The sequence below is a fragment of the Rhipicephalus sanguineus genome, chromosome 8 (assembly GCF_013339695.2).
Source record: "Rhipicephalus sanguineus isolate Rsan-2018 chromosome 8, BIME_Rsan_1.4, whole genome shotgun sequence".
NCBI lineage: Eukaryota > Metazoa > Arthropoda > Arachnida > Ixodida > Ixodidae > Rhipicephalus > Rhipicephalus sanguineus.
In genome coordinates, this window is record NC_051183.1 from 99,350,253 (window position 1) to 99,494,431 (window position 144,179).

Genomic DNA, 144,179 nt, shown 5'->3' on the forward strand with positions numbered 1-144,179 from the left:
CCGGCCACAAGTTCGGCCCAAATAAACAGTTTCATTCTGCAAACGCCGACTGCTGTCTTCGTCGACGTCACGACCACGTGACAATATCATTGTGTTCGCGCCTGCGCGCCGATCTCTTTACGATGAATTCCGACCATTTAGCTCAACTTTCAGTTCAGCTAAGCTCGTGCGCTCTGGGGAAACACCATTTACGGTATCATGTTGAAAAGGGAACTTGGTTTATGTTTCAAAAGAGGTTGCAGTGACAAACACGTACTGCAATTGAGTAGCTGTTGGCGAATAAGGAAAGCCTTAGCCTGAATCCAACATTTCAGCAAGTGAACATTCCTGTGAAGGTTGTCACGGAAGACAAGTTTCGGGAATTGAGCTACCCTTGCTCGCCCACTGTTTCTCAGCTGACGTATGTGATAGCGGATGCCTGCGCGTGTTCCTAAAAGCACTCAGTTGTAAATAAAGAAGAATGATGTACCAGTGGACAGCACCGACAATACACTGCACATGATGTGTGTGCGCACAATAGAGACACTTGGAACAGTAGTATACTAGACAACTAGGAAGTGCTGGAAGTCATAGTAGCAATGTTGGAAAAATAGACAGTGAGTAATAATTTCTGTCAAATGTGTATAATTCGCTTCTTGTTTAATTGCTATGGTTTGCACTGAAAAATAAATAAACGAGTCCATTTTTTCTGGTGCCAATGGTGCATATTCGTGAAACACACTGCTTAAACGATGGACGATTGCAGAAGCTGAATTTACATTTTCATTCTTTACTATACATCCTAACTGTCTGCCTCACTCATAACACAGGTGTCACACAAAACTAATAAGGCGGCAATAGAGGCTAGTTGGTACGTCTTCATGCTTGTGATGCGCATCAGGTAGACGCAGACCAGAAAAAACGAGAACACAGGTTGTTGCACATCACCCTGTGTTGTTCTCGTTTTTTCTGGTCCGTGTCTACTTACAGCGCATCACAAGCATGAACACAAAACTAGCCTTTTTTGGAGACATATATCTCACAGCAATATCAAGAAAATAGCAGTTACTACACATTCAAATCTTGTGGGAATTCAGGCGTCCGCGCCAGTGGCTCGACGCCATCTTCCCTTGGAGAATTCTTGTGTCCCTCTCTTCTCGACCGGACGGGTGGCAGCTGGCCATAAATCGCCGTCACTTTGCTGCCACCCCGCCCTCAAAGGTTAAACACGGTGTCCCATTGGCCCAGTTTTGGCGGGATTTGGACCTTGCTTGCGCTCGCCTAGAAGCGGCGGGCGCGCGTCGCCGCGCGACCAGGACCGTTCGAGAGAGACCACTTGGGGACCTCGAAGGGTGCGTACGCGTTTTGGCCGCTCCGGCCGGCGGCGATCCTTTGTTCTTTGTTCTTCGCCGCCGGCCGGCGGTTACGTCGTTTTGTCGGGGCTCCGGCCTCAGCGGGCGCGCGCTACCCTCCGCGGTCTCGAAGTCCCGAGGCAGCACCTCGCGATCGTGCACCGTATGTTCCTTTTAAGTGTTGCTTTGTCTGTTCTCTTCCTTCTGCTCTGGGGTGCGAGATCGCGGGAGCGCTGGCCGAAGGGTAGGTCGGCTCTCCAAACCTGGTTCTTTGTTTATTCGTTTTATAGGTGTGCCATTCGCGGCCACATTTGGTAACTTGTATTAGCTAATTGGTGTCATGTGTAATTATGTCATTCGCGATTCATTCTGGTGTAAAACAATTGATCTCTTTGTAATCTCAGTAATAAACCACTAATTTGGAGAGTGTCGCCTAGGGTCTCCCTCGCTGCGCGCGACGGCTCGCCGTCCCTTCGCGGTGATGGGCCGAGTTCTCGCGCGCAGCAGTACGGACGGTACACGGGCGCGGGACGAACGAGGACGCGGCAGCCTGCTGAAGCTCCCAGTGCTCGAGCCCGCGGTGGTGCTTGACGACGACACCACAATCTTTACCATGCACAAACACTGGTCAATTCTAAAGAACTCTGATTATATCTATTGATTGCACTCATTTATTGTTCTGTTAAAAACAAACATACTTTTAAAAACTCCGTGTCATGTGTCAGGTCTGTTATCTAGAACAAATATCATTTGTTACTTGTCCGTGGTTCAACTTCACATACAAAACAAATTGCTTGCACAAATGCAACAGTGCTAGTGCAGATGGTGGAAATCCTGGATGCCTTTTACAATGAAATTATCTATGATGCCTCCTGTTCTGGACGTGGCAGCGAGGTCTTTTGATGCCCTCTCCACATCCAAGCCGTCTTTCAGGATCAGGCCAGGACCAGGCGTTGTTGACTCTGGATAAGTAAATGTTTAAGTCACCGGTAATGATGAGAGGCCTAGTTCTCTCGGCAGATTTATTGTAGGGAAGCGTTGACCCTGGTTTTTTTTTTAACACGAAATTGTTTTATGCCGGGGTCCACCAAGTACATCCGTCACGGATATGACGTTGATAAAATGGACGCTAACGGGTGAGAAAGAACAAAAACCAAGACAAAGATACCCCGCTGGGAATCGAACCCATGACGTCGCGGCCGCGACGGCAAACGCCCGACGCCCTATCGACTACGCTAAAACTCGGGAGATGCTAGGCATGGCGCGAATGCGCCTTATATCTTTCACACATTCTCTTTCGCGGCGGGCGGAGCGGGGCGGTGCCGCCGTTTGTGAGATGTGAAAAGAAGTAATGCTTCACGATCGACACTTACTAGCGCTTACTCCGAGATTGCACGCGATATCGGAGGTCATGGTTACAGCATCTCGATACCAGAGAGGTAGACTGGCCGCGCTGGCGTCGCCCAGGCACCCTTGACGCAGCTACGAATTCTTTCGGGATTTCTCCGCCGCCGACTGCTTCAATTGCGCGAGCACCGACTAACAAAACTGCTGTAATATGCGTTGAAGAAAGGACGCGATTTCGACGGGCGAATGTCGTGCCTTGGTGGAGCGAGAGCAGCGCCTGCGAGACAGAGGCCAGCGGGACGCGGCTCAGGCTACGAACCTCTACCTCCCGTGTTGCTGAAAGGAGTACTGACATGAATTTAAAAATTTTTCGGGTTGTTGCTCTAAATGAAAGCACGGGTGTCGAGAACCCTAAAAAGAGTGTCGTGGTGCCTGGGGATGCATTGCATATATTTTTAATACCGCTTCTTTCAACCAGCAATTTCGGTTTCGGTTTCTAGAGGGCGGCTTCATAGTGACGTGTCAAGTCTGCCCGTGACGTCACGGGCAGACTGCAACCCACGAAATATGCACCTGCTGTCCTTTGCTGTCAGTCGAACGTGGTTCATGATGAGTGAACTGTCGTCCAGTGCCTCCGACAGCGATTTATGTGATTTAGGCTGCATGCAGAACCCAGATTTCGCAAACCAAGTGAGCTGACTTGAAACGTCATAGGGCTCTCCATGCGGTGAAGCTGCCTTGCAGATGCTGGGAGATGAAAACTTTAAAATCAAACTTAAATATTTATACGTGTTTCCCGGATGCGGTGTAGGGAGAGCGTTAACACTACGTGCCAAGGAAACCAAAAACGTCCGTTTTGCTGCACTTCAAAATCGTGTCAGTACTCCTTGAAGAGCAGTGTGTGTTATGCAGTGGCGCACCGACGGGGGGGGGGGGGGTTTGGGGGTTGTAACCCCCCCCTGAGACCGACCAACCCCCCCCCCCCCCCCACCGTATCTGCCCCGCTGTCCTTCTCACCGGGAGTCCAAAGTTCATATCCAGAGGGGTCCTGAGGTCGACTTTTCCTGACTGGCTCTAGAAATGTGTTGTATTCACTCATCTACTCCTAAATTGAAAAAAAAAAACGCAAACCGCATGCTCTATGGCTCTGCGTTCCTAAATTTCCAGGGAAGCAGCTTTCCAATAATAATATCTGGGGTTTAACGTCCCAAAACCACGATATGATTATGAGGGACGCCGTAGTGGAGGGCTCCTGAAATTTTGAACCCCTGGGGTTCTTTAACGTGCACCTAAATCTAAGTACACGGGCCTCAGTCATATTTTCGCCTCCATCGAAAATGCAGCCGCCGCGGCCGGGATTCGATCCCGCGACCTTCGGGTCAGCAGTCGAGCGCCATAACTTATCACTAGACCACCGTGGCGGGGCGCAGCTTTCCAAGAAAAAATATGCTTTCACGGGTTGTCAGTCTGGCCCCTTTTTATTTTCTTGCCCTTTTGATTACTACAATATAGAGTCACTGTATATGCTACCTTTAGGTAGCAGAGTAGCGCATAGGTCCGGCTAGCAACCACAGCTATGCGGTGAAGTCGCACTCCATTTTTGCAGGCGACATGCCTACCGCGTCGCCGATAAACATGTCTGGCGTGTCGAAGGCCGGCGATAAACATTGGCTGTCGATAACTAGTGTTAATTGAGTGAGCTGCAGCGGCGTCGTCGAGAAATACAAAAATTGGCCCGAGCGTCAGCTTCTCCGCAATGCATGGTTGCTAGCGGCGTTGGAAAACAGATGCGCAACTCTGCTACCTAAAGGTAGCATATACAGTGACTCTACTACAATAGAGCATGCCACGGCAAATATAAGAATGGAACACATCGAGGGACGAGCTCTCATTTCACTCCAGCCGCAACCAAAAATATTTCTCAGATACGTCTAAACGATTGTTTTTCGATCGTCAAGAGATCCTACGTCATAATTTTTCTCTCTCATATAAATTTCATTGAACGAGAATTCAATTCGCCCTTGAAACATAAGACTCTCGGCCGTGTTTGGATTTTCCCGTAGCCTGAAAATAAAACACTGCAAAAACACCTACACAAGTCGATATCTTCGGTTTTCTTCAGACCCCCCCAAAAATGCGGAATATATTAGTCTTAGACATTAATGCGAAGAGCCGGAACATACTGCAGCGCACAACGTGAAAAAACAAAAGAAAAACAGATGATATATTCAAGAAACTCACCAAGAACACCTACGGAAAGTCTTTTATTCAGAAAGCAGTTCACTTTCAAAAACACGACGCAAGCTGATAAATCCAGCAACCCCCCCCCCCCCTTTTCCAATCAACACCACCACAGAAATGCATCAGTCTCTACTATCCGAGTAGTGATCGAAACTATCGCTCGCATCGACCGGCCGCCGAAAGAGAAAATTCAAGACACCAGCTGAACCGAGAACCTGAAAGAACGTCGTTTTGCGATCTCTTGCAAAATTGGGGAACGACGTCGCCAATTTTGCAAGAGATCGCAACCCCATAGCCGAAGATTCCGAGGACGCGGACAGCCGAATCAATTTTCCTTAAACTACAGTTTTCGCAGTTGAAACCAACTACCGGAAATGAATCTTGACATATGTTAACGACCCAAACAACGTGAACCGCGCTCAATACAACCCACCCCTTGTGTACAGCACACAAAAAAAAAGAAAGAAAAAGAGAGAGAGAAAGAGGCATCTGCGTACCCACTTCGACGCGTCCGTCTAAAAAGCTCCCCACCCCCTTCACTGTTCAACTCATGCCTTCCGGTCAAGCCCTTGCACTGCTCTGTTCTTTGCCGACAAGCACCGCCGCCGCCTGAAGCACCCTTCCATACCTGCCGAAAAAGAAGCACTCTTCATGTGTGTCCTTTCCTCAAACTCCGAAGAGGGAACCGCATGGTTTCTGAAACGCGGGACAATGCTCACTCAAATTTTAAAGATAAGAAGGCGTCGGCGGCATCTGATCCATCCGCCAAGCTTCGACGCACGTGTTTTCTATTTTCTTCGGGGCTGCTGGTGAATGGTACCGTCTGTCGCTTAATGGCTGCAACAGAGTGGTCGCGCACTTTTTTCTGAACCTCGTTGACAGCGGACGAACGAGACGTGTTAGTGCGGCGAGAAGAAAGGCCACCTCGCAAGCGGCTCATTCATCAAAGCGGCCGCGAACCCACGGAGGCTGCGTAGCACGAGCACACGACGAGTTTTAAGCACATTGAGTGGTTCCTGCATTACTGAGCAACCCTTGGAGCAACTAGTGTGTGCGTCGCCAGCCATTGTCGCAGCATCGCACGCACACCAAAGATGGGAGGAGCAAGAAGCCGTGGCAGAAGGAGTAAATGTTTTTAACGACGTCTGCTAAGAAAAAAAGAACCTTGGGAAAGTGCGGAAGGTCTGTTGGGGCGGCACGTTTCCTTTTCTTTTTCTCAGTAAACGTCTCTCGCCCATTCTTTTTACCACTTCTTTTTTGCATGTACATCGGGCGGAAACTAAAACGTTTGATGTGCACACATGCGTGCATGTTCAGTTTGCTTGCTAGAACTTGTGGCCGTGTTTGCTGCGTGAATCTGCGTTGGCAATGACCTACCTCGCCGAAGCCCTCTGTCAAAGCGCCAGTCGAACGAGGCTATGGTCGAACACATCCTCACCTACTACCCAAAAAGGATTTCGTGTTCATATTCAAGAGACGTAGCAACAACACCGGAATGCCCGATTACGTCCATAGAGGAACCGGTAACTCAGCAGATATCGTCGTCTCATGCGTCCGTTGACCAGGCAATTTTTACTAATGATGGTTCAGCCGCCGAACCTATATGCGCGGAGTGACCTGGGAATCTACGCTGGAAAGTCAGTAAGTGTGGTTATAATGCAGTTTATCCGTGAGCTGAGAATTGTACTGTACGTGTGCTGCATTGAACTGTACATGCTATTTATAATCAATACTATGTAGTTTATAAGTAATATTTATGGTGCGCTTTGAAATTTATAGTTTGGCGAGACTCCAAGGAAGCGTAGGAAATTATCAGCTGCAGCGTTTTTTAAGAGTTGAAGTTGCCATGCATGCGGGCTTGCAGTGGCGTAAATCCAGCAAAACAACAGGGGGGGTCCCGGACTTTGCATGGCAGCCATCTTGATTATTAGAAATGTGCATTTTATTTTACACAAAAATGAAAACTTTACAATAAAACAAAAAGAAAACACACAAATATTCATATATCGCGTTATTGCAATGCTCTTGACGATCTGCACTGCGCGACGAATGAGTCATACAACGTTCTGAACTAGTTTCTACAACACAGTTCCAAACAGCCGATGAGTATTCGATGAATCTACACACCGGATATGAAACAAACGTTAAAGGAACACTGACACCAAAATTGAAACCTCGAGAAGTTTGTATTGTTTGATTGTCTGTATGCGTGCAAGGGTACTTCTGGCCGTTTATAACTGGCGGACGTTAGCTTTCAGTTATCTTAATTTGATTTTGAAGCAAGCGTGAATGCTCATCTGAGTTGACAGCACCTCTCGACATCTTCACTAGTATGGCGAAACATTGGTATTAATGAAAACTAACACACATCAATGCCAAGGAAAATATAGGGGGTGTTATTTGTAGTAATTAGAATATAAATGTGAAGAAAGTAAAGTGGACGAAAAGATAACTTGCCGCCGGCAGGGACCGAACCTGCGACCTTCGAATAACGCGTCCGATGCTCTACCACTGAGCTACGGCGGCGGTCATCTCCCCGTCCACTTTATAGGGTATATATGTGGATTGAAACTTCAGGAAACTTAGGAGTGTTAGGATTATTGGTCAGCTGCCTGCTCGTATATAGATCACGTGCTACGTGACGCCAAGAAGGCAGAAAAAAGAGTGTTTCACACTCGACCCCACACTATTCCCCCTCGCCTCGTTCTCTCCGAAAGAGCATATGACAAAGAAAGTTAGAGGTGACCGAAGTCACTTTCATGTCCCTTTCATCAGGTGCATACACAAAATATTTTTACAGATATCAAGAACTCGTTGCGCAGCTTATGTTTGCATAACAAAATTAGAGCCCGGTATACACATAAAGCCTTCTCCTTGCTTTCTCACCGCGGGAGCGGTTGATTGAAGGAGCCATGGGGCGACGCCCTTGGACGGTTCGCTCTGTGTTACATCACTTCCTGCTTGATGTCCGAATAAACACGAAGAGGGCATCATGCCATCATGGGATGTTTTGTGTCATTAATATACGGGAGATTGAAGTATGCGCTTTTTAATATTTTTTTCTTCGCAAATACACAACTCTGAGCCTTCACATTGCGAGGGTGCATGGTTTCTAAAGCCCTATCTATCTATCTATCTATCATAGTACCCACAGCGCCCAAGGGCATTACAGTGGGGGGGGGGGGGGGGGGGGGGAAGAATATATTTCGATACAGAATACAGATTCCAACACTTCAACATTACAATAAACACAATTCACTGTAAACTTACATAGCCTAACCCCCCGTACGCGTTACAACGCGTCAGCTCGTGGCGTGTGGACTCGGCGCCGCGCCCTTTCCCTATGGAGTGAGAGGACGCGCGGCTACACGTAGCTGCGAAGGTGTTGAGAGGAGAGACGAGCTGATGAACGAAGGAAAGAGAGAAACGAGCGAGGGCCTTTTTTGTATCATCAAACACGTGTAACTCAGCTATTACAGCAGCGTTTCGAAAAATTCTCACGGCTACATGTTCGTTGATTGTAAACACTTTTGTTCATGAATAAACAGACTGTCCGAAAGTTAGCCACCAGCCTGGAGATCGTGTGTGGGGAAACTTTCGCCTGCTGGCATATTGCAGGAAAGCTGGGAGGTCGAACATCACAAAGTTTCGAGGTTCCTTCGCGTGATTCAAGAACCGCGGTAGGAAAGCCATGTAGATGGTGCGTAGAAGAGTTTCCGGGTAGCTCGTCACTGGACTCAATGCCTTGATAACATGTCACTGCTGTACGTGCGCTTCTATCAACTCCAAGGCGATGACGATTCATGCTAAAATGACTGGGCGTGCAAGCACGGAAACAAGAGAGAAGTCAAGACACCACAAACTCCGCTTGCGGCTCACTAGTTCGTCTCTCTGTTATTATTCTAAGGTAATGAAGTGTTGGCCGAAGCGTCTAAATCACTCTTCTAAATGGCATTAATTCCTTCGGTGCGTGATCCTGGAAACCACCAAACATTCCTTGCTTTTTAGCGAATTGTATGAATTAGGGTAGTCCTAATAATAGCTCCATTGAAGCTAGTTGCAACGTAGTTCACGAAACCATTGATTTAAACGTTATCTAGCAGATTTCTGTTAGTTGTTTAACGTAACGTGGTAGTTGTCCACCTGTCTAATGACTGCAAGCCATTTTGGGCTTTCAAGGCGGCATTCAAGTAACTGTCACTTCCCCCTTTTTTAATCAGAATAAAAATCCTTGTATGTTGCAGTAAGGGTACCCGACAAAACAAAATTATAATCAATGATCAATTACATAAAAGGCTCACCTCATCAGTGTTTTTGGTGACATTGTCTTCCGAAGAAGGTCGCTTGGAGTTCGGCAGAAAGAACGAGCTCAGCGAACTCTGCCGCTTGTGCGGCATCTTCCCAGTCCAGTTGAAAGTCACAAGCACATTACGCCAAGAAGGTTGCGCGGCCGGTTGCAGTGCTGGCAGCACTTCTGTGGACGCGTGCAGGCTGAAACTGCCGAACGACTGACCAGTGATGTCGTATTTGTCGAATATTGGGAAGCAGCCCCCAGTCCCCCACTTCGAAGCAGCTTTAATTGGAAAACCCCGCGGCGAAAAGGAGGAAAAGGGGCAACCCGGGGGACGCATTTTCGGGGTTGCAACCAAGGAGGTTGAAGGCGACGATGAGTACAGGAAGAGCGGAGAACGTCCTTGACATTCGTCGTTTTACGACCCACGCGCCCACTCCGCGAAAGAACACTGAAAGCCACAGGGAGCGTCACCCAACACAGGGAAAGCGTTTTCTCCCTCTGTTCTTCAAGTTTGTTGCACGTGCGGGGTGCAGAGAAAATCTTTTGACTGTGCTTGTGTTTCTGTATTTCTATTTTCCTTTTCATTTTGCCTCTCTACGAGAGCACTGTAAATAGTGAACAAACAAAGCAGTCTTCGTGATGCGTTCAAACCAAGCGGACGTGTTGATTCTCTGTCGTCGTCCAACCTACTAAAGAAAGTTTTGCCTCCCTGCTTTTCCGCCATAAAGTGAAACCGGAGGACAGGCGTCTTCGTTTGAACTACAGTGTACTAGAATTGGGCAGTGGGCTCACTGCCGTATCTCTGCGCCGCGCCTCCACGGCCCTCTCCGCGTCGATTGCTTGGGCGCCCGCCAGGGGTCTTGCCGCCAGTTTCTCCTGAAAACTTCTCTTGCGGGGTGTGAAGCGCGTCCTCTTGGTCGGGGTTACGCTGGTTACGCTGTAATTCCGGGGGGGGGGGGGGGGGGGTATCAACAAACGCGGGGTTGGAGGCGGGGAGAGGGCCACCACGATGACACAACAAGAGATCACAAAAAAAAAAAAAAACAACGGAGGGAGAAGGCGGTTGAGCATTTTATTCTTTTTTAAAGCTGACCCAAGTAGTAGAAGCTACTGTTTCCATTCGTGCATGCCCTGCAGCGCATGTTCCCGCCATTCATTCGCTTGAAGGACCTTTGTCGGCACCACGCGAGCAGCTTTGCTGCACTTATGTATGCTTGTTTTTCTGAAGGAGCGGCATCTGTGTCTATCCGTACACTGCAACTGTCTCAAAGACGGCCCGTCGCTGCATCTGGACGGGAGGGAGGCGCTTTTTACGGTCTCCGGCGGTCGTGCACATAGAGCATGCAGCGTACGTGCAGAGAAATTTCTGGTGCAGCGTTTGACAACAAAAAACAGCTGGACCCAACGAAGCTAAGAGTGACCGCGCAAAGTCAAGTGCGATAACAATAAAATCAAGAAAATACGAGGGCGGTGACAGCAAAACCTTACTCGTGCTTTGGTAAAGCGGTCAGGGTACTTCTAAAAAATGATAAAGAATTCTGGCTGCTTGTTTCGCTCGAAGTCCTAAGCACAGAACTACTGCCAGATGAAACGGGCTGGATAGAGATCGATGTACAAAAAAAAAAAAAGAGATTTAGGGGGGATGATTGAAGTAGCGGGGGAGGCCCACGGGGATTGGGCTCCTTTGAGATGCTCCAGTTAGATCGACGGTTGTCATCGGCAGTTTATTGTTTTATCACGAGTGACCATGCATGCATTGTTAATCCATATTGTGATATGGCCAGCATTTGCGCATACATAGGCAGGGTTTCGTGTAAATAAAATTAGTTTGTCAGCACGTGACGCTGTCGAGTGTTATTTTGGTGGTGCAATTCTGCGGTGTAATAAAAATGTACGCACGTAATGTATGTTACTTGTTATGTACTCATAATACCTATGTATAGGTATTTTGTTTCATTGGACCCGCGCGTACCAATATATATCGCCTACGAGTCCAACCAGTTTTCGTAACCTTGTATGATCTATGTCTGCAAATAAAAAAATTTAAGATTACTGTGCGGATACATTTAATTCAAAGCCAAGTGATTCCGCCGATTATTGATTCGCGAAAAAAAAAACAGCATTAAGTAGGTTAGTCGCAGAGACCAGCTCATGCGAAAGCAAATAAATAAAAAATGAGGCATTGTTTATATCCTGCATAGTGGGGCTCGAAAGGCGGGAGTGCAGCCGCTAGGATCGCTACAGTGGCGAAAGGGCATTGAAAATCGTATCGACCAGCAGTACAAAAAAAAAAAAAAAAAACTTGAACGCCCCACACGCAGGAGCATTCCTATTCATCATAGCCGCTTAAAATATCGCCCACCCTCTGTAAATCGGTCACAACGACAGCACTTTATTTCACAACTCACAGAAATTTGCATGAAAAGAAGTTTCGTGTGTTGTGCACCGTAATTCAGACTTTTCTTGCGCGCAAAACAGCAACGCGAGCTAGCCGCGTCCTGCAACCCGCCGGAAAGTTTCAGGTGACGTAGAGTTACTGCATATGCTACCTCTGACTCTAAGTGACTCTAAGGTGACGCTGCGAACACTTGTAGAACACTGTAGTTTGAACGATCGGGTGGATCGGGCCCAGAAGTTCGTCAAAAACGCGCGCGCAGCCAGGGGCTCCGGAAGTATACATATGGGGGCGACGGAATGAACAGGGGCACTGAAAAATGCGTGCAGTTTCAGTTGGGTGTGAAAAGATGACTCATTTGTGGCGACATTTGCAAGCAAAGGCCGAATTTCTCTTACTCAATTTCTCTCGCCCCAGACTCGGTGCTGAAGAAATGTCTTCACGAATCTCGTTGCTCTCAGCGAGTTAGAAGGCGCAATGATACGTCACCACGTGGATAAACGGCCGCTGCATGGCAGCGGCTTTCGTGATTGGCGCTATGGATGTGGTTGCAGACTTTGAACATCGCAGGGAAGATGTAAAAATATTATCGTAAGTTGTTGAATTGTGCTTATTTCTTTCGTTGTGCTCTCAGAGCTGGAACTCTGAGGCGATTTTGAATGGCACGTGTGAACATAAACTTCAAGCAAGTCAAGATGGAAGATGTCCGAATGCAAAATCTCAGGGGGGGACCATTGCATAGGGGGTCCCCCCCAGTCTAAACACAGGGGGGGTCAGGACCCCCCTGACCCCCCCGGGATTTACGCCACTGCGGGCTTGTTCGTATGGCATTTTCTTATTACACTGGTAGTGCAAATACACGGGACACAAGAAACGCACACGAAAACACACACACGGCGCTGGGTGTCTTCATGTGCCTTTCTTGCGTCCCGTTTGTATGCGCTACCTGCCATAGTAATAAAGTTTTAACATCATTGCGCGACCGCCAGCCAGCCGACATGTCGGTTCAATTTGTAGTTTATTTTCTACGTGCACAGCTGCTCCACTGAACGGTTTTTTGGCCTTGTCAAGTTATTTCAAGACCTTTCTGTAAAACGCTGAATAATCATCATCATAATTCATATTATTATTATTATTATTATTATTATTATTATTATTATTATTATTATTATTATTATTATTATTATTATTATTATTATTATTATTATTATTATTATTTGGTATTTTATTTGTTGTCGCATTACTCCAGCTGAAGCAAGGAAATGGCATATTGTCGCGTAAACCTTGATGTAGCTATTTTCTTTCAACTTTTGGCTCGTTCCAATGTCGCGGGTCAGCCCAAGAGCCGGGGTTGCGGTGGTGTCCTTGAGTGGCTCACCGGCTTTGTTGTACGAGCGCATTATCTTCCTTCCTACGAGGGTCCGGTCCCCATTTAGAAGACCGCAGACGGCTTTGCATCCGCGGCGCCGGAAGGTATGCGGGGTGAGTTGTACGGTGGAAGTCTAACGGATGTCGCGGTAGTTTTCTGTGCGTTTTTACTTTAGTTTAGATCCTTATTCTTTAGGATGACGGTGGTCATCGAGTTCAAACTCGGTGGAGACCGCCAGCGATTGGGTGTACCTGTTTGAATTCGTGACACCCGATTGGGTGTCGTCAACGGAGACTTCTGAGTGGCCCTTTTTTGTTTGGTCTCTGCGGTGGCCTCGGGACGCTTCCAGAGGAGCCGAGAGAGAGTCGCACCGGAGACGCCACGAGAGCAGGTTGCAGCGAGCGCTGCTCAGAGTTGTCAAGAGTTATGTAGCGTACAAGTGTGTGCAACCTCTAATTAGGAAACTTAAGCCAAATAAATCAGTTTAGGAGAAAGTATATGGATATGCTGTTTGTACGTGTCATCTCTCCGGCGGCGACCAAGTAGCGACCAGAACACTACGCTACAATATTATGCAATGTGCTTGCCCCCCCCCCCCCGCACTCCTGTAATCTTGTCAGAAGTTCAACCCCCCCCTGAGAGAAATCCTGGGTGCGCTAATGGTGTTATGTATGCATGAGCACAGGCGTCGGCTACCCATTACTAGAAAGCGCACACCGTGCCGTTTCTCTCCTTAATTGACGACGCTTTGAAGAAGTGCATACCGGGTACCAGTGTTGATTATGAGCTTGTTGATATCATCCTTACGCGGGATTCACGATTCGCTGTGTCCAAATATATGTTCACACCGTCAGATACCACAACGGTTTAATCATGATCATGGGCGTTAGTCGTCGCGATAGAGACATGCCCTCAACATGTGTGCATCCACGTCAAACGGTGCTATAGCTGCCAAACACGAATAGACATTGTACAAGCTCTCATATATCACTACACAATAATCACAACTTCTGTGAAGACACGTTTCACTTTCGTGTTATACCGATTCCTATGACGGAGGGATCAGCCATGTATTTTTGTAATCCACGTGGACGAGTGGATGGTAGTTGAGCGTCTTCCAGGGGTGTTCTGTCTTCAGCTCCCTCACTTTCCTTGCGTCCGCCGCGGTGGTGTAACGGTTACGGTGCTCGGCTGCTGAGCTGAGGGCCGCGGGTTCGATCTCGGCCGCGGCGGTCGCATTTCACTGGAGGCAAAATGCTAGATGCCCGTTCACTGCGCGATCTCGGTGCATATTAAAGAATACCAGGTGGTCAAAACTTCCGGAGCCCTTCGCTATGGCGTCTCTCATAATCATATCGTGGTTTTGGGACATACGTACAACCTCAACAATTATTATTATTATCACTTTCCTTGCGTGTCAATATGTGCGTTCGCCGTTATTGTGTTGGTTGAGACTGTGTATCACCTGTGGCACATACCCGCATAACATGAACTCTGGTATGCGGGTATGTGACACGTGACTGAGAGAAAGGGTCTCATGGCGTACGCGACAGGTATTTTGTGTTATTCATGTCATGACCAGTGAATCGTGTTCGCCATACACTGATCCCTTGCTATGCCACTTTCGCTATATTAGATGTTATGGAGACGACCGAGAGAGCGCCCAGATAGATAGATAGATAGATAGATAGATAGATAGATAGATAGATAGATAGATAGATAGATAGATAGATAGATAGATAGATAGATAGATAGATAGATAGATAGATAGATAGATAGATAGATAGATAGATAGATAGATAGATAGATAGATAGATAGATAGATAGATAGATAGAAATAACCAAAGTGCCTGATGTTCGCTAAGAAATGCTTCGCATTTAAAAATCCGGCATATCCCACGCTCTGTGGGAATCGATGTAATGCGAAGCAGTCAGCAAAGATTTGCATACGTCGCTGTGGTTCTCTTTGAGGAAAATGAAGTCACTCATATCATGACATATCTAGTTCAATATATACCCAATGTTCGTAATGCATGCATGCATGTACAATTTTTTATATAATGAAACGTATACGTTTTGGTATATACAATGCATGACCTGTCATTTACGTTCGTCACGCACTCATGTCATGCCATACCAATTTTGGTGTGTATCCAGTTAACAAAACGGCCAGAAGCGCACCAAGACAACGTCATGTAAATCATGCCGTACATGACATGCATGTCATGATTTGCGTGTTCGGACCTGTAATTAATGTTCATAATACAGTCACGTCACACAACACTAGTGTTGGTGTATATCTATCTAGCGAAACGGCCGAGAGCGCATCATAAGCGTGGCATGTAAACTATGCTGTACATAAAATACATGCCATGATTTTCATGATATCACCTGTCATTTATGTTCGTCATACAGTCGCGTCGTGCAATACCAATATTGGTGTATGTCAAGCTAGCGAAAAGGCCGTAGCGCACCATGAGCGTGGCATGTAAATCATGCCCTTCACGACATGCATGTCATGATTTTCATGTTATCACCTGTCATTTCATGTTATCACCTGTCAGGTTATCACCTGTCATAGAAGAAATGGATATGGGCCGGCCACGTAGCACGTCGGCAGGATAACCGGTGGTCATTAAGGGTAACTGACTGGATTCCAAGAGAGGGCAAACGCGTGAGGGGAAGACAGAAAATTAGATGAGATTAAGAAGTTTGCCGGTATAATGTGGCAGCAGAAAGCACAGGACCGGGTTGATTGGCGGAACATGGGAGAGGCCTTTGCCCTGCGGTGGGCGTAGACAGGCTGATGATGATGATGATGATGATGACCTGTCATTTCTGTTCGTCATACGGTCACGTCACGAAATACCAATTTTGGGGTATACCAAGCAAGCAAAACGGCCGCGAGCGCAACATGAGCGGGGCGTCTAAATGATGCCCTACATGGCATGCATGTCATGATTGTCATGTTCATCATTTTTGTTCGTCGTAGAGTCACGTCACGCAATACCAATTTTGGTTACATCAAGCTAGCGAAACGGCCACGAGCGCACCATGAGCAAGGCATGTAAATCATGCTGTACATGAAATGCATGTCATGATTGTCATGTTACCACCTGTCATTTATGTTCTTTATACAGTCACGTCACGCAACACCAAATTTGGTACATACGAAGATAGTGAAACGGCCGCAAGCGTACCATGAGCGGGACAAGGATGTCATGGCATACATGACATGCATGTCACGATTTTCAAGTTGCCACCTGTCATTCGTGTTCACAATACAGAGAAATGTGTCGTAGTGCCAGTTTCGGTATATATCCATCTAATTAAGCAGCCGCAAGCGCCCCGAGACCATGTCATGTAAATCATGCTGTACATGACATGCGTGTCATGATTTTCACGATAGGACCTGTCACTTATGTTTGTCACACATCTTGTCACGCCATACCAATTTTGGTATATATTAAGTTAACGAAACGGCCGCAAGAGCACCAACACTGTGGCATGTAAATCGGGCCGTTCATGACATTCATGTCATGATTTTCATGTCAGTCATGTTATGCCATACCAATTTTGGTATACGTCCCATTAACGAAACTGCCAGGAGGGCACAAAGTCGTAGGCGGCTAGATACTGATGTGATCAGGGGTTCTGCCCAGAGGACCGGAGCCAACCAGAGTTTCGGGGAGATGTCGAGGAGAGGAGCCCGGAGCTGTTAACAGTAACGTTTATTTACAGGTAGCGTGTTGCTACATGGTGGTGTTAGCATCATGGAAGCTCTCGGAGCTCGTGAGAGCTTGAGAGAACTTGTGAGAGCTTGTCGGGAGCGCATCGGCGCTCGCATTTTATGTCCTGGCCTTCCCAGGGTTCCCTGTAGGAAAAAACAATAGAGGCCAGGACAGTCCAATGAAAATTTCCATCTTCACCTCCGCCCCCGGGGAAGGTGAAACGCCGCCTCCTTCCCAACCCACGAAAGGAGAAAGAGGCACATCCAGTTCGTCCCATGGCGAGGGAAAAACACTGCCCACCGCGCACACACGGCACAGCACGAAGACGTTGAGTCTTACGTGGAAGTCAATTTCGTAGTCTGTTGCAATGATGGGTATGCAGCGCCAGGCAGACCACGAATTGTGGAAACAGCGGCAACAAGGCGCCACGGGGAACGTGGGAAATGCATCCGCAGACGGTTCCCAGACGCTGGGCCCTTTGTCCGGGGCACCTTGACGACAAAGCAAGCCGCCTCGACGGCCAACAACTCTTCCTAAACTGTCAGTCGGTCAGGCGTGCCCAAAGGGTTCTACGAGGGGCGCAGACAACCTGAGACAATTAGACGAACGACCCTCGTGCTGTAGCCGCACCCGGTGCATCTCTGGAACCACCGACCCGGAAGAAATCAGGGTAGTCTTAGCCGCAACGTCTCATGCGTCAAAGCGGCGCCAAGCCAGGCAGGCCGATCATAACAATACATAGACAGATGCGCTCAAAGTCGTAGAAGTTCGCAAGAAATGCTTCGCAATTAAAATTAAAAGGACACCGACCAATAAAAAAATACGAAAAAAGGCGTTTGGGCTCCCCTAGGAGCCTTGATCGCAATGAAAGCGAGGACGTGTGGAGCGGTGTTTATGAAGGCTTTAATTGCGACGTAAGCAGCGGGCGTAGATATGAGAGAGGGATTCGTCATTTCGGTTCAAAGTATGATCGGTCGTTTGAACCACTGTGGATTTGATCGCTCGTGTTGCTTTAGATGCGAAATATCTTATGGCGGAGTTCAATCCGGTGGTGGTGGTGGTGTGCGGCGTGACCACCCTTACTGCGCATGCGAGTACCCTTTCCACACACCTCCTCTCCACTCCCCCTCACCGTTCCTCCTGTATACTCTTCCCCTATCCCCTCTCCACACACCCTCTCCCCTCCCCCTCTCCACATTCCCTCTCCCATTCTCCTCTCCACTTCCCCTTTCCACTCTTCCTCTGAAACGCGGGCTAGACATGCCGAAAGTCTCTCCTGCGCAACGCCGCGATGAGCACCAGCGCATGCGCGTCCCCTCCCCCTCTCGCTCCTCTCCTACGCTGCCCCCCTCTCGCACACCTGTCAACCGCGTTCCCCGCTCGCCCTGTGAGAATTAACGGCGAGGCTAGATGGAAGACAAGACGCGCGTAGCGTTCCTCTTCGCGTTCCACGACGCGAGGTCGGTAGCATGCCCAACGAACGCCAACGGAACGCGATCGTGCAAGTGCTCCGGCTTCGCATCGCCTCATGGTCCCCTTTAGCGGGAAATGGTGTAATTTTTTCTGCGTGCTGTTTCAAGGCGTTCGGGGACCACTGTTGTGCACAAAATAAACGTTACCAGTACTCCACGTAATGACGAGGATACACTCACACCCATTTCGCTTCTACAAAATACGAAACCACACCCATAGAGCCGCGCTCTGCGTGTAATACCCATTGCTCAGCATTTCATAAGAACTCACAGCACAGCGATCACCCATACCGACTCCAAGCTGGGTGTGTCCAGATAAGATCGAACACGAGGTCCTGGTCACCATTCCCGATTTTGATGAAATTTGCTGTAGGTCTAGGCATTACACCCAGAACAATGGTATCGAAGTTAGTTTTGCGAAAAAAAATTTGTTCGCCTGGAAAAAAATATACAAATTTCGGCCGCAAAAACACTTTTTCGCTAATTTCGCGATTTCTGACTTTTGAGCGCGCCTTGTGAAAAAACGCTGCACTTCTCGGCCACAATATTTAATCTCCTCAAAGAACAAGTTAAATACAATCTCATGAGCCTATTATTTTCCTTGCTTGTGGAAGCACTTTTGAAGAAAAAAAATCACAAACTTGGCAAATCGCACAAAATACCTGTATTTGAGGAATTTATTCCTGCAAACAAGTTAAAGCGAGGATAATCAAAATCAGTACATATTAACTTTGATACTTTCGCTCTCTTTTAAAATAATTTTCGTGGTTTTATCGTGCTCCATTTTACTCGATAATTGGGCTGAAACGTAAGTGATTTACCAAAAACGCCGAACTTTGAAAACAGTTTTCTCAAAAAGGCCATTTTTAATTTTTTTTTTAAATCGCTCTGATTGAAGTCAAGGACGTCATCTATCATTCTGCACAAAAAAAAAACGTTGCATTATTTTGGTTGCTAACAAGTTATAATGCGTCAAATGCATTGGTCAAATGTGACCAAGTCAGCCTAGCGGCCACGTCGTTCGTTATGTGCTGAAACTCAGATATAATTGTTCAAAATACTTGTGCGTGACATCACAAATCAGTAGCTCCACACCAACAAATGCACAGCCAGGTCTCATGGTTCAGCAAGCTATGTCTCGCGATCAGCCGCTTGACAAAGCCGCAGTAGCGGCCGCTCGATGCTGCGGGCGCTCACATTACATGAGTGCCGCTTCGACTGCGGATGAGCTTCGCTTGCGCGCCAAACTACGTTCAGAGGACAAACGAGGGAAGGATTGCATCACTGTGAAAGTTAAAGGCAGTTTAGTGCCATCAAATGCCATTATATGCAACGAAAACTCTGCGGGCAATTACGCAGTGCGCGCCTTCAATACAGCATGCATGTATTTTTTCCCTCCTGTTATGCCCGCAGCCGCAAAATATCGTGAAAAACGCTCGGCTTGCGCTGAAAATATCTGCGAACGCACAACAATACAGTATTGTAAAAGCGGTGTTTTAATGAAGCGAAGGACTTGCACTCACTTTTCACAGCCGGCTGACACAAGTGTTCTGGCACGAGAAAGAGAACAACTGCAATTTGAGTTGTTCGACCATCGGAAGCACGTATGAGACATTTCTTTAGATGTCAATGGCTTGCTTTTGTGTCATATATTGCTAATATAGTGAACTTAATGATCTTTAGGCCATCAGAAGAGAGAAAGCAACACATGAGCGCACTACTGGAGGCGCTCCCAGCGAAATTGCCTGCAGAGTTTTCGTTGCATATTATGACATTTGTTGGCACTTACCAGCCTTTATATTTCACAGTGATACATTCCTTCTCTCTCTCGTCCTCTTGAGTGTAGTTTGGCGCGCAAGCGGAGCTCATCCGCAGTCGAAGCGGCACTCATGTAATTTGAGCGCCCGCAGCATCGAGCGGCCGCTACTGCGGGTTTGTCAAGCGGCTGATCGCGAGACAAAGCTTGCTTAACCATGACACCTGGCTGCGCATTTGTTGGTGTGGAGCTACTGATTTGTGATTATGTCACGCACAAGTATTTTGAACAAATTATATCCGAGTTCCAGCACATAACGAACGACGCGGCCGCTAGGCTGACTTGGTCACATTTGACGCATTATAACTTGTTAGCAACCAAAATAATGCAACGTTTTTTTATGCAGAATGATAGATGACGTCCTTGACTTCAATCAGAGCGATTTTTAAAAAAAATTAAAAATGGCCTTTTTGAGAAAACTGTCTTCAAAGTTCGGCGTTTTTGGTAAATCACTTACGTTTGAGCCCAATTATCGAGTAAAGTGGAGCGTGATAAAACCACGAAAATTATTTTAAAAGAGAGCGAAAGTATCAAAGTTAATATATACTGATTTTGATTATCCTCACTTTAACTTGTTTGCAGCAATAAATTCCTCAAATATAGGTATTTTGTGCGATTTGCCAAGTTTGTGATTTTTTTCTTCAAAAGTGCTTAGACAAGCAAAAAAATAATAAACTCGTGAGATTGTATTTAACTTGTTCTTCGAGGGGAATAAATATTGTGACCGAGAAGTGCACCGTTTTTTCACAAGGCGCGCTCGAAAGTCAGAAATCGCGAAATTAGCGACACAGACAGACAGACAATGAACTTTATTTGATCCTGAGGAGCTTTCGCGGGAACCCCTATCGGGGACCCGCGGAAGCCGCTGGCCGCGTCCAAGTCGGGGCTGGGACACCGTGATGTTCCGCCCTTTCTTGGGCCCTCTGGATTGCCTGGATTTGTGCCTGGAGCGATGGGCTCCGGAGTGCCTCTTCCCAGTCGGCTTCGCTGGATAGAGGGCCGTTAGGTAACGCGGGGCATTGCCAAAGCATGTGCGGTAAGGAACAATAACTCTCATTACAGTCCGGACAGCTTGAGTCAACGTCTGTGGAGATACGACTGAGAAAGCCGCGCGAGGGGAACGAGCCCGTCTGGAGCATTCTAAGTGTAATTGACTGAGACCTATCTAATTTCGGGTGAGGAAGAGGATAGGCCCTTCTACTAAGCCGATAGTGAGAGGTGATTTCATGAAACGTAAGAAGCGGATCGTTATGCTGGATTTCATCCTGACCCCATAAAGCATCCATGCCGCCGCGGCGCGTTAGATCTCGCGCACGGTCATGGGCAAGCTCGTTGAGGTTAGGTACGTGCTGATGAACGTCCGCACCCATATGGGCGGGAAACCAAGAGATGAAGTGAGTGCCAGGGTCTGTTCTTTTTTCTAGAATGGAGGCAGCCTCTCGCGCTAGGTTACCCGATTCAAAAGCTTTGATGGCCGCTCGTGAGTCTGTGAACACGTTGGTGCGCGAGCGGTCGGTCATGGCCAGGGCTATGGCGACCTGTTCTGCAACTGCGCTCGTAGCTAACCTGACCGAGGCTGAGGAGCGTAATTCCCCGTTGCCGTCAATGACTGCCAGCGCGAATGTGCTAGACTGGCCGTACTGAGCCGCATCGGCAAAGACAGTCGACTCTCGATTCTCGGCGGCGTTCTGTAATATCGCCCGTGCTCGGGCTTTTCGCCTCCCTACATTGTATTGCGGGTGCATATTCCGAGGGCTGACCACAAAGGTTTCCCGGACCTCCCTGGATAAGGTGATTTCCCGTTCAGCAAGCATTCTGGGAGCCATGCCAGCCTCGTCTAGGATGCGTTTCCCTGCCCTAGTTGACGACAGCCTGACCACCTGGGCGGTGACCTGCGCTTCGATCACTTCATCAATGTCGTTGTGCATGCCGAGTTGTCTTAATTTGTCAGAGCATGTGGTTACTGGTAACCCCAGTACCTTTTTGATGCTCTTACGGATGAGAGTGTTTAGCTTATTTTTTTCTGTTCTAGTCCAGTTAAGGGCCGATGCCACATAATTAATGTGGCTCATTAGGAAGGCATGATGGATCCGAAGTAGGTTGGCTTCACCTAGTCCCTTTCTGCGTCCTGATACTCTAGCAACAAGTCTCAGCATGCTTTCGGTTTTGGCCGTGATGTGCGTGAGAGTTTTGGCGTTACATCCTCTCGCGTCAATCAGTAGTCCTAGGATTCTAATTGAATCTACTCGTGGAATGCGCTGTCCATTTCTTGCAAAAAGGGCGATGGGAATTTGATCCAGGTGTGGAAGTCTCCTAACGCCTTGTCTGGCCGGCCTGTACAGTAACAGTTCTGATTTCTTTGGAGAGAGTTGGAGGGCTGTGCCTTCTAGGTAGGACTCCGTTTCGTCTAGGGCTGATTGCAGCGCGTTTTCTACTTCTGCGAGTGATCCTCCCGAGCACCAGATCGTGATATCGTCCGCGTAAAGCGAGTGGCCTATATTGGGCAGGGTTCTGAGCCTCTCCGATAAGCCCTTCATGACTATATTGAATAACAAGGGGGAGATGACCGCGCCTTGCCAGGATGGATCCGCACCTCGCACATCTCTCGGAAGCCAAAGCGAAATTAGCGAAAAAGTGTTTTTTGCGGCCGAAATTTGTATATTTTTTTTCAGGCGAACAATTTTTTTTTCGCAAAATTAACTTCGATACCATTGTTCTGGGTGTAATGACTAGACCTACAGCAAATTTAATCAAAATCGGGAATGGTGACCGGGACCTCGTGTTCGATCTTATCTGGACACACCCAGCTTCGAATTTAAAATTTAAAGGACACCGACCAATAAAGAAATAAGAAAAAGCCGGCAGATCCCACGCATTGTGGGAATCGATGTAATGCGAAGCAGCCAGCAAAGAGCTGCATACATGGTCTTGTATGTCATTGAGGAAAATGCGTGTCATGGTTTTCATGTTAACTCCTATTATTTATGTTCGTCACACAGTAACGTCGCGCAATACCAACTTGGGGGTCGATCAACCTAGAGAAACAGCCACCAGCGCGCCATGAGCGTGGCACGTAAGTCATGCTGTACATGACATGCGTGTCATGATTTTCATGATAACTGGTGTTATTTATGTTCGTCACACGGTCACGTCCCAAGATACCAATTTTGGTGTATATCAATCTAGCGAAACGGCCGCCAGCGCCCCATGAGCGTGGCACGTAAGTCATGCTGTACATGACATGCGTGTCATGATTTTCATGATAACTCGTGTTATTTATGTTCGTCACACGGTCACGTCGCAAGATACCAATTTTGGTGTATATCAATCTAGCGAAACGGCCGCCAGCGCCCCATGAGCGTGGCACGTAAGTCATGCTGTACATGACATGCGTGTCATGATTTTCATGATAAGTCGTGTTATTTATGTTCGTCACACGGTCACGTCACAAAATACCAATTTTGGTGTATATCAATCTAGCGAAACGGCCGCCAGCGCCCCATGAGCGTGGCACGTAAGTCATGCTGTACATGACATGCGTGTCATGATTTTCATGATAACTCGTGTTATTTATGTTCGTCACACAGTCACGTCACAAGATACCAATTTTGGTGTATATCAAGCTAGCGAAACGGCCGCCAGCGCACCATGAGCGTAGAATGTAAATAATGCTGTACATGACATGCGTGTCATGATTTTCATGATAACTCGTGTTATTTATGTTCGTCACACGGTCACGTCGCAAGATACCAATTTTGGTGTATATCAATCTAGCGAAACGGCCGCCAGCGCCCCATGAGCGTGGCACGTAAGTCATTCTGTACATGACATGCGTGTCATGATTTTCATGATAACTCGTGTTATTTATGTTCGTCACACGGTCACGTCACAAAATACCAATTTTGGTGTATATCAATCTAGCGAAACGGCCGCCAGCGCCCCATGAGCGTGGCACGTAAGTCATGCTGTACATGACACGCGTGTCATGATTTTCATGATAACTCGTGTTATTTATGTTCGTCAGACGGTCACGTCGGAAGAGACCAATATTGGTGTATATCAAGCTAGCGAAACGGCCGCCAGCGCCCCATGAGTGTGGCACGTAAGTCATGCTGTACATGACATGCGTGTCATGATTTTCATGATAAGTCGTGTTATTTATGTTCGTCACACGGTCACGTCACAAAATACCAATTTTGGTGTATATCAAGCTAGCGAAACGGCCGCCAGCGCACCATGAGCGTAGAATGTAAATAATGCTGTACATGACATGCGTGTCATGATTTTCATGATAACTCGTGTTATTTATGTTCGTCACACGGTCACGTCACAAAATGCCAATTTTGGTGTATATCTAGCGAAACGGCCGCCAGCGCCCCATGAGCGTGGCACGTAAGTCATGCTGTACATGACACGCGTGTCATGATTTTCATGATAACTCGTGTTATTTATGTTCGTCAGACGGTCACGTCGGAAGAGACCAATTTTGGTGTATATCAAGCTAGCGAAACGGCCGCCAGCGCACCATGAGCGTAGAATGTAAATCATGCTGTACATGACATTCGTGTCATGATTTTCATGTTATGACTTGTCATTTATGTTCGTCATACAGTCATGTTACGCCATACCAATTTTGGTGCACATTCGATTAACCAAGCGACCAGGAGAGCACAAAGTCGTAGGCGGCTAGATAGCTAGATAGATACGGTCAAAGTCGCAGAAGTTCGCTAAGAAATGCTTCGCATTTAAAAAGGCGTTTCGGCTCGGAGCTTTGATTACAATGACAGCGAGGACGTGTGGAGCGATGTTTATGAAGGGTTTAAATGCGACGTAAGCAGCGGGCGTACATATGAGAGAGGGATTCGTCATTTCGGTTCAAAGTATGATCGGTCATTTGCACCATTGTGGATTTCATCGGTCGTGTTTTTCTGCGTGCTGTTTACGCAATATCACGTAATGACGAGGATGCAGTCACACCCATAAGCCGCGCTATGCGTGTAATACCCATTGCTCAGCATTTCATAAGAACTCACAGCACAGCGATCACCCATACCGACTCCAAGGGTTCTCAACAGCGCTCGGTTCGCGAATACTCATCATCGCAATATGGGTATGACACTCCGGCTCCCCGGCCGTGGTCAACCCGACACGGAGTGAGTTTCGTGACCTCAACGGCAGAAATACCCAAGGTAATGCAAGTGGGACGGGTAAATTAATATAAAGTATTGCAGTAACCACAAAAGAAAAAACGTGATCACCGAGACTGTACGGTTTGTTTTTTCTCGAGACGTCAGCCTTTATGTCAAAAACTGAAGTGGAAGGGTATCATAACGCACAAACATAAAAAAAAACACGAATAATCGCAATGCTGTTGGCGACGACGAGCTGCAGTCGGAACGAAGAGGACGAGGAGGCAGGAAAGGACATAACGCCGCAGGTGAAAAGGGGGGATCTAACTGAACGTATTAATTGAAGCCCCTGGTAACTTTGCCTGGTTAATTTGTGGCATTATTGTAAGAAACTCTATGATTTGTAGCGTCTTCATTCACTTCTCCGCTTTTCACAGCATAGCCATGCATGCACACTGAAAAAAAAACAAAAAAAAAAACGAGAAATGCTTTGCACGGAAAGATTTCGCATCGGGCAAACAAAACTTTTTTTCCAGAATGGGCAAGTCGACAACGTGTACGCATACATAGTCTCGTATAAATATATGGCTTTTATTCGGCTTCGGGATCTGAAAATTTTTGGCGACAGCCAATCCAAAGCCAGAGCGGCGCTGGCGCTCCTTTGGGGGAGCGCATCGGCGCATCGCAGTTGGCAGTCAATGCGAAGCGCGTTTATATTTTGCCATGTGTTAATCGCATTCCATCGCCTTGTAACACAAGGGGCAGGTTAAGGTAAGCCGCGCCTCCGCGTGCAATCAGATGGGCAACTCTTTAAAGCCACACATCCAAAATGCCGGCAAGACTGGGGTGTGTACGCTGCCCAACAGCAACCTCAAGGAGGTGAGTGGTAACGTCACTCGAATCGCACGATCCGAGTGTTTTTTATTGAGAAAGGCTTGCTCGCGATGCTTGAATGGGAAGCACGGTGCCATATATGGTTTAGAATAACAGAGAGCTGAGCTAGTTGGTACGTATTCGTGATAAAACTGGGCGTGCAAGCACGGACACAAGAGAGAAGTCAAGGCGATTGTGGTGCCGTCACTTGTCTCTTGTGTCCGTGTTTGCGCGCCCTGTCTTTTTAACATAAATACCCACCAACTATCGCAGCTCTCTGTTATTCTAAGCTCGGCGGTTGTTGTGTCTCGACTTCTCTCTTGTGTCTGTGTTCACAAGCCCTGGCTTTTAGCATGAGTGCCATAAGTGGGCGATGCGTCATTTGTCCTTCGTGTTTTGCAGTTCCCCAGGGAGCTGTACCTCATCGAGGGCGTACTGCGAACCCTCGACCTTTCGGGCAACAAACTGTCCTCGATCCCCGCGGCGATCAGCAAGTTCGAGCAACTGAAGCACCTGACGCTCACGAACAACCGTATCGGTAGGCGCCGTTGTGTCCTAGCCAGCCATGACGACTACACGCCGTTTATGTGTTTAGGGGTGTGCGAACATTTCGAATATCGAATCGAATACATGTCCGGGAGCCAGATTCTAACAATCATTCGTTCCTGATGCTCCGTTTGTGCTCTTAGTGCTTAAATTCTAAATACTAGACTGTGTGTATCATTTTTATATTAATTGTACAAACGGCTATTCAGTATTTGGAAAGTATTCGATTTACTTTCGATACAGCATGCATTGGCAAAGCTAGGGGGGCTCAACCCCTTCACCCCAAAATACTCAATTTTGCACACGTTATATACACACACGCAAATCAACACACTTGTGAACATACTTAAACTTGGTTGAACTTCCTGGAAAAAAATTATTGTCTATGCCCCGACAGCGTGTATTCGATTCGGTCTCAAAAATTACTGCGTTTGCACACCCCTAGACTTTTCTTAGAACGAATTGAATAGTGCCAGGAGAGAAGTGAGCACATTCTTTCCAAACAATGTGTTTTTTTTTTAATTAATGTCAAAACGTTTGCATTCCACTATTTGTCATTCTAGCGGTTCGCACAAATCCAGCAAAGTGTAGTACTTGGAAAGTTGGCAATAGGTCAAATCTCAAAGATAATGAAAGACAGTGACCTCAGCCTCAAAATAAAATTTCCCGCGGTTAACGCCCTGATTATTTCTGTGGTTACGGGCGTGAATTGTGGACCTTGTGGGAACGTAAAGGAAAGACAGCTATAGTTGGATACAGCCTAATAAGTCCAGAAGCCCCGCCCAGATGACCGAAGCATGACCGCAGATTGCCTACGCAACTGAAAAAAGTCCTGTTCATGAGCCGGACGGTGGAGTCACCTGCCATCCGGTTCATGACGTCTTACTTACTTGTTGGGGTTTAACGTCCCAAAACCACAATATTATTATGGGAGACACCATATTGGAGGGCTCCAAAAATTTCGACCACCTGGGGTTCTTTAACGTGCACCTAAATCAGTATACATGGCCCTCTAGCAAGCCACCATCGAAATGCGGTCGCCATGGCTGGAATTCGATCCTATGACTTTCGGGTGAGCGGTCAAGCACCATAACCACAAGATCACCGCGGCGGGTGAGTTCATGACGCCTGTCTAGAGAGCACGCCCGTTGGTGCAGGCTGATATTCATCTGCCTTTGAGAAGGAAATGCTGCAGCCTTCTAAAGCTGCATTTGACAGTAGGTCATTTTGAGCTGTCGTGCCAGCATACAGCTGTGGAAATTCTCTGGACTACAATTCATACCAGTATCTGAGTCATAAATCATATTAATCCGTAATGTTTATTCGAAGCAAGTGTTACGAAGGTAAATGTGTCTTACATAGGTAATATCACGAGGGCTGTCGTTTTGGCGGAGCAAAAATTAATGCCAGCCTAAGTGGTCAGGTGGTATTCTTCTGGCTAAAGGGGAACGTCTGGGGTGAGCTTAATGAACTTGTACTGAGTAGATTCAAGTGAAGTTCATACATGCATGCTGGTGCCAGGAGTCGTTACTGGCTTGATGAGATACCTGACAACAGCAGCACCAATGGAGCATCAGAGAACAAATGAGCAAACTCTCTCCATGCCCAGAACTCTGCAGAGGTTGCAAGTGGTTGTTTGGCTGCCAAGTTAACATAGCTTGCTGAACTATGTAAGCTCTTGTTCTATCCAAATTCCACGCCTGTGGAGATGAAGGTTCTCGTATGTTTGTGTCGATACTGCATCTATTAGGGTTGACATTCTGAAATATTCACGAAAGATTTCACAAATATTCGTAAGACAAACAGGACTTATTCCATTTAATATTAAAAAGTTCCGTGTATTCGCACACCCTTGTTTGTTTATGTTGTCTGGAAGTGCTTCCTCTTTCCCTCTTCCGTCGTTTTTTTATTTTTTCTTTAGCGTGTGATCTTGCGAGAGGTGTGGCCTTTGACCTGTCGCACTACCATACAGCTAGCTGTGGTGTTTTTGTTCCGTGTGCCCATCGCTGCATTAATTTCAACTTGTTTGTTTATTTATTTATTTATTTAGTAATACTGCAGCGAATACGTTGGCCCAAGCAGGAGAGGCATTACAGCAATAAAAAAAGAATATACAAACATGCGTAAACAGTGCTGCATGAAATGAACTTAATGCATAGAAAGAAGCAGGAATCTCACTTGGGCATCGCCAAAATTAACGAAAATGGTTTTTCAAAGCAACCATGAAATCATGTGACTCAAATACATGCGAAGGGAATTCCACTTGCTCACCGTTCGAGAGAAAAAACCGTACTTGTAAACATTTGTTCTAGCGAATACTGGTGCAGGCAAATATTCATGACTGTGTCTTGTTCTTCAATTTTGACGACGTCATTCGGTCATTTTGCTTCCCCGCACCCCTGACAGCGTTTCTCCCGGACAGCTTGTGTAAGCTGAAAAAGCTCGAGACGCTGAGCCTCGGGAGCAACCATCTGTCGCGGCTCCCCGAGACGCTGTCGCAACTCAGCAACCTCCGTAATGTCAACCTCAGCGACAACCGGCTCGCCGCGTTCCCGCACTGCTTCTGTGGCCTCAAACACCTCGACGTGCTCGACCTCTCGCGCAACCGGATATCTGAAGTGCCGGACTTTGTGGGCGACCTGCACGCCACGGAGCTCAACCTGAACCAGAACCAGGTGAGCCATAATTGAGGCACTGTTGGACTGCTGTGCTGTAGTGGTGCCATTTCGTATGTGAGCTGTGCCCATGTCAGGCCAATACAGCCCTTAGCTACTCTCAAAATAAAAGCGTTGTGCAAAAAAAAAAAAAAAAAGAAAAACAACAGGACAAGAAGGCGGGACGGCCGCCCGTCCCGTCTTCTTGTTCTGTTTTTTTTGCACTCTGCTTTTCTCTTAAGACACTGAACCAACTCGCCCAACAAAGCATTTCCTTAGCTACTCGTCTGGTTTTCTGTGTTGTTGTCTGTTGACAGAAAAACGTAAACTTAGTGAAGACAATGATAAACTAACGGCTTTTCTCCATTAATCAATGGTCAGAGCAATGGTCTGCCCACCTGCCGAATGGTATCGTCGATGAGTGAGCAAGCAAAAGGCATTGCTTTGAAGTAGCAGTCCCGGGCTGATTTGTTGGTGTTGGTCATGATCGGCTGCGACTACAGCAACAAAAATACATTCTACTGCAGTAAAAGTTAAGTTATAGTGAACCTCAGTAAGGGACCAGGAAAAGGACCTCTCCATCATCAGCCTGTAATCTGATCGCCACTCTACAAAAGTCTCAAGGAATGATTCTTTTTGATTTCTCACTTAGCAGGCAATGCTACAAAAATTAGACACACAGCACTGCTCGCGAATGCCACCTAAAGAATAGTGCATCATATCCTAACAAAACTTAACCATGCGTCATGTAATTTGATGTGAAGTCTCATACTTTCGTGTCATGTAATGTGACGTAATTATTGCATGGGAGATGTCTCGGACCTGAAGAACAGCGACGCATTTGTGTCTTGAGTGGCAGTTGCACTCATGATAGCAACATTAGAGTGTCATTCACTAGATGCACGAACAGTGTATCATGAGACATTGCGTTTGGCATTACATTTGAGACAGCATTATGCTTGGCATATTTAAACTAGGACAAGTTGTTCAAATAGCAGGCGAAGTGGTCATTCTGCTAAGTGTTCTAGATCAGGAAAACAACTGCACTGTTAACAGAACCTGAAGGAACGGGAAAAACATGTTCTACTTAACGGGAGGTTCGCTTACTGAGCAATGTGTATAGGGGTGCAGCAGCCAGATATACTAGACCAATAAAATTCAAAGCAGTTCCGTTTAACAGCAGTTCAGTTCAAGTGATATCTACATATAGAGATTCTACTGCACTTGCATAGATTTTGCAGCATTGCCTGTTAATTTTAGAGCGCGGCTGTCAGGCACCCATTCCTGCATTGAGTGTTGTGCTTTGTCCGTCGCAACCGAGAGAATGAACACAGCAAAAGATGAAGATGAATGCGGAGAGTATGGTGAAAGGGTGAGGAGGAAAGCAGAGTGCCGCACGGGACTGTGAGGTGGCACCATGGTATTTGCCATCTGCACTGCTGAAGAAGAGGCCGAAGTTTATCGCCACTGGGTGCCGAGGGCTCCACGAAATGAAAACGCGTTAAAACATAAATAAATAGAGGATTATCTTACATTTGGTTCATACTTCGGCTGAAATTTTGTATGAGGAAGTACGCTCAAACCTCATTATATAACAGTCACATCTGCCACTAGAATAAATTCGTTAAACATTTATTTTTAACACTGTATCTATTACAAGACTATTTTTCATTTAATTTGTTATAACTGATAATTCGTTATATCCATGTTCATTATATCGAGGTTTAAGTATCGTAATTATCAGTAAAATTTTAAGCAGAGCGTATATCTGCACAGTGGGTGAGCCCTCCTGTTTTTTTTTTTTTTCTATGTTCGCACACTGTGTTCCATGCTGTCATGAACCGAAACCAACTCACCCAAGCTTCTGCTTACTCTTGTATGCTCCTTTTTATAGACACATGATAGACACAGCGCCCTGTAGTTAGCCACTGGCCGACAATAGCCTTAACGTTTGCTGCACAGCACTGAATTGCTCAGACGAAGTGCACTTTGACTCGGAATGCCCGAGAAAGAGTCGCGACGGAGCTCTCTCTCTGTGCTGGGGTGCTCGCAGGTGTCCATGATCTCGGAGAGCATAGCCAACTGCCCGAGGCTGAAGGTGCTGCGACTGGAGGAGAACTGCCTGCAGATCAACTCCATCCCGACGCAGCTGCTGTCCAGCTCCAACGTCTCCCTGCTGGCGGTCGAGGGCAATCTCTTCGAGCTCAAGGACTTCCAGGAGAAGGAGGGCTACGAGACGGTGCGTGATGCAACTCGCCCTTGTGACACTCCTTAAGCAGTAGCACTCCATAAACGTGCATATGGAATTCATCACAGTGTAAGTGAACAGTGCAAAAATTGGACACTGCAAATACGTCCGGACGGCATGTTGCGATGTCGCCCTTGCCCCAAGCTGCACGCTGTTAACTGTAGGGGTCCTCTTGTGCAGTGGTTTATAGACGGGCTGATTAACGAAAATGACAAATGCAGTGAACATATGTAGCCAAAGCTAATAACTGAGCATACTGGTTGACGTTGGCGTGAAATTCAACTTCATTGCGTGCGTGAAAAAGTGAGGTCAACACAAAAACTTCCCGTAACTTTGGCCACTCTTTGTCTACAGTAGCTGACAGGTATGCAAGAGATGTGCAAATTTTTTTATTGGACTATTTTCTGTATAATTGTAAAAACACACGTTTTCGCACATAATTTGTGGCCTCGTTTTAATTGCACTTTACTGAATTTCAAGTAACTAAACTACATGTGGCTGTGATACACCTGAATTGAGTCAACGGACTTGTAACAAGGTACATATTTTGTTGACTTGTTCTTGCTCTGTAACAAAATTAAAATAACACTAAAGCGAGACGTTGAAATCAGTTTAAACCTGACAAATTATTCTTTGAAGGCTGTGTAAGTTGTTTTCCAATCATGTTTATTTATTATAAGAGGAATGAAGGTTAAATTTTGAGATTTTGCAGCATATCCTCAGCACCTGAATGTCCATGCGATGTCATGGATGTCAAAGTTCTTCTCTCGTATTCTCACCACATTGGCTTATTAAAATGTCCCATAACTGGGTATGTCATGTCTCTGGCTTCCTTAGAACACAATGTAAGTAATTTTTTACTGATAAAGAACTATATAGGCTCTAGCAGACGCTGTCAAGATCTACGGCGTCATTGCGAGTTGGTGCAGGAGCCTCGAAGCCAGCACTGCGGCCCGTGTTTTCTTTTTGTGCGTTTTCTGACCCACCAAGCACGTTCTCGCCATAGGGCTGGTGCTCTCGGTATTGTGGAAGGAAGGCTAATTTTACTAATGCCAGTGAAATCATTTTTTCCGTTCAAGTGTCTCTTTAGAGGGACACTAAGGCGAAAAAATGGGTTTTCTCGTATCAGTAAATTGCTTTTTCACAAAATCACCACACTTGCCACGAGAAGACACTTGGTAAGCAAAAAAAAAAAAACATGCCAAAAGAAAAAGCAGGTGGCGACGCCACCTTGAAATTCCCACACCAAACATCTCGAGGTCATAGATTTTGATGGCATCTACTGGGGCCTATGTAGCTCCTCACCAGTAAAAACGAAGTACTACCTCTGAGGGGACCATAGACTTAACATACCGAGTTTTAGGAAATTTTGTTGAGCGAATGTTGCCGAAACACGAAAAACACGCCTTGAAATCCATGACGTCACGTGGCAGTTTCGGTGCGAAACTTAAAAGTTAAACCTTCGATGGTGAAATTAACGAGATTAGAGTTCACAGAGTACAATTTATCAATCTAAACCAGTTCATTGCTTCAGTTTAGCATCCCTTTAATGTAGCATGTGACCCGCCACGGTGGTGGAGTGGTTATGGCATGCGACTGCCGACGCGAAGGTCGCGGGATCGAATCCCAGCTGCGGAGGCTTCGACGGAGGCAAAAATGTTTGAGGCCCGTATACTTAGATTTAGGTGCACGTTAAAGAACCCCAGGTGGTCGAAATTTCCAGAGCCCTCCACTACTGCGTCTCTCATAATCATATCGTGGTTTTGGGACGTTAAACCCCAAATGTTATTATTATTAATGTAGCATGTGACTTCTATTTTTGTAGTACATGGAACGTTACACTGCCACCAAGAAGAAGATGTTCTGAGACGTTGCGAGGCCCGGAACCTGCGCCATGTGGCCAAGGAACGAAGAGCACCCGATCAAGCCCACACTTCCCCCGAGACCCTTGCACACAAAGGACGACCGGGCAGTGCCGTGGGCAGAAAGGAAAAAAAAAATATCCGCCATCTGGGTAGCCACGCGCAGGAAGTAGTCATTCCAGGAGCATCGGAGGCACTGTCGAGAAAGAAGGCACCGCAAAATGTAGCCTAGACCCAAGCACGGCTCGCGTGTTGTGCAGGCAGCCGCCGAAGCTGTCACGCTTAAATCGCCTTATGAGTCGCACTGTTGCGGCTCGTCTATATTTATTAAACGTTGTATTATTGTAAATAACCGCACACCTCTTGGAGCTGTTGCGTGTTTATTCATCTCGGTTGTAGCAGAACTTGTATGAGGCGACAACCTAGAAATTCAGTGCGACCTCCACCAACAATACCACGGTGAAGTTGTCCTTTGCCTCTGTAAGAGTGGCGCTGCCCGCTGGAGTCCATTCTCAGCTAATTAATTAATGCTGGCTGTACTGAAATATAAAAGCTTGTCGCCTTTAGCTACTATATAATCTCTGGCTCAACACCGATCTCGGGATCTCCTTCAAAATTTGCCTGGACATTTCAACCTAAAATGAGTGACACAAAGATGGACCTCCACTGTAAAATGAACCATGTTTAACGTGCAAAAGCACTTGCCATCGTGCAAATGACTGAACGTAATTCTCTGGCACATCTACACATAAAGTTGAACCCACAAGCAACAAATTAGTATTGAGTAAGTGGGACATTTGTAAAATCCCAATTTTTTTATATTTAAACTATCTTATGTATGGAATTACCTTTGTATATACAACTCTTTTTTGAATCCCTTTCAGGTTTGATATGTCAGGGTTCAACTGTAGTGCAAATTCTCTGACTTGGACAGCAGTACCCTTGTCGTAGTCTTGGGCTGCGACTAGCTATCTAACTATAGGCGGACCCTATTTATAGTTGTTGGGTTGTCACCAACTTGTAGGCCTGAACGTAGCTTCTATTAGTGCGGAACATACGAGAAGTAGACGCGACACACAAAAAAAGAGACAGGTAGGCGCTAATCGGTAGACGGCTCCGGAGCTGTTTCAGTTGAAGCTGCCACAGCGACTCTGTTCTCTGGTCGACGAAGCGCGAGAACGCCTGGATCCTGCTTTTGGAACCCACGGGATCACTGGTGCACCGCAAACTTGTGGTCAGAACTTGCCGGTAAAGCCGCACTTGGCGGTACAGCTCAGACCATAGGATTTTGCAGATCCTAGACGAGTGTCCTGGCGACGGAACGAAGCCTCCCGAGAGGATGACAATTTCTTGCGGTATTATTTTGCGACGTGCACAGAAAGCAAGAGAGCGTGCTTTACACATGGTTTCCGCAAGTACCGAAACGATGGCATGAAGATCATGAAGTGCGTTGAAGAACGGGCCCGTTGAACAAGAAATGAAGTTCAGAAGTGTTGTAGTTCGGACGAGTTTGTCATCCATGAACTTAGCTTGTACTAGCACGGAACATACGAGAAGTAGACGTGACACACAAAAGCGCCTACCTGTGTCTTTTTTGTGTGTCATGTCTACTTGTATGTTCCGCACTAATATGAGCTAAGTTCGTGGATGACCAACTCGCCCGAACTACAACACTTGTAGGCCTGCTCAGTAGATGTGTGGTTTACTGTGCCACACGTACTAGTCCATGGTTGCCACTACAAAGCAGCCCTCCCTTCTTCGGTCCAAAATCGCAGCGCAGTGCTGTGGCTTTCGATGTGGTGCACATGACGTGCTGTCGCGGTGCACGAAACCTCTCGGTATACATCGATGAGGCAGTGCGGTGAAATACATGGTGTCACGCAGGTAACACTTGCAGAGTGATGCTTCGAGAACTTCAGGCACTTCCAGAGCATGTGAAATTGGTCCGCAGATTCACCAACAATGTTTCAAAACAGCCAGAAAACTGTTCAGTAGTACAAGACTCATTGTTCACCCGTGGGAGTTGTTTTGTCTCCTACATTATCAGATAACTGAGTTTTGACTAAGCTGATAGCACCTCTGTGCAAAATTTTAAAAAATAATAATGCACACTGCAGCAGCACTGTCTGAACTTTCTTGGAATAAATGGTGTGAACCACTGGTAAATCAAAATACCTGCTGCACGAGTTAATCTGGTCACATCCGTTTTGTATCAAAGGATTGAGTCACAATAAAAATGGGAATGCAAAACGACGAGCAACAAAGACGTGCGCCAAATTGCTCAGTAGTTTTATCACTGTAGGAACAACTGTAGACAACATTCTGACGCTGTATCACATACAGTACCAACAATGGGAGCAAAAGCCACGGACAGCAACCACAAAGAGGGTTCTTGTATGTGTTCAACTAAAAAGTATGTATGCGACCTCTCAAGATATAGTCGCTTATCAAAGCGAGACGACAATGGCTTGTTTCCTTACATCAACACGTCTTTGCCCGATTGAGACCTCTTCAGGCCAGACCTTGCTTTTTACGATAAGGATGAAGAGGTTTCTTTTTATTTAAAGGTATGTTTCACACCTACAAGCTGAGACACGAGTCTTTTGTGGTTGTTGTTTATGTTCTTAGCTCCCACTGCTGGAGCTATTTCTAGAAATAAAATAAGTGGTAGTTTGATGCCCATTCTGTCATACATTCACTACACATTTTCATTTTATTTTTCATTTTTATTATTACATTTGTCACTTTTATGCACCTTACTCCTTGAATTTTAAGTCATAATCCTTTATCGACTTCAAGATGGATGAGACTACAGCTCAAATGTTGTTGGGCCAACAGCCTAAGATAGTAGAGGCCCCTAAATCCATACATGGATGCTCATTCTAACAAATGTAATAAGGATTTATAAAAAAGATAGAAACCAGCATGATAAAAAAAAAAACATGTCCTAAATAGTGGAACTATATATATTTTCTAACAAAAAGTGCTTCACTGCAAGTACGAAATTTCTAGCTAATCCAGTGTCAAATGGCAGAGTATTCCAAATTTTCGCGCTGTAAAATTGCAACTGCTGACCACAAGCAGGTCTATGATTGGCAGTTAGAAAAAGTAGGTACCGCCCAGGGGCATAGCCAGAAATTTGTTTAGGAGAAGGGGGGTGGAGTGTTTAACCACCATTTTGTTTGTTCGTATGCGCATGCGTACACATGCAAAATTATAAACTTCGGGAGGGGGGCGGGTATGAACCCCCCACCCCCGGCTATGCCAGGATATTGCCATCTTTCGCACACGTTACTCCAGCTCCACATACTGCCACGGCCGGACTGGAAAAGCACACGAGTGTTTCGTCTCACAGCCTTTGCAATCGAGCGGAACGCTATGGCAGTGTTTCTCCGTGGTTAGCGCCACAGTTCACCATGAGGGGTGCGGCGACCCTGCCGTAGTTATAGGAGTTTTTGCTAACTGCTTGCTTGCTTGCTTGCTGTTTGCCGAGAAGAATGCGAGTGTCTGCTTTTGCATGGACCGCAGTCGCGAACGCAGTGGCAGGGTTGCAGCGACAACATGGTGGTGCGGCGGGAGGTGGAAACAGGCGCATTGCGAAGGCCGTAAGACAGAATGCTCGCGCACCTTTCCAGTAAGACTGTGGTATTGCAAGGTACTGGAGAGATAAACGGTCATTGCATCATGCACATCCGAGCATTTAATCAACGACATATAGATGTGAAGGAGCTTCGCTGTATGTAAATTCCAACAGGGTGTGCTGATCTGCCGCAATTTTTTTTTCGCGAAATAGAAATCAATCTGTTTTGTTCAAATTACTGAACATAATTTTAAAAGAACACTTTACAAGTCCAAATCACTTTCAAGGGAGGAAGTTCTTGTGCGTTCAAAGTGATGGAGCAGGAACAAGCAACACATTGAGATGTATTCATAAGTAGACACAATTTATTCTGGTCACCAGAAACATGATAATACTGAAACTTTATTGTGGTAAGCTAGCATATATTGGAATCTGTATGTGAAAATCATTAAACGTAACGATGGTCCCTACAAGCTGCATTTAAATGGCATGTGACAAAGAAAAGAACGATTTCTTCAGTGCGTTTCTTGCACGTCTATATCTGTAAGCGTTTTCAAAATAAAATAGTGCTTATTGTAAACATGAACATGTATGTTAAGCATCAATGATGACGACACTGCAACGCAGAACTGACACACGGGGCAAGCTTTTGGCATTGTCATCGTAATGTCTTCCCGTAATAGCAGTTCAATTTTTCACATTTTAGCGACCACACATACAGGCATGTTTAAACATTTCTGCATTTTAGCATTTCTGACCATACATTCATGCATGTGCATAACATGCTTTTTCAAAATTGTCTGCACTTGGCTGAAGATAACTGTTTCTTGCTTTGGTGTGCAAAGTACTTAGCAATGTTAAAAACAGTTAACAAATGAATGCACAGCTATTGTTGAATACTATGCTATACCCTTATAGGTGGGGCTACTTTTGCAGCCCAATTTTGAAGTTATTAAGCAAGGTGCTGCACAAAAGAATCATGCACCATGTTTCTTTTGTGCACCATGTTTCTTTTGCGCAGCACCTTGCTTAATGATGTGCTACTGACTTGCCCAACAACATGCGTTACTGAAGTGCCATGTTTGTTTAGTCTTTACACATTGTTCCAATTGACCTTTAAACAAGATGTCTGCTTGGGAGCGCACATTTCCTGAAGCTTTATAAACCTCAACATTGGCCACCTGGAATGAGCTGTTGTTTATCGAGTCAAAGCACCCCTGAATGACGTCAACATGATGGCATTACATGGCGGGTGCCACCAGAGTTGCCAGATGCTTCCGAACTAAGAAGCATATACTAATCATTAAAAAGAAAGCCCATAAGATGAAGTTTTATAAATGTTCTCATTCTTGAAGATATTTTTAATCATAATGCAAAAGTTGCACAAATACAAAGGGAGGGTAAAAATACAAGCTTAATTATCTTGTACAGCAAAAACACTGGAAAATATGCACAACTATGAATGAAACTACACATTTACTTCTTAAAATAGTCTCCAGGGTAGTGTCCACTCTGTTCAGTGCAAGTTAGCCTGCGCCATGAATAATGTAACTTGTAGAGAGTGCCGAGTACAGTTATATTATGCACATTATAGGAGACCATGCAGCTGCAGTCATTCTGTCTGTTTCCCTTTGTGCCATTACATGTCACGCTAAAGTTTGTGTGACACTTATTTGTGTTTTAGGCGTAACTATAATTGCTTAAATGCATGGTACCTTAAAATGTAGAACACTTACTTCAGAACACATTGAGTTGGCATTGAATCTTCTGCCTCTGTCCCTTTTAAAACATAAATATAACTATAAAAATATGTGTGGGCAGATCTTTGGAGCTGTGCCATGCACAGAAAAGGCGTAGTGCCTGAAATTTTTATATACAGGCCATTAAAATTTCAGACCTTACGGCTTAAAATATGAAAGCTCCCGAGACACCATGGAATAGGCACATTTCACAACACATAATACATCAACTAATTTTGCACACAATGCTGTTTTGCACAAAGACACGCTGAACCATGGAACTAGTTTTGGACATGACAACTAAACAATTTACAGAGCCACATAAGTCTCCTTATGTGCACTGAATGTGAAAGTAGGCGTGTGTCTGGGTGTGACGACTATATTGACGTCCATGTCACGTGACATTATCACATGACTTGATGTGATGGATGTCATCATTTGGTCAGGAGTTTTCTTGACATCATGTAGTAACACCAACACTTGTGGACGGATGCTGCATTTTTCACTTCATGGGGGCACATAAGCCTTTCACATTAAAAACTTTGTCTCTGATCCTATTTAACGTAACAATACCACAGCATTTTTAAAATGCAAAAGTTTGAACTTATTTGACGCATCAGCTGCTGGTGAAAAGTATTGAGCCTTTACACAGTCCTTAACGAAAGCACCGGCCAAATTGGGCAACATTAACTTCTCGTACGAAACAAATTCATTCAAATTCAATGTGTGCTGAACACAGCACATGTTGCGCACACAACACCTATTCGAGAATAAATACACATATTTCCGCAGAAAACCAGCTTCTGCATTCTTGTTTTTGGTCGTAATTCCTGGCAGCCATCTTCCTGCTCCATCCTCTTCTAGACGACCCCGAAGTGAATGCACTGAATGGCCTGCCCCTGCTGAGGAGTAATAAACAGTATGCACAGATGTACCAGGTGTTGAACACTAGGACAGCAAGTCAACAGGTCAGGTGGAACCAACACACGTATCTATGGTCTATGTACAGTTGTCAACAATATAAGAGGGAACACCGAATTCGTGTTTAATCAACGCTTACTTGCAATGTACCGAAATGAATGTGACGTACTGAATCACAAGAGATACCTCTTCGCTTGAGTGTTCAGTGCTATGAACATTTTTTCGCTTGCCAACTGTGTTTAGACGCTATGACCTGTAGAAGGTAATGTCAGTGTTCCGTCTCGTATGCTCACGACTGTACATAAGACAGCATTGTTCTAATGAGGTTGAATGAACACAGTACTGCCATTATAACAGCAGATAACGTATGTTACATTGGCAGTTATTTGGCCCTCTTTGGCATTAGCCAACATTAGCGAATGTTAACCGACATCAGCCAGTGCTACGAGCATGCACACAAATATGGCTCTTTACAAATTGCATGGGGGTCTCGGATATGCCCCTCATATAAAATAAACAAGAAAGGACTTTTCAATCACGACGAAATCCTCGTTGTGAAGCTCTGCAACAATGTAAAAGTAAAAGATAAGCTGATAGTGGGTCTGCACTGAAGGCAAGTTGTTGGCCCAACCGCTATCACTATTAAATGCGAAGCATTTCTTAGCGAACCTCTGGCACTTCTGCCTGCCTGCCCTGCCCTGCCCCGCCCCGCCCCGCCCCGCCCCGCCCCGCCCTGCCTGCCTGCCTGCCTGTCTCTCTCTATCTATCGATCTATCTATCTAGCCGCCTACGTCTGGGTGCTCTCATGATCGCCTCGTCAACTTGGTGTAGACCAAAATTGGCATGGGAGGGTAAGGGGATTTGACGAATATGACTGTCGTGTCATGACATGATTAATGTGAAAATCCTGTCGCGTACGTCGTCAAACCCTTTCCTCCAGACACGTGTGGCACATACCCATTTACCACGGGCCGCAGCGTACGGGTATGCACCACAGGTGATTGACAGTTGTATCTGCCCAGGAACGGCGAGAACAGAGATTGGTAACTTAAATGCGAGAGCGTTAAGAAAAACCGACATCGGCAGCGGTGACCTGACGAATGGAGAGAATGAAAATTAGGATCCCAGCAGGAATCGAACCCAAGCATTCTGCGTGGCAATCAGGTATTCTACCACAGAGCCACGCCAGGTCTATAAACGGGTTTGGAAAAACAGCCTATGCAGGCGTAATGTCGGTGCAACGTCAATTGTGGTTATGGTGCTGGCGATTTAATTTCGCAAGAAAGCAATAAACACTACATGATACTCCTACGATGTGTACTCCTACGATACAGGCGTCATATCAGATTAACGTCTGTGGTTCCAGAGTTGGCTCCGCTTTTATAGCAGTCTAAAAAAACATTACATCTGTATTCCTATGATTCAGCAAGCTGTATTGAAGCATTGCTCGACCCCGGAGGAGAACATTACCTAACGTTACGTATGCGTTACGTATGCGATCGCACCGTAAAGTGCACTTAGTGCGCCAGAACGACGCAGTGTCCTCTTCATTTCTTACGAGGCTGCGCGATGGCCGCATGCTGGCCGATGATGATGCCAGATTGATTGACAGCCGCTTTGTAGACTAGGCTACGTAGGCCACATATGCCCATGTAGTCTACGAATACAAGCGCCATCCACTGATGTTGGTCTACGTAGCACTATCCAGGCCTACCAGCCTCGACGGCCTATACCTCACCAACGCGAAGGGTGGCTTCAGGTTCCGACATGTCGCCGGCTCTGTCGACAGATAATTTGTCGACGAAATGACCGAGGCATCCACGATTTCCATCAACTGTACTATACCTCATACTTCACTACATATAGACCCCTCGTCACCGCGATCACGACTGGATCCTATAGCAGTCATGACTAGCTGCTGGTGCTCACTGATCACGGTGATGACGACATTGTTCAAGAACTGTCAAGAACCTCTTCCACACATGCACACGGGTTCGTGAAAAGTAAGTGCGTGCGTTCTCCATCATTAGGGACAAGTATAAACACAACATATCAGCTCACCGCTTCTGGTGTTGGTAATACCCACGTTGCAGTTGGCATCGTTACCCAACTGTATAAACAACTGGTTAAATAACACATATGCAGCTCTTCAGCATATATGTGTGCGTATAAAATTTATATATCTTTAGCGTCGTTTTGTAGCGTTTCGCTCATTAACAAAAATTACATCACAGTCACCTTCCAGCCGCATGCTTCGCATAACATCGACTTCCACGGTACGTGGGATCTGCCGAATTTTTTGTTCATTTGTAATTTGTTGCAAAATAAAGTACTGAGCTCAAAGGTATCTCAAAACTCTTCTAGTTCTTTATTTCTTTCTGAAATCAAGACTATTCAAGGTATTCAAGGATAAGTACAATATATGGCGTGGTGTGCAAGGAGATTATCTTTTCAGGAAATGTTTTGGAAAAAGAAACACTGCTAAAGCTCCGAGTAGACAAGAAGACATAAGGCAATATGCTAACTACCAATTGAAAGGTTTATTTCATGATGGTCATACACTAACTAGTTTAACAATACATGTCGTTTCAGAAATGTGCTTTTTGCTACGTCAAACACGAACCTGCTTCAGTTGTGCGGCATAATGGAATTGCATGCAGAGTGGAATGAGCAATGCAGCATTGCATGGAATGAGTGATGAATCAAACGGCTGTGCATTTAATTCATCACTCATTTGCTGCCATGCTGAGCTGTAGGAACAATAGAAACTATGCAAACGTGCACTTCCATGACAAGTTCCACTACACTTTCTGGAGCATTAGCCTCTGGCATTATTAAAAATGAAATTGATTCCAACTTTACTTACCAATAACTCCTCACCAGATCCCTCACCTGGAATAAAAGGCATTAACGCAGGTGTGACAAATTGGTGTGACACAGAACATAGGACAACACGGATGTTTAATTTGCGAAGCTAGTCTCGTGCTACTTCCCAGCGATTTTGGTCACATGATGCACTTGCATAAGAATGCGCTGCAAAGCACAGTGACCCAAAGAAATAGAGTCGAATATTGTTGATATGATTCTGCATAATATATTTCTCGGCCTAATACGTTTCTCTTTGCATTCCTCGCCAATATCCCTTAGAAATAATGCATTTTCACGCGTTAAATATGATCACACTTTAGCCCACGATTGGATAATACGACCGCGAAAGTGGGTATTGATCAATATATCTAGAAATCCTACATTTATTCTTCAGTATACTAGCTCAAACTGCGTTCCAACAAGCCACGGTCTGAACGTTGCAGAGCCACTGAGGCCACAGCAACATTGGTTTTGTGGCAAAAAGATAGTTGCCAGGCGATCTTTTTGCCGCAAAACCGACGTTAATGCAGCGGAAATTGACCAGCAACTTCAATGTTGCTCAACAAAAGTGAGTTGCTGACGAAGTGTGTATATTTTCCTCATTTTTCAACCTCTTTGGTTCATGATACGCTTTATTTTCCGGTTCCCGCGAAAAACGTATCGACGAGATTCCACTGTACAAGGTGATGGTGCATCTAGAGTATATAACAGATAACTAGGCTCGTGCGAATATTTGAGCACTTCGAATAATCGAACGAATATTACAGTATTCGAATTCAAAATATTGGAAATTTCGATCGAAATGAATGAATAGGTGCACATTAGTCCGCAGTAACCCCCTTCCCCTCTCTCTGTAAAGGTGGTTTCGCTGCAGTGGAGGGGGTGCTATGCCGTGAATGCATCTTTCCAGGGAAAATCCACACTGCCGCCAAGTCCCACTTCAAGGTTAAATGAACATATTACCCTCACATTGATTCATTATTTTGTAAGTTTAAAAGCTTGTTATACTGGCTTATATGCTCTAAGCATAGCAAATTTTAAAACATAACATGTTTTACAGGCTATCACTTGCATTCTACCGAAAGTCAAATCCTGCTACTATTCAAAGTTGCTTCCACTTCCTTTGAACCAAAAAGAACGACATTTGCATATGCCTTGTTTCAATTAAATAAAAATATTGTGCAGGTGTAGATGGGTCATGACAAATATGCTCATTTTTCTTGATAATATGTGATAGATACTATTTGAATTCGATTCGATATTATTTGACCAAGTCACTATTTGCTTCGAACCTCAAATTTGCCATTTGCACAAGCCTACAGATAAGAAATTGCACACAGAACCTATGAAGCACCTCTCAATTCTAACCCTTTACTTTGTGAGCATGTAGGGGCTAAATCCTCAACGTTCTAAACGTAGGGTATTGAACCCTCAACCTATGGAGTGTGTAGGGAGCAGGACCCCCCAACCTCCCGAGCGGATAGGGGACATAAACCCCTTGTATAACCTCATTCAATTGAATACAAAGGAGAATTGTCACAATGCTCCGGGTACCGTTGGAACTCCTAGTGGCGTCTGCTGCATGTTCTTGAACTTGCCCGTCACAATCGGCCACTATGAAAGGGAATCGAACCCATGCCGTCGTGCTTATCAGCACAACGCCACGCTTGCAGTGCTAACAAGATAGAGGCTAGGGGGAAGATGGAGGCTTGGAGCGATGAGAAATCATTTGAGTGAGGATTGCCGCTGGAGCCAACGTTACGCCCTCTAGGTTACGCCCTTGGCTACTGGAGGAATGCAGGCCGCCATCGAGCCTTTTAGCCGCAAGAACTGGTCATCGTGGATCCAGCGCCTGACCTTCCACTTTGTGGCGAACGACGTCTGCGACGAACAAAAGAAGCGCACGCTCCTCCTGACGCTATGCGGAGCCGACACCTTTGAAACTGCCTGCGCTCTGGTCGCGCCGAAGACACCTGGAGAGGTGGGCTATGCCGACATAGTTGCCCTCCTGCAGAAACACTTTGATCCACGACTGTCTGAGTTGTACGGCCGGTACATGTCCCAGCGACGCGATCAGCGGCCAGAAGAGTCGATCAGCAACTACGTTGCAGCCCTCAGAAGCTTGTCAGCTGACTGTAACTTCGGAGTGCCAGCGACAACGTCTGCTACATCAACGCTACCGGCAGAAGGCCAGGCAGCCGTTCTGGCGAACCCCACCATGCTGCCCCAAGATGTGACGCTTCGTGACAGGTTCGTGTGCGGCATCCGCGACGAGCACCTCCAGCAGCGACTGTTCGCGGAGAAAGACTTGACTTTTCAACGCGCGTTGGACTTGGCACTGTCATCCGAAAGTGCATTGAAGCAGCAACGAGGACTTAAGGGAGCGACGAGCTCCGCGGAGGTGCACAACACTTCGCAGTCTAAAAAGGAAAGCAAACATTCGGCTCAGCAACGGCGCTGCAACCGATGCGACGGCTGACATGAGGCTGACACCTGCAAGTTCAGGACAGCGCAATGCCGATTTTGTTCCAAAAAGGGTCACATCGAGAACGCCTGCATCTCCAGAAAGAAGAAAAAGAAAGAAGGCAACCTCAACACCCGGCAGGGAACTCACATGATTAATGCCCAACCTGTGAGCTACGACCCCGCGGACACCGATAGGTGCTACGACCTACATGCCGTGAGTGATCGACAACCCTGCCCTAAATTCCTCGTTGACGTGGAAGTCGAGGGAAGGCCTCTGAACTTCGAAGTGGACACGGGCGCCGCATGTTCTCTCATCAGTGAGGCTACCTACCACCAAACGTGACCATCGAACACCCCAAAGCTTTCGAGAGAACCTCTAGACTTACGTACCTGGTCAGGGGAAGAACTTGGCACCCTCGGTTCGGCACAAGTTCGTGTGCGTTTTAAATCAAAGGACTACGTGCTGCCCCTGCTGATAATTAAAGGGACTGGGTGCAACCTGCTCGGACGTGACTGGTTCTCAGCACTGAACATCCGTGTTCACGGAATAAACCAGGTCGCCGAACCAAGTCAAGAGATCCAGGAGGTTTTCGCACGCCATCCTGATGTATTTAAGGAAGGTATCGACGGCTACGTGGGTCCTTTGGTTCACTTGGACTTGGAAGAAGGTGCCACACCCAAGTTTTGCAAAGCACGTCCAGTACCCCTAGCTTACCAAGAGCCTATGGAAGAAGAGCTCGACTGCCTGCAAAAACAAGGTATCCTGGAACCGACGCAACATGCTGAAATGGCCACACCTTTGGTGTGGGTGCGCAAAAAGGGTGGAAAATTTCGCGTTTGTGGAGATTACAGGAGCACAGTTAACGCGGTGGTCAAGAAGACGGCGTACCCACTGCCGACAACTGCGGAGGTGTTCGCAAAGTTGCATGGTGGGATGACATTTTCAACGCTAGACCTGTACCAGGCCTATCAGCAGCTAAGAGTGGACGACGAGACAGCCGCATTGCTCACCGTCAACACCACCAAAGGACTGTTCAAGGTGAATCGTCTCCCTTTTGGAGTATCCGCTGCGCCAGCCATCTTCCAGCGGATGATGGAGACTACACTGGCCGGAATTCAGGAGGTGAGTGTCTACCTTGACGACACTATTGTCAGTGGAAAGGACGTTAAAGGGACACTAAAGGCAAATAACAATTTATGTCAGAGTGAAAGCCCAATGTATGACAACTTCTAAAACGGCAATATTATGAACAGCAGTGCCCTACTTACCAAGAAATTAAGCTAAATATATCACATGATGAGCGCCACGAGTGGGACATTTTCGAAGTGATCCCGATGACGTATGGAAGTCGGCCTACAATAAATCACTAGTAATCAAACTAGCAGCAGTAAAAAAAGAACATCCGAGCATCAAAAGACTTAATAAAATGCTGTTTGTTCATTTCCGCTTGATTCATGGAAAACAAAACTTCCGTGGCGTTGCCATGGGGAACGGCGCGCGTGGTTCAAAGGTTCCGTTTTCGCCGAACTGCGCCTCGCCCGTCTCAGCGGTAGTTTCGGGATCACGTACTGCCGTGCGTGTTTTGCGCGCTCGTGAAAGTCGCTCTGACAGAAAGTTCGACAAAATGCTGCATGCGTGTGATATTGCCGGATGCCCGAATGGTGCACAACGCCAGTGCTGCAGCAAGGAAACCGGTGTGTCTTTTCACTGGGTGCCGCGGAATGAACCATCACGCTCGAAGTGGCTTAGTGTCATGCCATTGCGCCACTGTGCTAAACAGTGAAAATCTCTGCGTGTGTGCTCGTTGCACTTTCGTACTGAGGATTACGAGACCAACGGCAACTTGGTGAAGGCTTTGAATGTGCCCATCCGAGCAAGTCTTTGCCGCAGCGCCCCGTTGTTGCTACTGTGGGTCCCGCTACTTCCGCTCGGCTGCTACTAGTGTCGGCGGCCGCGCAGTAAAAGCGGGCAACGTTGGGCACGGCAGCAGTGACGTATGAAAGTCGTATTTTCAGGCGGGAGATTTGAAGCGCGCTAACGCGATGCGGACCACTAAAAACGTGATTTTATTTGAAAATAAGCACTTCCTTGGCACAAAAGCAGCACTACGAGGTTTCTGGACCGCTATTTCAACAATCAACGTCGACTTAATATTTGCCTTTAGTGTCCCTTTAAAGAGCATGCGCAACTTCTAGAGGAAGTCCTGTCGAGGCTAAGCGACAAAGGCCTGCGACTCAAGCAAGAGAAATGTCGCTTCGGCATCAGCTCAGTCCAGTTTCTCGGTCATAAAATCGATGCTCAGGGTGTCCATACGATCGAAGAGAAGGTAAAAGCAATCCTCGAGGCGCCAAAACCGACTGACAAGACCTCTCTGCAGGCTTTCTTAGGGCTTCTCGCCTTTTACGATCGTTTTTTGGAGAACAGAGCGACGGTAGCTGCAGAGTTGTATGGGCTTCTCGAGAAGAATACGTCCGGGAAGTGGGAGAAAAAACACCAGGATGCGTTCGAGATGCTTAAGAAGATGATTCGGTCTTCGAAAGTCCTTGCGCATTATGATGAACAAAGGCCTCTCATTCTGTCTGTGGATGCGTCACCACACGGCATTGGCGCAATTCTCGCTCAAAAGGATGCGTTCGGCCGAGAGGCTCCCATTGCATTCGCATCACGAACTTTGGGAACCGCTGAGAAAAACTACTTGCAGCTCGATAAAGAAGGTCTTGCGGTAGTTTATGGCGTCAGCCACTTTCACCAATATGTCGCTGGCCGGCACGTGACCGTATTAACGGATCACCAACTGCTCCTAGGCATCATGGGGGAAAAGAAGCAAATCCCTCAGATATTGTCACTGAGGATGACTCGATGGCCACATATGACTACAACTTGGTGTACAGGCCTGGACGCCTGCACCAAAATGCTGACGCACTCAGCAGGCTGCCACTGCCGCACAGGTGGATGAGCCATGCTCCCCGGGAGATGTGCTTATGCTTGCGTCCGCACCACGTTTCGAGCTGTCACCGCGTCAACTGGCTGAGCTGACCCGGAGTGACCCACTGTTAACCCGCGTGATGACAGCCATCTCAAGCGGAGAATTAAGCCAGTTGCCCAAGCAGGAATTTTCGGCGTTCACAAAGCTTGGACATGAGCTTTCGCTACAGGAGGGCTGAATCATCCGGGGTGCCAGACTGGTCGTTCCAGAGAAAGCAAGGAAGGACATGCTCGACTTAGCACATGCAGGTCACAGGGGCGTGGTAGCTATGAAGGCGTGCGCTCGAGGCTATTTTTGGTGCCCCGTTGTCGACAACGACATAGAGCGGGTGGTCAAAAGTTGTGCAACTTGCTGCCAGCACCAGAAAACACCAACTAAAGCACCAGCTCCCGAGTGGAAACGTGCGACAACACCATGGCACACAATCCACGCTGACTTCGCTGGGCCTGTGGAGGGAAGGATGCTCCTAATTGTAGTGGACGCATACAGCAAGTGGCTCGAAGTGCGCACCATGCGGAACATACAGTCGTCGACACTGATCGAGGAACTGAGAAACCTGTTCGCAACTTTTGGCATTCCTGAAAGGGTGGTCACGGATAACGGCCCGTCCTTTGTTTCCGCAGAAATGGAAGAATTTCTGAAGAAGAATCGGGTGACGCACATCACAAGCGCACCCTATCATCCGGCCACGAATGGGCAAGCCGAAAGAATGGTGTATGAAACCAAACAGGCACTTCCAAAGGATCAGTCAGGAACATCTGCGTGCAGGCTGGCTTGTTTCCAGCTGAAACAGCACACCACCGTTTCAGTAACGACGGGCAAAACGCCAGCTGCACTCATGTTCAGCCGTGAGCTCTCAACGGCATTGACGCGCATTCAGTCGCGACCAGCTGAGAGGGTGACCACTGACCACAGCGTTACTAAATCGCCAAGAAGGGCAGCCATCGGGCAATCGGTCTTTTTCCGCAACTTTGCAGGAAGTCCTGCTTGGGTTGGCAGAACCGTGTTAAGGAGACTCGGACATCGATCTTGGCTAATCAAGTCCAGAAGCGGAACGCTTCGTCGGCACCTTGATCACATAAAGCCAGGTGCAGAGGCCTACCTGACAGAAGATTCACCGCAAAACGATCAAACGAACGGACCAGCAGCAGGTGATCAACAAGACACAGTGCCGGCTCCGTACGTGATCTCGCTCCCAGCGGAAGCACTGCCGCCGCATGATCTGCCCACAACGCCCGACTCCGAACATAGGGAAGCTGAGGCCAGGCTGCACACTTATGCGACGAAAGCTTGCGATGACCAACCCAGCGGGTCCGCGCAGCACCAAACTGCGCCGAGGCCCCAGCATGATCGGCGTCCACCTGACCGATACGGTGACCCCGTCTTAAGGGGTAAGGGATGTCGTGTACGTGCACATCGACCGGCACACGGCCACTGCAGGTGCTGTGCCTCGCTTGCTGACGCTGCCCGACGCGCCCGCGCGCGGCGCATTCCTCGGACTTTTGTCCCCAGCTCCTGCATATCGCATTACTCTTCTACCCTCGCTGTAACCTCCCTTCGTCCGCTTCTAAAAGAAAGCAATAAAACAGTCTCCTGCCAGTCGCTGTCTCGTGTGGTTCCTGTGCTGCGGGGCTCTGAGCCCCCAACGTAACAGTAATAATGCACATTTAACCTTGAAGCGCAACTTCGCGGCAGTGTGGACTTCCCCTGGAGAGGTGGTTTCAAGGCATAGCGACCTCACTCAAAAGGATGCGCAGTGCAGTGACACCACCTGCAGTGACACCACCTTTCAGGGGTGTTAGATGCGGTAAAATACATGTCTATTCGTTTCCAATACTTCGAAATTTCCAAAATTTTAAATTCTTGTCGAAGCGAATTCGAATACTGTAATATTCGTTCAAATATTCAAAATGCTCGAATATTCGACCATGCCTAGACAGGTCCACTTGTCTCAAGCAACATTCCTTGCTGAATGATTTCTCATTGCTTGCAGCGATAGTCGCACTTGCAAGCTCTCACCAATAATCAAAGCTTGCAGTCATCGCACCAATGATATTGCCAGGACTTTCAGAAAGTGTACAATTCTATTAAACCTCTCAAGCAACAGGAGCAAAGACAGTCTTGTGACTTAATCCATACTTTTGTTTCATGTACGTACCATCAAGAGAAGCCCGGCTTGCAGCAATGGCTGGAGCTCCAGACGGCGACTGTGGCACAGCCCTGTGATGGCTGTTCTCAAAACGAGGGGTGCCACATGCTTCGCTGCAACCATTATAGACACAAAGTTTCTGAGAACACATAATACTAAAGACAAGCACTGCTGAAGACTAACGGTGGCAGATAACTCTTCGAAAACTCTGTCAGCATTTATTACTACAGTAGAACCCCGCTGATACGTTTTTGAAGGGACCGTAGGAAATAAACGTAAGAGACGGGAAACGTAAGAGCCGAAAAACAGGAAAAACGGCAAAATATTTAGTGGTACAGAATTTTATTTCAATTCTTACGAGCAGCACGAAAATTGGCGCGCTCAGCCGCGATCTAGTCGATGGATAGAAACGCGGAGCTTAGGACGGCCTTATCCACAGAAATGTAATCAACGTATGTGATTTTTTTAACACCAACAGCTGTAGGCATGAAAGAACTAAGCACACGCAATCACGACCGGCGCGGCGAGTCCGACCGCGAACCGCACGCACGACCATGCGAGCTCCAACCAGCTCGAACTTTAGCTCGAACTCCTCCCGTTCTCCGACAAATAACGATGATGATGAGTCTACGCCAACGCGATGGCAGAAGTGAATGCCAATCTCGAAGGCCTTGCTTTCGCAAGCAATTACGTCATACACGCCATGTTTGTGCAATGCAAATCTCAGAGGCTATGCTTTTGTCAATAGTAAATGCCAATCGTGAAGGCCTCGCTTTCGCGAGCAGTTACGTCATAGACGCCATCTTTGCCATTTGAATCTCGAAGGCCATGCTTTTGTTTGCATCAATTGAAAGATTCTGTTGCTTGCGCCTCTCATGCGGCTAATATTACGGTGAAACGAGGCCAAGCTGCGTGAAAATGCACCATGGCCGCTCTCTTTGGTAGTCACTCGGTCGGCTCCGGGCGCACTTCGCGACGTATCATACGGGAACGGTCCGACAGTTACGACGTAACAGCGGGGTTCCCAATACATTGTATCCTATGGGAGCTATGCCGGGACCGGCGGAAAACGACGTAACAGCCGGGAAAACGCAGCAGTGAGGAACGTAACAGCGGGGTTCTACTGTATTCTATTATTAGCAAGGAAGGAAAAGTGTACCTCTTTTCTGAACTCAGGGAAAAAAAACGCAAAAGAAACAGTAGTTTCTGTGATATCGTGGCAAGCTGACAACTGTAAGCACCTTGGTGTAACATTCTCTGATAACCTTGCTCGGAACTTACATTTTATAATATCTTCCGCTGTTCCTAACTTTGCTTTTCAAGACGCAAGCTCAGAAGCTTACCTACCAGAATTAAATGACTAAGTTACGAGACCTTCATTAGACCCATCCATACACTAACCATTAAAACAATTGAGAGAATCCAGAGAATGGATATTCGTTTATTTATTCTAAATTTAAATGCACTGATTCCCCAACATGGCTAATGACGGCAAATAAAATAATATACTTTTTCCCGAAACATAGATGCAGCTGCTTTGCCTGATTTTTATACACTCATTTTATTGAAGATTATCCTTAGGCCCCACATCACGATGACACAAATGCGTTAACCTCTCTTTCTGCCAGAGCACAAATACTCACAAATTTTCCTTCTCCGTTGAACAACATCAGAGTGGAACTCCAGACATGTGACATAACTAACTTTCTCAGTGAAGCGCATTCACCATGTGTGAGGCTAATACATGCATTGTATTGAATGTTTGTTTGTTCAGTACAGTACATGACCTGCCAGACTCTTTCTTAAATTTGAACAGAATATCAACTACACCTGATAGCAAATCTAATCCAGTGTTGTCATCCTGCCTCTTGATGTTGAACTTGTTATTTTTCGTTCCATCAGATGAAATATGTATTCCTAATTTGCATGCGCTGTAGGGCACAGGTAAAATAGCAAGAAGGACAGCAGAAAGTGAGAGAAGGTAGAGAGAAAAACACAAAACAGACGAGAACAGGTGATAGTTTATTCGCAGAAAGGCAAGAGGTGAAAGAACAGCATACACAGAAGGACAGCAGACAGCAGGAATAAAATTTAAAAGGCCATAACACAACAGGGGTGCATGAAAAGATTGAATCAAAGTGCAGAGTGGAAGAGTGAAATCTGAAAAAACAGCAAATACCAGGACCTTCAATCTGGAACAATCGCTTGCCCAATACGCTCATAGTCACATGGCGAAATGTCTTGCACTTATACGCATATATTTAATATGTCTAGCACTCATAAAATAAGTCACATGGTGCTTCACAGATTCCCTCAAGATAACTCACAGGCAGAAGGCATGTTCTTCTTTTTCCTTCTCAGTATATTGCATTAACCTACCCCACCCACTTGACAGCTTTCTGCACACAACATGCTTTTGCACTGCATCCAAGATCAGAGACACTGGAAGCTTTCTGCACATCATGTGGTTCTGCAGTGCCCCTGAGATCGGCCCCACCTTTCATCAAGTGACAATGTCATGATGACGTCATCATGTGATGTCAGACTATGTGACGTCACGACGACATCACTATGATGTCACAAATTTTGGCAACCTGCGACATCATGATGACGTCACAGAGTGATTTTTTTTCATCCTGCATGTTCATGCTGACGCCACCACTGCAGACGTCGACGAGCCGACGGTCACTTTTCACACGTGATGAGGCGCCTAAGGCTTTCACCTTAATCACACAGGATCCTTACATCTCCCAAGGCCCACACACATTTCATCTAAACAGTCACCCTCGACATGAGAGCGCACATTTTTCTGTGCTGCTTATGTCGGTACATGGCACTGAAGAAAGCTGCCATGGCAGAAAACACCCACTTGTAGGCTTCGGATCCGATGGAGCTCAGTTCTGTCGGAGCTCTTCTCAGGTCAGTCGGCTGGATTCTTGGGATGGGTCTAATGACGGACTGCTGCATTGTCGCCGAACTGAACGTTTGGGGAACCAGGGGGTCGATGATCGGTACGGCAACCCGCACGCCTTCCGACGTGCACTCGTAATCGTCGCTCAGGTCGATGAGGTCTTCCTCTGCCGCTGGCATTACTGGTACCGCTCGCGGAGGTGGCCAGTGGTAACCGCTGGTACTGGCGCCACTTGCAGCGAAAGCAGCTGGCATGGGCGGTCGCAGACCCGCTGAGTGGCCCTGCGGATGCTGGAACGGTGTTGTCAAAAGAGATGACAGTTTTGGTAATCTGAAGCCTAGGAAATATTTTCATCATAACATCATCTTTATGTCATCTTTATTTTCTCGTGTGTTTGTAATTTAGACATGCTGCAGTCACCATTTGGTGATTTTAGCACTGTGGTACAGTGATGGACAAATAAAACGCAAACAAGAAATTGCAAAGTGGAACAGCTTCTGCAAGTGATAGCTCAAGAGCACAATCTCGCATTGGTAATTATGCAGCTTCCAAAGGTTGTCTTGGCCCCATGCTAAGTGAGCAGGCAGAAATCATGCTGACATCAAGCATACTGGTGAAAACAAAAATGATAGAATGCGTATTAGGTAGCCCCAACTTGTTACTATTTCATTTGCCCATGACTTCACATAATGCTATTGTTGAACAGTGGTCAACACATTGAACAATGAACACTGAGGAATGACATATAGTGCATACGAGTTACACAATAAATATGACAGATACAAGCTATCACAGGCGCAGTAAAATATGGAAAAAATAAAAGCTGCAAGATTTACATTATGCAAGGTAAGTTCAAGAGGATTTAGCACCTTTGTTATGACTGTGTATGTGACTGTGTACATATATAGGTAATATTCAGGTAATATGATAGTATAATGGCTATGTGTCTTGGTGTGTTCAAGCTTACAATGCTTGAGTAATCACTCCATCTTCACAGCTGTGAAGCAATGCGTTTATCCAAGGCAAGTATGCGGGGATGCATGGACACCAAGTTCATCACTGTGGCTGGGAACAGTAGAGGGATGAGTTCGCTGCCCACAAAAGCAGCATGATATGTGAGGAAAGACAGCACTGTGCCCTGCGAAATCTTGCCTGACGTATATATCCATGCATGTTCAGTATTTCCATCCATAGGCGTGCGCAGGGTTGCCCATTAGGGGGGGGGGGGGCAAAGGTTCATTGCAGCGGCCCCCCCACCCTACTAAGTCAATGTATGGGGCAGATTTTGCCCCCCCCCCCCAACTTAGGTGACTGCAAGGGTCAATGTACAGGGCAGATTTTCCGCCCCCCTTCTTAGGTGATTAGAGGGGGCGGCTGCCCCCCCTGCCCCCCCTGTGCGCACGCCTATGTTTCCGTCCACCCTGCTGACAGCTATTCTGGTACTCCTGCTATGACATGCTATTAGGTGACCTGACAGCACATGATCAAGTGCAACCTTTAATGTCAGTTGCTGAGATTTACTTATACGGGAAGAATAATAGACTTCAGTGATGGTTGAAGGCCTTTCTGGGAAAGTGTGTAAATGGATAGGAGATGAAGATTAACTTGGCTATCTGTGGAAGCTCCACATGCAAAGCTATCTAATAAGTGATACATGGTACATTAGTCCATGGTCAGATACCGTCCTCAAAGGACATCACTGGTGAGTGTCCTGCTGGTGAGTCTGGGTAGCGAGTGTCCCAAGATGCCTTAGATCCGCAATATCTTTTTTTTTTTCTGGCTAGAAATCTCATGGCTGCCATTTTGGATTTTGGAGCAGACGCAAACTAGCCCTTCTCAACAATTCCTGTGTTTTTTCAAGACTTTCACAGGCTCTTTTCAGTAGCATTTTATGGCAATTATAGTAATGATTTAGAATCGGCAAACCACATTAAACTGAAACATGGAGGTGGACTGATGTGGCACTGCCATCACTTTTTACACTACATATAAACACTTTTTCTTTTCAGTTCCAACCATGTCTTAATGTAGTGCTTGCTGAAGCTTAATTTGTGAAAAACGAATATGAACTAACTTTTTTATTCAGTCCACTACTGAAGGTCTCTCTCAGCTGGTTTTAAACACGGGGCTTTGCATGCACTTTAAGTTACAAATGATATCCTCATAAACGAAGAATTCGAGTCCTGTCACGTTCAAACATGCATACCAATCTTTGGCGGCCAGTATCCGAAACACCTGTAGCACCAGAGCACGACGCTGTAGCCACAGTCACAGCCGGAATGCAGCGAGCTCCGTCGTCACTCGAGCAACAATCATCGGTGAGCTCACTTGACGAATCACAGTCGTTCGAATCTGCATGATGTACAAGGCAAACAACAGCACAGTTGTTCTTCAAATTCAGTTTAGTGCATTGTGCACCATCATTAGCATTAAAAAGTAATGAAAATTGTTTACACAATATCATCTTCAGTAAGGTAGCGTTACCATCAAGTGAAGGACAAAGAAGAAAAATACCTAATAATCAGAATATCTGCTACACATAAGAAAATTGATGTGCGAGATAAAGCTGATGTAGATCCAAATGTACATTTTAGAATCTGAACTGCACCACTGTTAGGGAGGTGATTAGTGCCAAAAATGCATGAAAGACAAATGTGACAGACCCTGAACTAGTCATGGCACCAGAACAAGTGATAGATATGGTGTGATCCACCTGCAACAATATGTAACCTGAGCTGGAAATGTAGTCATAAATAACAGTTGCTATCAAGCTGCTCAGGTACAAGCTATGCTATTACTGTACGTATTACAGTAGAACCTCGGTGATAAGCTCACGGCTCGTACCAATTTCAGGGTGACACGAATTTTTCTGTCGTCCCAGCCAAGGCTCATTAGCCTGCAATGTAATGGGGTACGGTTGTTGCGAACCGACTTTCACCTCGCTACATTTGAAACGAATGTACACTACCACGCAGCTATGAACAGATGCTGCCCACATTGTCGCGGAGAACACGGCAATCACGCGCAGATGCAGAAACCCAAGCGTGGACATGCACGCCACGGCGCCAGTTTGTCAGGATAAGCAATCAGCAGCGCATCGTATTTTCCGAGACTGTGCACGCGAATCTTGGAGGCCCTAAATCACCTTTGTGTGCCTTCGTGTTTGGATTACAGATGGCATTGGCATTGCACTCCTTTTTTTTTTTCTCCGACGCGTCGACGCGTGCTGCTGTGTTCTAGGCAGCGTCGCTATACTGTCTTTACACATGCCTGCCACATCAATGCAAGCCACGGCCTCGCATTCAGACGTCCTATGAAAGGTGGACGAGGAACAAAAGAAGAAGCGGATGGTCTTGGCGAAGGAGCTAGGCCTTGCAACGTCAACATGCACGGTTGTCGGGGACGCGCACATCTTCCAATCTCTGATTTGCACGGGAGACTCCCAAATTTTGAACAAATCTCCCAAATGTGCAGGCACGGCCGTAAATCTCCCGAAAAACGTTCCGAACACCACTGTGATATGAAAACAATAACAACAAAGGACAGCGGTTATAATATTTTCTGGCCTTCATCTATCGCATGCAAAGCGCTCGTTAAGTCACTTTTGCCGCAGTAGTCTAATGTCATGCGGAAAAGCGTCCAAACATTGGGAAGGGGATATCAGCTGCCACGGAACACAACAAATTTTCGTCCCTTAATTACACATGCGTGCATGCGTTGTATAATAATGAGTACCGGTATAATAGCCGACGTCTGAAAACATTACTGGCAATCATTCAGAGCTATTAATGACGTTGCTGCAGCCTTAAGAAAAAATAAATGAAAATGTACTCCAGCTTTATTTTGTCGCATACTAATTTTTCATGTTTTCTGTTGACATGAATTTCGTATGATACGAATATTTTTGGTGACCCCGTGAGATTCGCATCATCAAGGTTTTACTGTGTATGTACACATTACTGTGTACACGAAGACATCGAAAAAGCAAATGACAGATATCAGGGGTGCTTGCATCAGACGTCCGACACAAATTGTGCCTTCTCCATGAAGCTTTCATTAACAGCCCCTACCTTGGGAAGGCAGAAAACGCAGCTTCCGCCGCAAGCAGTTGGCAAAAAACAAAGAATTCCATGTTGAGGCACTCACCGCAGTCAGACAGTGCTCGACTTGGCTTCAGGGCATTCGCGCGCCGCAGGGCAACCTCCACTAGCCCGCTTTCTCCCTTCTTCTTTGCAATGTTGTGCAAGTCCTGACAAAATGAAATCAACGAGGTGACCAAAAGTGCACATGAACACTTGTAAATGCAGCTAAACCTACATATAATGAACTTTGGTACAGACATACCTCCATATAACAAACACTAATATAATGACTTAATGGATATAACCAATTAGATCAAAAGCAGTGCAACATATACAAATTCACAGCAATTACATAAAATAAAGCTATCCTAGTGTCACAAGCAACCCTGTTTTCATTCTATAATGAAGTCTTTAATCTAAAAAATTGAAACCCTAGTGATGTCAAGCCTGAAGGAAGTGCAGAGCTGGGCAGCCTTCTTTGTTTCTCTTTGATTTTCTCTTTCTTTCCTCCTCTCTTTCTTTCTTTTTCTCTTTTCCAGTCTTTTTTGTCTTTTTTCCCTCATTATTTCTATTTATTTCTTCCTCTCTCTTTACCTATTTCTTTCTCTTTCTATTTTTCTTCCTATTTTTTCCCTTTCTTTCTCTCTCTTTCTATTTCTCGCTTGCTTCCTCTTTATTTTTCTATTTTTATGCGTAGTTTTGCCTGCGTTACGCCAAGCGACGACAGCATACGACAACCCGGGCCCCTAAAGTACTCCGCACTTATCATCATCAAGGCGCTCGAAGAACAAGAGGAAGAAGACGTCTCCCTGGCGCAAGCGCGCGCTCAAGATGCTACAGATGGCTATGCTATACATGGTTTTGCCTGCGTTATGCCAGGTGATGACAGCATACGACAAGCCGGGCTTAAGTGCTCCGCATTTAAAAGGATATAGGTTTCTATACGTTTGCATTCAATATAACAAAGCGTGTTTATTTGAGCACTGGAATAGGAGCTCTGGACAGCCTTAAGACTGCTTATTCGTCTTATATCTATATACAGTTTTGTCATACTACTTCAATGTGTTAAAATTTTATTGCTGCCATTAAAGAGGGTCGAGGCAATAGATGAAAATAACTCTGGATGCCAGTGGCTGAACATTTGAATTACACAGGCTTTTAATGGACCAATTACATCTTGAAAATCAAAGCTGTGATACAAACATACCCTGGACAAGGCAATACGGACTCACCATGAAGAGATCCCAGTACCCTAAGTCAACGGCCAGTAGAAAAGCCTTTTCCAGCCTGTCAAACCTGGAATATGCAGTGATTCACAACGTGATGAGATATACAACTTCACGAGAGTGTGGTAGAATCATTACGAAGAAACTACAGACAAATCAGAGGCAAACGCTAAAGATTAATGCTATGACTGCGTTGTCTATGATGCAGTCAGAAATGAAGCTACAATCAGCCTAAGTAAACACGCTTGAGAAAGGTGCTAATTCGGCCCTGTTGGTACGACATTCTGCTAGTGATTCATCATGATTTAAGTAGCGCACTGATGAATCCGTACCAACTAGCTCAAGTTTCAATTCTGCTAGTGAAGTGCAAAGAACACACAGACAGCGAAACCTTGCTAAAGTCAGCGCGTGTGTCATGTTCTCCCTCTGACAAGGCAAAAACGGTGCACATTTTACGAGGATGGACAGGAGGAACACAGGGCACAGGCACATGAACACTTGTTTTGTTTTCCTACTGCTCTTTAGTGTTCCTTCTGTTTTTGCCTTGTTATGATCAATCAATAGCTTGAGATGTGTTATTTCAGTTTTCCCTCTGCTTGTGCATTTTTGTTTACACTTCGCTGGCACTAAGTGAACAAACACTGCATGCACACAGACACCCCTCTACATTCTTTCTTACAGCCATACACAAACATCGTTCATTATGCTACAGTGCAGCAGCGGTGCATCTACACGCAAGTGCATTTACAGTGCGAGCATGCAAGTGCTGCCACCATCACGAAAGCGTATGGGGGCAGCCTGTGCAAATGTGGATGCATGCATGATTCTGTGCAAAGTGCATACGGTGCGTGACAAGAAGTCTGCGTTCCCAGTGAGAAGTTTAGAACATCAGGTCATCAGACACAAAGTGACGTAAAGGAGCGCAATGACAAGTGCTTCTTCAGTGCCACTTTGCATCTCTGTTTCTCACAGTGTTCACTATGCTAACCCGTCAGCGTGTTACGGTGCATAACGCAAGAAAATATGGACAAAGGAGATGGTTTTGCAAAACTGCTTCGAACTTGAATGCTTGACCAATCTATTTGGTCATGAAACAAGGAACCGCAGCATCGAATACAGTGTGATAAGTAGATCTAAGTCGAACATTAAGTCACAACGTTTAACATCCCAAGCTCACGGCCCATCTATGAGGGGTGCCAGAGTGGCAGAGCACACGGATAAGGATGTTGAACACCGTCAAAGATAGCGCTGAATCCTGACCAATTAGAGCTCTTTATCGTGAACTGAAACTTTAATACATGAGTGCTCTTGCATACCATCTCTATCGTTAAAGCATTTGCAACTGCCAGTGACTGAACCTGTGACCTTGTGTTGGGAAATATACAAACATGTTTCGTGCTCACAGAATCTCAAAGGTCAACTAAAGGTTACGAAATAAGGTCATCGCGATGAAGTAATGGACGTGCTTTTTTTTGGTGGGAAGAAATCATGCAGCCATACCCGAAAGAGGTTAGGAGGTCAGTCCAAGAATTCATGCCGCAGTGCTCTGTGAGTCAAGCAGGAAACGAAGCGATTCATTGTTAAAATTAGCAATGAACTGTCGTTTTTCAGATAGACACACTTTTACATTCCCTATTTATAACAAAATATCATAATTCTGAAACCATAAATGTACGCCCTAAAATGTCCTCAGATTCCCGATGAGAGAACTTGACTGGCCCATCTTTAATAATCTCTTGTAAATTTTTAATGCTTAATTTGTGACGTAAAACATAATAATTAGCTTGACCACAACATGGTAATCAGGTTACAATGTCATCAGGTTGATTAGGCTAGGCTTTAGTAAATTCCTGCCACCATTATGTGCTAATGACGTCCTGAGGTGAACAATGCTTAGCTGTGTACTACACTGCAAAACAAAGATGAAGATTGACGAAACTTTTAAGTTTGTATTTCTATGATGCTGTTCAGCCTGATGCACTGTCATTCTCCAGCAACTTGAAAAACAAGTGAGCTTGAAATTATCCATAATCTACGCAGGTGAGACAAAGTAAAAAAAAAAAACTATACTCATTCTTACTAAACGAAAATAAGTTTTGTCATCAAGTACCAGTAAGTATTACCGGAATTTGCTCGTGTATATTTATTTTCTTGTTTTCCTTCTTTGCACCGGCTGTGCCATAATGTTAGCGTACCACTGGTAATAATGCGTCCGTAGCTGCAAGCCTACCACATGGTTTAGACAACAGCTTCAGGTAAAAATCACTTTTAAAAATGAAGCCTAGCAGTGGCAGCTTACAAAATACACCTAGAGGCACCAGCCATTAAGGGGGGAGGTGGGGATCGAAGCTGAAATTCTTTATTTTTTGTCGTAGAACAATGAAATTTGGCATGCTTTTATTGGGAAGTGCACTGAATGACTATTTACAAAGTTCCATTGATAGCTTCAGCAGTTTTGACATTATAAATTTTTACTTGCATCAGTGTTATACCAGGCTTGCAGAAAGCTTGGCATGACAACAAAACATGGTAAAAGCCCAAAGTTGCCCTTATATTTTAGCCATAGGAATGGTTCATGCTATGACATTCTCCAAATATTTTTATTACCCCAATTTTTTTTTACACGGAACATTACATCCATGCTTGCATAATGCATTCGTTATCGTCATGTCAAATTAGCTAAAGAGAGATATAGGAATGTCATAGTACAGACAATATAATGCAACAGACCTCATGAAAATCCATCAAGCCATAGTTGTGCTACGCTTTCTGCAAGCAGGACAGTCGGGTCAAAACACACTTCTGAGAAAACAGGCCCTAAATTGCACAGCCACTAAATGTAAATCAAAGTGCCCTGAGGATGTAATATTTAGTGTCTTTGCTTGCAAGGGTTCTCTTATGTCCTTTCATTTTTTCTGCACTACGTGCTTTCCTTTTTCTTTATTGGTTATTTTTGTCAGCTCTTCGAAGGGTGAGCCTTCAGGTTTAATGGCCAGACTTGCATATTACAAGTCTGTGGCATGCAAATTTAGGTGTGCAGTGGCAGTTATGGCCAAGACATTGGTGGCACAGGAATTTCTGAGTAGTACTCAATAAAGCGAGTTTGGCAGATAAAAATTCGTCCACTCCTTTACACAAGTTCATTTGTCAAACCCGCCTTGATAGGCTTCATCATTCACCCGGTCGTGGTAATGGTAGTCGGCGAGGCTTTCACTATTTCAGTACATTTACAAAAGCTTGCTGCGATACCATGCACAGCTTGAAGCGTGCCTAAATTACATCCCCACTGAGTGCTTATTTCCCCGCGAAGTGCTTGGCCGCGGGGTTCGGGAAGTCTGTGCCCGATATGCTGGGTGGCGGCATTTGGTGGCGATGCGCAATATGCAAAGCCGCAGCGATGAAACATCAGCGTGCAATATGCTTGGCCTCGCATTTTGGGGCGCCGACGCGCGAAATTGTCGCGGTGCTTCGAGCGATCGCTGTGCGACGAACTTGGGGAGATCGAGCGGCCGTAGCCGTGGGGTCCGCGGCGCAGCTGCCGAAGCGTCAAATGCCGATCAGCGATTCCGAGCTGCCAGCGGGCGATATCATTAGTTGCTTGCAAAAAAGCGCATTGCGGATTGTTCGCTTTCGCACTGTCTGCTAGCACGATGTTCTTCCCCGCAAAGTTCGAATTCCTCGGCGCCGTGAACGTAGTTAGGCCTAGCCACGACTCCGAGCAGTAAGCACGGTCGCGGTGTGCGCTGCCGCGGTGTTTCCGAGTTAGTCATGTTCGATCACGAGCACAAAAGGTCGTCCCGCGGTGGTCTTCGTCACGAGGTCCGAGATGCCGACGGGCAGAACTTCTAACCGCGGGTCCGACGAGTGAACGCAATACAGGTCCGAGACGTGCTTCTGCGATGTTCGCGAAGAGTGTGTCGGGCTATCGCAGTCTGATACACGGTCTGAGGAATGAGCTTCCGGGTGCAGCTGTTAATGCATAATTATCGTCGACCAGCGAACACAAAACGAGTGCGAACGCTTCAGTAATTAGCGTGATTTTCGACAGCCGTGACCCCGCAACGCGGAAGCCGCAGATGACGCACACCGGGAGCGACCATCGGACCAATGGCGAGGCGCGCTGGAGCATCATGGCGGCCGCAGCCAATCGGGGACCTCGAAACGACCTTTAAATGTTTGCTTTTTGTGTGCTTGTTTTTAAATGGAGGAGACAGCTGAGGCGGGGAATTTGAAGACGGAGAAATGCTCTTTCATCTTTCAAACGAGCCCTAGATGGTGGTGCTCGGTCGTGCCGTTACGGAGCTATAATTTTTTGAAAAACGCTTTCTTTTTTGTAATTTCCGCGATAATTTTCGCCACCTCAGCGTGTGCAACAATTTTTAATAGCACTTCTACGTGGTTTTCAGCGAAGATATTTTGGAATTAGATAGAAAAAGGGCTACAGAAACTGAAAATGTGATTTTCAGAAAATCGATTTTTTTGCCATTTTTCGCGATTTGATCCCCGCGTCCCCCCCTTAAACGCAACTTTTACTGACCAACCCAGTCAACTTTCTACGCTGCTGGCAGCAACTGTGCCTGTACAACACTGCAGTGTGACTACGAGATCGCTTCGTGCGTTGTACCTCAAGAGTTGGTGAAAGAATCGCCTCGCCAGGTGGCTGATGCGAGCGCCATACTCGGCGACAACAGAGTCCGGTATTGGCTGAGCAGGACCATAGAAGCTTCCCAGCGCTGTCTCCAATTGAACTGCAAGGGTGAAACTTGTAGTTACTGATGGTTCTGATAAACTTCTGATCAGACTGTAAAAACAAACAAGTACCCTGCCAACACACTTGAGAACTGCGCGAGATAAAAAATGTGCGGCAGCGTGTTACATTCTGTAACACTTGAAGGTGAAAACCTCCTGTCCACTTGGCAATGCACTAAGTTATACAATCGAGGACCAGACTTCTTATAGGATAGAATGAGCTGCAATGCGAGGCACGTTAAAGGGCCCCTGACGCCAAAGTTGAAACCTCAAGATGTTTGTGTTGCTTGATTGTCCTGTATATGTGGACACTTATGACCGATCATCAGTGGTGAACGTTGTGCTTAAGATATTTTAGTTTCGTTTTAAAGTAAGCGTTAGTACTCATCCGAGTTGGCAGCATCTCGCGACATCGCCACTGGTATGACGTGGATCGAGGCCCCATGCGACGTTCCACGAGTAAAGCGAGTACTGTGGACGTCACAGAAGGTTTGTGGGGTGCACACAGTACCACAACTGGCACCAAGTGAGGGCTAGTGTTCCTCATCCCCTTTTTTTCCTAGGGGGACATGCTCTTGACAGTTTAGTGAATGTTTAACAGGTTTAAGTGACAACGAAGCACCCGCATCGTTTCATTCTTTACAGCACGGGGAGCCCTGATTTGAAAACTGCACTTTCAACGTCGGTGCACGTGATCTTAGGCGCTCCCCCAGAGTGGGGCGCTATTTTCTTATGTCTTTAGGTGGGCGTTTTGAAGTGATGCTAAAATAGTCACAATTAACGACAACATTAATTATACAATATGTTAGAGCTTTTACAATTCAATTGCGGGATTACCAGACACAAAGCTACAAATTACAGTAAAAAAGACACAAACAAAAATTTCGCTGCAAGGGGTCCTTTAAATTAGCTTTATGTCCTTAGTTAATTGCATTGTTCCTCCCTGCCTGAAGCTTTCTGCACCTCACAAGTTTTGCACTGGCTTCAGGATTGGCTCACTTTTGACCAAGTGACGATGCCACGAAATGACGTCATCATGCGACATCACAAATTTCTGAGATCTGACGTCATTATGACACCACAATATGACATCATCAGTGATGTGGACCATGTGGGCCTTTGTACCACTTCATCTGCTTGTCGTGTTTCACTCAAAGGGCCACTCAATGAAGCATTTAAAGGGGCCCTGCAGCACTGTTCCAAGTAACCATCGAATGGCTTTATTAAAAAAGCTTACTGCCTCACGAATCGACTGCCGCAAAAATTTTTAGAATCCGTCAAGTACGAGCGGTGTTACAGGGATTTGTCGCATGCTTCAAGCGCTTTCTCTCTCCTCTCGTACCAGTGAGCACACTGAAAGCTACGCAGGGAGGGGCATGACAAGGGGGCAAGAAGATGCATCCATTTGTCAGCGTGCACGATGACCTTGAATGCCTTCCTTTCTTTTTTTTTTTGTTTCTTCGAGCTGCGGGCTGCGCTGTAATGTTTGGCTCGCGTGTTCTCAGGAGCCTCAACTAACGATCAGGAGTGTTTTCTGACCATGTTAAAAAAGTGTTGCAGGGCCCCTTTAAGGCTTTTGCCTTAACACAAAATAACACTTAAGGTATGGGATTGAGATGTTTTTCATAGCTCTCCTTGATCACTGCAGAAGATGGAGCATTGGTAACGCTTTTCAAAATTCATGCTTTTTTTTTCACACAGCCTGTCAGTGGTGTAGCACATAACAGCACAAAACTATAAATTTTTTACCTGTGAGATGTGCAAAGAAGTACTGCATAAAATTAGACCATATACATAAAAATGGGGACAATTATGTTAATCTTAGTCATATAGTGTTTAATCAAACACTATGCAAAAGCTTCCCTTCACAGTGATTTCAATATGTGCATTAAATCTACATGATCATTCACACAGCACACTTTCTAGCATATCTTTTTTCAGCATTTGCATAAAAATTCAAGGTTTTGTTTTTGGGAAGCAACTTGAAATGCCTCAGCAAACAGTTTAAGCACTCCTAGCAGTTTTTTGAGCACCCAGCACATCGTCTCTTAGAAGTAAACTCGTAAACAGTTCTTTGCCCATCGTCACACACCACACTTTAAACCATTAGGCCGCTTGACATGCGCGCTCCGCTACGTACGGGTGCCCGCGTCCGCATCAAGAGCGCGTTACCGCTGTTTGTCTCCGTCGGGAAAATAGTTGCTTCGTCGTAGAGCGCTGATATCGCGCGTGGAACCTCGATTCCCCCGCAGTAACAATGCTTTGAGACGCGACTGCGCTTTCGCCTTTGCCACCAACAGGCGGACTTACAAGCTTGAAATACTTTTTCAGGGATAGTTGCCGCGGCTGTTCTCCCGACCGCGAACCGAAAGTTCGTTTCACGCGTGATGCGCTCGGTTTAGCTCGCGAGTGCGATCTCTTTTACGCCCGATCTCCGTGTTGTCAGGGCAAGCTTCTCGCGACGGCATGCCAAGTTGCAACGCGCACGCTAGGCCTAACGAGCGCTAGCTGCCATGTCGGCGGCCGCGGACTACAGAAGTTGCGGTTTGCTGCCGAGTCAATGAAACATTTTGCAGTTGTTGCATTTAGAAGGGGTGACTTACATCTTTAACGAAAACACGGGCGTGCGTGTGAAACTCTCGAGTGGTGGTTTGTGGTCGCCACCGTTTTCGACATCGCGCACGCGCAGTGCGATACCGCGGCGACTTCCCGTGACGGCGCATTTTTTCCGCGTTCGTTATGTCGCCACCGCAGGTCCGCGGACGCTAACCGTTCAACATTTTCAAATGTAAGCAGATGCAAACATACGTCCCAGTCGCATGCCTCGATAGTCGGAAATCGCGCGCCTGCCTGTCGTCATGTCTCGCACACGTGCAACCTTTCAAAAACGTTCTTTTGGTTATAGTGCGGTACCGCTTATAGTGCGGATATTCGCGACTCCGGCGACTTACGTTATAAGCGGTCTATGCTGTACAAAGATAAACACCACAAAACTGTTGGAGAAAGTGAAAACTCCTCGACGAGTAAGGAGCAACCAGAGACCTCCCAGTACCGACTCTACCAGCTCCGATTCGCTCCCTGGCAGTGCAGTGACTCCTGGTGTCCTTCATTCTCACGTTTTCTCCCCTCAAAATGGCACCCTTTTTTTTTTGTACACATCATCAGCCTATTTTATGTCCCCTGAAGCACAAAGAGCTCTGCAAATGATTTCCAATAAACACTATTTTGGGCAAGCTGATTCCATTTTATGCCTGTGAACTTTTTAACTTCGTCACTCCATCTAACCCTCTGCTTCCCTCAGCTATTTTTCTTTATTTATTTATGACAGCACCCTCAGTGCCATTATGGCATTACAGTGGCATTATGGCATTACTCTTGGTGTCCATTCCATCACTCTAACTGACCACTGGCTACCTGCATTTCATATTACGTGACTTGCCCAAGTCCATGTTTTCTTAATGTAAGCTAGAATGGCAACTATTCCTCTTCAGTCTCTAATTCACTATGCCCTCTGTGTCTCATAATGTAACAGCTAAATTTTCCATTCCGTCACATGCAGTGTGGTTCTTAACTTCTTCTTGAGTTTCCTAGATATCCGACAAGTTTCCACCCCATATGTCAGCACTGGCAGTGTACAATGAATGTACGAGGGTGGTCTGAAACGTTCTCGGCCTCAATAAGAATCACGCGAGCGAGAACTTGCAGCACTCATGTGCACGTTCATACAAGTCTCTGCAAGTCTCAGATGAAACGCCATCTAGTGCCGATTAGCAGTTTGGTTTTGACAGTCGATCACAGTGGGTGTAGTGTGAAGCACCGTAAGGCATGGAGAAGCTTGAGTACTGTGCGGTGATAAAGTCCGTTGTAAAAGAAGGTTTACCTCCGAATGAAATCCACCAAAGGCTTGTTAGTTTACAAGCAAGATTCACCTTCATACTCCACAGTCAAGAAATGGGCTGCTGAGTTTAAGCGGGGGAGAGAGAGCATTGAAGATGACCCGCGCAAAGGGCACCCAAAAAGTGCAACAATTCCTGAATTGATTGACCGTGTGCACGATACGGTTTTGGAAGACAGGAGAGTGAAGTTGCGCGAAATTGCCGAGGCTGTTGGCATTTCAGTGGAACGTGTAGGTCACATTTTGCATGACAAACTACACACGAACAAGCTCTGTGCAACATGGGTGCCGCGCATCCTTACTCCTGAGCAAAAACACAACCGCATGACGATGTCACAGCATGCTTTGGAGCTGTATAACAAAAACCCAGCGACTTTTTTGCGCAGATTTATAGCAATGGATGAAACATGGATTCACCATTACACACCGGAATCGAAACAACAATCAAGGCAGTGGACTGAAGCCGGGTCCTCTGTGTTGTGTCGTGCGACCCCTGGTGACATGCTGACACACCAGTGCTGTTGTGCTCTCTATTCATGCTACTGGGGGGAGCTGGGTCTCTGCCATGCCTCTTTGCTACCACCAATCCGGCGTGGCCATGCCGGTCATGTGACCCGTGCCTCGTGGACCAATAACCTTTCTTTTCGCTCCTTAAAACCACCTGCAATAAACGCGGGAGAGCAGTCTCCCGTCAGACTCGCCGAAGCTTGGTCTCTGCGTCGTCACTCCGCGCGCCCTCCCGTCGTTCGGCCTCTCCGTCGGCCCGCCGCGGGTTACGCTGTGCTCCTGCCCTACACAACACATGGCGACGAGGTAGTTGAACCGCTACGCTACTACAACAGGCAACGCCAGGAAGAGCACGACGTACGTGACACTACGCTACAGGTCACACTTTTCTGCTGCGCGTCGGTGCTGCTTCCTGCACGCTACAAGCGCGTCGACCTGATTTTTCTTTGTTCCCGCTCCGGCTCCCTCTACGACGCCACCTTCCTGCTTGAGCCTACTGCCTACCTCCTGCACACATGGCGGCCCATTTTGCAAACCTTCCTCCGTTCCTGAACGTTCCCGACAAGCCGTCCATTCCTTGGCATTTATGGAAAAAGATTTTCCAGGTACACTTGAAGGCGGCCGGCGGAAGCGGCTGGGAGGACGAAAGACGCGCGTCAGCACTTCTCAGCGCGCTCGGTGTCGAGAGCCAGCGGAAATACTTCGCCGCACAGGAGCAACTCGAAGCTCAAGGCGTCCAAAATGCTCCACACACAGCCAGCACGCCGGCGGCGTTGGGCACAGGTGCGGTGTCGACGACGGAAGCAGTGGCGACGACGGAGTACGACACGTTGCTACAATTCCTGGACGGGCTTTTCGCAGAGTCAACGAACGTGCTAGCCGAGCGGCACCTTTTCACGAGCCGCAAACAACATCCCGGCGAAACGTTTCTCGACTTCGTCACCGCGCTGAAAGAAAAGGCCCTGTCATGCAAGTTCGGCGCCACTTACGACGACAGAGTACGGGACCAAGTAATTCACGGGGTCGCCAACGGGGTCGCCAACGCACATGTACGGGCCAAACTACTGTCGTACGGGGAAGCCCTTACGCTGCAGAAAGCCGAAGAAGTTAGCCGCGACTTGGAGGCGCTCAACAAAGCCAACGCGGCGTTCGGAGAAAATGAGCGGCTACTCGGCTCGCACTCCGGTTACGGCGGCAGCATCCAGTGCGTCGCAGCGGCTCAAAATGGCGGGTCGGCTGCTTCGCTGGCCCCGCATGCGACTCAACATGGCGGCGACTTCCCCCCCAAGTCGGGCGGCCGCATCCAAGATGGCTGCGCGGGCTCGACGGCGGGTGTACAAGACTGCGTTCGCTGCCAGCAAGTGCAACAGCTTGCGCCCAAGCCTCAAGTTGGCCCTTGTTTTCGTTGCGGCAAGTTAGGGCATTTGGCGACTTACAGAAATTGTCCTGCCAGAAAGAAAAATTGCCAATTTTGCCGTATCAAAGGGCATTTCGCGGCAGTCTGCCGTAAGCGACGAGCGTCGGTACAGGGAGTTACCCCTGTTCAAGATCGTGCCTCCGGCACTGCCACAGTCTTATCCGTGCAAGCTGCGCCGACTAGCCCAAGGGACTTGCGCATCCCTGTTATCGTCGGAGGACATAGCCACATGTCATTGCTGGTGGACACCGGAGCCACTGCATCGTTAATGACCAAGAAGTACTTCGACACGCTTTTCGCTTCGAAGCATCGCCTGCTGCAAACGTCAGACCACATGCAGAATTTCTCCAAGCAGCGCATTCCAATTCTGGGCTGTTTCCATACAGACTTGCAACACCGTGGGAAGCAGGCTCACGTCACATTTTACGTGACTACGTACGGAACTTCGCTACTGGGGCGGGACGGCATCCAGAAATTGGGACTCCTGATCGACGGCGCAACGTTGACGTGTCGTCGCGCTTCACCCGTTTCCTCGCAGCTTCCTGCAGGTGTGCCTCCGGGGTTCGAGCACCTGTTCGACGGGGAGCTGGGACTTGTCAGGGACTACGTCCACCGTGTCAAGAGGCGGCCGGACGCACCAGTGTCCGCCAAGCTGCGTCGCCTGCCTCTGGCGCTCCGGCAACACGTCGCCAGCGAGCTGCGCCGGCTCCAGGACGACGACGTCATCGTTGACGGCCGCGGTCGACGGCCACATTCAAAAGCGCAGATCAGCAGCGCACAAAGTTTGTCGCCAGAGAGTGATGCGAATGGGTCTTCAGCATCGGCTCACGGCAGCTGCAATCGGCCCAGTTCTGGAAGAGATGGGGACAGGTCTTCGAAGTCGGCTCCCGACGGCCGCCCCACGCAGAGACTTCCTGCAGGGCCTGGGTCACGCCGCCACAGAGGACGCGTAAGCCCCCAGCCACTTCGAGGACTACATCAGACTAAGAAGTCTAGTTAGTGTTTGCTGATGTGTAACATACTTTTTTATAAGGATGCAATTCTTCCCAGGGCGGGACGATGTTGTGTCGTGCGACCCCTGGTGACATGCTGAGACACCAGTGCTGTTGTGCTCTCTATTCATGCTACTGGGGGGAGCTGGGTCTCTGCCATGCCTCTTTGCTACCACCAATCCGGTGTGGCCATGCCGGTCATGTGACCCGTGCCTCGTGGACCAATAACCTTTCTTCTCGCTCCTTAAAACCGCCTGCAATAAACGCGGGCAGGGTTGCCAGGTTGGGCTATAAATAGCCAAATTGGGCTACATTTTTGTGGACTTGGCGGGATTTTTTGTAGTTGGCTACTTGGCTACTTTTAGGCTATTACGTGCCTTCGCTTCAAACGCTTGTTTTCCAGTGCCCTTTCTCCTCTTTAGTGAGGTTGTGCCTCCAGTTTGTTGTGAATCAAGTGTTTACGTACACAGTTATCTTTACTTCACTCTTTCTACTATCCTTTACCTGTGTGTTTGCATTCTTTAGGTATCAGCAGCCTCCACCAGACAATTACAGTAGTCAGTAATAATGAATCTATTCCCTGCCTTTTAAGGGGGGACGCGGCTTTCGTATCGCGAAAAATGGCAAAAAAATCGATTTTTTGAAAATCACATTTTCAGTTTCTGTAGCCCTTCTTATATCCGATTCCAAAATATCTTCACCGAAAACCGCGTAGAAGTGCTATAAAAAAATTGTTGCGCCTGCCGAGGTGGCGAAAATTATTGGGGAAATCGGAAAAAAACACTGATTTTCTAAAAATCATAGCTCCGCAACGACGCCACCGGGCGCCGATATCTTGGGCTCATCGGAAAGCGCATTTCTCCGTCTTCAAATTCCCCGCCGCAGCTGGCTCCTCCCTTCGAAAACAAGCGCACAAAAAGCAAATGTTCGAAGGTCGTTTCGAGCCCTCCGATTGGCCGCGTCCGCCATGTTGCCCCAGCGCGCCTCGCCATTGGTCCGATGCTCGCTCCGGGAGATCGTCGTCTGCAGCTCGTGCGTCTCGAGCTCACGGCTGTCGAAAGTCGTGCTACTTCGTTGCGTGTTCGCAATCGCTCTGTGTTCACGGCTCGACGATAACTTTGAACAAGAACTACGTTTTAGTTTGGAGCTACTAGCGGAAGCTCGGTGGGATTACGATGGCGCGCCGCACTCGTAGCGCACATCGCAAACGCGCGTCTCGGACCGACTTTCTAGCGTTGACTCGTCAGATCCGTGGTTGGAGGTTCTGCTTATGCGCACTTCGGACGTCGTGACGAAGATGATCGCAGGACGACTCTTTGTACTCGCGACCACGCATTACGTACTTTGAAACATCGGGCACCGCGGCCGGCGCGTCTACTGCTCGGAGTCGTCACTAGGCCTAACTCCGCTCACGGCGTCGGCACGCGAGACGAACCTCGAACTTTGCGGGCAAGAGCAACGCGTTCGCGGATTCGCGGCAGTGTGCTTCTTCGCAAGGAACGAAGCGCTTCCCCCGCCGGCTTCTCTGTACAGCGGATGGTCAGTTTACGCATCGGCAGCGGACCCCACGGCCAAGCTCGTCACGTAGCGGGCGCGCGTCGGCGTCCCGCAATGCGAGGCCAAACACGTTGCGCGCCTATTTTTCGTCGCCGCACCTAGGCATATTACCGAATGCCGCCACCCAGCACATCGCGTGCCGGCTTCCCGGACTATGCGGCCGAGCACTTAGAGGTGAAATAAAGCACTGTTGATGCAATTTAGGCGCGCTTGGAGCCGTGCGTGGTATCGCCGTAAGCGCTCATGAATCATCTGAAAAAATAAAAGCCTCGCACAAAACCGTGTCCGCGACCGGGTGAATGATGAAGCGCATCGCAGGCGAGGTTTACAAATTAGCTTGACGAGTGAAACAGGGAGATGAATTCATATCTGCCCAGTTCGCGTCTTGAATAAACTGCTAAGGAATTCCTATTCCACCAATGTCTTGGCCATAACTGCCTGTTATTTAGGAAGAAGTGATAGGTTGCCATGATGAGAGCCGCTTTTAGTATCCTATAAAATGATTCAATGATCAATTGCAATCAAGACTTAATTATGTTAATGAGAGCATGAATACAAGAAAGCTGGCAAATCATCATATTTTGTCATGTCTATTACACCACTTCATAACTTCGTTTAAAATTCATGCTACATGTTCTTTGTATATCAGAAAAGGATTTTAAGAAAAAAGAAAGAAAACAAAGGCACAACCGATGAAAGGCCACATGTGCAGGAGGTCCAACCTTATAACACACCTTAAAGATCACAATCTTCTTGTGTTTTAGAGAAGCAAGGCACCTCAAACTAAAGACAGGGCACTCAAGAAAGTGCACATTACGAAGGACTCAAAAGATTACGACCCCAGTGCCTTTTGATGAAGTAATATCGTTGGTACAACTTTAAAAGCCGTTTTCTCAAAACGACTTTTCTTGCTTCCTGCTTCGCTTGTTCCGCTGATTTCTCACTGACCGCTGGGTCTATTTCAGTTCCGTTTTTTGTTCTATATTCCTTGAAGCACAGTTCAGGGCGTGACATTCTTGCTTTTTCAGTACGGCGTTTTGATAATTAGCTATTTGACGAGTTGCACAAAGCCTCGATGCCTGTTGCGCAGTCACCTCATGAAAAATGAAAACTAAAAAAATTTTGTTGCAAATAAAAAAATCTAAGAATGTCACGCCCGCAATCAGACATCTTAGAATGCATAGCACTTTGAACGAGTTTCCTATCGCATTTTTTAAGCGAGTCAGACTCGGAACAAGAGCAGAAGGTGAAATATATTGTAAATCAAAAAGTTGTAAAGATATATTCATGAAATTTCTACAGTAGCATTAAAACAACATTTCAAATAAGTGTGCAAATTTTCATCAAAATCGATGAAGAAATAAGAAAGTTGGTACCGAAAATCACGTCCCCCCTTAAGGCGAAGCTTCCTTTGCCGGGTTTCGCGATGCTGCTAAGTTGTTCCTTCTCATGGCGAATAAATTTATGGATTTAAATATAAAGTGTACATGATAGCACGCACGAAGTAACTTGGAGCATCGTAACGTCTTTCTGTGCTATGCCTACTATGCCTACTATCACCAGATTTTACGCATCACCGTTGATTTTAAAGGTTATAATTCACCGCTTCACTTCAGCTTAGCTTGATATGGATTCCAACTTATGCTCTGAATGTGATCCGCATCATTTACCTTTAGTTATTTGCTTTAAACCACGGCCGCTACATAAAAAAACGTAGTGGCCGTGAAATACCAAACGAGCAATTACTAAAAACATTCATCTACTCCATGGGGTTCTCCATTCCTTTGACTACAACCGTCACATTGTGTCATCACTTCAAAGAAAACAAATTAATAAAGAGCAACAAGAAAACAGAAATTCTAGCAAATAAAGTGACATTTCCTTTCTATTTCTACTACCTGCACCACACACGCAATCTTGCAAGCAGCAGCACAATTGGAGACGTGTATAAACTCTCTGTGTATAAATTATAATGAATAGAAACCTTTTTCTATATTTGCTCTCTTTGGCTATTTTGGGCTATTTTTTATTAATTACGTTTGGCTACTTTTGGGCTATTAACGGGGGGGAAATTTGGCGGGTAGCTCTCCGAGTACCTGGCAACCCTGAACGCGGGAGAGCAGTCTCCCGTCAGACTCGCCGAAGCTTGGTCTCTGCGTCGTCACTCCGCGCGCCCTCCCGTCGTTCGGCCTCTCCGTCGGCTCGCCGCGGGTTACGCCGCGCTCCTGCCCTACACAACACTCTGCACCAAAGAAAGCCAAGTCAGTTCCCTCCGCAGAAAAGGTGACGGCCTCTGTTTTTTGGGACGCTAAAGGCATTCTGCTTGTGGATTATCTTGAAAAGGGTAAAACCATAACTGGGGAGTATTATTCTGACCTTTTAACTCAATTGGATCAAAAAATTTGTGAGAAAAAACCAGGTTTGCCGAAGAAGAAAATCATCTTTCATCAAGACAATGCACTGGTGCATAAAGGGCATCTTGCAATGGCTAAATTGCACGATTTGAAGTACGAATTGTTGGAGCACCCACCCTATTCTCCTGACTCGGCCCTGTAGGACTACCACCTGTTCCCAAAACTCAAAATCTTTCTTGGTGGGCAACATTTTTCATCAAATGAAGAAGCGATTGCTGCTGTAGATGAGTACTCTTTAGAACTTCCACAATGTCATTTTAAGGACGGAATCCTGGCTCTGGAACACCAATGGACCAAGTGTGTAGAGTTGAAAGGAGACTATGTTGAAAAATAAAAATAATTTTGAAGGTCTGAAACGCTTCTTTCTACATCAGGCCGAGAACTTTTTAGACCACCCTCGTACACGCATTAATGACGCATTTCCTATTTGAGTAAGAATGGCATCGTGCCATTAAACTCAAGCAGTTGCCACACTGCAGACCTTCGCGTTTGGAATCCAGGGGCTGTCGAAGCAGGTAGTTGACTATCTTGCCAAGGCACAGGAAAGACAGCTCTGCAACACGACCCCAGTCCAGGCTCAACAGGAGGTGAACAGCCTGCAACATCAACAAAGCTGTGATCACACTGGCAGAACAAACACCACAAGGTAACAATGAAAAGATTTGCAACCTTGAATTAACCTAGACCGTAACACCTAAATATACATTATTGACACAGACGTTCTTAAGGTCGATTAACCAATCACTGTAAAACCTCGTTGAACCTCACTGATACTGTAATGACGTAGGACAGGTGAGAACACCAAGCAACACAAACACACTTTATGGATTGCCAAGAAACCCAATGTCTTCTTCATCTTTTTTGCTTGACCAAAAACAACCGCGCTGCTTCATTATCACCACTGGCACAATGCGCACGGCGATACAGCTGCAACAATACGTTGCTGTTCATTGCATTTTCCTGGCACTTACGCTCTGAAATGCTGCTTTTGTTTCAAACTTGTTTCAGGCAACTGCTATCCAGTGTTACATATTCCGAGGTCATGCATTCGTTTTCCATGATACCATATACAGTAGAAGCTCGTTATAACGAAGCGGGATATAACGAACTAATAGATATAACGAAGCAATCGTAATTCCCCTTGAAATTCCCATAGACGCCCATGTATTTAAAACCTTGTTTTAACGAAGCTAAAATTTCCTCGCAATGGATATAACGAACCTTTTTTTTTTTCCCCGAGCATTTACGGACCATTTTGGTAGCCGGCAAGTCAATGTCTTATAGCGCGTGACGGTTTACATCCCATCGCGGATGCGGTAATTCAAAACTCGCGCTCCCGAGGAGCCGCCTGCCAACACGCGCGAGGGTGCGCGTCTGCCTGCCTCCCCTTCCACTGAAACTCATGGACCCACCCGCGCACGTCACGCGGCCTCACCTCTCATGCGGAACTCGTGGACCCGCCCGCTCTCCAGTTGCGTGCATGGACGGCGACGCGGCGACCGCGCGGCGTGGGCGCGGGCCTTTTTGCTTGTCTTTCGCTGCGTGTAAACAGCGTCTCTCTCGGTTCCCGCCGCTAGACACAAAATGGACGACGGCAACGGCAAACGAAAGCGCAAAACGATTACAATCGAGCAGAAGGCGGCTATGTTGAGAGCCGTTGAGTCCGGCGTCAAGAAGAAAAAAGTTGCCGAAGATTTCGGCGTAGCGTTGAGCACGGTACCACAAGCGTGTAATCGACCGAATTCTACTCAATATGAGCATGAAGCGCGAGACTACAATCGACCTCTACATGGCGGTCGAGATGCTACAGGCTGCTTGAATGTCTGTAACAGCAAGTACGATCGCCAACTGCTTCCGGCATGCCTCATTTGGCGTCAACAGCGGCGGTGACAGCGAAGATATCGGTGCTGCCGCCAATGAGGGTGCCGCGGGTGACCAAGACCTGGCGTCGTGGGACGCTCTCGTTGACGCCGGAGTTGTGCCCGACTGCGACACCTTCTGCACGTACGTCAGTGCCGATGCTGATGCAGTGACAACCGAAGAGCTGACAGAGGCTGAAATTGTGCGCGCGGTGACATAGGTGGTGAATGACGACAGTGACGAATGTGTCGACGACAGCCCGGAGTTGGTGAACCCGATGTTCCAACGTCCGCGCAAGCGCTGGATGCGGCAGACCTGCTGCGCCGCTTCGGCGCTCACGATGACGGCGAGGACGGACTCGACATAGCGGCAGCAGCCGAAAAAGCCATCATCCGTCCGAGGAAGACACGGCAGAAGTCTATTAAGGCCTATCTTTCTGCTAAGTGAGCCGCCAGCTGGTGTGCCGAGTTTGGCGTGAATAAAGTAGCAGTTCTTTGCTGTTCTTCCTTTTTTTTTTTCTTTTGCTAGTTTTTCTCCGTGCGACGGCCGTTTTTCGTTTGCGTGGCGGGCTGCTGTGGGATTTGGTGGTCAGTACATCCTCTCTTGCGTGCTAATTGTCAGTCGAAATGGATATTGGCTATAACGAACTAATGGTTATAACGAAGTAATTACGACTCCCCCTTCAACTTCGTTATAACGAGGTTTTACTGTAAAACATATAACAAGGTTCGAGGTTCTATTGTCCGGTGCAACTCGATACGCACATAAACATGTGCACAAGCTTGTCTCAATTTGAATTGGCTTGGGAGACTTGTACGTATGCTTCAGGACACACGTGTGATGACCACTGCATTTATACTGTGGGGTTGCTATCACCCCCTGTAAAGGCGACTGCTGTAACTTGGGCGCGGCTGCTGTGTTTGCAACGCACGTGCGTGGCACGTAAGCGGAGACGATCGGCCAGGGCCACCGCGGAGAATTTAGGCTGGCGCATAGAAACAGCAAGAGGTCCCTTTAGGGGTGTGGCGGCGTGCGTTGATGGACGTCTCCTCGCGGTGGGTCCGGGGGACAATACCGCGGCTTGCTTCCCTCGGGCCCTCGTCGTGAGTCGTGCATCGGCGCTGCCGCATTTGTATTGTATTTTATGTCTTATGTATGTCTTATGTTATGGTGTATTGTATGTCTTACGTTGTCTTGAGTGTGTGTTATGTTTTCCCAGTATTCACTGTCAGCGTATAAGTTTTAGCGTGTTACTTGTTACTGACAGGATTCGGCCGGCGAGCTCGCCGTATGTAAAGAAGTGTTTAATAAGCGTCCACGTTTGTTGCAAGACCGCATGAACTGTCTCCGTGTGTTCCGAGAGCGGTGGCTTTATTGCTCAGACCCCACAATACAAACGAAATAAAACAAGGCTCCGTAAAGTAGACACAGTCACGCAGTTACATAAAAATGAGTAGCGAGGAGGCAAAGAAAGGTCATCAATGTTAAGCAGTGAAAAAGATAATAATGGGGAGATCACGCTAGGAGCACATGACACCAAGAAAGGAATACACAAATAAGCGTTACATCCCAAGTAAATGTAACAAAGCCCTGCAAGGGAGGTCTTAGCCCAGTTAAGTGTCGATAATAATGGAAAATACCCAACTACGTAATAAACAGGGCTGGCTGCACAATGTTGTTCACCCATCCACTCACTCATTGTTGACACGTTTTAACAGAGTTCATTACTTGAAAGTTGTGCGAGGTGCCCCTGATATTTCTAACAAACAGAAAGCTGTTGTGCCATTCATTCAAAATCATCAGCTGCGATTGCAGCGCTTACGTTTGTATTCGTGTCATTGTATTGCTCAAAACAGAATGCCCTCCTGGCTTACACAACTTTCTAATATAATAAAGTCCCAACTCTATACAGTGCTTGAAGAGGACCAAAGGAGCACTTTCCAATTAATGGCTTCCGCATTAAGATGTGACTAAACTGCAGAGTTTCTGCACAATGGCAATTAATTACCCATGAGATATTAATTAGCAGCGAACAGCAGTCAATACCTCATCAATCTGCAAGTGCTTCAAGTACTGTGATACGAGCTCGAGTGGTCCCAGCTGCCCCCTGGTGAGCAGGCCGAGTGGTAACTTGAGGATGGCCAGCGGACCGCTGCACCGTGAAGAAAAGAAAACAATGCTCAAGATTCTCTGAACGATCAATGACAGCAAAACAAGCTGTGACATGCCACATTCCAAACCAGCCATTGCGGAACAAGAATTGGGGGGACTCTTAAGCTTCGTTGCTAAGAGTTGAACGCTCTAGCGATATCCGCACACAGACGCACGCATGCACGCACGCACACACACACACACACTATCGCTTTCCCAGTCAGCTAGCCAGCCTTCACTTCTCGGTGGAGACCTAAACTATGCCGTAAGCAAAGCCAAAGTGCAAATGCCCTTCGGCTCCCATCTTTATTTGCATCTACCTCGAATTTTCGCTCACGGCCAATGTTGCTTTTTCCCTCACAACCAAAGACGACGCCGCAGCCGCCGACACCGGAATTTCTGTAAAATGAGGTCTTTAAAGCTGTCCTGTTAATAGTACCACAATGCAGGTGCCTACTTCATTAGAGAAGCTACATAATTAAACACGTTGTTTTTAACAGAATTCTGTCATCACCATAACTACAATGCGGAAGCTTGTTCCTGTTAATACAAAGCACCATCTACAGACTAAAGGATGAGCCGAGTGCGTCCATCTGTTAGCAAGAGTTTCAAACAATTTTCATACAATGATAAAAAAATCGGTTTCTCCCATAATGCAATGCATGACATGCTAGCTGACCACTGCTGATACTGATGCCAAAAAGGAGAGCACAAAAGAAAGCAGCCTGCTCTATGAACATTTTAGGCAAGAGATGACACTTCAGAAGGACAGTCTGTGGGCTGGTTGGTGATGGAGTGTGGTGCTGTACCGTTAACAAAGAATTTTTGTCATTTTCGGTTTTCGTGGTTTTAGATTTGTTGTTTTTCAAATTTGCATGAGAAAGAGAGGGCATCAGAGATGTGTGTGGTTTCACTTATACATCGAAGGGGTGTAGAGTGAAATAGACAGTTGGTAGTAGCACTCATCTTCACCTGACGTCTTTCTTCTTGTGTGTGTGTTTGTTTTTTTTGCACTAAAATTAGTTATAAAGCAGATTGTACAGCAGCTTAAAAAAAAGTCAACATCAAACGAGTCATGAGCAATGTCTTCGTATAACCTCTTCAGCAGCAGCATGTATAATTGTACACGTCAACTATGAAGGTGTGTCGTGTACTGCGTGCTTCAAGTGGTTTGAAATGCAGTGTGCACGCTTGTACTACATGCTTCGAAAGTGGAAAACTAGCACTCATTTAACTTCACTGTGCTGCATGTGGCAGTTGTACATCAATAGAGGCAAAATGGAAAATCGTCCAAATACTTAGTTTCAGGTGCACATTAAAGAACTCCAGGTAGTCACAGTTATTACGGGGTCCGCCACTACGGCGTGCCTCATTATCACATTGTGCTTTTGGCATCCAATAACCCAGCATTTAAAAAAATAATAGCCTACCCAAATTAAAAGGTATAGCAGAACTGAGTGCTGGTCTAGTTAGTAATATTTACAAACAAAATGCACAGAAACCACCAAGCACAAGAGAGGAACACAACTTGGATGAGGACTAGCAACTGAAGATTTAGTGTCAGATACACATATAAATATGATAGTACATAGCAAGCACTGAGATCGGGCTGGTTGGTACTGATCCATAGCTTCTGATAGAGCAAGAAAACATGAACCATGGAAGAGCCAAGAAAAGCGCTACTTTCAATTAAGATTGCTTAGACTGGTGGCTAAATAGTCAATTTCCAGTTTGTGCAGCATCACACACAGTTTTGCCACGCGCATATTGGCATGAGGTCACGACGTTGACGAAGGCAGCAGTCGGCATGTCAAAGATGAAACTCTTTATTTGGCCGAACTTGTGGCCAGGAAACGAAACGTCACACTGCAAGCAATGCACACTGTGCGCTGACAGCGGCGAGCAGAGCGTTGTCCATTGACAATCTGACAAGCAGTAAAGCGTGTCGGCTTATATGCGTGGGCTATCGAAGATTCCAGCGTTATCACTGGTGGCCGCGCAATCTCTCGAAGAAACTAGACTATGCACGTCCTGCACGCAATCTTAATGAAATGATCTAAAACAATCGTGAAGCTTCTGCAACATCGCGGCGCAGTCTGCGCGGAGCGTTGCAAGCAGTCTTTGCGGGTGAAGCCCGAATACATCAAAATAACACGCGTGGCAATATTGCTGGACTCATGAATAAAGAGAGATTCAGCATTTTCTCGCGCAGTCCTATTTTCACTTGCTAGTCTGTGCCCATTTTGCATTCCTCTTTCGGCCCTGGTGTTTTAGCAGCATTGGCCATAAAAGGTCTGGCTAGATGTTTCCCGTCTAACCAACAAAAGTCGGTTGAGAGGTCGCAAGTAAGTCCAAAACCCTTGCCCTTGCTTACCCATCAAACAGCAAGGCAGCGCAGTTGGAGACTGCAGCCGTTGGACAGCGAAAAATGGCGTCCCCGCTTGACTGCCACATCAATCGATGCAAGGAACCACCGTTGCTGGAAAGGTTGGTTGGGACAGTAACATAAGTCAAGTGTCCATAGAGATAAACGTACTAGTACACTGTACTGAGATATTGAGACAAAATATAGATGGTTGATCTTCGTATTGTAGGATTTTTTAAATGTGACAGCTGACACACACAAGCAGGCGGATTAAGAAAGGAAAAATATGAAAAAAAAAGGACACTTCACAGAGAATCCAAATGTTCATTGGAGCACACCAATAAATATATATATAAAAAGGAAGAGCCTTTTGTAAGACACATGCGTCCATCTGCTACTTTCTTATACACAACATACAGGTGTTTTCCACACCCCCTAGATTCAGTGTAATTACACAGCTGCGCTTGTAGATTAACATGTGCTTTGTGTTTCGTAGATTTAGTGCTGGGCAGTGCTCATTTTCAAACGACCACAACATCTATTTTTGTTGTCGTTTGTCGTTTCTCTTGATACTGTACAAGCAACCCCCCCCCCCCTCTTGCTGTTAGTACATAGTATTCCTGCTGCTGTTAAGTGCTGTGTAAGCGCTTGCTGCAGCCGCCGTTGCCTTTCCTGTTCCCTATCATTCTCTCGTTGTACGCACTCGGGGTCTTCGGCACGCCACCGTCGCTTCGCAGCCATTTGTTGGATTAACTGCTGCCTTGATTTTTAGTGGTTCATTGGTGAGTATATCAGTCTGTGATGACGATAGTTTTCTGATAGGCCGCACAGTGGCACATACCTGTCTGAATGACGATAGTTTTCTTAATTCATTTTTAGTGGACCAGTGGTAAGTAGTGGGATTTACCCAATTTCTGTGGTGCATACCCGTTTACGATAATGATAGCTTTTTGGTACGGGGTCAAAAACGAACGATTTGCTAAACAGCTTTGCTGTTAGAAATCCTTCGTAATGACATGGAACTAAACTCAAACACCACTAAAATTGCCCTAGTACATTCAAGGACCCGCCATATTGTGTAAAAGACAAGCAGCAGTGACAAGTGCGAGATATGGTGCAAATCTCAGCATGCCACCTTGGAGATCTTTCAGCATCGATAAAATGTAAAATTTTACATGGAGCCTGCTTAACTTCTACGCCATCTTATACCAGCTTTCTTACACTGTTCAAAATTTCACAGAGTTAGCATTCAACAACATTCTTCTACACGTCATCACTAGTTACGTTGGTTACAATACTAATGCACGTTCCAAGTAAAAAATCAATCAATCAATCAATCAATCAATCAATCAATCAATCAATCAATATTTAATAGTGTAGGAAGATAAAGGACCTGTTTTGTTCATGAAAAAACTGCATAAGCTGCTACATGGTTAAAGCCGTTTGAAACATACCTTAGGTAGGAGCCTACATTCAATGTTGGTGCAGCGCTCGCTGACTCATCATTAAGCCGCAGCTGTATTGTGGACAGTGCAGTGTCGAAGCACTGCGTTTGAAGACAAAGAAAAAAAAGACAGCCAGCTTAATTTTGCGCAGCAGAATACCAACATTGTTTTTTTTTCTCCTTCTGCGTTCTTTCAAGCCAATACATGCCACTGAAAAATCAACTGTTTTATTTTAGTGTGAAAAAAACCAGCAACAGTGCACTGTTAAGAGGAAACATTAGCTTGGTGCCAACTCCTGTTTCCCTATCAAGTACACATACTCCTTCTTCTACTACTTATTATTATTATCATTTTTATTATTGAGGTGAAAGCTTTAGATTCCTGATCAAATGTGTGGGGATTGAGGCTTGCCCGTCGCCATTGCGCGGGTTTTTCGCCTATTTCTGCCATCCTCATGTCCGATCATGTCGCTCCCCTCCTCCGCTGTCCTACGGCGCTGGGCGAGCGGGGGTGACGTTAACCCTCCTCACCCCGGCGCCGGATCGCGACGGTGGCGCCACGTTCGAGTCTCGCGTGCTCGCGTCTCACGAGACGTTTTGCGCGGCGGGTCAGACTCTCTCTGGACCTCGTAGGGTAAGCACGCATTTTCTTTCCTGTCCGTCGGCTCCTTTGTTTGGGCTCGCTCGGACGGAGTTCGCCAACGGTGCCTTGCGCCAGCGGCGAGCGCTTACCTTACGTTGTCCTTTCCGAACGCTAGGCTGAAGAGCAGTGCGGTGCATTCGCGCGTGGTCTTACTACGCCGAAATCGTATCTATCGAAGCCAACGCGAGCGGAGTTTGCCCTTGCTCGAGCGATCGGGCCCTGTTTTGGTCGCTGATCGTGAGAGCTCGCAGCATAGTCGCGAGGGAACGTTTCTCTCAGCGGCGTGTCCCCGTGAGCCCTTTTGCCCGCGGAGACGTGCTCGTGGCATCCTTTGTGTTGTACTTTCGCCCGTGGCGTGGTTAAGCCTGTTTTGCTTCTCCCGCCGCCTTTGGGAGCAGGCGTTGTACTGCGTTTTGTGGTTGCCGCAGGCAATAAAGTGTTGCGGATTTCGAGAGCAGTACTGTGTACTTGCCGCGCTACGCTCGGCGCCTTGTTTGCGCTTGAACGTACGCGTGCAGCGGCGCGCTAGTTCACGCGAGGCGACGGCAGACGCGGCCCTGTGGCTCGCTATGTCCGAACCCACGCTAGTGGCCGTACTCCTGTGAGGTACGTGCACACTACAAATGCTAAAACTGACCGTTTGTCTCAGTATCATCATGAACGGTGCAAAAAGCCACACGATCAGAACTGGTGTCATTATGACATCACAGATTGGCAAAATTTGTAACTTTATCATGGCGTCACTATGACGTCATCACATGGCATCGTCGCTTGGTTATAGTTGCACTGATCCTGGGGCAGTGCAAAACTACATGAGGTGCAGAAAGCTTTTGGGAGGAGATCAATAGTATTGACCGAAAAGAAAAAGAAAAAAAATCAAAAAGAAGAGGATGACTTTTGCCTTGGAGTAATCTTAGGCAAGTGCATAAGGGACCGTGTGAGTATTTATTTATTGGATATGCACAAATGGGTTTATGAAAAAAGTGTTGGACCGATTGGGAAGAAATTTGTAGCGTGTGAGAAAGTAATAGTTTATTAACAACTCTAGGAAGCATAATTTTGATTTAGGGCATTAATATTCTTACATAAATGATCAAAAATTGGACAGTTAAAAAGATCTGGAATCACAAAGTTGACAAGACCACAATTGTGCACCAAAATCCAGCATCGCAGTTCTGTCAACAGCAGCCATTACAGTTCTCTCTCAAGGTGACAACTGTAATGCATGAACTTATTGTGCACAAGAAATTATTGCAATGTTTACACGATTGTTAAGGGACCTATTCACAAAATAATGGCACATTTGACATCATTGTATATCACGTAACTTCCATCCACTTTAGATGCATTATATTGCATTTAGTTTACAGACCCGTTAATTGCCACATTACAGAGCTTTAAGCTCAATACTTTAGATGTTTTTTGCAGTTCTGTAATTATGGAAATTGTTTTCGAAATTTCTGATAATTTAACCATTGAAAACCCTTCTAAAGTACTTGATGGCATAAATTAGTACTGCCTTTATGAAATAGCTTTATGAAAAACTTTGAATATTGAATACCGTGCCAGTGTCACAGTTTTTAATATTATTTTAAAATTCCTATTTGTTAAACGTTACAGCATGTCATGTGCTCATCTAATGAAAACATCACACTAGTAAGGTAGAATCCAATTACACATGGCGAATAATAAAGCCAGAAAGAGAAGGCGACCATACCTGAAGCTGTCCCTCTTCAGAGGCAAAAAACACAACAGAGCCACTCGGATGCCAGGTGACCTTTGTTCCAACCTATAAGCAACAGCATCTTTCATTATCAACCGCAAAGATTTGTAGCAATTAGGTGGCCTTCTTAGCTGGCCACATGAGTCACTGGCCACTCTAGCTGTCCTCGCGATAAGCTCCTCTGACCCAACAAATTCGGAGTAACCTAACACACATCTTAAAGAGACCGAGAAATGGCCAGAACATGCAATTAGACCCTGGTAGAAATAAAAAGACCTTGAAATAAAGTGACAGATTCCAGCATCCTTTTCACGTTGTGAGTAGGATTTATATCTTTAAATTGTGTTTAAAGTAACAAAAAAACTGGTAAGTCGCGCAGTCTAGCGGAAGAGCCCTGAAGCTCGATTCTGGAGTCGATCACTTTGCTGTACGTAGTCAGGCAGTCTAATGCTGTCATGCGCGCCATGACTAGTCCTAAAAGTTAGCGTACGTATATTATTATCTATCCCCGTTCTATTTTGAGCTGCTTACGAGGTAAAACAAGTTGCACGGTGAGAGGCGGTGCTGCCTTCGTGGTAGCCAGTGGACACCGTCGAGCCATGGCACATGCGCGCGGAGTGCACGCATGCACAACAAACCGCCGCGCTCGAACACGAACTGCTCTCGCGCTCACTGTTCGCAGTATGTGTTGTCACTTGTGTGCACGACTTCATATTCGCCGCAGATAGAAAACTGTGGTTACAAATGTTTCACGACGCTTTTCACATTACCATTACGTAAGTGATCACAATATTAATGAGAACTAACACACAATAACGCCAAAGAAAGTATAGGGGGTGTTATCTGTAGTATTTAGAATATAAATGTGAAGAAAGTAAAGTGGACGAAAAGATAACTTGCCGCCGGCAGGGACCGAACCTGCGACCTTCGAATAACGCGTCCGATGCTCTACCACTGAGCTACGGCGGCGGTCATCCTCCCGTTCACTTTATGGGGTATATATGTGCATTTAAACCTTGGAGTGTTAGTCAGCACCAATCGCAGCCATGACGGCGAGTGTGGAACACTTTTTCTGCCTGCTGGCGTCACGTAGCACGTGATCTTTTTACGAGCTGGCAGCTGACCAACAATCCCTCGCATACTACCTGAAGGCATCAAGTCTGCCAGAACGAGACCCTTGCTGAAGGCTCAGTGGTAGAGCATCGGACGCGTTATTCGAAGGTCGCAGGTTCGGTCCCTGCCGGCGGCAAGTTATTTTTTTGTCCACTTTACTTTCTTCACATTTATATTCTAAATACCGCAGATAACACCCCCTATACTTTCCTTGGCATTATTGTCTGTTAGTTCTCATTAATATTGTGTCTAACAAAGAAAACGAGCCCTTAAGAGTCATCGTCTTTCCTTCATTCATAGCAAGGGTCTCGTTCTGGCAGACTTGATGCCTTCAGGTAGTATGCGAGGGATTGTTGGCCAGCTGCCAGCTCGTAAAAAGATCACGTGCTACGTGACGCCAGAAAGGCAGAAAAAGTGTTCCACACTCGCCGTCATGGCTGCGATTGGCGCTGACTAACACTCCAAGGTTCAAATGCACATATATACCCCATAAAGTGAAAGGGAGGATGACCGCCGCCGTAGCTCAGTGGTAGAGCATCGGACGCGTTATTCGAAGATCGCAGGTTCGATCCCTGCCGGCGGCAAGTTATCTTTTCGTCCACTTTACTTTCTTCACATTTATATTCAAATACTACAGATAACACCCCCTATACTTTCCTTGGCATTATTGTCTGTTAGTTCTCATTAATATTGTGTCTAACAAAGAAAACGAGCCCTTAAGAGTCATCGTCTTTCCTTCATTACGTGATCAGACACTCTCACCAGTAAGCTTTCCATTGTGCTCAAGAAAATGGGCACCCCATAAAGATTGGTTGTCAGTCCCTTTAAATTCAGTTATCATTAGCAGATTTACTACTATTCTCAAAAAAGTACTTTCTTGATCAGATTGTACGCATAAGTACCTCCACTGATGTGGACAGAGTTCATTCATAGTGGTGTCATACAGTGCACTGCTGATCACAAGCTTGACCCAGATCAAATTCCTCGACATTGATTGGCTCTCTTCCGCAGCTTGCATGAAGGAGCCAATCACGATCAAGGAATTGGATCTGGATCAACCCCGATTGCGATCTAAAGTGGTCATGTGACAGTGGTATTAAAATCTTTTCTATTATCCTGAACACATAGTTAAGAGTTCAACGCCGCACGGCCATTCCTCCCCTGCAATGCTCACCGAGGATTGCTGCATGATTTGGCAGCATTTGAAATGCGCAGTTGTCAGTGAGGATGTAGAAATGAGTCTATGACAGCAGTGCAAGTTATCCCAAATTCAGTGGGGATATATGCACACTTGGACACCTAGCCTGCATCTAGCTTTGCATTACACGAGATAATATATGAGCTTGATATTCCTGGCACACTTTCGAAAACGATGCAACTTATCTGTCCACGGGTTTGGACTGAACAGGCTTGTGAACAGGATGACAAATAATAACTACCAGAGACTAGATATGAACTGAAGTGGCCAAACTTGCTTGTCTTAAAAAAAAAAAAGCCACAGTTTCACAACAAGAGCGAAGCAGTGAATGCGACAGCCGCAAATTGGAATGTTACACGAAGTAAGTCGGCAGCTCACTCCTTCAGAATCCATTCAAGCATAACTCAATGAAACATAGGCTAAGAAAACACACCCGCCGCCGCGAGCAAAGTGACCTTTGTGCTCTCTATCACTTCAATGCGAACGGCGTATACAAAGGTATGAGCCATTTGCAAATCCCAGTGAACATGGGATGCGCACAACCTACCACATTTAATGCGCCAATTAGCGTATAGAGAAATAAAAACATTCATACACCTATCACGCAACATGTAGAGTGTTCATGTATTGAAATTCAACATCAGAACTTCAGGTATAATAACCGGTATGCACACTTTAACTGTGTCTTGTCGCTACGAATCTGGCCACTGAAGGATACGTTGGCTCTGATATAAGCTTATGAGGCAATATTACCATGATGTGACACAAACTAAAGATGCTGGAAACCAAAGCACGTGCATTAGTTAGTCATAAATTGTAGTGTTCCATTCTGTGAGCACTGTACCTCCATGGTGAACATAAATGAGGTATAGAAACATATACAGTAGATACCACCCGTTACAATCATTCATTCAAACTCAATTTCACCCACTAATAGTTTTTCTTATGCCTATACAAAGTAAAGTATGCTGCAATGAGGTTTAGTGATTAAAGATGGGCGGCAGTATTTGTTGTTAAAAACAAGTAGAAATGAAAAATCGAGTCAGATGTAGCATTAAAGGGACCGACAACTGATTTTTCTCGACCCAGTTTTTCACGGCGCGACAGGAAGCTTACCCTTCGTAGCATTTGTAGCTGCAGTGCTTTATAATAAAAGCACGTATTTATTTTAAAAGCAGTATTTTTCGATCTGAAAGGCTCCAAACACGCATGAAGGCTTGTTCCAGCAACGCTGAGAATTGATAGCGATGCCGCTAGCCCTTGTGAAAGCTGTCGTTGTTCTGCTTTCGCAGGAGTTACTGTAACTATGCTTAACCACCTTTATTTTGAGCTTTCCAACCATTTTTGAAAATAGCAAGCTGTTACAATGAGATGATGTGGCTTTATACACCTTCTCGGTATTTGTACAGCGCTGTGTGCGCCTGCGCCCAAGGTTGCCTGCGCCTGTGTCAAGGCTGCCTATGCCAAGCGAAGGCAGCGCCACTTTGTTGCATACAACTAACGCAGGCCTATATGTACATTTTTATGGAGTAATATCTTTTAATATAAAGAAATGAACAATATTTCAGTACTAACAGAAAAGTCATCTAACGCGTACACCAATCAATGGTCACGTGACCGGCTTCATCGGACCATTTATGATTTTGCCGCCAGAGGCGCCAAAGGTCATTTTTCGCGACTTTCAATGAAGAAATAAAAATATAAATCCACCTCTCACGAGATAAACAGGGTTGGTTTGAGTCAATGCGACGGACAATCTTTTCACCAGTGCAGTCATCTCATTTCATGTTCTGGGCAGTTGTCGGTCCCTTTAATTAATACCTTGATCACTCAGGGATTTTCTTTTACTTGGCTTTTTTAAAGGTGTTAGGATGCATGTTCATAATGAAACCTAATAAAATGGTAGGTATGACAAGCACAAAGGTATAAGAAATGAGGGCTCACAAAAGAAGTCGTCGTAAAGTGTGTGGTCTGTCGCACAGCATCGTAGAGAACCTGTGGAGGCAAGTTTTGAAAAGTGGATTCAGTGAATGAGGACGCTTTTCCGGCTGAAAGTTTCCATGAAAGCGAAACAAGCATGGCATAATCAGAGCAAATGAAGCAGAGATCTAAAATCTGTCGTGCTGGATGTATAACACATTTTCCTGTACTTTTTTTCCGTAGGAAAGCAGCAAATTTTGTAATTTAGAGGGAAACTGAGCCTAAATTTATCTGAATGCATGGGAATGGACAAACTTTTTTGTTTGGCACCCATTACCCTAAAGTAAGGGTTGTTGCAGCCTCGAACCGGAGCTCTTGTGTGCTGATCTGCTGGGAGCCATATTGCTTCCCAAAATCCAGCTTTGCTACAATGCCGAGGCATTACCTGGTCAAGCGAGTGCAATGCACTGCGGCGACTTGTACCAAGATTAGAAAGGGGCCACTGTTGTGGGATGTATTATGTACTCCTTAATTACACCTGCATACTTTCACTGCCTTCTCATTACAAGCACTGAGACGTCTGATAAGAGCGCTGGCATGCCTTCAGAGTAGGCTTGTGCAAATAGTAAATTTTAGGTTCGAAGTGAATAGTGATTTGGTCGAATAATTTCAAATCGAATTCGAATAGTATATATCGCACATTATAAAGAGAAATGAGCATATTTGTCATGACCCAACTAACCCGCACAATATTTTTTAAAAACTTGAAACAAGGCATAAGCAAATGTCATTCTTTTTGGTTCAAAGGAAGTGGAAGCAACTTTGAATAGTAGTAGGATTTGACTTTCGGTAGAATGCAAGTGATAACCTGTAAAATATGTTACGTTTTTGAAATTTACTATACTTAGAGCATATAAGCTTGTATAACAAGCTTTTAAACTTAAAAATTGATGAATTGATGTGAGGGTAATATGTTCATTTAATCTTGAATTGAGGCTTCGCGGCAGTGCGGATTATTCCTGGAAAGGTGTATTCACGGTATAGCACCCCTCCACAGCAGTGAAACCGAAGTGCTTGAATATTCGCACAAACCAACTTCAGAGTCATTTCAAACATAGGCATGGTGATTGGCACCCTTGAAGGCAGTAAAGAGGCATGCATTTCTTTTTGCTCCTTCTAACTAAGATAATAATAACTGGTGTTTTACGTCCCAAAACCACAATATGATTATGAGAGACACTGCAGCGGAGGGCTCCAGAAATTTCGAACATCTGGGGTTTGTTTACATGTACCTAAATCTAAGCACATGGGCCTCTCGCATTCTGTCTCCATCGAAAAGCGGCCACTGCGGCTAGCATTTGATCTGCATTCTATGGGTCAACAGTATGGGTCAGCACAATAATCACAAGATAACTATGATAGCATGTGATAGAACAAAAGCTTTTGGACGAAAACAAAGCGAAGATGCTACACACAGATGTTTCTACCCTATGAAGTATTATCGTGGACTACCAACAATCCTGTTCAAGCACCTTGCTCAGTTATATTATTTCGACCAATCTCACAGTCACTAGAAAGTCCAAAAAATGAGGCTTCCAATGTATATCATTTTTAATTTTCTTTCCCATTGCACAGTCCTTCACTTCTCAAGCTGCTCTGTTGAACTCCAAGTTTCTTATCTCAGGATGATGACGTGACATGAAGAGAGAGCTTTTAGGCTTCCATACTCATTTGCAATCGGGATTAGAGATTTGTGATAAGTTACAATGGGAACCACTCACCAAGGAAGCATCATCGCACAGTAACACAAGCTTGTCTTCCGCATTGTTCCACTGCGATGTGACTACACGACCTACAGAAAAAAATAAATAACGCTGATCGTGCGTCAATGTTTCATGCCTACATTTCTGAGTGAGACAGATTTCAGCTTACCTTGCAAGGAGATGGATATCATGGAAACTCTTTCAAACTGAAAGAGAAAGTACCGGGAAACAAACAAACTAATTAAATTAGCAAAATGAATCGGCCAAATGTATAATAAAAGAAACTCCGAGCGACGGCTCAGATATCGACTAATTCGGAATAAACAAATGAATGTGCAAAATGAATCACCAAAGCACATAACAAAAAAGAAAACGGTTAGCCAAAGCTCAGACAGTGGCTAATTTGTCTACAATCCAATGATTGTGCCACCATCTTTTCATTGTAATGCTGTTCCGACATAAAAGGCATGTCACTGAAATGCACTAATTGGTAATCTCCATGGCAGCCGAATTATCAGTATTATCGTAGAGCTCAATTTAACAGTTCAAAAAAATAACAGGTGGATTCACTTTGGCTATTCTGACCAGTTGTGCTCAAGGTACGAGTATTCATGTATTAAATCTTAACACTTTCCTGTTCCCGCTTGCAGCTGCCCTTATTGCCACCACCTTGAAAGGGCACATCTTCTAAGCCACTAATTTCTGGTGGCATATCAGCCAACAGTTGAACCAGATATGACATGTGGGCGTGGTGAATCCGTTTCTAGTTTTATGCATGCATTACTACGTCACAAATGCAGCCGCATGCAGCAGAAATAAAGTTTGAGACAGCAAAGTCCTCGTTTGTCTCCACTTGTCCTGTACCCTGTTGTCAGTTAAACCTCATTATTACGAGACGGGCTATAACGAAATACTAAGTACAACAAGCAAATTGTAACTCCCCTTGAAAGTCTCCATAGAAACCAGTGTATTTAAAAAGCTCGTTTTAACGAGGTAAAATGAGCCTGTTACGGGATACAAGGGACAAATTCTGTTAGGAAACAAAATTTTGAGCCAATGTCATGACAGAGCGCAACACAGATTTGATATGGTGAACAACGCGACAACTGTACTTAGCAGTTCAAAATTCTTGCCACGCTTCCTCCAGCAGCGCACACAAAGCTGGACGGCACAACATGCGCATGCTGCTGCACCCGTGGAACCATTCCCACCTTCCTCTCGCTGCACATGGCACGCAGCCAATGTACACGGCACGCACGACCACCGTACACAGTACAGCGCATAATATTTGCAGTAAGTGCCTGCTGTGGCTGTAACGAAATATTGGTTACAACAAGCAAATCGCAGTCCCCTTCAGTTTTGTTACAGCAAGGTTTAACAGTACTTCAATTCAGCCGCTCAAAGTTTCTGATTCTCCAAAAGCAACCAAATCAACTGCTTCATTATTTATTTATTTATTTATTTATTTATTTATTGTACCCTCGAGGCCCGAGGGCATTACAGAGGGGAGTGGTAAACGGGAAATTGTACAAAAAATGGGTAGTAGTATAACACAACAAGAAAATAATACAGTAACACCATACTAGTAATAGCACTACATACAATGTAGTAAGGAAATGCTTTGCAAGTACTAACATGAACAAACAAGCTAACATGACATTAATTCCTGCTTATACAATGTTAGCTAATTAGTTATTAATTACTGGACAGCCATAACAATAAAAAGAAGATGTTGTAATTTCCAAGTTAAACAATGTTAGCTACAACCTTGTGAAAAAGTTTATAATTGATGGCGACTATGTCATTGGGAAGGTGGTTCCATTGCCTAGAGTAAGTCCGCTTTATATGCGCAAGATTATGATAATTCACTGGTGACTCACCTTTCCTCTGCCTAGCTCGTACACACAGACGTCGACGGCAACACTGCCACCGCGGGAAGCGTCCTCCTCAACGATCAAGAGTTTGTTCGACTGGTACTGACTGGTTCGAGAGGGCGGAAAGAGAGACAAGAAATCAGAGTTGGACTTGCAGCCTCGTATAAAAGCTGCAAGGTTGCAGCTTTCTGGTGATGCTAGTGGAGCGAGAGTAAGAGGCTCACCTGAATGACACCAAAACTGGGACCTTGTCAATTCTTCCGTAAGTCAGTAACTCAATGTTGGGTCTGCAAGTGATGCGCATGAATATATTGAACTGTGGCTGCAGCAACACTCAAGAGCTCCCATTATAAAACTGTGACCGACAATATACTGGTTCACTCTGATGGGAACTGGCTTATCAGTGTTGTACGAAATGGATTGCTGTTACTATATTTGCTTACATATAATCCACCCCTGCCGACATCCTGCGCTTCAAACAACAACAAACCAGAGAAAAGTAAAAAAGGAAAAAGAAAAGTGTGCCCCACCCCCCCATCCCTAATGCTGTGAAGCCAGCTTCCTTGCATTGCCATAAAGCAATGCTGTGAAAACACCTTACACACCAAACTTAAAGTATACCCCGTGCCACAACTTTAGCTTCGAACTTTCTATATTTTTTGAGCAGGTTATCCACAAGAAAATATGGAGGCCTTATTTGAAACACCGGTAAACTCCAACAGAGATTTTTAGAAAACAAGTCATAAATGATGCCAAGAAAAGAATTTTCACTCAAGATATGTTATCTAACAGTTTGGATCACAACTGTAGCATGTGTGCTTTAATGTTAATAATTGGAAATTTAACTAATAAAATGGAAGGCATCCATTGTGACAGCCCAGCAGCTATGAGGTTACATTCCCAGGTTCAATGTTGTGTTCAATTCCAGCAGCAACAGACACGTTTCGATGAGAACAAAATGCAAAAAATGCTCATGTGCCTTCGATTCATGTGCGTGTTAAAGAAGCCAAAGTGGTCAAAATAACTTGCCGCCCTCCCAATACAGTGCGCCTTAATCAGAATGTTGTTTTGGCCTGCATTACGTTATTACTTATTTCTTTAGTAGACAAATTCATTATTAACTAAGTAGCATCACTGTAACTTGTCATGCTAGTAGAATATGCCTGTTTTAGGTAGTCCAGCTGAGCACTCCAATACCTACGACATCAGATCAATATTAAGTCTGTTTCCAATAAGGTATCAATATTTGTTTTTCACTATAAGTGGAATTTTACTAAAAGGCTGCGAGAGCGCTATTTATTACTGCATAAGAATGGGCAGGAAAAAGCAGATTTGATCTAGTGACCTACATACCAATTTAAAAAACTTAATTAATTATTTAATCTACAAGGATCTTTTGAAGTTCTCGTTGTGAATTCTTTAAAAATTTCAGTAAGGCAGGTATTGCTCCCATCCCATGGGTGCTTGAGCAAAATGACTTTATTTCTTCACAAATGGTAGTCACACCATCAGAACATATAATAATGGGATGGCACTGGGCGTACCCCAATGTTGAACAAGTGCTCACCCATTCAGAGCGTAGACGACCATGTTCGACCGTTCCCGATTGGATGTCGACGGCATCCAGGGCCACACCTCCCCGTCGCCCACTGACCACCAGTTCAACACCTGCACACGAGAAAAGCACTGAGCCATCACACACATTCAATCTTCTGCGGAAGCTAAACAAATTTTCCAAAACTTCAAAAAGATGCAGTAAATATTTTTGATTGCGAACGATCCTATCAATCACATAATACAACACCAAGTGATAAGCTTGTGTCAGAAAGGAAAACTTTGAGAAGCACTGTAAGGAAGATGGCCATGACTGCACACAGGTAGGGTTTGCCATGAATTTATAGCTTTCCTGACTTGCACGTTTCAACAACATTGTTGTAAAACACATTGTATTGCAAGGCCACTCTCACCCGGTGAGTTTGAGATGCCTGAATCACCATGCTTTCTGTACTTTTCAGCACGAATCTGTGCCGCTCCTCAGCGTCAACTCCTTCTAACTCGTAAGCAGCACAGAATAGAGCGGGGATGGATAATGGTATACACATAGTATATTTCTGAGCACTTGTTACGGTAAGCATAGATAAAAGCTGCACACTACGTGCAGAAAACACAATGACTCCACAGTGCAGCATCAATGCTCTTCTGCTAGGCTGCGCAACATACCAGTTTTTAGTGACTTTTAAAGCCAATTTAAAGACATAACTCTATGCAAATCGTGCAAAGGATGCTAGAATCTGTCACTACAATTCACTGTCCTTTCATTTCTACCAGGATCTAATCACACGTTTGTGGGGTTGCTATCACCCCCTTGTAAAGTTGTTTTCGCCTCATGGTGCCCATAGGTCATAGTTAGCGTAGTTATCTTCATTGCTGCCGAGAGAGAGAGAGCTGGAACTAAGCACCCAAGGTGGCGCCAGTGGCACCACCTGGCGGGAACGATGTTACGCAGGGTCGTGAGGAGCGGAGCTCGTGCTCATTTAAGGCTTGGTGCGGTCTGCAATGGTCGTCTCTCGTGAGGGCTCCGCGGGGACGATTCCACAGCTCGTTCTTGCAGACTCCTGTGGCGAGTCAAACGTTAACAATGCTACAATTGCAGTACAATGCATGTGTTATGTTGTTTGTGTGCGTTACATTGGCATTCTATTGCATTATTTCGCATGTTATGGTAGCTATTTATAAGATTCGGCTGGCAAGCGCTCAAGTTGTTAATAAATGTCAATGTCGTTACACAACAGCCCACACTGCGTCCGTTTGTTCCATGAGCGGTTCTTTCGAGACCCCACATGTTCTGCCCAGCTGTAGGTCTCTTTAAGAACCACCACACAGTGACGGGGAGAGTGCCATCTAGCACATGGTAGTGAGAAGGTGGTAGGGCGTCCGCCTCCAATGCGTCAGGTGCTGGGTTCAGCTCCCAGTGCTACTGACCAGTTTTTACAATGGGGAGAGAGATGCCCCAACCTGGCACCCGGTGTTGCATGAGCTCGTGTCTCAAGAAGGTGGTCTCTCCCTTACACCATCTTCCACCTTTCATGCCCCCCCCCCCCCCCCTTTTCACCCATCCTTTCTTTTCCCCCAGCAATGTGCCTTACCCAGTCTTTCAGTGAATTGAGGCTCAGCTTCCGTTCGAGCCGCCGCCCTGCCAGACCCAGGATGTCAAACGTGACGAGCTTGGCGTCGACGGACGACAGCTTGCGCACACCGTCCGTTCCAATCAGCGGCTTCCCGAAACAGGCGTACGTCATCTTGGGCTCGTAGTATGAGATTAGCAGGTTGTGGTTTTCCAGAACGGCTGAAAAGGAACACACTTCAGGTCATTGCACGATCTCTTTCATGCAAAATGCATGCTGCCCTCCTTATTGGACGATCACATTTGCGTTTTGTCAACATCAAAGCTAAACTGCTGCTGCCCAGCATCAAAACCGCAACTCTACGTTTGGCAAAGACTGGAACAGCTGTTTAAATACTGCCTCACGTGACCGTTCAACACCCAGAATGCAGGAGGATTAAATAGGGGAGATCATTCGTATTCTATGGCTGAACATTAAAGCGGCACTGAAGTGAGATGTTAACTCAGTTTAGACTAATAAATTATTCTTTGAAAATTCAAGTGTCAAAGATGAAACGAAAGTCAATATTTCATTTTTTTAAATGTCGCACCAACACCTAAACACTGGTACGCAAGTCCAACTTTGGAAACTTCAATGTTCTTTTTTGGAATTTGACTGCATTGACACAAAAAAATCTTTCGTTGTTAAGCCTCTGGCTCTGTTGCAACACAATGCCATAATGCTTTTGCCAATCAATATTTAGGTAAAACCTCGTTACAAAAGGCACCCAAGGGACCCGACAAAAGATATCTCTTGTAACCAAGGTCTCCTGTAACCGAAAATTGTAGAGCTGGACTAGATCACTTTATCAATGTGTGCTTAAACACATCTACACAAGATTCTTAAAGATGGCCTAAAGAAGTCGTTCATAGTAGTTTGTTCTTTAGTGATTGCACACTGCGTAATCTTCCTTCCCAGCTTCTGGAGGCAAAGCACTTCATTTCACAAGCCTTCCTGTTGCTCACAATATTTTTGAAGTGCTCTTAGATGTTTGTCAGCCTCAAGTGCTGACATCTTCTGCTGTGTAATGTCCTCATCGTCTTCATCCTCTTCTGGTTCATGCTCTCGGGCATATGCACCGTTTACTTTCGCGAGAATCGCCTTATCTGAAAGCTCTTCGGATCTCACGAGGTCTACATCTGCAAATACAAGCTCCTCAAAAGATTCTCAAAAGATATGCCCATGCGACGTCAGCTGCACTGTGTGGGCCTGTCTCAGTTGTGTTTCCTTTAAATGGTAAAAAAATTTACTTTAGGGAACTTGAAAAAGTTGGCCTGAGTAACCAAGTGTCTATTGTAACCAGGTCTCTTGTACGCAATGTTGTAAACATGGCGAACAGAGAAAAACCAACTAAACCATGTTCAGGTGTCTCTCATAACTGATTGTCTTTCATAGCATTGCTTCTTGCAACTAGATTTTACTGTATATAAGCCTTAGTATGAACTGCCGAAATCTATGACACCACAGTGAGCCAGTGCAGAAGCTTCGTGGCTGTATTGCCACCTTTATTATTATTATTATTCTTATTTTTGCACCTTTTCTAGCTTACCATGAGTGGTTTTGCAGCAATACTTTTGGTACTCTTGAAGAGCAATCTACTAATACAAGTAAAATAATTTGACCTCCTCAGTGTCTCTTCAATCGAGACAGAATTAAAGAGGCAACAGGCCCACAAATAGGCTCAATTCTTTTAGACACCCAACAAAATTCAAAACAGTTATGCCAGCACTAAAAGCTTGAGGCTTGTGAGACGAGTGTAAAATCTAAACTTTTGCAATGCCTTTGTTTGTAATGAACAGTGGCAGCCAATGGTGGTACATTCAGCCAGTACAATTTGTATCTTCTGCAGACTTTAGTCAAAAGAAATGCAGGAACTTTGCCCTAAATTGCGCAAAGCTTGGCAGAGCAAAGCTGGTTGACCCTCAGCTCGTCGTGCTGCAGCACGGGAATCACAACGCCGGCGGCGATTGGATCCAGCGTGCTTGTCCGAAGAAGCGGCAATCATGAGATGGCGATGGGTGTATCCGGAATACGCACAAAGCTTACCACTCTGAATGTGTTGAAATCGCTGTCCCTGAGCCACGGTGTAAGAAATTGTGGCGGTTGCTATGATGATGGTTCGGCGGTGGCTTGGCTATTTTTAGCACAGGTGGTGCGCAGCTGTGGCGGTTGCTACGGCAATCGCGCAGCAGGGTTTTTTTTTGTTAACGGACGTCTTACTGCCAGCTTTAACACCTTTGCTGTTTAAAAAAATGCAGCATCACCCCACCCAGCGAAGCTGCACCTTGTGACACAGGGTCATGCAAAACGTATCACATCACACAGGTTCAGTGCTCGCCAGGTGTCACCTGGCTGCTCACTTGCACTCAGTATCTCAAGCACGCTTCATCTCCGTGTCGTTGTAGTTCAGTCTTGCTTGTCGCATGCATTCGGCCTTTCCTGCGTGGTCTTCATTGGCACTTACCACACATTGCTACCGTTGACATCTTGGCAACTTTCCTCTTTTAGCGAATGTGCCTCTCTCCCCTTTTTTTGTTGCTTTTTGTTTTGTTAACCAGCGCAGCTGGCATGAGCCATGGCTGCACTGTCGCGGATCCACAGACACAAATTTTTCCCCATGCCATAGCCATAAACAGCTTCACTGCAGGACAGTCTATAGGCTACAGATTGATCTCTCATCTTAAGACTGTAGACTTGTCTACAGGCTGACGTACAGACCACACGGTCAAACTGTGTGGGAAATGAGTGCTGTAGCAAAATCTATACCCTACGAACTTGTCAGATCAGCAGCATCTGCAAGCAGCGATATAAAATGCCTTCGAAAAGTAGAAGCTGGGAAACAATATCTCCTGATAGAGTGTTAATGTGGGCTTGCTGGTACAGGCTGTTTCATACTTAGGGGAAAACTTGGAGCACCATTACAATGTGCTCCAGGTTTTCCCCTAAGTGTGAAAAAGCCTGTACATGCTAAACTACGGGTAAACAGTGCTACAACGGGACAAAGAAAGAAGGGACAGGACCAAACGCTGACTGACAACAACAAGTTTGTATTTCGCTGCAGCGGATTATATACGCTCGGAAAAACGAATGCAATGAACAAATATGATGACAGCCCTCTTACTAGTATATGCCCTACTAGCAACCTTGCCCTCCATTGCGTGAAATGCGGGTGCACGCCACGCTTTGACCAAACAAAAATACTAAAAAGACACAAGAACCAGTGCACCAGGGAAATCTATGAGGCCCACGTGATCCACACGCGCAATGAATCATCGGTTAGCATGGCTTCCATAGACCTGCTCAAGAAAGAGCATGATTATCTATATGACTGAATGTAATCTTCGCGCATGTACTAGTAAGAGGGCTGTTCTATCTTTTTGTTCATTGTATTCGTTTTTCCGACAGTATATATTCCGCTGTGGCGAAATAAAAACTCGTTGTTGTCAGTCAGCGCTCGGTCCTGTCCTTTCTGTGTCCCGTCGTAGCGCTGTTTACCCATAGTTTAACAATATCTCAAAAAAGAAAATAAGAGCCTCACCGTCAGTGACGTGTTCCGAAGCAAGTCTGCCCACGAGGTATCGGTCGACGCCGACCCTGCGAAGCTTACACGAGTCGGGGTCAACGTGCACGAAGATGCAGACACCACTCTGAAAGAAAAACTGAAAAAAAAAAAGGTTTATGAGCAAATGGCACCACTTCAATGCACTCACAGAGAACACACAGACAAGCGAGTAACACACACACAGACCTACACACAAAAATATATATCAGTGAAATATTGGCTGGCAGGCAGACACATACCTGCAAGAGCCCAGGCGTAATCCACCTCGCACTGATGCACTTTTGGGCATTCATAATGTCCTGCAAAGGTGTGTAGATTTTGCATTAATGTATCACCGTTATGCCCATTTCTCGTAGAAACTTACCTAGAATTTCGATTGTAATATCATCTTCAAAGCTATTGAGTGCTACGAAACAGTTCACAGGAAACAACAGTTTCAACAAGACTGCTGAAACTGTCCTGTTTAAACTGAAAAACTTATCGAACAAGGTTCACATGAAACAAAACCACTGCATATGCAGAACAGAGCAGGGATAACTGAGAGAAATAACCATCGGATAATCTACAGCGTCTAACAATGCAGCAAGCAGGAAGCAATGAAGATGCATACCTTGCCCTTCTATTTAGAGTAACATTAAGCATTTGAAGTCATGACTTAGTTTTGAGTACAACTGACTTTAGCCACATAAGTACCAGCGCAAAGCCTGACACTGACCAGGAAATATTTTCTGAGCAGCAAAGCAATGCTTGGCCGGAAACATCAAGTTACTGCAACACTGAAGTTGGAAGCTGCTTTTGCCACGTCCTTGCGTTACACCATCATCGTTACTGTGCCTTGCCTCCAGGCCATTTTGTCACTCTCCCGTAGCCATCTTAAGCCTTGTTATGTTTAGAAGAAATGTGAGACGTTGTCAGTGTGTAAACTAGGCTGAAAATGATTATGATCTAACAGGAGCCCCTGCAGCGCTAGTCAGTTGCGAACTGGCTGCGATATACCTACTAAGCTATTCATGCCTGGCAATTCATGCAGTGTTTTGTGTTTTATACTGTCACATACGTACACACGTGTCAAGAGACTGCAGCAGGAAATACCGTACCAACAGAGGCCAACCTAGTGTATGTGGCCAAAAATTTTTCCGAGAAAATGGCAGTATGTCGTGAAAGGGCCTACTGTTAATTGTTACAGTCAAGAGCCAGAACTGCTGATGTCCCATCAGTTCTTTGTTGTATATCTTACCTCAAATTCCCAGATGCATTCTCGTAGTTTCTCCGGTCGCTTGTTGGACGGAGTCCACATGATACCCTTGGCTATCAGTGAAAACAAAAAAAGTGAAATTTGTACATGAATGAGATGAACTCGGCACGAGGAAGCAGCTATAGTTACAACAAGTACGGGGTTACACATACCCTTGGCATATGCCTCTTTTGCGTCAATGTACAGCTCTTCTGTATCTAGAAAATGAAAGATGCGTTAACTATAGAATCTTCTGAATAGTCAGCTACGTGTAGTCGAAACTTCGTTCGACAAAGGTGCGAACCGCTGCACTTACCCACGTCACCTTTGTCATAAAGCTTGAAGCATCCCAGATCACTACCTAACAACACGAAAGATATAATCAACGAATTGAAGATGATCGCGAACACCATAGCCACAAAAGGACAGCCAAATGAGCGACAAGTGGTGAGAAATGTGGAAATACCTTTGACATCGACGTCATCTTTCATGGTCCAAAACTGCAGCTCGCACAGTAGGGAGACCATCGTGATTCGTGAGCCTGATTGGATAGGAGTCAATGAGTGATTGGTTCAGGAAATCATTAACCACGCGCGCGCACACACACACACACACACACACACACACACACACACACACACACACACACGCACGCACGCACGCACGCACGCACGCCACTGGGCAAGCACAGTAAACAGGGTTTTCAATGCGGACTGTTTCTGCATAGTACAACACAACTAAACTAAAGCAACTAGTGGATGACAAGCCACGGCAGTGTATCACGCTATTCCTAAACTGTCAAAAAATACTACTTACCGCTATGTCAGCAATACAGCTGCGGCAACCACGACAAGGAACAACAATACTACGAACGGAGTCTCATTTGAACTGTGTCAATGTCAAAAGCAGTGATCAAAAGTTTCAGTTCCTCCACGGCCACAACAAAGTTTGAACCGCTTTGAACTTTGCGTCGGAACTAAATAAATGCTAAGTTGTGCCACTCCCAGAAACGTTTTTTCTCATTTGCGAACTTTTTAAGATCGCCACTTTAAAATTTTGTAGCGCTACGTTCGTAAGTAACAATCAAAACAAAAATGACGTCATTCATTTTTCTACAACAAACAGCAGCGTTGCCTTTGAGATCTGTAATTAAGACTTGGAGAACACTGTTGGGATCCACAGAAACTCTATGGTTGCGATCATTGCCAACGGCGTAAATTTAAGCACCTTAATTTTTTGTCTTTTTAGAATTTGCTTCAGATGCATTGAAGCAGACAAATTTAGTAAACGAAAGACTCAATTAGTGTGAGTTTGTTGCTTTGGCTAGTTCGGGTTTGATAGAGCGCGCGACGCGACTCGAAACTTCGCCACTTCGCGCGCGCGTAGCAGGCGATGTTATCCGGAACTGTGCGCACAGCGCATGTAAACAATCGTAATGTAAGGAGCCACGATCGCGAATTCCCCGGCGCACTGACCGCGTAAGCGACAATGTAGAACATTACCGCGTAATTTGCAGCTATGACAACGTCGCGACAGTTTCGTCCAAGCGCTGTCATCGTTTCGGCGTCGCTCATCGCCGCCACTGCAGTGATCTTTTCGCTTTCGTACCGCAGTGAAGTGCCACTCGATAGCTTGGAAAACTGTTACGCATTTATCGATCGCCTGAAGTTCGCCTTCGTGTACGCAAACGTAGGGGCATTACTTGCCCCAATAGGTTTCGGTCGAGAGATTCGAAGATGGGAAAGCCGAAACGTCACGATACGAAGTTCTTTTCGAGGCATAGACGCCAGTTCACTCACGAAAAACGTCGCCGAAGAGGTATTGTCGGTGAGTGTCATCGCCTGTGTTACAGGGTCGGTAATATATGCAAACAATTTCGAGATCTTTGATATCATGTCTCACTGCAACGCTGCTTTGCTGCGGTAAGAGCTCTTTCCCGTGACTTGCCGCTCCTAGCTAAAAGCATGATTGCATACGACAGTTTAGAAGCGCATTTGTACGCGAATAAATAAATAGATATTTCCGAAATAATTTGTTGGGGAAAGAGTATGTATGTATGCATAGTAGAACCTCGTTGATATGTTCCCGTTTCATACGATTTCCCGGTTCCAACGTTCGCGATATCGTTATCAAGTGAAAATACGCCATGTTTTAGTAAATTCGGAATGTGCGGTTTGCCGGATGGTACGTTTTTTCTAGCGCACTATTATTATTATTTTTCTGAAATGTATGAATGAGGTTCTACTGCATATTATATGTTCACATATTTATTTTATTTTACGTACCCTCAATTGCCAAAGCATTGTAGAGGGGAGTGGGCTGATATTGTATGTTTATGATCACTGTCAATGCATAGGTTTGTGCTACTTGGTATGAACTTCTAACGCACAGTAACAAAGCAAACACAAAATGACAGAAAGCATTCTCAATTCAGGAGTCAAAAGGCAGTTTCATAAATCCTGAACATGAAGTACTGAACGAAACAACTGCGTATATCTGAACAACGTTACATGTTCTTCACTTTCACGTCTCGTTCAAACTTGTGAGCAATTATCAGCTGTACTCAAACTCAGTATGTACCCGTCATATGTATGTGTATCTGCAGACATATATATTTTCCAAAATACAACGCTTGAGTGATGCAATGCAGAATGAACCAAGGAAAACATATTGTATATTACTGCTTGGTTTTCAGGACAATGCTTTTGTAAGCCTTAGTATAGTCTTGTTGCACCAAGCAAGAAGCCTTGAATAAGAGCAAACATTTGGTCGAGTTGGTATGGATACATGACGAAATTCAAACATTGCAAAATCAAACGGAGACAAGACACAGAAATGTTTCGTCTAGTTTTTCTTCCTCTTGTCTCTGTAGTTCTGCGCTGTTTGAATTTCTCTCAAGAGGCCATGAGTCCTACATTTGCTGCGGCATCACCCATAATTTGCTTCATGGCAGATTACTTAGGCAGAAGTGTGAAGATCCGTACATAACATTATATGTTCAATGTTTGGTTTTTTTATATGTTGTGTTTAGTACAGAATGAGCTTACGTGCACCTAGAGAGAGAAAGCACTCTATTACATGGTTCAGTGAGGTAACTCAGTCAAGACTGAGGAACCTAACTTGACCCAATGTAGGTAGCTCACTTAGAGGTCAATGCTCTTGATCAACCTTGGCCACATCTTAGCATTCTAGCTTATGTGAGAAATCCTGTGTGTGTGTGCCACATACATGTATAATGGCGGGTACAGTGGTTTGATTACAAGACTATTGCAGGTCGTAGTCGAAGCTGCATTCCCGAGAATGCACATAGTTTATGCACATTATTATGTGAATGAACGCACATAATTTAATACTTCTGCAGGTCATAGTCAAGGCTGCATTCCTGAGAATGCACATAACTTATGCACATTATTATGTGAATGAATGCACATAATTTAAGACTACTGCAAGTCATAGTTGAAGCTGCATCCCTGTGAATGCACATATTTATCTTTAGGACTTACTTAGCTATGCTCCTGCTGATAGATGTTTATGCACTTAAATTCTGTCACGCACTTATCGCAGGATCCTAACAGCAACCTCCACGATCTCCTGTCATGGAATGAACCTCAGCAGCACACAAAAATGTTGCTGCTGTCTAGGTTTTCAGCCTTTCTGCCACCTCGTGGCAACATTCACGGTAATCCCTGGTGGCTGGTGGAAGCGAAAGGCTTGCGGAACTCTGACGGACACGTGGAGGCCGACGTCTATGAACCGCCAGCGTGTGGTACGTCAGCTGAAGCCCTACTCAGCGAGCTTTTCGGGATGTTCCATCGAAATGTCTTTCTTGTCACGAGAGCGGCACCTGCTGGGACAGCTGCAGTTGTTACAAGAAGCGAGAATGGCACGCTGGATATCCTCTTCAGGTTGGTATACAATATCTGTTAACATTGATGGCATTTTGCTTCCGGAAAAAAACAAAACATGGCAACATATATTAAACATAGCCATGACGTAATAACACCATCTCTCAGCTCTCAGTCCTTCATGTAACGTCCTTCCCTTTCTGGAGCACAATTCTGAGATGATAACTTTCGGTGACAGTGTCTCTTTGCGTGACATTGAATCTCACGTGTCTGATGACTGAAGCGACTATTTGTACCCACTTTTCCTCAACCAGCCAATTGGCCCGCACTGAAAGTGATGTTATGGCGGTATCTCTAAATCAGAATACTACCCCTGGAGATGAACCTTGAAGCGACAATGAAACCATTAAACCTATTTTGAACATTAACAGTGTTATTGTTACTTTGCTGTGTCGTGTATCTAAGGTGTGTAAGTTGAACCCATGTACAGCTACAACGATTTTTGCATTGTCAGAAAGCTTCAGGCGTACCGCACCACACTGCATGAAGTGACAGACTACAGAACGCATTACCTCTGTGCCAACAGATCTCACATCGAGTTCCAGATCAGCGCACCACCACGGCGACCACTTTGGTTCACGCCCGCTCAGTTCCAAGGCCGCGTGGTGATCAGCGATGATGGCTCTGCGCTGCATCATTTTGAAGCACATGTCCCTACTAACCGGCAGCTCAACGTTGGTATGTCCAGCCACCATTTTCATTTTTCTTAAACAGTGAAGTTGTTGCTGTGTTCTATTGTGCAAAAAAGATAAACATTAAACCGTGTCAGCCCTGAAAGTGCAGAACATGTGCTCACTCTTCGAAATTCACACGTGAGTTTAACAAAAATATCAGGAATTGAGGGGTGTGATGTAGCCTAATATGTGAGCAAGATTACTACAATACTGAGGTTTAAGATGCTTAATGTTCTTAATGTACTTTTTTTAATTATCAAAGGTGGGAGGAAGGAATGAAGGCTAGCACTGCTAACCATTATGGTATGGGAATAGTTATTCTAGTTAGTAGTGTAAAAAAAAAATGTGCAAGTTTAAAAATTCAGTGAATTTTGAACAAGAACAGTTATTAACTGGCTCAATGTATTCTACATTTATGTTTTGATTGTTGCACAAAATATTCCGTGACTTATGAACTGTGCATCCTCTTAGCATCATAGAGTTTCCTACAATACTTACTAGAGGGAACTCTGGCGCTAGTGTCTATGGGAGCTGCAATGCATCGCGCTTCAGCCAGCATGGGAATCATGGGTAGTACACGGATTTGTCTAAACTTCGTTCTTTCGGCTCCGTTTGGCTCCGCGTCGCCTGCGTCCGCTTTGTAGCAAAACGAAGTTCAGCAAATGTCAGCAGTTCCACTTCACCACTTTAACTTCTTTAGGCTCACCAATTCAAATCTGGTCACGAAGTTCACAACGATCCATTCTTTTATCCGAAAGAAACCAAAACATAGCAATAAACAAAGCCACAAGTGCGTTCGAAGCCCACAAGCACGAAGACTAGGCAAATCCGTGTACTACCCATCATTCCCATGGTGGCTGAACGATCGCAGCGCCAGAGTTCCCTCTAGGTCATTTTAGGAAACTCTATGCTTAGCATGTCAAATTTGTTTGCCAGGTTAATACAAGTTGCACAGAAACATCCTTAATTGTGAAGCGTTCGTTTGCCTTGAAAAACCTCAGTCTTATTCAAGGTTTCGTCACCCAAATTCACCCATTTTTTGTGATTATTGTGCTAAAACTGATTTTTGAAACAGAGAGTACCATATAGAATTGTGTACAATATAGAATACTATAGAACTCTTAACTTAACCTGATTTAAACCTAACCTGATTTAATCCTTTTTCTGTAATTTCTTACACAATCAGTGACTTCCCTACACTCTAAGACAAAATCGAGTATTTGGGGAGTATTTCTGCCACACAACAATAAGCATCATCTGCCTTGCTCGCGTTTCCTTTCTTGAAAACCCAGCTCTCGTCACTTTCCTGTCAAGAATGCTATGTCACGCTGATAACGCGCGCGCCGTTCGTGACCGGGAAGTGCCGCGACCGCGGTGATAACGCGAGGAAAGCACACGAGGTGGATGACGATTGTTGTTGTGTGGCAGAAACACTCCCAAAATACTCGATTTTGGCTTAGAGTGTATACTGAAGTTGTCAGTAAAAAAATGTTTAAAATTTTTCAGTTAAAAAGAGTGACAAACGAGGTTACAAAGTCCAAAACTCTGCTCCTTTGTACGGTAGAACGACAGATTTCTGACCTCGTGTATTGCGTGTGTTCTGTCAGCAGAGGTGAGCAAATCTGTTTTAAGTTTTAAATATTTCTAATTAATTAAAATTGTAAGTAAACAGCCTGCTAGTGCTTTGAATGCTTTCCATGAACTTTAGTGTGTGATACTCCACCTAAATAAGGTTCGCTTCATTTTCATGTCAATGCTGGCTTCGGCAGTCGCATTTTCGATGGAGGTGAAAGTGCTAGCGGCTCGTGGGCTTGAATTTAGGTGCACATTAAAGAACACCAGATGATCGAAATTTCCGGAGCCCTCCGCTACGGCTTGCTTCGTAATATCGTAGTTTTTGGCACATAGAACCCCAGCAATTAATTTCTTTTTTTTTTCATTTGCTTACAGATCTGGAGTGGCTAGTGCAACGACACAATAGTGACGTCCAGAGAACAGAAGTGGACATTGGCAAGGTCGCCGAAATGGCACTCAACCTGGACTCTCCCAGTGGGCAGCCTGTAGAAATGCGCTCATCGATAAGCTCAGACGAAGAGGACGAGGCACTCAGAAAGCTGCATCAGATGTTCTTCCCTTTCCTCAAGGCAGGTCTCTTTCCACCAGCGCTTCATTTCTAGGCTTGTGCGAATATCACTTTTCTGGTTCGAAACTAATGCTAATTAGTATCAAATAATTTTGAAGCAAATTCAAAAATTGACATGGTCCCTTGTGAATTTGCCTAAAATGACTCAAAGGCGAAAGCACCTTCTTTGTTTTCTCATTCGATTGTATTCATCCTCCCCCAACAGCTTTCTGCACCCAATGTAGTTTTGTATTGCCTCTGGGATCAGAGGCACTGGGAGCTTTGTGCACCTCATCGAGTTTCATATAGATACACTAGAGGGTACTCTGGCGCTAGTGTCTATGGGAGCTGCAACGCATGGCACTTCAGCCAGCATGGGAATGATGGGTTGTATACGGATTTGTCTAAACTTCGTTCTTTCGGCTCCATTTGGCTCCGCGTCACCTGCATCCGCTTTGTCGCAAAACGAACTTCAGCAAAAGTCAGCAGTTCCACTGCACCACTTTAACCTTTTTAGGCTCACCAATTCAAATCTGGTCACGAAATCCACAACAATCCATTCTTTTATCCAAAAGAAAACAAAAACACAGCAATAAACCAAGCCGCAATTGCATTTGAAGCCCGCAAGTACGAAGACTAGGCAAATCTGTGTACTACCCATCATTCCCATGGTGGCTGAACGATCGCAGTGCCAGAGTTCCCTCTAGTTAATTTTAGGAAACTCTATGGTGCACCTCACGTTGTTTTGCAGTGCCTCCGGGATCAGCCCACCTTTGACCAAGCAACGATGTCATGTGATGACGTCATCATGTGATGCCAGATTGCATGACGTCATGATGACGTCGCAAATTTTGCTAACCTGTGATGTCATGGTGACGTCATAATGTGCTGATGTTTTTTTGCATCATTTGTGTTGACACTGACGGTCACTTTTTGTGTTTGATGAGGCATCCAAAGCACTTGCCTTAACAGTAGCAGGATTTGAATTGTGATAGGGTGCAAGTTATAGGCAGTACAGTGTGTTACATCTTAAGATTTGCCACACATAGCTAGTGTAACTTTTTGTTCATCTAACTTAAGTACTTACTCTCCCTCCTACAGAGTTGTAACGCATTACAAGTAATCAATTACTTGTAATCAATTACATTTTCTTGTAATTCTGTGATATAATAAATTACTTTTTTTGGAACTGTAACATTCTGGGCAATTCAATTACATGTCCTTGTGACTGATTACTGGTAATCAATTACTTTGTCTTTGCCAAAATCAAGCTGTAACCATTCTTCTATGGCAGTTCTCGTCCCGAAAAATATGCGACCGCTCTGTAGGGACCCCCCGTGCTGTAAAATGGGGGGGTCTCTACAGAGCCTATTTTTTCACCTTTTCCTTGGCCTTACCTGCAATGCCTTACCCCAATCGCCAGCAATAGCGAAGCACAATGCTTCATAGAGGATATGGACACTAGCATTGAAGCACTGCGCAACAAGCTGTTGCGCAAGGCATTCCTACGTTATAATACCGCCCTTCTCTCCAGTGCACGAATTGAGAGAGTGTTCAGTGTAGCAGGTGACCTCTTAACGAGGAAACGTGGAAGAATAAGCGATGAGAACTTGAAAAACGAGTCCTGTTGAAAGTTAACGGCATGTAACACTATATCACAGAAGCCACAGTAAGACTTCCAGCTTTCACGCAAGCCTACAGCCTTCTCTCTACTATACAAGCCACAGTAGGTCAGTTGTAGCTTGAATAAACGTGTGTTGTTGTGTTAAGGCAATAAAGTTTTCAAGGAAGGTAACACAAAAGTAATTGTTTACATTTCTGTGGTTGCTCAGTTACTTTTCTGGGGCATTTTAAAGGAAGTAATTGTAATTGCGATCGATTACTTATATTCTGTAAAGTGTACAAGTTTTCTCTCCTGTAATAAGACCAGTGAGATTTCAAAATGTTGATAGTGCAGAAACTTTGGTACGTACACATTGTTTTTTAAAACAGTGTGAGAGAGAGAAATTTATGGTATTGTGATATAAAGAAATGAGATAAATGAATAAATGAGTGAGTAAAAATAATTCTTCCAGTCCCACGCCTTAAAAACTGTTGGAGAGTGAAGTTGTGAGCTTGCGAGTGTACGTGATTGGCTAGCGAGATCATGTGGCGTCATAAATTCGCCGCTAGATTTGAAATATGTGCGCTTACACTTGATTGGGCAAAGCGAGATCACATGACCTGTCGGCTCAAGCAATCGCGTTTCAGCAGACGCCTTGCGTCACGCGATTTGCCATCCTTGCAGCTGGAATCCTGCCAAGTGTGCGCTCCCTGTAATCTACATGACCCTTTTACATGCGCAGGTGCCCTGCCTAGGTTTATTGCAATTAACGTAGTTAATGAAAGAGCAAATTGCTTTCCTGGCATTTTGTACCGAACATCGTCATTTCGAGCGTCATCATCATTATCATAATCGAGTTTTATTTATTTATTTATTTCTTTTTGTTCACTCCTCCTCTGGTCATGTGACCTGCATGACACCTACTACTACTACTACTACTACTACTACTACTACTACTACTACTACTACTACTACTACTACTACTACTACTACTACTACTCAGGCCTGTAGCCAGGGGGGCCCTAGCCCCCCCCCCCTGAAATTCTATTGAAGTACGTGTTTTTACCAAAAATAAATAATGAAAATAGGTGTTTTTTTGAAATACCTAGTCAAGGTTTTCAGGAAGTGCCCCCCCCCTCCCCCCCAAAAAAATTCCTGGCTACGGGCCTGCTGCTGCTACTACTACTACTACTACTACTACTACTACTACTACTACTACTACTACTACTACTACTACTACTACTACTACTACTACTACTACTCAGGCCTGTAGCCAGGGGGGCCCTAGCCCCCCCCCCCCGAAATTCTATTGAACACGTGTTTTTACCAAAAATAAATAATGAAAATAGGTGTTTTTTTGAAATACCTAGTCAAGGTTTTCAGGAAGTGCCCCTCCCCCCAAAAAAAATTCCTGGCTACGGGCCTGCTGCTGCTACTACTACTACTACTACTACTACTACTACTACTACTACTACTACTACTACTACTACTACTACTACTACACTCAAACCTCATCATAACGAAGTTGCATCTGACAGGAAAATAACTTCATTATATCCAAAAATTCGTTATAAACGAATATTCGTAACACTGTGTCTATGGCAAGACTATCCTTCATTTAGTTTGTTATAACCAATAATTCTTTGTATCCATGTTTGTTATATCGAGGTTTGAGTGCACTGCTACTGCTACCCCCACTACCACAACAATGACAGCACGGGGTAGACTAAGACAGCTTTGCTGTAATATCATTCAATTTCCTAACGCATTCACAGGTTCCGTATCACAACCTGAGTGCAGCGGCGTCAGAAGCCAAGCGGCACGAGAAGCTAGTCCACTCCATCATCACCTGGGGTCCGCTGGACGACCAGTCGTGCTGAGGAAGCGCTCGGACCCTGCGCCAGGGTCCGCTCGCTTCCTCCGCGGTTCAAGAGCTCCTGCGGGCTCGCTTTGTCAGCTCCTGGAGTCTGACAGCTGAGCTACAAGTGAGTGCCATCGCCATCGAAATTTGGCTGAGCATGCGGTCGTAGCCCAGTAGTTTAGCAAACTGCGCATACCAATGTAGCTCAACAGCTATAGTGTTTCACGGCTAACCTCTGGAACATGATTTCTATTCCCAGCCACGGTGAATGCATTTTGAAGTTGATGTGCAAAAACACCTGAGCACTTTAACCCTTATGCTTCTTTTTTTTTGAAAATTTCCCAACCAAAAGTGCCTATTTTTTTTTATTCCCGATTTTGAATCTGATTGTACTAAAAAGTAGCTAGTCGATGTTGAAAAAATATTTGTACCACATACTTAGTCAAATCAACACAATAAAATTTATTTCTGGACAATACATGGAAAACCAGCTGCCTGCTGCTAACAAAAATAAAAACCTTATAAAGAAAACAGTTGCAGACGCCACTTCTTCACTTGTGTAGGCTAAGTTCCCTTGGGCTATTTCACACAGGAAGCTTCGAGACTGAGTGGAAAATTTCAAAACACTGCAAAGCGGCTTGTTGCAGCTCCTGCACCAAAAGCGAGTTTCCCTTCTCAACTTTTTCCCTGTTTTCTCTTCGCTCCCGAGAGCATCTACCACTAGTGATATGAGTGCATCGCCCAGAAACTGCTGAATATATTCCATAAAATCATCTGGCGATGACATGTTGAAAGTTTTGCCTGGAATGGCCAAGAATGGAAAGCGAGGAGGCTTCACAGGAGGATTGTCTACATCAAGCAGGATCCACTGGCGAGAACTCGCGATGTTCGCTTCCGAGCTGTCTTCCCCATCATGACCGGAGGGGATACTCAATTCACCGCCATCGCTGTCTTCACTTCCGGACACAAAATAAACATCTGTATCCAAATCGCCATCACTGGAAGAAGATGACGAAAATGAAAAGCTTCTTTCTTGTGTTGACGAGCCAGCTATGCATGGGTGGCCACCACCGCAAGTCATCTTTTCATACAAAAACCGCACTCTTTCCACAGGAGAAAAATAAATTGTCAAGTAAATGCTGCCATCTGGTGGATTACACACCATCTAAGCTGTAGACGAGCGCTTCTCGTCCGGAACACTAAAGGGGAGTACCTATTCTGCTAGGACGAGCTCTGCTCATCCAAAGCACTTTGGGGACAGTTTGGGCAGGACGAGCTCTGCTCGTCCAAAGCACTTAAGGGGTTAAAGAACTTGAGGTGTTCAAAATTCATCTACAGTACCGATTTGTGCCTTATAATCATATCGTGGTTTTGACACATAAAACACCAAAATTCAATACAATTTAACCTGGGCATGCAGCCACGTATTCATGTTTCCAGCGTAGAGTTGCACAAATCTCTTTAACAGCTGGCGCAAACTGTTCAGCAATCAGCCTCTTCTTACAGCACTCATGCCCCATAAACTTATTATGCCGATGAACGTTTCTTCAACTATAATGCTTTATCTTATCTGTTTCCGTTATACCTTTGCCTAATCTTCGGTGCGTAACAAAATTATTCTTTAATCACAGTAAGTTCTGTAGTCTTCAGATGAATGTGCAGGTCAATGCGGGCAGTATTGAAAGAATTCATGTTGTGGGTTCACTTTTTCGGCGTTATTTGTGGCAACAAATGTTTGGTACTCTCTGCCGGTTACATATACAAAACTTAGTTCTGCTAATTCAGCCTTTACAGGGCCAATGGAACCAGTGTTCCCATTTCCATTGAATTGAATTGTATCTCACACACAAGTGACTTAATTGTTATTTTTTAAGCAGGACATTGTCATCACCAACCTGCCTGGAAATCTGTTCTCTCATTGTTTTGCAATAAAAATAGCTATAATGTAGGCTATTGCCAGTAGCCCCAAATGTTTCAGTATTGTCTGTGATCAGTGACATGCAAGTACTGCTTGATTGACTGGTAACAAATCCAGTAAAAGTCTTGTAAGGGAAAAATAGGGCTAATTTAATTATCAAAAAATTTATATATCCGCCCATAGAACATACGGACATCAGCTGGGACCTTCAGTCGATGTCTAAATAACTGTTAAACTGAAATAACGAGACTTGAATTATTAGGAATTTGCTGTACTTTTTGTACTCCAAGGTTGGGAAGGAGCTGACTTGGCATATTATGAAATGCTGTGTATCTCAATTGTTCATATTGTGTGACATATTGCTGGACATATTCACCGAGATATAACCAGAAAAATGAACAATTAAATGAACCTAGAAGTAACCGTATGGCAGATTAGTTCTACAAAAGCCCACAGAGTGGAGAAAGATGTAATGAACATTAAAATGAGAATTGGTATGAATCCTAGTAAAATGTACAAAGCAATCCAAGGTTCTCTTTGTAGATTTGTGTTACAGTTGAGTAGATGGAAATTTTTACTTCCAAGTAAACATACATTAATCTGTTCTCAGTATTTAAATTTTTTGAGAACAAAAAAGGAGGGTAAAAATGCTGTCACATATGGCAACACTGTAACCACATAATGTTCTTTTTAAGGGGTACGCCAACTCCGAAGCTGATCAAGCAACGAAAGAAATGGCTGCTGCCTGCCTGAACGAGTACAAGTTTCCTGTCCAGATTGTGTGCCTTCTACCAAATGCGACGGTAGTCGACAGCATTTGCGCCAACGACCTTGTTGCTGTAGATGACGTCGACGAAGCGGAGCTCGAAGGGTAGGCCTCGATTCTACTTCGACTGATGTGGGGTGCACAGGAACACTGAAGAGAACTCTTGAAGGGCCGCTGCAACACTTTTTGAGCGCGGTCAGAAAATGCCACCAATCAGAAGTCAAGGCGTCTGAGAACGCGCGAGCCAAACATTATAGTGCAGCACGTGGCCTGGAATGTACAAATAATTTTTTAAGTCAGGTAGGAATCGCTTGCCCTTCTCTCAGCAAATGATGCCATAAACCAAAATTACTGCGTCATAAACACAAAGTCCACGGCCATTGGTTGCTTTGAGCATCGTGAGCTGCATAGTTACAGCGGCCACCACGGGATGCCGCCACGTGCCCGCGCGCGATCACACTGACAGTAAGCTGTGCATTCGAAGAAAAAAAAAAAAGAAAAGAAAGTGTCAAGGTCATGATGCGCGCTGATGAAGCTGACATCTTCTTGCCTCCTTGTCATCCCCCCCCCTTCCTGCGTAGCTTTCAGTGTGCTCGCTGGTACGAGAGGAGAGGGAAAGCGCTTGAAGCGTGCTACAAGTCCTTGTAACTCCGCTCGTACTTGACGGACTCTAAAAATTTTTGCGGCATTCGATTCGCGAAGCAATAAACTCCTTTAATGAAGCCATTTGATGATTACTTGGAAAATTGTTGCAGTGACCCATTAACTAAAGGGACGCTAAGGACAGGAATTATTTGACTCCTATTAGTCAGTTTTCATTCTGCAATACTACATATACCACTCTTGCTGCAAGAAAGCACTTGGTAAGCCAGAAAACATTTTGAAAGCAAAAGACAGGTCGCAACGCCATGTTGAAGTTCCCACACTAGCTTGCTGTGAGATTATAGATGTTGACCTGTATAATTCTTTCACAGTAAAGGGAATTGCATGGTGTTCTCAGTGCGCCAGAGGCATAACATGGCAAGCTTTGTTTCGGAAACCTTTACTGAACCAATTCGACTGCACAAACCAATTACCGCAAAGAAAAAAAAGTCTGTCACATTTGATCTACATAATGGCGCTGGGATATTGATGCAAAATTTTAAAGATGTCAAATATCCTCCATTTCCTTATCTGGTGGTGTGGTAATGGTTGCAATATTAACAGCGATGTAGTTCTCACAAAATAATTTGTCACCGTAATGTGATTTAGTGTGCCCTTCGAACGACACTAAAGAGAAAAGTGATTTTTGTTGTACTTATAGTAAGCGTAAGCTACCCTTTCCCAGCACCAAAAGCACAGTTCTTGCCATGAGAAGACGCTTGGTAAGCTGTAAAATGCGCAAAAAAAAAAAGAATGCCACTTTGAAGTTCTTACACCAAATAACTGTAAGATCATTGATTTCATTGCCATGTAGTAGCGCCTACATAATAATTGTTGGAGTTTTACGTCCCAAAACCGCGATATGATTATGAGATACGCCGTAGCGGAGGGTTCTGGAAATATGGACCATCTGGTGTTCTTTAACGTGCACCTAAATCTAAGCACACGGGCCTCTAGCATTTCTCCTCCATCGAAATACGGCCGCCGCGGCTGGGATTCGATTTCGCCACCTTCGGTTCAGCAGTCAAGCACCATAACCACTAGCCCGACACGGCAAGTAGGGCCTACATATGTAGTTCTTAAATGGTAAAAATGAAGTACGTTGGCCTTTCAGCTGCTTGTGCTGAGTATTTTGATAGCATTTGCTTCCAATCCTTCTTTATTCAGGTATGTTCATTGAGTAACCACTTCATTGGTGAGCATTGCGGTTAAGGTGCATCCCACTGTGGTTAATATAACTATGCACGTGTTGACAACTGCACGTTATAAAAACTCGCATTGAGAGAATCCAGGCCCGTAGCCAGGAATTTTTTTCGGGGGGGGGGGGGGCACTTGCTGGAAACCTTGACTATTTGAGAAAAACACCTATTTTCATCATTTATTTTTGGTAAAAACACATACTTCACCAAAATTTCGAGGGGGGGGGGAGGCCAGGGCCCCTAGGCCCCCACCTGGCTATGGGCCTGAGAGAATCTCATCAGTTTCAGCTAACAGTAATTCTTTTCTGTTGAACATTTTTAGATTCACCGACCCCATCGAAATGGCTTACCACCACTTCCTCAGCACCTGCGTCACAAAGGCCAGAACCAAGCACTTCTTCGAGGCCTCCTAAACCTTTGCCTGTCACAAAATGTTATTGCACTATAATCAAAGTTTTTCACGAAAGTGCCTTTTTGCTGTTACACCTGGTAGCTTTCAAATGAAATCAAAACTATATTTCATATCAAACTTTAATCCAATAGCCACACTGTTGGCTTCACTTTTGACTTATTTATACCTTTGCTATTACTGTGTGGCACCTTTGTGGTAATTATAGTTAGACCTCATCATAGTGAAATCTGATCCAATGTCAAACTACCTTCGTCATGCTTGCAGACTTCGGCATCGAAAACGAAAATTTACAATTGAATTCGTGCGAATCAAAGAAGGCATGATGCCAATAAGGGTATTCTGTTGATACCGATTGCCCGATAGTTTGCATTCCTATGCATTGTATGTGAATAACGCTAAATTACAAAAATGCTTTGCATCATCGCTAATAAGTATGTGACCCTACGTTCGGCGTTATCACACAATATCGTCTTGTTTATGGTGCATACATTGAAAGGTTCTTGTTTCAAGTTGTGGAATGCTCACTTTAACAACACTCACTGTTTTACTTCAAGCAACTAGAGCTTAGCATGAATCAGGCTAGTAATTAAAAATTAAAGCTTAGCCTTAATGCAAAGTCAAAGTATATTTGCCTATACACATACACACCCGACACCTACATTTTTTCTTTTCCTGTGATAGTTTGTTCACTGTGATACAACAACATCGACCAATCACCAAAAATTTTATCCTTCACAACTGCTGTTTGCAAAATATGCATCTGTATTGTTCAGAATGTTCGTCAGTTATAGAAGCTTTCGGGTGTGAGGGAAGAACCGGCGCTGCCATTATTCTTGCATTGAAAGTTGGATTACGTGACATCACTTCGTTGATTAAAGATCGTGCACGGTGGTTAGAGGGCCACATTCTGCAGCGAAAAGACTTTGTTTGTGCAAGCAAACTGGTTAGACCTTTCTTCATGCCATCCTGATAAAAATACTGTGCTTGAATTTTGTTGTTGGTAAGGCAATATCTTGGAATGTATTAAAGATGATACCATGTTTTTCTTTTCCACCCCACTGTAATGTGCTGTGGGTATGATGTACACTCAAACCTCATTATAACAAAGTCGCATCTGCCACGAAAATAACTTCGTTATATCCGAAAATTCGTTATAAACGTTTATGTGTAACACTGTCCATGACAAGACTATTTTTCATTTACTTCGTTATAACCGATAATTCGTTATATCCATGTTCATTATATCGAGGTTTGAGTGTAACTAAATGCAGCTAGTGGTGGCATGTGAAGTAAAAGAGTTTTATGATTATATTATATAATGTTCACATTAGAAAAAACGATTTTCCGGTGTGTACTTTCCATGTCATTCAGGCACTCATGGCATGCAACAGCAATGTATGTCCTTACACTCTATACAGACACCATTTTCTGTACGGTGTTCCTACCGCAATAATTTTCTGTAAGCCAGCAACACTTTTTGCTCACAGGACCCAAAGCATAATGCGCAGTGCTTTTCACTCTTTGTCATTATGTGACAGTGCAGCTTCTGCAGACAGTCACGTTTGCTAACTTGATGATTCTGCTCAACTTGGGAACGAATTTCATTACACCATAAGAACTCTTTGCCCAAGTTTCACAATTACAGGAATAGATGCGTAGAGCACGTGGTCGCAGTTAGGTCTGAAAAGTGTTGTACTGTTGTATGCTGCTAGAACTGCAGAAAATTCAGACAAAAACCTGCACGCCTTTTTGCCCAATGCATTTGCCTGGCCCGCTAGCGGGACGTTGTAGCTTGTTCTTCATCACAAGTGTGATAACATTTGTACCCAAGGATCAGACAGCATTAAGAACTTGCCATTTCGCCATGAAGAAAGTGTAAGACATGCAGACATGAACACAAAAGTAAAATACAACAGAACCGTCGTGTTCTCTTTTCTTGTGCATGTGTTTGCACGCCTTGCGATGTTTTACGATGAATCCTTATCAACTAGCTCAACTTTTTTGTCCATTCCAAGAACTTCAGGGAATCTCGCAAAACACAGAGCATGCAGAGTCTCCTCCGGAAATGCGCCATTACGAAAATACGGCATTCTCTTTAGAGTGGATGTTGCTGATGTGACGAAATAGCTGTATTTTTGTAGTACGGTGGAGTACCAGTACAAATGTTGCAGTTGCTTTGTATTCTGGCAGATTCCCCTTTCCACCATCACCATTTTCTCCAAGCCAGCAGCACCTTTGTGCTTACAGTTCACGAAGCATAGAGTGCAGTGCCTTAAGATTTTACATGCATGCTCCTTTTAAAGCGGCATTTATGTTTAGAAGAGTGTGCACAGAGCTTCATTGATTTGTAGGGATGGGCGAATAGTATATTTGAAGTTCAAAGCGAATCCAAAGCAAATAGTGATTTGGTCGAATAATTTCTAATTGAATAGTTCGAATAGTACTCACCACATATTATTAAGAAAAATGAGCATTTTCGTCATGACCCTTGCACAATGTTTTTACGAATTGGAACTAGGTATGAGTGAATGTCACTTTTTTGGTTTGAAATGAAGTGGAAGAAACCTTGAATGGGGGGGGGGGGGGGTTATCAAACTTTGAATAGCAGTAGGGTGCGAGTTATAAGTGGTACAATACGTTACAATTTAAAAATTACTAGACTTAGCACATATAAGCTCATATAACACGATTAAAAAAAAATGTACATTTAACCTTGAAGTGTGGCTTCGCGGCAGTGCAGATTTCCCCTGGATGAGTGGTTTCACAGCACAGCAATCAGACGTTGCAGTGAAACCGCCTTTACAGGGGGTTATGTGTGGTCAAATGTATACATATATTTGTTCATTTCGAATACTTCGAAATTTTGAATAATCTAAATTCGCATCAAAGCGAATTCGAATACTTTAATATTTGGTCGAATATTCGAAATGCCCAAATATTCGCCCATCCCTATTGATTTGCCCTCCTGAACTCTTGGCACACGAAGACCTTTGATAATATTTATGCAGTGGTACCACGCCAGAAATTAGGTTTGGTATTGGTGTTTCGCATAATCCTGTTTCGATACCAAAGCTGAAACTCTGGTTAAGCTAAGTGGCCTGATCTCAGTTCTGTTGGACTGTTACGCATCAGTAATCTCATATCTTGCAGCTTGTGCTCCGACAGACAACTTTAGTAGAGTCCACGACAAAGTGGAAATACATCGCAGCTTTTTCTTCAGCATTTATTCTGTCGCTTCGCTACTAACTGGTTCATATTTATAATTACATCAGGTGCCGCCCACTATTACAGGAAACACATCCAAACTGTTCTTTCAGGCAAGAGTACAATTGTCCAGTTCTCAAACGAATTACTTCTGGTTGGCGGCGTTGCATCGTATCTCCACAGTTCATTGACATACTTTAGCGAGCACATACAGATAGTGAACTCGCCCATTCTATAGACCTATTCTATAGCTTAAGAAATACCTGTAGTTTCCACGTATTGTCAGCGACAATCTAAAACTACAGTGACATGCAGCCAATTATGTTCGTTCATTTTCATGACACCAAACATATACGAGTGCTTAAAGTAAGTTAATTTTACAGTAAAGACGAATCTTTGTGTCACTGGTGTTTTAGGATGAAACGTGCACATCCTGGCTAATTTTATAGGAGATTCCGTATCAGTTTTTCAGTGAAAGGTGGTATTTTAACTAGGAACAACGAACTTTTATTTTCCAATAAGCCTAGCTTTTGTATTAGCAGAGCAAGAATGCTGTAGCTCACAGTGGACTCCAGTTTGCACAACTCTTGCAGAGGTGGAGGACTCGTTCAGCATGGTATTGTGGGGTAAACCTTGAACGGATTTCACAGGTTACCTCTACGTATGGTGTGTTCACTTCAACAGTTATATGCACTGAACCCAATACCTTTGTGCAAGCACTGTGTAACTTCACCTTCAATCAGTCTTGTGAAATTATATTGCAAGTGTGCTGCAAGCATTGTTGTGAATGTAGCCCCAGCATAGTGCTTTGACAATCATGCAGTGTCATGGAAAGTCAGCATAGTGTTTCAATGGAGCAAGATGTGCCTTAGCGTGCTTGGTGCAATTGTTATGCTTAGGGGTGTGTGAATATATGAAACCTTTTCAATAATGAAGTGCATAGTGCCCCATTTTGTTCGTTCTACTAATGGAATAGTCACTATTTGTAACTATGAACATTTTTCTAATTTTATGCTATCAAGCATAAAATTATAGGAAAAGTGCTATAATTTCACCTCGAAATCCGCGGTAGACATAAAACATAAAAGATTTAAAGTGGTTACAGTTGAACACGCTAAGTCACTTTGGGAGCCAGGACTTTTCCGGCTGAACCGTTCTCATTCGCATTAATTAATTTAAGTACTTAAAACAAAAATAAACTGCATATTTGTTCCTAATGCTCTAATTGTACTTTTAATGAACATTTCATAACATGCTACATCACAAACATGCTAATTTCACGCTAAGCAACTAATTGACAGCATTAAATCAGAAAAACCACACAATGTATGCGTGATAGTACATGGTTGTGAAAGTAATGATGTAATCAGCTGATCATCATTTAAAAATTGTTTTATTAACTTCTGATGCTACTTCATTCGTATGTGATTAAGCCTCAAAAATTACCATTCACACACCCCTAGCTGCAGTTATTGAGAAAAAATAGTTTGCCAAAACATTGTTCATGGGCTGAGGTGACCTTCGTTTCTTCACTGTTTATGAGTGAAGATAATCTTTGGCTCCTTTTTCATTTCTTTCATTGTTGAATTACTTTGTCACAAATGTCTCAGGTTTATTTTTGCAGCAGCCTTCATGGCTCACAAATCTGCGATACGAAAAAAAAAATGTGTTCAAGAATGCTGGCGTTCACTAGTCTGCAAGACTGAGTTTGTCGTTTTTCCAGCACGCTGTCAACGCAAATGTGAAAATGCAGTCTCGTCACCAAGATGTTTGCCAGTGTGGTTTGCAGACATTTTCAACTTGTGTTCTTTGTTTTAATAGAAATACTGAGAAAAAAGGGAAAACGCTCAAGTTTGTCTGCCTTATGAAGTCGCCTTTCAAAACCGTCCGCGACGGCGAGAGATGACGGATGCTTTTTGCAGGCCGCTTGTGCCGTTTCAATAAAGAATGTTACGTTTATGATTTGTGCTCTCTGTCATTTGCTTGGGAGGGATACTTGGTCTGCAGTGTACACTCAAACCTAGTTATAACGAACACGGATATAACGAATTATTGGTTATAACGAAGTAAATGAAGAATAGTCTTGTAATAGCTAGTGTTACAAATAAACGTTTATAACGGATTTTCGGATATAACGAAGTTATTTTCGTGGCAGATGTGACTTTGTTATAATGAGGTTTGAGTGTAATTGTCAGTGCTATAATCACTTTAGTAAGTACACTTAAAAGCATCTGAACTGTTTACATCAACATGCTAGTGCTTTGCACAGCTATTTCAGAACGGTGATTGGGTAATGCATGAAATCGAGACAGTGAATTGAAACCGAAATACAAGTGTGTCTGTAAAGGTTTACAAGAACTGAAATTTGGGCGAGTTTGTAGGTAATCATCTTTGAACAAGTATTAAAGGGACACTAAAGAGAAAACGATTTTTCTCATATTAGTGAAGTACTCTTTCACGATAACAAAAACACCACGCCCGCTGCGAGAAGACGCTTAGTGAGCGAGAAAACACGCAAAGACAAAATGTGGGTGGCGACGCCACCTTGAAGTTTCCACACCATTCTCCGTGACGTCACATGTTTTGACGGTGCCTACTAGGGACTACGTAGTTCCTAATCGGTAACAATGAAGTACCTTGTCCTCTGAGAGGGCCATAGGCTTAACATACCAAGTTTGGAGTAATTTTGTTGAGCCAATGGCACCAAAATATGATAAATACACTTTGAAATCTGTGACATCACGAGGGGAGATTTCGGCGCAAAATATAAAAATGAAACTTTGATCTTGATTTTCTCTATTAATAAACCTATGATGGCGAAATTAACGACATTAGAGCTCTCAGAGCACAATTTATCGATCTAAACCGTTTCATTGTTTCTCTTTAGTGTCCCTTTAATACCTACAAGTCTTTTTGCACTCCTTGTTCGAATACTAATTCAGGTTCTGTTCGTGCATTTGCCATGCACCATCATCGGATGTTTGGAAATTTTTCAACTCGCATATGACTTCAGGATATCTCATCCGAAGCTCAGTCCAAAACAGCTACTCTCGAATACAAGCACAAACACTACGACATACGTATGAAGAAGCATTTCATTTTTGCATCGTACAATAATATCAGAAAAATCTTGACAAACTTTTTGGGCTAGCAAATAGCTCAATCATACAAGTAACTTGCCTCTTGACAATCTCGCGCTGATATCAAAGCAGGCACTTGTTTTTTAAGCAATCGGGGCGACAATTCAAGTGATGCAAATGACTGTTCAGCGCACAACCGCATGAAAAAGCAAAGGTCATTCAGAGGACATTAGTGAGAGATTCAAATGATGCTCCTAATGAAACCAAGGACTACAGATTACCAGTCACTAGATTGGGAACACAAGCAAATGCGTGGAGCGTCGTAACAACAACATATCTGAGGCATTAAGTTGACGTGACAAGTCTGTTGAAAAAGTCTATTGTCTGCTTTAGCAAACAAAACACTTGCTAGAAAACACTCCAAATATGACAGCTATCGTTCAACAGAATGTGTTGGCGGGCTAGTTGGTGAGAATCCATATTGCTTTTTTAGCGCAAAAAACGACACCACAAGAAAGAAGACTGAACACAGCAGGCACTGCTGTGGGCCCTGTTTTTTGTGTGTCTGCATCAACTCCGGAACCTACCGTTCTGGTCAGTCACATTGCGTTTGCTGTGTGCCGCGCCAGGATGCTTTCTTTCTGAATGAAGAAAAGACTCGTTCCACAAGAAGTTGCTCTCCTCTTCGGTAGTGTGAGGCTGTCCGTTGGTCACGCACAGCGCCTTTGTCGGATTTTCCACTCTGAAATTTGGCGGCAGGTATGTCTTCTGTATGACTGGATGAAGGTTACATGCTACTCGCGGGACACTTCTACCGTGGCCGAGAAGAAATTTGGCTGCTACAAACGTCTAGCAGCTCGGACTACTGAATTCTGGTGGGTGCAGCTTCTGCTACAACTTCGGTCGAGGTCTTCGACGAGGAAGGACGCAACGCAAGCCGACACTGGTGGTTACCATGTTCTCGGTGATGTCAGGCTTCCTGACGAAGTTGCGCATTTGTTAAGGAAAGGTCCGAAGTTTAGCACGGAACCAAGTATTCCTGCACATGAGCTGCTGGCATTGAATAGGCGCATCTCAAGGAAAGCTGAACTGGAAGACCAGGAACGGTGCCTCCTTCATGGAGTGGATACCTTGCGTAGGACTGTCAACAAGGACTCCCCACCTTTGTCGGCTCTGATCAAGAAAACGGTGTCGTTTTTCAAAGACAATGAGCTTTGGTTGTTATTGAGTGACAAGGAGGGTAAGTTTGTAGTAGCCCCGGCTGCAGTCTTCAACGACAAAGCCATCCAGGCTGTCAACAAGAACTTCATTCCGTCCACAGCGAAACCTCACAAGGTAAAAAGCAAAGCAGTTTCCTTATTGGATAACGTAGGCCTCACCAAACTTGCTAAAGGTGTCAAACAATGCAAGGTGCTCGCTCTCGAAGTATTTTTCACTGCTAAGACGCACAAATTGGATGTGCCTTTCCGTACTATAGTCAGTGAAAACAATTGTTGGCAGATATTAGTTAGCCGCTTTTTGCAAAAACAGTTGAATCTGCTGACCATTGAAGATCCTTTCAGCATAAAAAACTCCTCCGATGTTGTTTCCTTTCTGAGAGACAACCACTCAGTTGTCAACTTTTTTTCTGTGGACGTCGAAGATTTATATTATTCGATACCGCATGATGAGCTTTTTCGCTGTGTGATGGCCTGCATCGAAGAAAATGGAGAGTTAGACTTTCGCAATGCTACTGGAATGTCCTCAGAAAAATTCTTGTCCGTTCTTGAGTTTTATCTAAGCGCAACTTTTATCTCGTTCGAACACCAGCTATTTATTCAAAAAAAGGGTGTGTGTATTGGTTCGTGTGTGGCGCCTGCTCTTTGTAATATTTTTTTATCCTTTGTCGACCGTGCTCTTAAGAGTGTTTTAGACAATGATCTGGTCCAGATTTTTAGATATATTGACGATTTCCTTGTTCTGATAAAACAAACTAACCACGAAGGCTCTGGCGCAGTAGCTGATATTTTATCTCTGTTCACGGACAACGGCAAGGGTTTAACCTTCACGCATGAACTCACGAAGGATCGTAAACTGCAGTTTCTGGATCTACAACTTTCCTTACAAGCATGTCATGCCTGCTGGATGTACTCGCCGCGTGCACGTAAGGGTTTTCTGCCACACGAGTCTGCGCACTCTAAGGTTGTGAAACATGCCATTGCCATGATGTGTCTCAAATCATCATTAATGAAATCGTGCCATCACACAGCTAATGAGAGCTTTAACGCGCAGTTAAAAAGGTTGCAGGATGCGCGTAACCCAAGTGTGGTTGTGACGTCGGTCTCTGAAGTTTTGCTTCAGAAGCTGAGAGGCAAGCGCCAGAGGTGTAGAAACGACACAGAGAAGAAGCCAGTAGTAGTGCCGTATTGCCATACAGTGGCTCACAATCTTAAGAATGTGGCCACTAGGTACCAAATACCGGTTGTTTTTTCTGCCCCCCGGAAACTCTATGTTGTGCAGGCGTGTTTGTAAAGAAAACAAAAAGTCGCAATGTGAAAAGAGACACCAGAAGTTTGTCGAGTGCAGCGTAGGGGTGGTCTACAAGATTCCACTCTCTTGTAGGTCAGTCAGGCCGCTGTGTGAATGAGCGCCTTAAAGAACATGAGCGATCCCTGCCGACTGGTACAGGCTCACATTTAGCTCAACACTGCAAAAAACGCAATTGTCAAGCCTTGTTTAGACTAACTACTACCTTAAAAAAGAGTCGTGACACCACCGCCCGAGAATTATCGGAAGCTTTTTTCATTCAATCATTGGGGTCGCAGTGCATTAGTGTGCCTTCCATTACCTTGTTTTCTTCTGAATTTTGCTTTTTGGATACGCTTTCTTGATTGCGCTCAGGTGTCCAAGGTGTGGTGGTTGTGCGCATAGGGTGCACGGCGCATGTCCTACCGGTATCTGGTTGCTATAAAGAGTAGAGTGACGCAATAAACCATGTCAGTTGAGAGTAGCGCTGTGTTCCGTCTTCTTTCTTGTGGTGTCGTTTCTTGCACTAAAAAAGCAATATGGATGACAGCTATCCTTGGCATGAACAACAAAAGTATGTAAAGCATCCAATAGCAAACCATCATTGAGAAGCTAGTCAATCATGAATTTCATTTCAATTCAATTTCATTTGAAATAACCGCCAAAAAGGCATATCTTGCAATGATGTAGTAGTGCAAAAAGAAAGGTCTGTACAAAACCTTTGCCACTCTTTCACTGAACAAACGTAAAGACAATTTAAGTGCAGACTTTTGCTTCTGAAGCCGTTGATTGTGGGTAGGTGCTGTCGACGTAAATTCAAGCAGAAACCGATTGGGTAAGCTCTTTACGATTCTGCATAAGCGAGCACTGACCTGTGATATACGTTCTCTCGAAGGTAGGAAGAGCCTGAACAATACTTAGCGATACGATATATAGATAAGACACAAAACCACTAATTACAAATGTTTGCATGACGTGCTAGTTACCTCTTTCCTGCTCGCATTTAAATTTACACCGATAGTACCTGCCCACACACCAACTACAAAACAAGTTTAGCAGCTTGACCAGCAAGCCAGTCAAAAAACACGAAAGAAAGTGACCAGACTATCAGCTTGATATTAAATAGACTGCTAAACAAATAATAATACTAAACACATATGCATCAGTAGCTTTAATTTAAAGTACGACAGTTGTAATGGCAGCGCGATATTGCACTCTCGACGTGATAACAGCCGCCTGAAATTAACAGCACAAAGCCAGTGACCGGAGAGTAGAAAATAATGACCGGTAGATTGACGGACAAGACCGTACGCTAGGTGAGACGTTGGCAATCTCGAGGAAATCAACCACACCTTACTGTATCCGATCACGACTATCGGCCTCCCCTCACCTTGGTGGCACTTCTGCAGCATCCTGGGAAGACAAAGCAAGCTAGCACCGGGCTTAACTTCCAAAAACACGTCCTAGATCGGCGTAGCGTTGACCTCCTTCGCCTCCGTCAGCGCCCGCGACTCGTGCACAAACGCGACAAAGTCGGCACCCTGAGCCTTCGCGGCTCTCAGAAACCCACTGTTCGCGGTCACGGTCACCGCCTTCAGCCGGTCGCCAGTCCCGAAGATTATCTTCGACCTCTTCCTGATCTTCCCGCGAAGTGCGAGCCCTGCGGCCCGCTCGGAGGGAGAGTCCGGTACGACTTCGAGCCGTTCGAAGAGTCTGCGCGCCGCCTCGGTCTCGCACGGTCCAGCCATGACTTTCACGATCGTCGAGAAGTCGTCGTAGGCGGACTGGCAGCAGACGAGCTTACGGTCCGCAAACAGCTCGTCCAGGGCGGGCCGGACAGGATTGCGGCGTTCGCTCTCGGCTTGCTCGGTCAGCACGTTCTCGCGGAAGCGGAAGTGACAGCGGCCGTTGGTCAGCGCGGATGCGCAAGCGATCATCGTGGACACGTCAAGGTTGAGCACGGCATCCTTGGGAACCTCGTGCAGCTTCAACGCCGTGAAGTTCTCCACGCTGTCGTCAACACCTGCTTCACTGTCGTCTGCTGCAGCCTCGGGAGTTTCCTCATCACACATCGACAGGACGTCCTCGTGGTTGAGCACCTGTGTGCAGTAAGAAAAAGTGCTCTCATTGACAAACAACAAAAGATAGGAAAAAGCGCAGAAAATGTGATACTAGTAACGTTAGTGGGTCGCTGTCAAGAAAACCCGAAGAATCAGCCACTAAAGTAATAGCTGGAGCATGGAAGACAATGGTTGTGATGACCGTGCAAGCATAGCATTATCGCTAACTTGTCATGCAGCGTACAATTTCTATTCGTTTACCACACATGAAGCAAGCTGCATAACACGCTTCCACTAGTCTGCCATTTCACTTGAAGTACTCTGAGTTGGCAGTTAGAAGCTCTAGAATGTAACCAAACAGTCGTGTGTTCAAACCCTGCTTGGGGTAAGAACTTTTTTCCCCCACCAGTTTGCAGCATTACGTAATGCCAGACCAAATGAATGAGCAACCAACTATCCAAAAAAGGCCCAATTCGTTATGCATGCCATCTTATCTCCATTTTTGCCAGCTGAGCCGAATGATATCTGTACTATCCCTGAATAGTGCACTGTGTGAATCATCTTCACAAGCCTGTTTGCAAAGTTTATGCAGAGGCATGTCCTAGTATACTAGAAGTGGTATTCCTTTGCTTGGATGGTCTGTCCTTGAACATCTTGAAAAATGCAGCAATCAAAAGATACATCTGTCCTCTGGAAAAAAAGTGTAGAACAGACACTGGACAGTCCTGTATCTTCTGTTCTGGTCTCGGCTTTGTGAGCGTCTGTTGTGCGCTTATTTTTTTCCAGCATAAGCAACGCACCATCGTGCCCAGTATCAAGTGTTGTTAAAACAATATTTCCTCTGTTCCAACAGAATGGCAATCACAATGCAATACGCCAACAAGCCCATACTTCTATGCTGTCGAAACTGCTTGAAGGAGTCATAAACCACCTGTCGGGCTTGGTGCGAAAACACATCCAGCAGACAGCAGACGCTGCTGTGAACATCTCAGCCAAATCTTGTAGTCGTGTGCGTCATAGAGAGTTTAGAAGTGGAGCGCTAAGTTGCCGTTTCATTAAGCAAGCTCTCCAGATACATGGACTCGTCCTCACTGTCTTTGGTGGCCAGGGTGCCTGCTGTTTGATGTCACATGGCAGATAGCACGCTATCGGCCGATAGCCGACATAAATCAAGAGAGGCGTTTAGATTAGATGCACTCCTTGGCATGCGCTGCCGTCAAGTGCCGGCACCACGCTTGTAGTCTGCTAACATTAGACAGTAGCCACACTAGCGTGCACAGGAATCTCAACGGGAGAAAGCGGTCGTGTTTCATCACGAGTGCTCGAGGTCATGATGCACGCTGACGTAACTTTACGCCGTGCCATCCATCCCTGTGTAGCTTCCAGCGTGTTTGTCAGGATGTCAGGACGAGAAGAGAGAGAAAGCACTCTAAGTGCACGACAAACCTGTGTAATTCCGCTCATTCTTGATGGATTCAAGAAACTTTTGCGGCAATCGATTTGTGAGGCACTAGACTCTGATACTGAGGTCATTCGACGATTACTCGGAAAAATCGTTCATGACCCCTTCAAAGCAGCCAAGCTCATGCTAAAAGACAGGATAACCGTAGGGCCCACCTCAGCTCCAACGGCCTGGATGATCTCCCGGAGTGGCTTGCAGACAGGCAGCACGGTCCACACCTTAACCTCGGGAGCCTTGTACAGGTGTGGGTGGCAGCCGGCGCACTCCACCATGTCCTGGAGTTGGTCCAAGATGGTGCGCCGGCCGTACTCCCCGTCACCGAGAGACGAGGTCAGCAAGGCCTCGGGATTGCGCGCCACCACTTTGATCCATGCCGCCCCGTGATTGGCTACCACATCCACGACAGTACGATCGGCACAGCGCCTCTGCCTCTCACATTCGGCATCAATCTGAAACAGCAGAAAGAACGATAATGCACACGTTTGAGAACAATTTCATCATTTTCAAAAATGTGTTGAGTGAGAGAGGTGTTTTACAACCAAAGCTGCTAAATACGGCTAATTCTGCTGGACGGATATTGGTATCAATGCAATCATTTTGACAGAGATCTGTCTGGTTGGGTTGAATATATTTAGAAGCTGAAATGGCTCCAGGCACAGTTTTTGAAGAGACCCGGATGTTTCGAGACCGAATCAGTTCCTTCCTTAAAGGAGTACTGACATGAATTTTAAAATTTTTCGGGTCGTTGCTCTAAATGAAAGCACGGGTGTCGAGAACCCTAAAAAGAGTGTCGTGGTGCCTGGGGATGCATTGCATATATTTTTAATACCGCTTCTTCAACCAGCAGTTTCGGTTTCGGTTTCGAGAGGGCGGCTTCATAGTGACGTGTCAAGTCTGCCCGTGACGTCACGGGCAGACTGCAACCCACGAAATATGCACCTGCTGTCCTTTGCTGCCAGTTGAACGTGGTTCATGATGAGTGAACTGTCGTCCAGTGCCTCCGACAGCGATTTCACAAACCAAGTGAGCTGACTTGAAACGTCATAGGGCTCTCCATGCGGCGAAGCTGCCTTGCAGATCCTGGGAGATGAAAACTTTAAAATCAAACTTAAATATTTATACGTGTTTCCCGGATGCGGGGTGGGGAGCGTTAACACTACATGCCAAGGAAACCAAAAACGTCCGTTTTGCTGCACTTCAAAATCGTGTCAGTACTCCTTTAAGGGGTGACTGTATTGGTCATGGAAGCAGCGTTGCTTCTTATCCTCTCACCATGGCTTCGGCTTCCTCTTTCCGTCACGTCTCGAAGGCAATGCGTGTATAAAAAAGGCACTGATCCCTGCGAGCGGTTGATGTTTGTAGGTGCATTCTGAATATATGCCCTGGCTCGAGCAAGAGCCTTCTTCTTGGGTTCGTTTCGGTGTTGTTAATAGAAGCGCCGTCAAAATTGACCCTGATCAAGCTTCTGAAAGTGCTCTGCACGAGTGCTACGCTGCACTTTCATTTTTCTCACATCGATCCTGTGTTGGCGTAAAGCACTGTGAAAAGCATGACCATAAAATCGATTTTGATGGCACTTCTATTAATGACGCCGAAATGAACCGAGGAAGAAGGTTCTTGCTCCAAGTCATGCGTAAAGCGCAGCGCACACATAAACGACAGACGAAAGAGATGTGCACATTTGTTCACCAACTTGCACACCAACTCACAAGTTGTTATATTCTTGATCCGAGTCCTGGCATGTTCAGAACACACCTGCAAACATAACATAGCTTGTCAGCATTTACTGAGCTTCACACTTGCTCAGAGCCATCTCTCTATACAGGAGATTTGTATGGTGAAGCAAGCTCAGTGTCGAAAATTGGTGTCAGTACACTTTCAAGACTGAAAACGGTGCCCAGTGGCTGGCAAAGCATGTCTGCTAGCAGTTGGCGATGTCTATTTGGGAAGCCACTGGCAGAAGAGCGCTGGGAGAAATTTATGGTGAATTCCACTGGGAGATTTATAGCAACTTTTCTTGCTCCGCCATTGAGAAGCTGAATTTCACTGGTAGATCTGGAGAAAGTTTGCGATTTCCACTACTCAATTCGGGGCAACCAGATCCATGTTGATCCACCTCATAGAGCCAGATTTCGCACGACTCCAACAATGTGGTGCCGTCATTTCCAGTGCAGTCGGGCAAATCAGTTGTCTTCAGCACTTTTTGAGGTGCTCTCGCTCGTCTGTCTTGCCTTTCTCTTCGTGTCTCATCCCACTGCGCAGTTCGACCAGTTTGAGGTGTTGTCTGATTACCCAGTGCACTTGTCTACATTCCTATGACTAGAGCTGTTCGTCCCTGCTGGATTGTTTCTCACTCCGAGCGATAGTGACAGCACGACTTCTGAAAGTAGTAGCAGCAGCGACAACGACGATTCATATATGCTCCATGAAATGACGTTTATAAACAAAATGTTCTCGGACCTGCTGTGCAAGCGCCCGAAGATCATTGGCTATGTTGAAGAAGTAGTGCACGTGTACTTGGAGGAAGAGCGTAGTATGTATACTTTAGCGCATGGTGTATCACGTACTCACGTTGCCAACGTGGGAAACTGGATGCACGCGAAAACTTCTACTGTGCTTCCAGCTGGAGCTGGTTTATTTTTTGCTGGTCGACCTGAATCAGGTCACTTCGTGCCAAATTTTGTTGCTCCCTCGTGGATTTGGCACATTGCTCGTGATCTACCAGTGGATGTCAGATATTTACAGTGCAGAAATAACGCGGACAGTAGAGAAGACACGACAGACGAAGCGCTACCACGACAGGCGACAGAGCTCCGTCCGTTGCATCATCTCTTCTGTCCGTGTTTCTCCTGCACTGTAAATATCTCGACATGAACAACCAACTTGCCCAAATAATCACACTCTTAAAGAAGTACTGACACGAATTTTGAATATTTTCGGATTATTGCTCTAAATAAGAACACTGGTGTCGAGAACCCTAAAACAAGTATTGTGGTGCCTTGGAATGCATTAAATATATTTTAATACCACTACCTTAAAGAAGCACTTTCGGTTTCAATATCGAGGGGCGGCTTCACAGTGACGTGTAAACACAGTCTGATGTCATTGGGAGACAGCAACGTACTAGCAGCAGCTCTGTCAGTCGTGCGTGGTACACGTAAACAATGATGAGTTAATTGTCGTCCAGTGACCATGACAGCGATTTCTGCGATTGAGGCTGCATGCATGGATGCAGAGTTGGCAAAAACCAGTGAACTGTGTTGACACTGTGATAATGTCCATTGCAGTGGGGCTGGCTTGCAGATGCTGGGCGACGAAAACTTTAAAATCAAGCTCAAACGTTTTATACGTGTTTCCTCGCTATGGCATGTGGAGAGTGTTAACACTGCGTGCCAAGGAAACTAAAAATGCCCCTTTTGCGGTGCCTCAAAATCGTGCCAGTACTCCTTTAAGCTGCCAGTTGAATTCACCATTATGTTTGCTCACCTCGGGGAGCGAGAAAGGCTTGAGCACATCCACCAGACCCGTGACGGCCAGCGAGCAGGTGACGACTGCCGACAGGTAAGCAAGGTTGGTGCATCGCAGGTGCTCCTCCTTGATCCCTTCGGGTGTCTTCCAGAGCTTGCGGAGGAACTTGATCTCGGCCTGGATCTTGCGCTGCAACTTGCTCTTGCCGGGGCACACGCTCAGGGAGTCGCACTGAGCCAGAAGCTTCTCGGCGTCGCCAATCTTCTCCAGAACTTTCTCCCTGGCACTGTCCTGTTGGAGCACCATGTCTTCCAACCTGAAATTGGATTTTGGTCAAGGTTACACCCCACGACTTCCAACCTGAAAATAGATTTCGATCAAGGTTACACCCAATGTCTTCCAACCTGATACTGGATTTTGGTCAAGGTTACAATCTCAGCTGTAAAGTTAGCTGCGACGAATGATCATGCAGGTGTGGCCAGTTGCGCTCCTGAAATGTTTATCTGGCCCCACAACTCCCGGTGTGCTCACCACCACTGGAAAGATCTTTATCACTGTAGTTAAGAGTGTACTACCCTGCCACCCCACCCCTTTTCCTTGCTCAATGCACAAATTGTAAAATTATAGCGCCGGTCACAGTTAGTAGCAAGTCGGAAAGAGATCAAACAACTTCGCAAAGCACTTGCGCGCTCTGACAGTCCTTCTAAATGGAACGACGGAACTAAATCTCCGCAACCTGCGACTTGAAACGCACACTGAACGCACTTAAGGCATAATGACAAGACTGAGTGCTCTAGAGTAGATCTGTTACCTTAGCTGACAACTGTATCGACGACTTCGAGTAAATTCAGCAAACTTGGCACGACTTCGGTATACTGTCTAAAGATGAAACACTCGAAAGCTTTCTTTCGGTTTCGAAGAGCAATTACCCTCAATTCCCTGCAAAACTAGTTAATAATATCTGGGGTTTAACGTCCCAAAACCACGATATGATTATGAGAGACGCCGTAGTGGAGGGCTCCGGAAATTTCGACCACCTGGGGTTCTTTAACGTGCACCTAAATCTAAGTACACGGGCCTCAAACATTTTCGCCTCCATCGAAAATGCAGCCGCCGCGGCCGGCAAAACTAGTTAGGGTCTCTGACAATAGCGAGAGTAGAAGCAAACGAGTCAAATCTAGTAGCCCGCAGCGGAATACAACAAAGGGCCGCCCGCCATAAATAAACAGTCACGAAGGCTATTTACTGAGGTGGAGCACGAACAGCCTTGAAACAGCCAGTGACAAACTGGACAACTGCCCGCGCACTTGAGCTATCCCACCGTTTAGAAGCGCGCCTCCAGCGTCCAGTAAAACGAGTCAAACAAACAGGCGACCACTTGAGCGAAGCGTTAGGTGCGCCAAAGCCAGCTGACAACCACGAACACTGGGGAATTGCCACCGTTAACTAAGAAAACTGTTCACGTAAAAGGCGCACGTACTGCAAAACATTCACCGCCGGAATCCCAGCTGCTTGCAAAACAGAAACAAAACTGCGATCGATTAATGCGAGCCGCTTGCTCGTACTCGCTGGAATCGGCTTTAGCTTTGCTTCTTTAGCAACAGTCCTCAAACAATAAACTTATTAAATAAGGTTCGGTGTTACACTTCTGTATTTAGGTTTAATAATGCCTTTGAGTAACAAAATTTGAGGTAGAAGCTGTTAATATGAATGCTCAACTGCGGTTAAGCATCGGGACGCCACCGAAACCGCACGGTGGCTCGCAGGAGCAAGTCGTGGCAAATTGCGAGCTATGACAGCGACTGTTTCCGGCTTTCCACGAATGTAGTTCCTTAAAAAAAGAACGAACAATTCATAATCGTGGTCCCCGGCCCGTCGTTCATGAGCTTCTAGCCGAAATAAGTCTCGGCGGAGCAACGTTCGAAGCCGGGAAGACGACGCCACCATGGGTCTGTGCAAGTGCCCCAGAAAGAAAGTGACGAACCAGTTCTGCTACGAACACCGTGTTAACGTGTGCGAACACTGCATGGTGGCCCAGCACCCTACGGTGAGCAAGTGTTCCGGTTCCGATTAAAGGTTTTGTCATTCTAAAGCTGGGTACGGCGATGTCAGGATCAGAAGACGGGCTACGTGGACGCATTTACGCAAACCCTGTAGCTCCTATGTGCGCTTCGCTCTTTCTCAGCTCGTTTAAGCACCTCTTTGACTTTTAGATGAGAAACAGAAGCAAGACAGAATGATACGCATTTGTGACCTTCCCATGTGATGCGTAAAAAAAAAATTTTACGCGCTTAAAAGAACCTCTCGAACATGTATTTGCAGTGCATAGTCCAAAGCTACCTCCAGTGGCTCCAAGACAGCGATTACGACCCCATATGCCAGATCTGCCGCAAGGAACTTTCCAACGGGACCTGCACTCGCCTACTGTGCTATCGTAAGTGTTGGCAAATTCGCTTGTGGTTGCAGCGAATAGTTTTTTTCGCGTGCACCGATTTGGAGGCCACGCCCACACGTGATTGTTGACATGCGCGTCATGACGTCATCTTTTACGGCAGCCAATACGCATCGGGGAGCGGCAGACCACGTGACGTGTCATATGTTTCGCCTATTGCCGAGCCAAAAAAGACCGACCACATGTTTTTAAAAAGAGCAGTGTCGACGTCGTTTCTTTTGGATTTCTTTTCTTTCTTTTGTCATGACGCCAGACTTTTGGGGCCGTATTCTGAGACGGTCACTTTCGGCGACACTGTCGCTTTGCTGACGTAATTGCATGTCCGATGACTGAAGTGATTGCTTGCCCACCTTACCTCAACCAGCCAATCAGCGGGCACACAGAGTTATATTAAGGTGATATCCCCCAATTCGGAATATGCCCCTGCAAGAAACAATTTGTAGCTAACGTTCTTAGAGCCACGCTGCAATTTTGGACCAGGACTTTTGTTAAGCACAGACATCCCTTGCATGTCTTAATTGACTTAACTCTTTCGCGCAAGAATGGCAAAACGGCGAGTCGAAACTTATCCGCGGTAGCCAGTGCATCATGTTTGCGTGTTCTTGTGCTCTGCTACCACAGCCACTTCATTGCATCTGTGCAGTGTCATGAGTGTGACAAGACGAAGCCATCAAAGCTGCAACTGCTTAGTTGCAGCCTTGAAGAAGACAAGTACACTTGTCAGAACGTCGGCTCCAGCAACACCCCATATTCACGAATTTTTCAGCTCTTCAAGCTTCCATCTTCCCCCGAACTTCTGCCTTTTTTTAAGACGAAGTCATAGTCGTACGTGAACAAGAATGGCTTGTCCTGTAGTCTTCTTTTTCCCACTACACTGTGCTTGTCTTAACATATTGTCATGTGGTCGTGACGCTGACGAAGGAAGGAGGCGGCGTGTCCATGGGCGTAGGCAAGGGGGTTCAAAAGGGGCACTTGCCCCCCTCAAGCCACACCGGCACTTCCCCTCCACCCAATCTATGCCAGCTCTCTCTCTCTCTCCCCCCCCCCCCCCCCCCCCCCCCCGTTCCCCAGCCGCGATGTAACACTGGGTTTGCACCCCCCAAGGCAAAATCCTGCCGATGCCCATGGGCGTGTCCAAGCTGAAACTTTTTATTTGGCCGAACTTGTGGCTGTGAAACGGAAAGTCAACCTACAGCAATACACACTGTACACTTATAGCAGTGAACAGAGCGTCGGCCGTCGATAATCTGCTCATGGCTGGGATGCATCATCTTTTATACATCACGCATCGAACATTCCAGTCTTATCACTGGTGGTTGCTCAAACTCTGGAATAATCTAGACTATTCGCGTCTTGCGCGCAATCTTAACAAAGCGATCTACTACAATCTCAAAGCTTCTCGAACACTGCGGCGCGGTCAGCGTCGAACGTTGATAACGGTCCTTGCTGGTCAAACCTGATTACATCAAAATAAAACAAGAAGCGAGTGTGGCAATATGCATGAGCACACACCAACTTGCCTGCCAAACCACTTCCTTTGTCAGAGCTCTGTTTGGACACTTGTCACAGGATCAAGAGGCAATCGCTTGACAGCCAGAGGTGATATTTTGCACGGATCCTCTCCCTAACGATATATCACCTCCAATTCTGTTCAGTCTCTTATCATCAGTCCTGCTAATCAGGGGTGGCATCAGGATTATTTTATTGAGGGGGGGGGGGTACCCAAGACAGTTAAGTTCCTTCGTGGGCGACAAGGACCTCTCACTCTGACAAAAAATGTTATTTGCCTTTAGTGTCCCTATAAGCAAGGAGTGAGAGATCCCTGGATGCACATTTTTTGAAGAAGACTAAAAGTGCTCGGAAACCATGGACGAAAAAAGGCACACGTACACACCCAGGTGCTTTTCACATACACACACAGCACCTGTGTGTGTGTATATATGTGTGCCTTTTTTCGTCCGTGTTTTCCATGTGCCTTTAGTTTTCTTCAAAATGGATTACCAACATGCCCAAGCTGCCACATAGGTGCACATTATTAGCACTGGCTAATGTTGGCTGAGTGTTGGTTATCTGCTCTTGTAATGGAGTAATATATGTGCACTATCATTCCCCTTCCTCACCCCAACAGTGCCCCTTAGGGAAAATCGCCAGTGCTTTTCATTTGCTTCATTATAATCATTAACTCATTATGCCGAGGCTTGACGGTATTCCACACTCGTCTCACATTTCGTGGGCAAACTACCTTCTCAGATGTTTTCCACTGGGCCTGCTTGGACGAGTATTGCAAGCGGATGCCCAAGACGACTGCGCCGGCCGGCTACGGCTGTCCGTCCTGTGGCTCGGCTATCGTCCCAGCTAGCCACATTGAGTCGCCAGTTGCAGACGCGCTCAACGTGCTGCTCAAGGCCGCATCCTGGGCTAACGCCAGCCCTTCGATACCGGAGATCCCGCAGCAGGTGAGAAGACAGGTGCAGAGTTAAAAGAACATCACAGAAAAACATGGGGGGAAGGGGGATTGATAGAGGGCTCGTTTCTGTTGTTAGATAAACCTAATGAAAACCATCAGACAATGAAGCTGAGGAAGGTATAGGGAAGTAGGGGAATTGTCCTAGGGGCTCGTTTTCTGTATTACACACAACCATTGATAGCAACAGATAGTTAAGCCAAGGAAAGCATAGGTGGCATTATTTGTGGCTTCTATGATTCTCACCTAAATTGAAAGGAATTCAGGTAGATGAAAAACCACCCTTTCGTCAGTGGGATCCGACGGTGGGAACCCACAACCTTTGAATTACACGTCCACTGCTCTACCATTTGAGCAACGATGGAGGGTGCTCCCCCATCCACTTTTTTGTAAGGTATTTATGCATGCTTAATACCTGGGAGTGTTAGCCATCGCCACCCATAGCCCAGGCGGTGAGTGGTATTGTAATTGGTATGGTATAGCAATTGGTAAGTGGTATAGTAAACTGTAGTACAGTAACATAAATGGAAAGGAATTAAAGTGGATAAAAAATCAACTTGCCGCAGGTAGGGACCAAACCCACAGCCTTTGGGTAATGCATCACGTTCTACGTGATGCCAGCTGGCAACAAAAGTGTTCCACACTTGCCGTCATGGCTGCGAGCGGCACTGGCTAACCTTCCCGGGATTACACAAATGTAAAAAATTACACCATCTCCCACTAAAGGGAACCATGAGGGTATGTGAAGCTGCATTGGGGTGCACACCAAGTTTCCGTTTACGTTCACTTGGCGTTTTCTTTAGTGTGTGCGGTTTGTATTTAGTAGGGATGACCGAATATTCGGGCTCATCTGAACGGGAGCGAAGCGAGAATGACGCCGACGTTGACGTTACGACTGATCTGAACGAGAGCGAAGCGAGCACACGTGCTTATATGAAATGGGGGGAGAGAGTGGGTTTACAGGCTGCAGCACGGGAGGAGGAGAGGAGAGAAGGCGACCGAACACCTGCATAAAGGTGGAGAGTGGGAGAGAGAGTAGGCGCATGCACAGTGGAGCGCGGACGCCACCGGATCAAGCTTGCTCGTAAGATGCTTCGCATCTAAAATACCAAATAAAGTGGATGGTAAAGTGACTGCCACTGTAACTCAATTGGTAGAGCATCAAATGCGTTATCTGAAGGGTGTAGGTTCGGTCCCTACCTGCAGCTAGTTGATTTTTCATCCACTTCAGTTCATTTCTATTTATATGTCATAATTACTATACTGCACTTAAAACATACAAGTGATGTCCCCTATACCTTCCTCAGCTTCGTTGTCTGTTGGCTTTCATTAGGTTGGAGCAGACAAACATTGTTCCAGTTGGAAAAACCTCCACAGAAACATGACATAGGAAGAAAAACAGAGACAAAAGATGCTTGTTTGCGGTGTGTTTACAAGAGCAGCGCAACTGTAGAAGAAGATGGAAACCAGCTCATTCTCCAAACTCAAATTCCCTTCCTCCTTTCTGCTAGTTTCTTACTTGGCCAGTGTCTAAAGCGTCCGTTGTATCGCATCTGGAAAACAAGTCTGGCTAGAGTGATCAACAGTAAACTTGTAAACAGCTTTCAGTGCAACCATGTGCAACTTTCTCTTCTATTCATAGTTTAACATGTGTATTCAGTGCAGAAATACTATACTATTACTGTACCTACCACATTGATTTGTCCTACTGAGGTTATATTCGATGCCTTTTATTTTTCAAGCAAAGCTTGTTGTGAGTTACATATTACGGCGGTGGTAGCGGCATTGTACGTAGAAAACCCGATGTCGGCAAGCTTACAGAAATGCGGCCCTCGTAGGTTCGCCTGTAACGTGCGTATTTGTATGCGCTGTTTTCCAATAATTGACGCTCTCTCAATTTTGGGCTTGTTGGCAATCGGTCGTTTCCAATATATTAGTCTGATCTTTTGTCAGGATCACTTGTCATTTGACGTTGCCACATTTCATTGTTGCTTTGATATGAATGCACGGTCGTCGTTGTTGCCTGTAGCAACTAAAGCGTGACGCTGCTAGGCACGTGGGTGAAGGTCCAATTCCCGTCATGGAGGAAGGAAACAGTTGGGAGGGAGCATTGCGCAATGCGACAGAAAGAAAGAACAGTAGGAGAGTAGGCCAAACTTAGCTTGCGCCTGATTTCCCCAATAGGGGAAGGGGTCCCGACTTCGTTACTGCTTCTCGTGTTTAAAAGTGTGAGAACCCGTCAGGCTGCCTAAACAGTGGCGGTTTATTTCTTTCGCAAGTGTGCGCTTGATTAATTGAAGCGGGGTGTTTTTGAGAGGTTAATTGTGCGCGTGTGAAAAAGCGTGAACCGGTCATCAACGGAGCTGTCTTGTTACAGAAACAGCCTTCGGGACCACAGGGCGACGTACACGAGGCGAGCGCAAGTTCGGCCAACTCATTAGCCCAATCAGCGCCTCCACCGTGGCGTGCACAAAGCAGCGCACCCAACGCTGCCCCGCCCATGCACACGACCATCGCTCCTGAAAACAGTGTCAACTACGGTACTGCCGCCAACAGTACGTTTGCCAGTTCATTGCTTCAGAACCTTGTGATTGGATGGGCACAGTACAAATTCCCTCCGAGTTCATCGCAAAAAAACAAACATGCTGCATGCTTTCCAACTCTTTAGAATGTTTTGCAGAGAAATTCAGGATCACATAGTTGTTTGCACCTAGCAGTACATTCACAGAATGACACATTGACAAATGTGTTCCAAGAAAGAGGAGTTCTAGCGAATTTGATCTCTTCTACAATTTGTCAAATGGCACGTCAAGTTCTCCAAAAAGAAAGATGCATTCTTGTCTGTACCAAAGTTTTATAAGAGGTGAAGGATGAAGCAGCACACTGCTGAAAAAAAAAAAACTGCATACAAAAAAAGAAATTGTAATATGTACAGATGGGTCCACTGTTAAAGGGAACACTTGCGTGCAGGGCATGTCCGGACTTCGCTCTCTTGCAAAAGCATAGTCGCTTAGATTTGCATAACACAACTGATAGTTGACAGTTCTAACTCCTTTTGACGGACTGGTGCCATGTCTGAACAATGTTTACACATACACTTGCAGTTGGGGGGGGGGGATGGGGGGGGCAACAGTAAGCAAGGTGCTAATTTGAATGTTCCCTTTAACAGTGGACTGGACTGTACATACAGTCAACATCTGATTTTTTGGACTTCCTAGGGATTGTGAAATTGCCCCCCAAAAAAACAGATTCATAATTTTTTAGTTTGCTCAAATGGTCAAGTGGACACAGCCACTTCTGAAATAGCTCTCAAGGACTGCGAGTACACTTATCAGGCATTTCGGTGCGCTCACAGGCTCTCGTGAATAAGATTGGTACCTATCAAGAACCCCGCTTAACCATGGGCTAACTAACCGCCAGTTACAAATCTGCGTCTCGTGATGAGCACGGCCGACACCAGCAAAGCATAGACACAATTACGACTCTCTCGCACTATTGCCGTACCAGGGAGGGACTTGAAACGGTGACGCGCGACACAAAGGCTGTGGCGGGAGTGCAGATGGCTCGTCCGATGTATGTGTGTGCAAAAATTATGTGCTGTTGTGCGAAAATCTCCTCCACTTCATTAAAACGCGGCATTTGGTGCGGCGTAGAGCTGATCAATCCTAGTGTGCAGCAAGTGCTGGGGCACTTGCTGCATTATAGGAATGCGGTGGATTTCAGTTGTCGCATATTAAAAGCGTGCAGTACGCTTACAATTGTGCTAGGCCACATTCACTACTGAGCACTTAGCTGAAGATACTTATCATAGTGAGCTTGTCATCAGTGAAGTACTGGCGTGTTTGCTGCCTGCTGCCCTCCGCGCATTTCCGGTGCTTATTCATAAAGGCATTGCCCCACTCGCATTGTGACAGTGGCCTCTTCAGAGTCTCGGTATGCTCCACTCCATGGCACTTTGACTATGCGGCAAAGCTGATTTTGGAATCCGCTACGGCCGCAAACGGATTGACTCACAAAAGTGCTGGTTCGAGCTTGCGACGTGATCAACGTGGCAGCGGTGTTGGCTTCAGTTAATGCCATTTCGGATTGCAATTACAGCAGAGAGTCTGAAAGATCGGACACTGAAACTCTTCAGCGACCGAAACTTCAGACGTTCTTATACACTGACACTACGGACTTGTGGCAGCGTTACAAATTGCAAAACTCCGCAAGTTTGCGAGCATGTCAAAAAAATTGGGAGCTGACTGTACTTTGTTTTCTCTGGTGTGGCCAGGCAAGATGCCATGTGTACGAGGAGCTCATGCATTGAGCAAGATATTTTTCTCTTTGTATTACCAACCTCTGGAAATTTTTGTAAAAATGTCAAAGCACGAAATGGAAATTCTGTTATTCACAGTCGGCAGAACTCACCTTTGTCTGTTAAAGGGACCGACAACCAATTTATATGGTACCCATTTTCTTTAGCGCAACAGAAAGCTTACTGGTGAGGGTGTCTAATCACCCAACGGTAACATGGAAAACGCTGTGAAACATTTGTAATAAGAATTTTTCAATCTGTGGGGACTATGAAGTCATAAACACAAGTGACAACCGATGCTGCAAACAGTGAGAGAGAGTGCGGTTCGTGTTCGAGCGTGGCGGTTTGCCGCGCATGCGTGCACTCCGCGCGCATGCGCCGCGGCTTGACATGTTCCACTGGTTATTGCGAAGGCAGCGCCGCTTCTCATCGTGCAACTCCTTTTACCTCATAAGCAGCACAAGATAGAGTGGGGATAGATAATAATATACATACGCTAATTTTCAGGACTAATTATGGCATGCATGACAGCATCAGACTACGTACAGCAAAAAGTGATCGACTCCATACCAGCTTCAAGGCTCTTCCGCTAGGCTGCGCCATGTACCGGTTCTTGTTACTTTTAAACATGATTTAAACATATAAATCCTACTCACAAGGCGAAAAGGATGCTGGAATCTGTCACTATATTTCAGTGTCGTGTCATTTTGCCAGGATCTAATCACATGTTGTGACCAGTTGTCGGTCCCTTTAAGAGTAACAGATTTCATTCGTGTTGGCTAAGAACTTGTCTAGTGAGCAGTGTATATTTTTGTGTGCATTTCACATGTATTTAAATACACTCAAACCTCATTATAACAGTCACAGCTGCCACGAAAACAACTTCGTTATATCCAAAAATTCGTTATAAACGTTTATTTGTAACACTGTAGCTATGACAAGACTATTCTTCGTTTACTTCGTTATAACCGATAATTCGTTATATCAGTGTTCGTTACATCCAGGTTTGAGTAGTGAAATTCGAATTCTGCTTTGAGAAGAAGCACGCTGAACGGATAACCAGCCTGCTGGTTTATCAGAACTTCAGTCCCATAAAAAATTGCAGCAGATAATTAGATACCAGTGGGACTAGGAAAGTAACAGGTGTGAGATGGAGTTTGCTAAATTGGGACACACAGTTACTGGAAATAGTGTGGATAGGCCTTCTAATGTTGGATGATGCCGTTCGTGTTGCAGGCCACATGACATCATCGCGGAAGATATTCACCGCAACCCAGGGCAACTTCGTCACATCTGCTCCGGACTATGATGAGGACAAGTACAAACGACGATCCGGATTTGAGCTTCTGTCACGCTGGATCAAGTATGTATCTGCGTTTGTCACAGCTATGGAAAATGTTAAAGGGATACTGACACCAATTTTTCAAGCTGGTTTTACCCCACCATACAAATCTCGTGTATACGGAGATGACTCTGAGCAAGTGTGGAGCTCAGGAAATGCTGATAACATATTTTATTTTGACATTAAAGTCAATTTTCACATGGCTCGACACTAAGTGTGACGGCAGGCTGCATTATCAATTCTGGTGACTTCATGCACCAGTATGGCTAGACGTGATGATGTCAGGTACCAAAATATGCAAAATGGCCACTTGTGCATCGCCAACGGAGCCGTGGAGCGGATAGGCTGTACAAACGTCACGAGATCTTGTGCAAGCGCATTGACAAGGCACTTATACCGTGTCGCGACGTCAGGGCACAGTAAGAACCGAAATTAGCTTTTAAAGTCTTGTTGTAACTAATTTTTCAGGGTGCACTCATGTTAACCAGTACATTTTCTAGGCTCTTGAGTGCTTGGCCTGTCATTTGACATAAAGAAACCACAACTAAATTATCGTGTCAGTACCCTTCTAAAATTACGGAGTGTGCAACTTCAAGTTTTTATGGAATAGCGCTATGGTGGCTAGAGGGGGAAGTGTGACGGGCGCTGTATCCCCGCCGTGGGAGAGCGATGCGCGGAACGCAATGAAAGTTCTGGTCGCCGCAAGGGGCGCTGGTGTAGTAGTAGGTGCTCGCGCTCGCCGCGCTTGCTTTGGCTCGTCTGGACTCGTTCGTTCTCTCTGTGCTGTGCTGTCACCTTGTTCGGATGCCTTGCTAGGGTGGCTACCCTAGCCTTGCCTTCGCTGTCGTCGTTTGTTTACCCGCCACTGTACCCACGTGTTCTGCGAACCATGCCGTCAAATCGCGCAAGTACATGCTTCGTCCCTGGCTGTAATCGTGCTCGGAGAAGCTTTCGGTCTTTAAATCTCTCGAGGCGAGAGCAATGAGCTCGAAATATTAAGCGGACTGGCAAAGAGCTGACGAGGGACAGCGTTGTTTGCGAGCGGCACTTCGACCTGAGTTTTATCGGAAGGACATACCAACACATTATAAACGGTGAGGTTGCTGAGATACCCCGCGTTTGTCAGAAGGCGCTGTGCCTACGGTGTTTCCGGACGCACCAAAGTACTTTACCAAAAAAAGAAAAGCAGACAGGAGTGTCCAAAAATAAGGGAGCGCCAAAAACTTGAAGTTGAGGAGGGTCAAGTAATTTGACCTCTTAACGTGATAGGGGAGCATGTGATAATAAATGCCTGACATAATTATGGGATGACAAATGTGTGATAAATAAACATGTCCTTGCATGTATTTAGTATGCATCTAAAGCCGTAAGTTAACAGAAATCATTGGTCCTTGCATAGATAGAACTATCGCTAAAATAATAAAATAAAATGCTCAGTATCAAAGAGCCTCCAGCTGCAGCATTCCGATCTCCACTTCAATTTTCTCAAGGAAAAGGAGCCGGAAATTGTAAATGCTTTGAACATTTCGCGCTCAAGAGCACTTCAATTTTCTCAAGGAAAAGTAGCCGGAAAATGTAAATGCTTTGAACATTTCGCGCTAAATGGAGGGGGGGAGGTGGGTGTGGACTAAGAGAGAAAAAAAAAAACGCGCTGCACTGCAGCCAGTATATACTCGCTATGAACGATTGTAAACAGTTTACACTTGACCAAGAGGAAAGAACACTTTAAAGTCAGCTGAGCTATGCAGCCGAGCAAGTGGTTTAGTTCAATTGAAGCAGACTATAAATATGGTAAAAGCAGCGCAAAAGGAATATGATAATAAGAATGACACAGAACCAGCGCTGAACAGTTCAGCGCATGTCCTGTGTCGTTCTTCTCGTGTTGTCGTCTTTTTGCCATGCTTTCACCATGAAAATCAACCAACTAGCCCAGTTTTTGCACACTGTAGCAGATTAAACATGTCGAAGCAAACCGATATTAAGAAACATTTAAATATGAAAACATGGAGGCACGCCAGTTCCGTCTGGTTTAAAAGCATTCTTTGTTTTCTTTTTTTTCCCTCTTGCTTAACACCGCTAAGAACTTGCAACACATGCTTCTTAGCGAAACAAACACGTAGCGCCTTTAACAACACGGGCGCGGGGTATAAGCGATTATTAGAAACAAGTGAAACTAACGTCTAGCGGCCATACGCAAAGCAGGCAAATGCCGCCGCAAGCATGGCCGCAAGCACCTACGGCGCAGGTAGCGCCACCTGGTGTGACCGCCATCTTTCATTGGGAATTCGTACAGCCCTCCGCTCTCGCCCGTCACACTTCCCCCTCTAGCCACCATAATAGCGCAGTGAAAGTTGCCAGTGTTGCCAAACTTTCTTTACATTGTTGCTAACTGTTGACTGCTTTTGTACATTTTGATGTGTTGAATGATGAGGGCGGGAACGTTACTTTCAATTTGTCGCACTTGCAACATCTTATTAGGCAAAGTTCGCGAAATGACTTAAAACGCCTTTGTCTCTCCCTCCAGGTCAAGGACAATAATGGCTGGCAGCCGCAGACGAGACCCGCACACGTTCCTCAAGCGCTGGGTTGTCCTTTCCATCCTCATTGTCCTAGGACTCTTCACCGTCGTCTATTTTCTCATGCACTGGGGCCGTGCCGCCGCGGAGTCGGACCCACTGCTAGATCCCCGGCTCAATCCGGACATCAGAGTCCACGACGAGTCTCAAGACATGCAGCCGCGCTGAGGTGTCGGCCATTGGTGGGCGCTCGCATCTTAGCAGAAAAATAAAGAAAAGAGCTTGGGGAATTAGGCAGCACCGGTCTGTGCATTTGAACCGGCCGGTGCCACCGTGAATGTGTATATAGTATCGGGTCTTTGTAAGCCTATCTGCGGTGTCTTTTGGGGCAGGTAGTTGCCAGTGCTTTCAATGAGCGTGTGTGGCGGGTTAATAAAATGCGATA

The 144,179-nt window shown here is 45.5% G+C and overlaps 5 protein-coding genes and 1 non-coding gene across 8 annotated transcripts; 4 read left to right on the top strand and 2 right to left on the bottom strand.

The window, feature by feature from the left end:
• Positions 1-25,761: 25,761 nt before the first annotated feature.
• LOC119402249 (leucine-rich repeat-containing protein 57) lies at positions 25,762-33,667 on the top strand. Its single transcript, XM_037669381.2, has 5 exons — positions 25,762-26,004; positions 26,401-26,536; positions 28,951-29,219; positions 31,252-31,437; positions 33,272-33,667. The coding sequence occupies exons 1-5, from the start codon at positions 25,924-25,926 to the stop codon at positions 33,311-33,313; spliced, it is 714 nt and encodes a 237-aa protein (XP_037525309.1). The 5' UTR covers positions 25,762-25,923; the 3' UTR covers positions 33,314-33,667.
• A 4,210-nt stretch (positions 33,668-37,877) lies between these two features.
• On the bottom strand, positions 37,878-100,743 carry LOC119402250 (WD repeat-containing and planar cell polarity effector protein fritz homolog). Its single transcript, XM_037669382.2, has 27 exons — positions 100,599-100,743; positions 100,249-100,323; positions 100,099-100,143; positions 99,956-100,000; positions 99,786-99,856; positions 98,788-98,847; positions 98,525-98,645; positions 94,969-95,168; positions 93,390-93,490; positions 92,047-92,109; positions 91,829-91,928; positions 90,118-90,154; positions 89,967-90,037; positions 88,210-88,260; positions 83,949-84,020; positions 81,599-81,690; positions 80,154-80,258; positions 77,675-77,780; positions 74,250-74,364; positions 62,862-62,985; positions 58,244-58,307; positions 57,076-57,178; positions 55,136-55,281; positions 52,888-53,219; positions 50,028-50,131; positions 42,415-42,440; positions 37,878-39,529 (listed from the first exon to the last, which is right to left on the bottom strand). The coding sequence occupies exons 2-27, from the start codon at positions 100,307-100,309 to the stop codon at positions 39,488-39,490; spliced, it is 2,457 nt and encodes an 818-aa protein (XP_037525310.1). The 5' UTR covers positions 100,310-100,323; positions 100,599-100,743; the 3' UTR covers positions 37,878-39,487.
• Positions 85,580-85,651, top strand: Trnat-cgu (transfer RNA threonine (anticodon CGU)). The gene has a single exon. It is a non-coding gene; the product is annotated as a tRNA-Thr (tRNA).
• A 446-nt stretch (positions 100,744-101,189) lies between the features above and the next one.
• LOC119402251 (selenoprotein N-like) lies at positions 101,190-114,908 on the top strand. Its single transcript, XM_049418316.1, has 8 exons — positions 101,190-101,609; positions 103,347-103,687; positions 104,214-104,365; positions 106,312-106,509; positions 108,829-108,841; positions 109,822-110,071; positions 112,561-112,736; positions 114,795-114,908. The coding sequence occupies exons 1-8, from the start codon at positions 101,301-101,303 to the stop codon at positions 114,883-114,885; spliced, it is 1,530 nt and encodes a 509-aa protein (XP_049274273.1). The 5' UTR covers positions 101,190-101,300; the 3' UTR covers positions 114,886-114,908.
• Positions 114,909-123,898: 8,990 nt separating this feature from the next.
• On the bottom strand, positions 123,899-132,279 carry LOC119402252 (UPF0415 protein C7orf25 homolog). Of its 3 annotated transcripts, none has more exons than XM_037669387.2 (4): positions 132,144-132,279; positions 130,682-130,979; positions 127,351-127,644; positions 123,899-125,772 (listed from the first exon to the last, which is right to left on the bottom strand). In XM_037669387.2, exons 2-4 carry the CDS (start codon positions 130,967-130,969, stop codon positions 125,137-125,139), a joined length of 1,218 nt encoding a protein of 405 aa, XP_037525315.1. In that variant the 5' UTR covers positions 130,970-130,979; positions 132,144-132,279; the 3' UTR covers positions 123,899-125,136. The 3 variants fall into 3 exon arrangements, with proteins under 3 accessions (XP_037525315.1, XP_037525317.1, XP_037525314.1); XM_037669389.2 differs by lacking the exon at positions 132,144-132,279 and adding an exon at positions 131,985-132,096; XM_037669386.2 differs by lacking the exon at positions 132,144-132,279 and adding an exon at positions 131,910-132,055.
• Positions 132,280-132,403: 124 nt separating this feature from the next.
• Positions 132,404-143,981, top strand: LOC119402253 (zinc finger protein-like 1 homolog). The gene is made up of 6 exons (XM_037669390.2): positions 132,404-132,710; positions 132,986-133,097; positions 135,366-135,571; positions 137,957-138,134; positions 141,113-141,239; positions 143,743-143,981. Exons 1-6 carry the CDS (start codon positions 132,609-132,611, stop codon positions 143,960-143,962), a joined length of 945 nt encoding a protein of 314 aa, XP_037525318.1. The 5' UTR covers positions 132,404-132,608; the 3' UTR covers positions 143,963-143,981.
• Positions 143,982-144,179: the final 198 nt, after the last annotated feature.

Coding starts and splice junctions, on each gene's coding strand:
- LOC119402250 (XM_037669382.2), bottom strand. CDS start 100,309: ATGGTCTCCCTACTGTGCGAGCTGCAGTTTTGGACCATGAAAGATGAC. Junction 95,169..98,524: donor TTCGGAACACGTCACTGACG/GTGAGGCTCTTA, acceptor GTTCCTTTTCAG/CCGTTCTGGAAAACCACAAC. Junction 84,021..88,209: donor ACTTTACGACGACTTCTTTT/GTGAGCCCTCAT, acceptor TGTTGCTTATAG/GTTGGAACAAAGGTCACCTG.
- LOC119402253 (XM_037669390.2), top strand. CDS start 132,609: ATGGGTCTGTGCAAGTGCCCCAGAAAGAAAGTGACGAACCAGTTCTGC. Junction 132,711..132,985: donor TGGTGGCCCAGCACCCTACG/GTGAGCAAGTGT, acceptor ATGTATTTGCAG/TGCATAGTCCAAAGCTACCT. Junction 135,572..137,956: donor TACCGGAGATCCCGCAGCAG/GTGAGAAGACAG, acceptor GTCTTGTTACAG/AAACAGCCTTCGGGACCACA.
- LOC119402249 (XM_037669381.2), top strand. CDS start 25,924: ATGGGCAACTCTTTAAAGCCACACATCCAAAATGCCGGCAAGACTGGG. Junction 29,220..31,251: donor TCAACCTGAACCAGAACCAG/GTGAGCCATAAT, acceptor GGGTGCTCGCAG/GTGTCCATGATCTCGGAGAG. Junction 31,438..33,271: donor AGAAGGAGGGCTACGAGACG/GTGCGTGATGCA, acceptor CTATTTTTGTAG/TACATGGAACGTTACACTGC.
- LOC119402252 (XM_037669387.2), bottom strand. CDS start 130,969: ATGGTGCTCCAACAGGACAGTGCCAGGGAGAAAGTTCTGGAGAAGATT. Junction 127,645..130,681: donor AGCCTTTCTCGCTCCCCGAG/GTGAGCAAACAT, acceptor CTGCTGTTTCAG/ATTGATGCCGAATGTGAGAG. Junction 125,773..127,350: donor TCCAGGCCGTTGGAGCTGAG/GTGGGCCCTACG, acceptor TACTGCACACAG/GTGCTCAACCACGAGGACGT.